The following is a 144,179-nucleotide window of genomic DNA, read 5'->3' as shown; positions in this document are numbered from 1 at the left end:
CCCATCCTCTGTAAGGCATCATTTTTGTTAATTTGTGGTTTATCCTTCACAAATTTTTTTTGCAAAGACCTGAAAATAGATATACAAATTCTTAGTTATCTCTCTTTTTAAAATCAAAACATAGTATATTATATACACTCTTTTGTACTTTTGCCACCCTCCCCCCCACCCCCAATATGTCCCAGTACTGTATATCTGCTCCTGGAGAGCTGCTTTATTCTTTTTTTTTTTTTTTTGAGACAGTCTTACTTTGTTTCCCAGGCTAGAGTGAGTGCCATGGCGTCAGCCTAGCTCACAGCAACCTCAAACTCCTGGGCTCAAGCGATCCTGCTGCCTCAGCCTCCCAACTAGCTGGGACTACAGGCATGCACCACCATGCTCGGCTAATTTTTTCTATATATATTAGTTGGCCAATTAATTTCTTTCTATTTATAGTAGAGACGGGGTCTTGCTCTTGCTCAGGCTGGTTTTGAACTCCTGACCTCGAGCGATCCACCCGCCTTGGACTCCCAGAGTGCTAGGATTACAAGCGTGAGCCACCGCACCCGGCACCCGGCCTCTTCATTCTTTTTATAGCTGGATAGTAGTTCATTGTATGGTGCTCTACAGTTGATCTAACCAGTCTCCTATGAATGATAATTTGATTGTTTCCAATATTTACATCACTATTTTGGAAAACTGTATAGACTGCACTATAAATTTAAACCAGAGGGAAATGTGTACCCAAGCAATAAAAGTAAGAATTTCGGAAGCATTTGAAACCCATCAACCAGACCTTATTGAACAATTTTGGTTCATTCATTCATTCATCTGTTCATTCAACAGCTATTACTGGGTATCAGGAATTGACATTTACTTAGAACATTTGTTTGGCAGTGAGAAGTTTATGCAAACCTACCTCCAAAGTCTCAGGAACCTGAGAGAGTGAAGAAAGAAGATGACAAATCCAGCTGCTCGGAAAGAAGCATTTAATAGGGACTTATGAACGGAAGCCATGTCTCAAGTGGCAGCAGCAAGAGGAGACAAGATTGTGGATCCTGGAGCCATTACATTTGGGACATGGGGTTTATATACCTTACGTAAGGAATGTGTGGGACAATTGAAATCCACCCTTCAGGCAAAGGCAAGAATGCTATGTGAATCTGCCTAGCGGCGGATTTACAATAACAGCAGATAAAGTAGAAACCGTAGAGACTGTCCTGGAACAGGGGTTAACCAGAAGTCAACATGGTGGATTAGCATCCTGGATGGAGTTGCTTTAGCCTCCACAAGCATCATTCACCTGGATGTGCTAAATTATCTGAGTTACTGAAAATGGGTTTACTAGGTTCCTTACAGAAAGGTTGCTTGAGTTTATAAAATATGAGGCAGCTGATCTGAGACAGTGGTTCATGGAATTTTGAGTTACTATTGCCTTTTTCATTGCCTACATACCATGTGTAAATATGTCCCCAAATATTTGAAGTCTATGTTCATAGACTTAGTGCAGAATTAGGGCACTTAGCAAAGTAATATAAGCTTGACATTTCAAGACAATATTCTTAAATACACACATATTAAAGATACACACATATAAAAACACATACTATATATGTAATATATATTCTTCTGTAATGAAAGAGAATATAAATCAGACTTTATTCTTGAAAGTTTGGTTTCTGTTACATTCTTGGCATATATGAACCCAATTTTATCAGAAAATATGAGAGGGAGAGAGCCAGGGACTTCTCTTAGATTCAAGAGGAGCATAAAGTTTATTGTACTCAATGTTGTATGAAAACTTTTTTCTCACTTTGCTTTCTTATCTCACTAAGAACTACATCAGCAGAAAGATGTACAGGTAGTGGTGTGACGTATTCGGGTCAGATCTAAAGAATAGCTAAATTGATTCTTATTTAGTGGTGCCCAAACAATGGAGCTATTACTAAGAGTCCCCCCCAACCCCCACATTTGTGATTACTATATTATGCGGAAGTTCTGTGAGCAGCAAGAGAAAAAAAAATACTTGAACAGTCACTCTCACCATCTTTTACGGAAGGCTAGTGCCCATTAAGAAGCTCTTTGCATTCGTTTGTCCATAAATAACACCCTACACAGTTCAATTTGAAATTTCAGATCGACCTACACTCCAACCCTCGGGCAGCTGGAACAGTTAATTATAATCCTGGCAGGTCACAGAGTTGTCTTAATTTCTCACTCAGACCCAGGACACCCACTACCTCAGGCTAGAAATTCAAGGCTCTTGCAGCTAGTTCCGCCTGCAGTTTTAGGGCAGCAAGCCTACCAAGTGTCTAGGAAAAGGTGACCTGAAAACCTTCCTTCTCGCGGGGCCAGGAAGGCGGCAGAATTTTGGGATCAGATATCAACAGTCCGGGGTTTGGTGTCCCCACTCCCCAAACCACAGGCCCGCAGAGTGAGAGTAACAGGCAGGGAAGAGGAAGAATGGGCGAAGGGGCCAGCCCACCGCGGGGACCTCGGTTTCTTTTTAAGAGCCACCTCCCGCCCCTGATAGCGGTGTGACCTGGGGCGGGTCACTTAGCATCTCTTTAGCCTCCTTTCCTTTATCTCCGTATTCTCCCTGGCAAGTATATCTTCCTCCTGGGAATGCTGAGAGGATCTACTGGAAAAATGCGAGTAAACGTCTAAGACCCTGGCCCGCGGTCAACCCTTAATAAAAAATAGCTGTTTTTAAATGGCGGTCGTTACCATTGTCATTACTGTTTTGTTTGTAGTCACCACACTGCCTCTGCCATCACCAACCTCTTGACGTCGCCACCGGGATCCCCACCTCCCAGCCTGGCAGCTCCAGGCGCCGGTGACTCATTTATTTCTAGAACAGCCCTCTAGGCAACACTTTCCAGAATGACTCCTTCTCAGAAGGCGGGAAATCCTCTCTGGAAAAACCTTCTCTTTCCGTCTCTCTCTGACCCAAGCTCCCCAAAGTGAGACTCAGAGGGATTACGCGCCGGGGACTCAGCCCGGCCCCGCGGGCTACCCCGCCATCCCGGCTCGCGCGCGCCGGCAACTTCCCCGCACGCCGCCGCCCCCTGGAGGACGAGGTCGGGAGCGCCCCGGCCCTGGGGTTTTCCAGGGCTCCCACTCCTGCCCGCGGCACCCCGCGGTCCCCGCCCTAAACTGGCTCCCGCCCGCGCGCCCGCCCCGCTCCCTCGCTGCTCTCGCTGCCCGGCCGCATCTTCCTCTGCCTCGTACCCCGAGGGACCATGTCGAGGCTCAGCTGGGGTTACGGCGAACACAACGGTGAGCGCCCTTTTCCCGGTCCGAGGGGGGCTTTGCGCAGGGGGGCGGCCCAGGGGGCGCTGGCCCGACGCCCGGGCGCCCGCAGACCGCACGCTGCTGATCTCTCTCACTTGCGAGCAACTTTTCGGTTCCTCTTTCAACCGAGAAGCGCTTCTCAGAGCCGAATGCAGGAAGCGGAGGGCAGCTTCGCCAGTGTAGACGGGGACAGCCTCTTTTGTGGGGTGTCGGTGGTGGAGTTGGGTGTGTTGGTGTTGTGTGCGAGCTGTTGTCAAGATTCCCCAGACCCCCGAATCTTCTCACGTGGTTCGTTCACCTTCATTTCAAGAGCCGAGGACTTTCGCTGGTAACAACCACTTATCAATTAAAGGCTTAGAGATTAGAAGTCTGATGACACACTTTAATGAAATAAGGACAAGTTCGCTTTTAGTCTTTTAAGCTCATTGTTCTCTTGGGAAAAACAGATCATGGAAAATCTTTGAAAAACATATTTAAGCAATCTTAACTTGCGTTGTGACACTGGAGATTAAGTTGCCTTCTTGGCAAACCGAAAATGCTGCAAATTTCTTAATAGCTGTTACTGTAAAATATTCCCATAGCAATTTGCAGTCAGTTGACTGTTACTATTGACTTTAGTAAGCCTTGCTGGTAAGTCAGTAAGTTCTTGCTGGGAAGTGAAGTTGTATGTGGGGTTACTTTACTTTTTTCTTCCTCTCCTTCCACACTTATCCATGTAGAGACTGAAGATTAGCAAAGGATTATTGAAATTTATAAAACATTGATAAAAATTTATTGATAGGAGAGACAATAATAAGACGTATATTTTTCTTCTTGTATATCCTAAGTTATTGAAAGTAAAGCATTTTTCTTGTGTTCACATTAAACTGAATTGTTTCAAATCACGATTATTTGAAATAATTGCAAAGTGACACCCAGAAAGCCTTTAGTCAACGACTGCCTAAATTAGCGCTGTGTTCACTTGATTTAGCATTCCACAATGTATATATATTTCAAAATATCAATCATGCTGCGCACCATAAATACATACAATTTTTATTTGCCAATTTTCAAAAGTAAATAAATAATAATAGAAAAATTAAGGCTGTGAATAATAATACATTCCTTTGACTGTTTGCATGTACATTATTGAACAGTACTGTATAGACAAATTTTATGGAAAGTTTACTTTCACAAACAGGAAAGTTCCATTTCTAATTGTAGCCTGTTTAAAGTTATGATTAACATGCTAGCTTAAACATCACAGGGGGTGAAATTTAGCACTTTAATAATCAGAAGTGTAATATAACCAGATTTTTTTTCATTGACTTCATAATTAGAATCTTACTTTTTTACAATTTCCAATTGATGTTTAGGGAAAAAACACAAAACAAATTTCACTTCCCTCTTTGCTGAAATTATTTTTATTATTATTTTTTAAAATCTTTTTTTATATGAGGAATGGTATAGCTGATATTATTGTTATTTAATAGTCACTGGGTGGTAACAGGTCCTCATAGTACTTAAGAAGAAGGGTATATCAATTGATGGGTACTGATTACTCTTTAATAGGTTAGGATTTATCAATAAAACTCATCTTCAGAAATTTTAAAAATCCATGTTAGAAAAGCCATTTATAAGGAGTGATTTTTGCATTTTTGTTAGGAATTGTAGGACTATTCCCTTCTTTTAGATGAAATCACTCTGTGAGGACCACACCTATAAGTAGATTAACTGTGGCAAAATTCTACTTGAAATGTGTTGTACCTTGACGAGGCAAGTTTTGTTGCCTGTTTTCTGTTTAGACATTGGCAAAACCAGCCACTGGGCAGATAAAAGGAAACAAACTGGGAATGGCAGCGCTGATAAAACGGAACATCAAGTGGTGAAGCTCTGAAAGGGGTACCACTTTCACAAACAACTTACAACATTTTCTACCAACCTTTGATCGTCGTATTGGTTTAGTTTAGGGAATATGATGTTACTGAAAACTGTATGGATATTTAAAAGTTTCTGAATTGATTGTGAAACCATCATATATCTCTACTTAAGAATGATGTTTAAACTTGGACATTTTAGAAAATTTTAAAAGGGTGCCTTTTTAAAAGGCAGGGAAATGAACTGACTGTAGTGTTCAATAGATAATACTGGGTATTTGATGCAAAGTATTGATATTTATTTTATTTTGGTTTGACTTTTCTTTTGAAAATAGTTCTGATTGTAGAGAACCGGAAATAGGAGAGCAAAGGAATTAGGAGGAGAAAGAAGCTGTGTCCTGATTGGAAAAATGTCAGCAACATGTTGTAGCACATGCATTACATATTTGACATCTAATCCTCCTTAGGTGAACCCAGACTTGGTGGCAGTAAAATAGAAGGCAGACACACACCTAACGTGTCTGATTTGCGACCTTGATGCAGTTTTGACTTTTTGAGCGGAGGATCAGGATGATAGTTGTCCCTTTTGTTGGAATTCAAATGTGATATTGGCAAAATAACAACAGAAGGAGCTTGTGAAACGTAGAAAGGGAGAAATAAATTACAACTTAACTTCTCAACAATATTATATTCCTGGACATGGTACAACCATTTTATTCGGATTATCCTATGTGAAAAATTTATATATATTTTTTGGTATGCCAGTTGGACATCATGGTAATTGAGTTGAGGCCTGGGTGACACTAGAAGATACCAGTGAGTGATAGAAGAAAAAAGAAAGAATTAGGGACAGCATCTTTAAGAGGGATACCCTTTCTTTGATAAACAGCTTTCTCAGCTCTTTTGACTCTCCTAACCCCACAAACTTGACCTCTGGAGCAACCACAGCTTTTTTTTGGAGCTGAGACTGAATCTCACTGTTTTCAATGATGAATTGTGCTATTGTTTTCATTTTGGTAGAAGTACCTTTGGAAAGTACTTTATAAAATTTACATGCTCCTTTGTCTACAAGGGTTACTGTAATTCTGAAAATGACTTAAGGCAAACCAGGAGTTTCCCACATCTATGATAAAAACAACTAGTCTTATAAAAAAAAATTAGTTGCCAAGGTTCTGAACATGAGAATCTCATTTTATTAATTTTTGTTTTTAATTCGGTCTCAAGTCTCAAGCACCGTACATTATGCTCGATGAATGTTTGTTGAATGAAAGAACTTATTTAGCCCTTTTCTTTTGGTCCTATATATTTAATTAAGGTCCTGTTCATTGGAATGAATTTTTCCCTATTGCTGATGGTGATCAGCAATCTCCAATTGAGATTAAAACCAAAGAAGCGAAATACGACTCTTCCCTCCGACCCCTTAGCATCAAGTATGACCCAAGCTCAGCCAAAATCATCAGCAACAGCGGCCATTCCTTCAGTGTTGACTTTGATGACACGGAGGACAAGTCAGGTTGGTTGGCTTTGCTTTTCTTTTATGGGGGGTGGAGGGGTAAGGAGTTTGGATGATTAGGCTGTACTTTCTTATCTTTCATATTTTATATTTGCTAGACCTGGAATTTGCCAAATTGAAGTATATTTTTTCTTTATGTGAATTGAGATATCCTTTGTACATTTGGACCTTTCAGATAACGTTACCTTAAAAAACACAAAAGAGTATGTTGCCTAATAATTAAAAATTAGTCTTAGCTTGTAATTATAACTTCAGTTAATATTTATAATTATGAAAAATTGAAGTTTAGTAGTATTTTATAAATAATTCATGATTTGTTTCTGCAAAGTTTTAGTTATAATTATTTTAGCATTTCTTTGCAAACCTATAACATCATTTGTACATGGTTTAATAGAAAAAGGTTAGTTTTAAAAAAATATCTTATTCTCTTATTATATTTTATTTTTATATAAAAAAATTCTTCTGAAACAGAGCCTCACACTGTTGCTCAGGCTAGAGTACAGTGGCGTTCTCATAGCTCTCCTGGACTCAAACAATTCTCCTGCTACAGCCTCTCGAGTAGCTGGGACTGCAGGCACACACCACCACACTTGGATAATTTTTCTAATTTTTGTAGAGATGAGGGCTCGCTATGTTGCCCAGGCTGGTCTCGAACTCCTGGCCTCAAGTGATCCTCATACCTGGGCTTCCCAGAGTGCTGAGATTACAGGCATGAGCCACCACTCCTGGCTTATTCTCTTATTTAGTCATAAAAGTAATACACACACATACTAAATAATACAAAAATATATGATAAAAATTGATATTTCTTTTTTGCCACAACCTCTCCTGATGCAACCAATGTTATATTTCTTCCATCACATTTCAATGCTTAGTCATGTACAGATACATGTGTATTATGCTTGCTTTGCATTTTCTTTTTAAAAATAAATTTGAAGTAATGCTATTTACTCTGAAAATTTCCCCATTTAAAAATATTTCATAGACAACTTTCCAGGTTAAAATATATAGATCTGATGCTCTTATTTAAGAAATTGAATTGGATTAGCTATGCTTGTATCATAATTTATGTAGCATTCTCCTAATAAGGGACATTTGAAGGAGGAAAAGTAGAAGTTTAATTTTTTTAATAAAGGAATATTTAAAACACCTATTTACTATATATTCCTTATTAGTAATTTTTCTAGACCTTGTAATAAAAGTTTTGTTTGATTAGTTCATGGGATAATGTCTTTCACACTGTGAATAAATAAAGGATCCATCAAATAAAACTTTAGTTTATTTGTTAATTTATTAACTAAATGAAGAAGAAAAGAAAATTTTCTTAAACATATAACTCTTCTTCAAGCATACCTACTGTCCAAGCATAGATACTGCCGAAGATATCATGTTTAAAAGCAAGATGAGAGAAAATATTAGATTTATATTTTGAAATACTTTTTAAGGCTTCTGAAGAATTATTTTTAATTTAATATTTGGATAATGTTGTATTTGCTCTACTAATGAAAAAATATAGTGAAATTTAGAAAGTCCTTAATTAGAAGAAAGTTTTCACTGATTCATTAAGCTCAGATTTAGTTTAGTAGTAATATCTTATATTTCTGTAAAGCTTTATTGTTAGCAAAAATTATAAGCCCACACAAATTTCTTCCTTATGTTTGTCAAATTCATAAAAGTGATACATTTTCATCAAAGCACTGTAAAAAATGAATAAAGAAAAATGAACCCATGATCTTTTCAACATTTTGGGGGGGCAAAGGTGGACAGACCTGGTTTTTTATATATATTGAATTGTATTTCCTTCAAGTTCTCAATTATGTGAATCCATGTTAATAGATGTGATTAATATAATGAGTACATTGTAAAAGTAGTCCAAGGCTTCTTAATGCAAAGTTTATACTACTCATAATTGTAGTTCAGTACTGTTTATAATATCTCAAACATAAAAAAGGTGAGGCTACCCCATTCCTTATTTTAGAATAAGAGATTATTAGATTGTAATTTTAGATTATTAGATTGAAACTTTAAATTATTAGATTGAAACTTTAAATTATTAGATTGAAACTTTATGTCTTTTCTTTATAAATGTAGGCACCCTTAGTGGTAAAAAAAAACTCCTACTCTAATTCGCTCTATAGCAATACAGGTCGGGCCAGGCACGGTGGCTCAAGCCTGTAATCCTAGCACTCTGGAAGGCTGAGGCGGGCGGATTGCTTGAGGTCAGGAGTTCGAAACCAGCCTGAGCAAGAGTGAGACTCCCATCTTTACTATAAATGGAAAGAAATTAATTGGCCAACTAATATATATAGAAAAAATTAGCCGGGCATGGTGGTTTATGCCTGTAGTCCCAGCTACTTGGGAGGCTGAGGCAGTAGGATTGCTTGAGCCCAAGAGTTTGAGGTTGCTGTGAGCTAGGCTGACGCCATGGCACTCACTCTAGCCTGGGCAACAAAGCGAGACTCAGTCTCAAAAAAAAAAAAAAAAATACAGGTCACTCTCTTTCTTCCTCTTTTTCTCTCTTCCCCTCGTTTTCCCTCTACCTTGAGTTAATCATGAAACCAGTTAGTTTCAGATTTGACAGTTCGTGATCAGTAGTGTGTGCTCTTTCACTTAAATGAAGACCTTGTTCTTATCTAGATCACAGTGAAATCACCGGGATTAATTGAAAATGTCCATGAAGTACTTTGTACTCCTTTGAGACAGAAGCTACGTAGATATGGCTCATGATCTTATTCTTTTTTTTTTTCTCAAGATAAACCAAAAGCAATTGTCTCCTGTTGATTTTGGGGATTAAATCAATTAAAAAGCAGAAACCACCATAGTTAAATAAAATAAGTTGTTGCTTTATTTATTTATTTTTGGTAAACTGTAAAAACCACAAAGACACTTTCTATAGCAAAACACTTTTTAATTTTAATAAAAGTTTCCATTTTGAAAAGTAGCCATGCTTGACCAAAATTAACTCTGAATCCTACCAGTCAATAAACCACAGGCATGAAATCTTCCTCAAGGTCCTCCTTGCAGGGCTTGTTTGGCTGGGTACATCCATATCCCATAGTTAGTCTTCCAGAGACCACCTTTCAGAATTTTAATAGTCCTTTAAAAAGGAAACAGGTGGATGTGAAATTCTTTAGGAAGAATTCCTAGTGGCCAGGTGCAGTGGCCCACGCCTGTAATCCTAGCACTCTGGGAGGCCAAGGCGGGCGGATTGTTTCGAGTTCGAAACCAGCCTGAGCAAGAGCGAGACCCTGTCTCTACTATAAACAGAAATAAATTAATTGGCCAACTAATATATATAGAAAAAATTAGCCGGGCATGATGGCACATGCCTGTAGTCCCAGCTATTCGGGAGGCTGAGGCAGTAGGATTGCTTGAGCCCAGGAGTTTGAGGTTGCTGTCAGCTAGGCTCCACCTAGCACTGACACCACAGCACTCACACTAGCTTGGGCAACAAAGTGAGACTCTGTCTCAAAAAAAAAAAAGAATTCCTAGTGACTGTAGTATACAGGGAAATAGTAATCTGATGAGGAAAGACTAGGCTGTTCTTACCCTCAACTACTGGTCTTTCTGGACTCAGACAGGATCTTACCTCTTTGGGAACCTCACTTGACTGGTCCTTCCACCCTTGCTGAGGTGTCTGGGGCCTCTTGGACTTGTCCTATCACAGAACTTTCCATGCTGTATTGTAATTGCTTTTCTGTCTTTCCACTGAGCTAAAGACTCCCTAGGGGCAATAGCTATGTCTTACTTGTCTACCTAGCATGGTGCCTTGCACACAGTAGGAACTCAATGAATGTAAGTTACCAAAAAAAAAATTTTTTTTTTTTGATATGATGGAAGGACATGGAAAATACCATGATATGGCATGAGGGTACATTAGCATACATAGATTAAGTCCCAATAAAATTATAAGCTACCAGAAATCAATTAATATTTACCATTTAATACCTAAAGAGTTAAACACTATTCATTGTTTGAACCCTTAAGTTTTAAAGGCTGTGGTACTAATTTTTCTATTAAATAAATGAGATTGTTCCTGGCATATAGTAAGTACTGGATGATAACTATAATTAACTAACAACAATAATAATGATGGTCAATGTTCTTTTTGTGCATGAGATGTGTGCTGAAATTTTTTTTTTTTTTTTGAGACAGAGTCTCACTTTGTTGCCCAGGCTAGAGTGAGTGCCGTGGCATCAGCCTAGCTCACAGCAACCTCAAACTCCTGGACTCAAGCAATCCTACTGCCTCAGCCTCCCGAGTAGCTGGGACTACAGGCGTGCACCACCATGCCCGGCTAATTTTTTCTCTATATATTAGTTGGCCAATTAATTTCTTTCTATTTATAGTAGAGACAGGGTCTCACTCTTGCTCAGGCTGGTTTCGAACTCCTGACCTCGGGCAATCCGCCTGCCTCGGCCTCCCAGACTGCTAGGATTACAGGCGTGAGCCACCGCGCCCGGCCTGAAATTTTTAAAAGATTTCAAAAGGGAGGAAGTTGTCTTCTTGCTAATAAAGTCCAGCTAGGAATAGCACTAATTTGATGGATTCAGTGATTGTTTTTAATTTTCACCTCTAGAAATTGTCAATTTCTTACAGTCTCATTATCTAGTTCTAGGTAATTGTCTGAAGTCATCCAAATTCATAAGATCTTAAATTATATATTAAAAAAACCACCTAAAAACAAACAGAAAAATATACAGGGTGTGGACATATCTTATGTGTGTAATCCCCCCAGATACCAGAATACCCAGAAAAATGAATTGGTAACCTACAACAATGTGGTAATTATATAGTTAAAAACTTTATTGTAATTTATCTGTTTCCTTCACTAGACTGTTTCTTGAGGATAAGAACAGCCTTGCTCATCATTGCATACTTAGCATTGAATAGGTCCTGGCCCGTAGTAAGCGCTTAATAACTGTTGAATGAATGAATAATCAGAAAGTAGCTTGATGTAGATTTACTCTGAGCAAAAGAAGCCAGATACAAGGAAGGCTCTCCTGGCTCCATAAAGAACACAAGGCCTCTGTGACTGGGAGTGTCCATGTCCTTTGATCTCGCTCTCTTTTATGATATAATCCTGGCAGATTTGTAGCCCTTCTTTCCCTAGATTCCATGCTAATCGGAGGTGTGTTTTTCATTTATCTTTATGTCAAAGAGCCAGCTTACCATACAGTGATTAAGCTATGGCTTTCATCAGATTCACTAGTTCTAAGAATATACTCTAGTGATTCCCAGATAACTTCAGTAGCAACCTTACAAACTAACATGTGCGGAGGATTTTTTCAGGTGACGTCTTTTATTTTGTCTTAGTAATATTAATTGATCCAGGCACTGTCCCAGGCACTGGAGACAGAGGTGACCAAGACAATTTCTGCCTTAAATAAGTTTATATCCTAGTGGGATAGACAGTAAGTATATGAGTAGACAAATGTGGTGATTTGTAATCATTTTTTTTTTTTCTGATCTTGTTGCCAGCTTGTTCTTGTCATTCAGAGGAAGCTGACTTCAGTGTACTTTAGGAAAATGAGCAGGGTTAGCAAATTACCATTTAAAAATTCAAATGCAATAGAGAAGCATACATTTCAAGTTTCACAATGTCGTTGGTCATTGCAGCATATAGCCAATAGCAAAGACTCTTTTACTAAGATATTATATTTTTCCTTAACTTTTATGGCATGTAACTCTGGTTTCTTAATGTCTGGAAACCTCTTATATGAATGGATATTATTTGGAATAGATTTTAAAAGAATAAATGCTAAATGAAAGAGTAAATAGACTATAGGAGGGCTATATGGAAAGTATTCAGCCATGTAATATGAAAAATAGTAGAGACATTTATTGAAGAAGATACAAGACACAAGAAACATTGTACATAAGGCAGTAACACCTCAGTCCTCTTCAAAGTAGGCATCTTGGGAACTCACACAGTTCTCCCAGCTTCTCTTAACATAATCCATACCCATTCAACGTTCTTAGGTGTTCTGCTTGTTGCGGGCCTTCCAGAATGTGGATCGCTTTCAACAGATTCTTGACCATCTTTAAAGTGTTTGTGCCACAATTTTATTTGCCCAGCACTCATTGCATTGTCCCTGAAAGCCTTCTGAATCATCTGAATAGTTTCTGTGGAGGAATGTTCAAGCTTAATGCAAAATTTGATGCACATTCGTTGCTCTAGTTGCTCAGTCATTTTGAATGTGACAGCCACACAGTGCACATGCTTACTCAATAGGATCTAGCACCCCCCTGACGAATACAGTGAAGTCATCATTGTTCACGAGTGCGCATTTCAGTCCAATCTCTTTGGCTGCCAGGTTACATGGATCTCCTGCAAATCATTCTCATTATATTAACTATGGCTGGATACTTTCCAGACAGCCCTCATATTTGCCAAACGTGATTCTGAAGAAATGATAACTCGTTTTGTAACATTAAATGAAGGCAATAATATTTATTTACTTATGTAAGTTGAAAAGTAAAGTGAATAATTTGACTCTTGAGGACACTAAATTAATTCTCATTAAAAATAATTTTTATTGCCATTATTCTTTTTATACTTAGTTTAGGTGTTTTGGTATAGGCTGTCTCAAAGTCATTAACAAATAAACCTTGATATTTTGACTTACTTTTTCTCACCTTATATTTCTTTGGAAGAAGACTGCTCCAAGAAAATGGTCTTCTCTGCAATTAGACATTTGCTGATCATAATCCCAGGTTGGATATTTCAGTTGAAAGATTCAAATGTGGAGTCCAAATATGTAAAGTGTAAGGCAATCCTAGTTGCTTGACTAAGCAGAGCTGTGATAATCTGGCTTTAAACCCTGGACTCAGAGCAGACTTTCCAGAGATCAATCATTATTCTTGGATGTTTCCCTAACAGTGTGTGTTTTTTTGTATCACTTTCTTTCTCCAGAGCCAGCTTGCTTGCATAGTTTCCCAAAGTCAATTCCACATTGATTACTCAAGCTCTCTAATCTGCTTTTTATCTGTGAAGGAATGACTTTATGGTTCAGCTCAGTTTTCATCCTGCAGCAGCAAGGAAAAACAAAACAACACAATAGAACTATTGATTGCTTTTCATTTGGAATGCCATTTCATTCATAACCTATACAGATTGTACAATGTATACAGACTATGGTGTCACTTATGGAAATGTGCCTTTTAAATTAATTTATCTGTGAATCACCTTGAAAGTATTTGTAAAAAGATAAATCAAATATTTCATTCATTCGTTCTTCAAATATTTATTGTGCATCTTCTCTGCTAAGTAATGGGAATAGTGGGGACCCAAACAGACAGTCTTTACTCTCATGAACATTATCCTATGGAAGAAGAAACAGTAAAATTATTCTGTTTTTCACAGAGTAACAGAAGAGCAAGCCCTAGAGTTTGATCTAAGTGGCTCTCTCCTCTCTTTTATTTTTTAGAATGCTTTGGAAATAGCTATCTTTACTTACTATAATGAAATCTGGATCCAAATAAATCTGAAGGAAGCCCCAACCATTCAACCTTCCAAACAATTTTTATTCTGTATGCTCACAATTTTTTCCTGGGCAGTTTTGAGAATTTTGGAAGTTAAGGATCATCCAGTTCAATCTCCTAATTAAAAATAGACAGACAAACACAAATACGGACAAGGGAGCTGAAACCCAGAGAGGCTTAAGGGAGTTTTTGAAAGATCACATAATTTAGCCGCTGCACTGGGTCTGTACCCAGGTCTGCTGATTCCAGTCACTGCAGCAACTTGTAATCACCGATGTTCAGCTTCATCTGAGTCAAACTGAGTAAGGAAGAAGTGAGTTCAGCTGTACTGGTCAATGCAGATGGCAGTCTGGACCATTCCTTCACCTACAGTATAGCTCAGGGAGAGGTGTGCCTTAGGCAAATATATTATCTTTTCTGGTTTTTTTTCCTCCTTGCTTTGTGTAGATAACTGCATGTGATAATTTTTAACATCTTATATAAGGCAGGTCATTCTTGACAAATTTTGCAACAGAGTTTATAGGGCATCTCTGAAGAGGAGGGTAATTTAAATTAAACTATTGTTAAAGCCGCTGTCTCACCAATCTAACACTTAATTCTGTTGGGTGCTACTGGAAGTTTAGTAATACTTATGGTATATCCAGCATCCAGCACTTCTCCTCCCATATCCTTTAAACATGCTCAACAGACAGACGGTTTAGGACTATGTTTTCTATTAAGAAGCTTTTCTAGATACTTAAGATATTATTCTATTGTCACTGTTTTAGAGATCATATTTATTGAGGGAAAGTACTAAAATGTGCTTTGCCAAATTGACGAAGATATGATAGATTTTTTAAAAGGTTAATTTTGTCTTATATTTCATATTCCCCAATATTTTATATTTTATATTCCCCAAGAATATAGAATTTAAGTACAAAAGATGTGCTCGCTTGGCCAATTTTTATAGTAATAATAACAATTATAAGATAATATTTAATAGTAATAGGTAACATGTCCATGATGCTGATTGTGTGTCCGGCAGTGAAAAGTGCTTTGTGTTTAATTTTTCTTCTATTTTCATTACAGCATTAGGAAGAGGTCCCATTACTGTGTTCAGTTTTTAGACATGGAAGCTATCACATGGAATTAGTTTGTCCAGGATCACACAGTTGGTAAAAGAGAGCGTGAGGGTGGCGTGTAGTAGTTCACTCCTGTAATCCTAACACTATGAGAGGCTGAGGTGGGAGGATCACTCAAGGCCAGGAGTTTGAGACCAACCTGAGCAACATAGTGAGACCATGTCTCCACAAAAAAATACAAAAATCAGCCAGGTGTGGTAGTGTGCACCTATAGTCCCAGCTACATGGAGGCTGAGGCAGGAGGATTGCTTGAGCCCAGGAGTATGAGGTTGCAGAGCGAAACTGTTTCAAAAAAAAAAAAAAAAGAGCCAGAATGCAGGTCTTCTACTGTGTTTCCTCAAAAATAAGACAGAGTCTTATATTTATTTTTCCTAAAGAAGACACCCTAGGGCGTATTTTCAGGGGATGTGTTATTTTCCCCCCAAAAGCATCAGCTTGCAGCACGCACAGGATGGCCGGGACCTGACAGGGGGAGCTGACCTTGTTGGTGGGGCTGCCCGCACCTTTCCGGTCACCTCTGGGATAGTAGCTGTCACGATGGGGCAGATGAGAAGGGCTGCTCATCTTCTTTACCGCTGTGCAATGAAATGCACACACTGCGTAGCCACGCCCATCACTAGGTCTTATTTTCGGGGTAGGGCTTATATTGTGCAAATGCTTAGAAATCTTGCTAGGGCGTATTTTATGGGTAGGTCTTATTTTCAGGGAAACACAATAATTGCTTAAGCCTTTACCCTAACCATAATGCTGCACTGCTCTATCAAGCTCAAACTGGACCTTTTTGCACATCCTTATTCAGAGAGGCCGGCTTATCCTCGGGGCAGTTCCTTGCCTTTCAGAATTTCTAATTTCTTCTACTTTTTGAACCAGTGTGTCTGCTGTGATTTCCCAGGTGTTCCATAGAATTCTGTATTTTGTGGGCTCTCTAACCTTTTAAAATGTTTTGTTTTCACTTCACACATATCTAAATGTTGTATCCTTTCCAGCAAACCAAATGACACATTTGTAAAGAATCCTTTGGAGGACAGGGACGTATAGAGTAATTCAGGGAGATATTGCAGGTTGCGGCAGCATATGTAAATATTATTTTCTTGCTGACGATTTAAAATCTGTTGGTGTTTAGTCCTGCGTGGGGGTCCTCTCACTGGAAGCTACAGGCTACGGCAGTTTCACCTTCACTGGGGGTGCGCTGATGACCACGGCTCCGAGCACACAGTGGATGGAATGAAGTACGCTGCAGAGGTGAGCCATCAGCCATGTCTCAGACTCAGGGGTTTCCTGTGGGGTGAGATTGAAGGGGTGTCAGGGACAACTTTCTTGACCCAAAATAGATCCCAAGCCAATTAGGTATCTCAATGTCTGAAATTGCTTTATTCATTCAACACTAGAGTTTATAAATATGAGACACTTCAAATGTTGCCCTTCTAAGCATTAAGGTAACCCTGGGAATTTCGGATTCTATGTTCCCATGTTAGAAATGAGTAAACTGGGGACTGGAGAGTTTAACTAATTGATCCAGCTAGGAAACATTGAGATAGGTTTAAACCCAGCTTTGTCTGATATCAAATTACAAATTCTTTCTACCTATCTCTTGTATCTCTTGAAAGGCCAGTGAGAAGGGAGAGAAAGAAACATTTGTTTTTTAAGTCCAACTGTGTTCATATTTGGGTCAGATACAAACATATACTAATATGGAAAGCCCACTTTTAAATAGGCTATAGGAAATGGCAACATTCCACTTAGCGAAAAAATATAAAGACACAAACTCTCCTAAACTCTACATTACCTCTGTGTTTCCAAGCATAAAATAGAACCTCTGTTAATTATTCAGGTCATTGGTAAAACATAACACAATAAAGCATTCATTGACTTATTCTCACTCCCCACTGGGAAGTTAGTCCTTTTTCTTTATAGTTATATTTATTAATAATACTCTGCTTTTTCTAATCCTCTGCTTAAAGAGCAAAGTGTAATATGCTTCAAGTTTTAATATGATTAAATATTACTAACACCCAACTTAACCATGAGATGAAAGCGCATTATTGGATGACTAAACCAAAACTATTCAAGTGAAAATAATTCGGCTTGTGAGTCAGCTAGGCAAGACAGAGCAATATTACCAGGCAAGCACAGTTTTTCTTCATGTTTTCATGGTCACTGAGCTGTGGAGTTTGGATGTACCTGGGTAGCCCTGCTGTTCAGACACATCTAGCAAACAACTTTTTTGCAATTTCACTCTTCCATTAACATGTGCATCTGCCCTTGAGGCTATTATCCAAAATGTCTGTTTTGCCAACTAAATCACTTTTGTTTGAAGCCAAGTGCCTTAGGGCACGACACCTGCTCTGTCCTCAGGGTAGAGGAATAAAATGTACATACACACTGTTCTACAGTGATGGACAAAAGATGCCAAGAATGGAGAAAGTGGGATTCCTGAATGTGTAGGATGTGTCAGTTTAGATCATCTGCAGAATAGTTTTCCTGTTTGCTTTCTAAAGTTTTATGTTCCAGATTTAACATATTGTTCTAACTCTTGAAATCTCCCTGGAGGTTAATTGTTGGCTGCTTTGGATCACTGGTCTCTAATTTTCCTTTGCAGCTCAGGGAAATTGATCACATTGCTTTCTGCTTGCACCTTGTCCTTTCATACACTTGAAAGTATGATCTACTCTCAGAGAGGTTTACTGCCAAGTTGGCAAGTAGTGTCTTGATAAGGGCCCTCATATCCTGAGGCTCAGAGTCCTGACCTGAAGCTTAAGGGCTATCTTTGTAGATAAAGCTTTGTGGATAAAGGTTTGACTGGAATTTCATAATGTTGTTAAGTATGCATCTAAGGCTATTTGTTATTCCATTGGTTCATATATTCATTCCCTCTGTAAGAATTTATTGAGACCCAACTATGCCTCTTTGCACAGCGAACTCATGTTTATCCTGAAGGGAGTGCTGGAAAGAAGTAGTGATGCCCCAGGTCCCATAACATGCAGCCTAACCAAACTTGGTGTCAGAGCTTTCCTGTGGCAGAGGCCTTTAACTGGAAATCTGAAGGATGAAGAGGAGGGAGCCAGGCCAAGGGGAGACACAGCAGTGGTTTTGCATGGAATCACATGTGAGGACTTGGGGTGGGAAAGAGCCTCATATGTTTGAAGACAGAATGGCTTGTGTGATCAGAGCAGGGAGAATGAAGGGGAGAGTTGTCAGAGGCGGAGTCCGAGAGGCTGAGTAGGGCCGGGTCTTACTGAGGTAAGATGTGATAAGGATTATGAACTTGATTCTAAGTTCAATGGGAAGCCACCGAACAGCTTTGATTCGGGAAGTGGTCATATTTTCATTTCGAAAATAGCATGCAAGCTCCAGTTTGAGAATAGATTGGATTGAAGCGAGAGTGGCTAAGGAGAGCTTTTGAGGAGGTTTTTGGAGAAGTTCCAGGCAATATATGATGGTGCAGGTGGAGGGCTGGCTGGAAGTGTGAGCTCCAGTGGGGTTTGTTGATTGATTTGGTTTGAGGGTGAGAGAGGGTAGGGGTCCGTGTTTCTAGTTTTGAGATAGGAAATGCTGTTTGAGAAAGTCTGAGTCAAACCTCAGGGTTGCTGGGGTGCGAGATGGACAATAAACAAATAAATAAATGGTACGTAGTGAGTTCTTTGATGAGAACAATACCATGTGGTCTAGATGAGGGACTTGAGTGGTTAGGAAAGGCCTCTTTGAGATGTTAGTTGAAGTGAGATGGAATAACAAGAAGAAAACACTATGAGAAAATCTAGAGATTTTCTAGAGAGAAGTTTCCAGGAAGTGGGAACAGCAAGTCCAAATGCTCTGAGGTAGGAATGAGGTTGGCATGTTCAAGAAGAGGAAGACACTGGCCTATAGGATTGGAATTAATGAGAAGGGCAAAGTCATGGGCTATGTCCCAGAGAGGCAGACAGTGGCCACACCACAATGAGTGTTCTTGGGCAGGGTGAGCAGTTTGGAATTTATCTTTAATGTAATGGTTAGAAGATAATAAAAAGTTTTGAGCAGGGGAATGACACACTCTGCTCTATATTTTATAAAATATAACTGGCTACTATGTGGACAGGAGGCTGTTGGGCAAATATTGAAGCAGGGAGATAAATTAGAAGGTTATGGAAGTAGTTGAAGTGAGTAATAATGGTAATTTTGACTCTGGGGGTGGTGGAAATGATGAGAGTTGGATAGATCCATGATATGTCTGGGAGGTAAAGTCCGTGGGACTTGTGGATAAATAGGATGTTGTAATTGAAGGAAGGAAAAAGAGGAGTCTAGAAACACTGTCAAGGCTTTGGCTTAAGCAACCCGGAGCCTGGTTTTAGTAATGCCATTTACTGAGATGTGCAAGCCCAGGAAGGAGCAGGTGGAAGAGGGGAATTAACTTTGTGTTTTAGACGTGTTAAGTTTGAGATGCCTTATAGGCATTCTAGGCTCATGTTCAAGTAGACTGTTGGATACAAACCTGGAGTTTAAAGAAGAGGGCAGGGCTGGAGATGGTGGCATTTGGGAGTCACTTGCATTTGGTTTCAGGTTCAAAAGAATCCGTTTGTGTTCAGCTCTAGAAACGATTCCAAGGGGTTAAATTAGTTTTTCCATACAGTTTTGTAGTAAGTTCAAGACTATCATCAAGTTATTTCCTTATAAAATTTTTTTTAAAAGAAGGAAAGAAATGGAAGAAAAAACTATTTAAAACTGCAATATATAAAAATTTAATTTGGGGCGTAATATGATGATTTGTGACATTACAGAGAGAAATTAAAGTGATTAATTATCCCCAAAGCATCTAAAAAAACTGGGCTAATCCATTCTGTGTTTGGAACTTTATGTGATTATAGTTTATACAGAATATATAATAAGCATTTTAAAATATGTAGTTAATCATGAAACTGTGATTTCAACACTCATGGTGGATTTTTGGCTTAGTATTTGGCAGTATATTTTACATACCACTAATATGCAGTTTAAAACTCAAAAGTTGAATAAAATTATTATTTAGAAATTATTTTCCACTAGAGAAGACTCTTATAATTTCTGTTTTTGCAGTGGCTACAACTTCATATTATTCAGCTTCAAATCATTGCTGTTGTCATTATTAGTCAGGAAATATGTTTGCTATTTTTTTTAAGTTTTAATTCAAATATTAATACAAATGCTAAAAAAGTGATATCAGTTCCTCTGTGAAGGTATTGCTGCCAGTGAAACAAGGTATATTAAAACAAAAAAAGATTTTCTTGTTCTAGTTTCCCATCACATTTTATATGGTCACTGTATTTTTTAATTAGCAGGAGATGGTTACATATAGGAGATATATATATATATATATATATGTATATATAATATATGTGTGTGTATATATATTTTCATCTCTCTTTAGTTACACATTCATTTTCTAACCTGTCATGGTTGTGACCCTAAAAAAGTCACTTCACATCTTTCTATCTCTTTGGTGTCATCTCTTACCAAGTGAGCTGATGCATTGGCACAGAGCCACTTAAAACAACCTTAACATTTTTATCAGCCCTTCCCTGACAGTGTAGCATCATCTATTGCATGTGAGCCAGATGAATTATGTTTTCAGGTTTCTTTCCTCCCCCAGCTATCTCACACCACCTTGGAACTCGGCACTACAGGAATCTGCTTTTGCCTTTTCTGTCTGGATAGCTTACAATTTTCCTTGATTGTTTGTGGATGGTACACTGTTTTATAGTTTTGTGGTTGACTGTTTATGCCAATTCTTATCTATCCATAAATCCTCTCGTATTAGTTGCCTGGTAGAGTTATATTTAAAGGATGGGATAAAAACCTGTATTTGAATATACTAAATTCTCTCTGTAACACTCGGCTAACAGGGTGGTTTGGGTGTGAAGACCCACATAAGTGTTTCATTCCTGAGGTGCCAAGAAGATTCATTAGAAGAAGAGCTTATCTGAAGTCAGGCCCTCATATCAGGTCCTTGGACAGCATGGCCTGGCCTTCACTGTTTATGATCATAGCTACATCCTTTGGGTGTGTCACAGTGCCCTTTGGTTTCTATCTCAGTTTGTCCTTCCCTTAATCAGGACTGAAGAGTCTCCAAAAGTGATTTTCTACTTCATTGTTATTTTATGATCTTTCCCATTTGTTCATATGTTTGGAATCCTGCATTGTTAACAATGGTAGAATATTTAGGACACCTTTGGGTTTTGCATAAGGCTACTTGAGTGTAGATAGAGTTGAGAAGTAGGTGAAGTCTCTTTTCTAGAGTTTCAGGTCTCTCCAACTCCTTTTCTTCCCACTTCTTTCCCTTTACCCCTCCTCAGTAACACCGAGTGCCCCCTAATGTTTTGTTCAGACAACTCTGGTTCCTACACCCCGAAGCCTCTTTTTCCTCCTTAAAACTTGCTCTCAGAAAAGGGTCTGAACATAATCATAGAAGGTAGTCAATGTATAAAAAATGATAAGCCAGTGAGGTAATGGCTATGTTAATTAACTTGATGAATCATTCCACATTGTATACATATATCAAAGCATTACATTGTGCCCCATACATGTATTCAATTATGATATGGCAATTAAAATTAATCTTAATAATAAAAAGTGTGAGTACTGCTTAAAATAGTTACTCATGAGGACAGTTTGTATTTTCAAGCCATAAAAAGTCTTCAACCGTAGTGGTAAATACCTAACTGGGCAGTGCCAGGAACAGCCACACTGTCCTTGGCAGTGGGATTGTCCCTGAGAACCTGTCGTGCAGGAGGTTGACTTCTCCACCCGCCTGCGAGCCCAGGTCCTTTCCGTGGGCTCTGCTGCTGGCTGAAATCACATGTCAGGCTGCTCCATTGCAATCGCATCTGTGGAAGACACGGAGGAGCCCCAGGTTACTTGGGAGCAGTGGTGGGAGTTTGCTAGGGCCAGCAGGGCTAAGGATGCTCAGGGCATTCTGAATAGTCCTCACTATATTGCACCACAGACTAGGTTAGTGATATTAATCCTTCAGTGCTTGAACTTTGTTTTTGGGCAAAAGTAAATAAGAAGATTCTGTCCAAAGTTCTTGTGAAGAATATATTATACATATCCCTAGGGGTGTACAGCCTGCATAAATGTTTTATTTGCATTTATGTTTTTCAGGCTGTCTAAAAAGCATTTGAACCATGTTGTGTATCTCCTTTTCAGCTCCATGTTGTCCATTGGAATTCTGACAAATACCCCAGCTTTGTCGAGGCAGCTCATGAGCCAGATGGACTAGCTGTCTTGGGGATATTTTTACAGGTGAGAGTGCATTGATTTCATAATCAGCCAGGTTGGATAGAGAGTTTCTCAGTCGTGGAGAAGACATTCAACCATTTTTAAATAGTAAACTAATTCTAGGTTTACTATTCCTTTTGAAATATATGTATGTCTAGGAGCATTGCTCATGATTCTTCTCATTGTCCCTTGGTCAACAAAGAGAATAGCAGCAGAAATAACACTTGAGTTCCTGAGAAGAAAAAGTTTATTCTGGGCTGTTCCTGATTACACACTATTTAGAGATGTAGGAGCTAATAAAGTTCAAGTTCCTGATTCTTGAAGCACTTGTCTGACCACAATGGCATGTTGTCCCAATGTACTGACCAATTTTTAACACATTAGCTGCCATGAGAACTGTATTTAACTCACTCTAGTTTTGATCCGGGGGCTGCATGAAACATATATAAAATCTTACTTGTTGATGTTCTTAAATGGATGTTGTATTAAATGTATAGAAGTCAATAAATTTCATTTTTTTTTCTTTTTCATAAACATACAGAACAGGAAAAAGAGATTTTTTCTATTTATAGTCTCGCTCTTGCTCAGGCTGGTTTCAAACTCCTGACCTTGAGCGATCCACCCACCTGGGCCTCCCAGAGTGCTAGGATTACAGGCGTGAGCCACCGCGCCCGGCCAAGAATAAATTTCATTTTTTCTATTTATATTATTCTTTAAATTACACTTGAAGTTTTTATTCTATTTTCATAATATGAACACTGGCCCCAAGGAAAAGTTTCTGATTTTTTTTTGTGTGTGGCAGTCAATGTGTTAAAAAAATTTTGTTGTAGTCTCCCTTGTCTACTATTTGCATGTGGTCAGGCAAGTATTGTCATCATACCTGGGGACGGGTTGGGCCTCTCAACTCCCACTGCCACCACATTCTTGTAGGGTGTGCACCGTTGCCACACCACATATCTGCATGTGAGGTGGTAACTTGTGGGGCTGAGGTTAGGGGAGCATGTGAGAGAGCCATAGATGGCAGCAGTTCTTGGCCACCAAGTTTGTATGGTGGCAGCTGTTTCTAGGTGTGGCAAGAGACTACACCTTAATCCTGAAGGGTTTAAAACCTTCAGGTAGATTCAGAACACCCCTAAAGGTGCCTCAAATCACTTTAGGCAGCAAGTAGGAGATGTTTTCATCTAATAGTTTGTTGCCATCATGGTCAGTTTGGATATAGGGTCTGAATACCACATCTGGCTTAATTGTGCAGATATTTCATTAGAGTTTCCCAATCAGAGTTTCTCTCAAGTTAACCTGTATCTTAAAACTGGAAAACATGTGAAGCTATTACTACTAGTTTTAGAACCAACCCGAAAGTTCAGTACAGAAACCTTGTAATATTATCTTGTTGCTCAGATTCTTCTGGTGTGATAAGGCCAGCAGGTGAAAGAGAAGCTTTGTTATAGAACAATCACTGTATGTTCTGTGCTGGCTTAGGTTTTTTAAAAAAATAACTTAAAAATAGTGGCCGAAATGGAGTGATTTGGACTTGATCTGTTACAGTCACCATTTCTTTTGAAATTTCACATTTTTAGATTGGTGAACATAATTCCCAACTGCAAAAGATTACTGACATTTTGGATTCCATTAAAGAAAAGGTAAAATGAATTACTATTTGCTAATGATTAACATATTTCCTTGTTCTCCCCTGAACTCTGTTATCTTTCTTTTTGAGGCTTAGACCTTAGACATAGCATATGCTGCCTGTTTTAAAGCAAGTTGCAACATACTTGACCAAAAAAGCAGATGTGACATATTACCATTCATCTTTTGAAAATTATGAAAGGGCCTTAAATTATTTAAAATAATCACTAATAAATCTATTTATGCCTAATTATTTTCTGGTATTGTTGTATTATAGAATAAGCCCTTAATCGTAATATGTTATAAAGACCACTTATATTTAAACAAATCTCTTGCTTCTTAAATAAATCTGTATGATGTGCTACTTTGTCTAAAATTTTTAAGATCAAGAAAGCTGCTTTTAGGCCGGGCGCGGTGGCTCACGCCTGTAATCCTAGCTCTCTGGGAGGCCGAGGCGGGCGGATTGCTCAAGGTCAGGAGTTCGAAACCAGCCTGAGCAAGAGCGAGACCCCGTCTCTACTATAAAATAGAAGGAAATTAATTGGCCAACTAATATATATACAAAAAATTAGCCGGGCATGGTGGCGAATGCCTGTAGTCCCAGCTACTTGGGAGGCTGAGGCAGGAGGATTGCTTGAGCCAGGAGTTTGAGGTTGCTGTGAGCTAGGCTGACGCCACGGCACTCACTCTAGCCTGGGCAACAAAGCGAGACTCTGTCTCAAAAAAAAAAAAAAAAAAAAAGGATAAGTAGGAATTCAGCAAGTGAAGTAGAGAGGGAGCAAGGGACATTTGGGACAGAGAGAACAGCCTGTGTGAGGGCTCTGGGCCCGGAGAGGATCTAAAATGACAAGGGGGCCTGACACCGAGGCTCACGCCTGTCATCCTAGCACTCTGGGAGGCCAAGGCGAGAGGATCCCTCAAGGTCAGGAGTCAAGACCAGCCTGAGCAAGAGTGAGACCCCCGTCTCTACTAAAAAAAAATAGAGAAAAATTAATTGGCCAACTAAAAATATATAGAAAAAAAAAAAAAAGAAAGCTGCTTTTTTTAGATACTAAAGGAGGATACTAAATAATTCCATATTATTTTATTGGTTGTGTGTGTTTTGAGGCTGTGAAAAGCTATCCCCATTGTAATGTGCAGGAACTCTCTTTGTTCCCCCAGGGTAAACAAACTCGATTCACAAATTTTGACCCATTGTCTCTGCTTCCACCATCCTGGGACTACTGGACATACCCTGGTTCTCTTACAGTTCCACCTCTTCTCGAGAGTGTCACATGGATTATTTTAAAACAACCTATAAACATCAGCTCTCAACAGGTATATAACCTCTCCTCTTCCAAGTTGATCCTGATTCACTGAGAGTAAACTGAGCTGAGTCTTTCTTTCTTTTTAAGCTCTGCTCTTCATTTCTCCATATTTTGAAGCCTGTGTTTTCCCTTCATTAATTAGATGGGTTTTATGTCCCTTTCTTATTTGACTTTCTATGATTTTAGATTATTTCTTTCCCACTTTTTAGAAACGTAATGTACACGGTGACACTGATGAAAGTGAAGCATCATTTTAAGCATGCTTTGCTTTTGTTTTCTTTTGTTTGGTCTGGGATATAAACAGTCTGGGATACAAACAAGGAAATCAAGAGAGAGGCTACTCAAAGAAGGCGTCATTCTCCTGTCTGACCTCAGTCCCTGCACCAGTTTCTCCCACGGATTTCAAAGTGAACCCCGAGAACAGTTATAGGTGCAGCGCCCTGAGAAACGTGAAATTGCCTGCTAAATTGAAGAAGAGGTCACATTGTGCACTTAAAAATTTGTTAAAAGAGTAGGTCTTATGTTAAGTGTTCTCACTACAATTAAAGAAGAAGGAGGAGGAGAGGGAGAAGGAGACAGGGAGGAAGGAGTGGGGAGGAAGAGGAGAAGTTGTTGATCTTGTGGTTTTGTTGACAACACTTTTGTGCAGCTGCCTGAGGGGTTTTTAAGCATTTGCTGAGAGGCTGTGGGGTAGCTACCCGTGTTCTTCTTATGGAGACTTTTACTCACTCATTTTTCTGTTAAGTGCATGTTGAGCTCCATGGTAGGCAAAAAGTCTGGTAGATCAGGATATCCTGTCTTTAACACCCAGAAACTCTGCTTGGAGCTCTGAACCATGTGGCTGCCCAATCTGACAGGTGGATGCTGTGTGTTCCAGGATGTTGTGCTTCTTAGTGGATTTTGTTTTGTTGTGTTTTTCTTTTTGTTGTCCTTTTTGAATCAGGTGTTGCAGTACCTTAGCATGAACATAGTCTAGTAATTTTTCCAGTTTATAAATTAGCCCTATTCTGGGCTTGCCCACCTGTCTAGCTGTCCCCTCCCCCCACCCCACCCGCATCGGACTAGATCTGGTTCGCCTTTACCGAGACCGTTCATTTCAAGCTACCTTTCCCCCTGGGTAGCTTTCTGTTGGGTGTTTCTCATCCAACTTTCTGTTGGGTGTTTCTCCTCATTGACCTTGTCTTTAGGATTAAAAACAAATAATAACCTGATGCTTATTTTATTAAAACATTTTATAAAAATCCTAGCTAGAAATCCAGAGCTTGACTGACATGAAAACCCCTGTGAATTTTTTCCATCATCTTATGACAAAAATGACCTACCACTGATTCAATAGCCTTATTAAGAGAGTTCATTTTTCTCCTCTTCACACGCTAAGCTGTTTACTCTTTGATAAATTTAAATGGGTTAATATTAAGAATTAGTAAATTATAACCTCAAGGCAGAAAATAATAAAGGGATCATGTTTTCCCTCATATTTCAAGGATATCTTTATTCCTTAAAGGCACTTGGAAAATAACTTTTTATTTTGTTTAGTTTTTTTTGTTTTCAATCTGTTGGTGATTTGGAAGAGAATATATCAAAATATATACTTCAGTTCCTTAAAAAGAATAAAGTTAATTTTATTAAAAATAACTTCCTGCAAATTTAGGAATTATACTGCCTAGCTATGGATTTGCTACTTTATCTTATTTGAGGCTCAATGAATTAATATTTTTAATGTGTCTTTTAGGCAGTAGAGTATTATAAAATAATAGCTGGGTTTTTCGAGCTATAGTGTGATTGTTAATTCACATTGAAGCATTCACTTAAATCTACTGTAGCAAGAAAACTTTCAGTCATTTTAATTTTTAGCAAGATTGAGGAAGTTATTTGGGTAATAATTCAAGTTATTATAATTGATATTATGGTGGTTTTAAATGTTAAGCCAAAGATATTTTAAAAATCTGATCCTAATCTAACCATGAGAAAAACATCTGACAGAGCTCAATTGAGGGACATTCTACAAAATACCTAATCATTACTGTCAAGGTCATCAAAACTGTAAGGTCATTTAAAACAAGGTAAGTGTGAGAAACTGTCACAATCAAAAAATGCCTAAGGCAATAGGACCACTTAATGTAATATTGTTTCCTGGATAGTATCCTGGGACAGAAAAAGACATTAGGTAAAAACAAGGAAATCTGAATAAAGGAAGGACTTTAGTTAATGATAAAATATTAGTATTGGTTCATTAATCATGGAAAAAGTACCATACTAATAGAAGATGTTACTAATAATGGAAACTGAGTGTGGGGTATATGGGAAGTATTTGTAGTATCTTTGCAATAATTTTATAAATCTAAAATTATTCTAAAATAAAAAGTTTATCTAAAAAATCCAAAACACAAGCAGGTTGATAAAATTATTCAGTTGCTTAGCTCTTTCATGTATAGTAAAATGAGAATTTTTTTCATACACCACTAATTTAAAGAGTTACTTTCCAAAACATAATTTTTAATCTGAATTTTGGCAGCTCTTTTAGTCACTTAGAAACAAATGTTTTTATTCACTTTCCCATTCCATCATATAATGTCACTAGCTGTGAAGAATAAATCCTCTTTTTAATGAGTAAGAGCCAAATATTTTTCTAGGGTCTTCTACTGCTATTTCTTGCCAAGACACTGTTTGACCCAAGGGGCAAATCAGATGTTTTCATTTTCTTTTTCTTGATTCAAATCCATTTTTCTTCCTCAAGGTCACTTACTGAGGACTAAATTCTTGATTTAAGTGCCATGCCATTGAGCAGGTAGATAAACTGCTTTCTGATACTTCTGGGTTTGTTGTTGTTGTTGTTTTGTTTTGTTTTTTTGAGACAGGGTCTCGCTCTGTCACGCAGGCTAGAGTGCAGTGGCATCATCATAGCTCACTGAACCTCAAACTCCTGGGCTCAAATGATCTTTTTGCCTCAGCTTTCTGAGTAGCTGGGACTACAGGCATGCGCCACCATACCTGGCTAATTTTTCTACTTTTTGTAGAGAAGGGAGCTCACTATGTTGTCCAGGCTGGTCTTAAACAATCCTCCCACTTCTACCTCCCAAAGTGCTGGGATTAAGCAATGTGAGCAACCATGCCCAGCCTTTGCTTTCTGATACTTTTGAGAACAGATCTGTCATTTTCTTTTGAAAGCTGACTTTTCTTGCCAAGTCTCTTTGGATTATCTTAAGTCATCTAAGTTGACTTACTCAGCTGCTGAAATTCAATAAGCAAAATGCTTGGCATTGATTCAATTCTCCTTTTAGAAAAATCCTCTTTTTTGTTTATTATGATGTAATTTGCATACAGTAAAACTCACAAATTTTAAATGTTCATTTGCTGATTTTGGTGATTGTATATAACCATGTAACAACCACCGTAATCAAGATACGGAATAGATCCCTTAGCCAAAAAAGTTCTCTTGTGTACTTTTGCGTTCCTTCCCCTTCCCCACCATAGCCCTGAGCAACCACTGACATACTGTCACCAGAATTTTGCCTTTTCTAGAATCTTATTTAAATGTATCATATAGTACATAGATTTTCATGTTTGATTTCTTTTACTTAGCATAATGTTTTTAAGATTTGCCCATTTCATTTATTTTTATTACTCAGTAATATTCCATGATATGAATATATCACATTAAAAATTTTTTTATTGAGCAATTGATGAACATTTGAGTTGCTTTTAGTTTTTGGCTATTATAAATAATAGCTATCCTTATTTGGATATTAGGAGTAATTGACAGACACTTTTGTGTGGACACATTTTCATATGTCTTGGGTCAATAAGTAGGACTGGAATTACTAGGTCATGCTTGTTTGATTTTATAAGGCACTGCACTATTATATTCTAAAGTGGCTGTACCATCTTGCATTCCCATCAGCAATGTATATGGTTTCTAGTTACTGTATATTCCTGCCAGCGTTTGGTATTGTCAGTTTTTCTAACGAGCTATTCTAGTGGGTATGTGTGGTTTTAATTTGATTTTCATCTTATGACTATGCTGGTGAACATTTTTCATATGCTCACTGGCTGTGCATGTATCATCTTCTGTGAAGTATCTGTTCAAATCATTTCCCCCTTCATTAATTGGGTTGTTTGTCTTTTCACTATTGGGTTGCAAGCGTTCTTTACGTAGTCTGGATAACAGCTCTTTCTCAGATACATGATTTGTAAAAGTTTTCTCTCAGTGTATGTTTTTGTTGTTGCTGCTGTTTAACTATGTCTTTTAAAAAACAAAAGTTCTTAATCTTAATGAAATATATTTTACCAATTAATATTTTGAAGTTTGTGTTTTTGGTGTACTGTTTAAGAATTCTTTAACAATACGTCACAATGAGGTCTTTTTCCTACTTTAAGTAATAGATTTAGCTCTTACATTTTAAGTCTTTGATTACTTTTGTGTTAATTTTTTGTGTATGGTGTATCCCTTTCTCTTCTTTTGGTATTCCAGTCACACATACAATAGACCTGTCAATATTATCCAACAGGTCTCTGAGGCTCTACTTTTTAAAAAACTTGTTTTTAATCTCTGCTCTTCACCGTGGATAATTTTTGTTGATGTGTATTCAGATTCATCTGCTTTTTCTTCTGTCATGTCAATTTGGTTAAGTCCATCCAGTGAATTTTTTATTTTAGAAATGACTTTTTTAGTTCTAAAATTCTATTTGGTTCTTTTTTTATTATTTTTATTTCTCTGCTGAGATTCATTACTCTGCTGAAATTTCCCATGCATTAAAAAGATGCTTTGTTTGACTTCATATAACCCTCAGGTAGTTATAATAGCCACTTTAAAATTCTTGTAAGTTCCAGCACTTAGTTCATCTTAGGTTGGATTCTGTTGATTTTCCTTTCATTGAGAATGTACTCTATTTTCTTGATTCTCTATATGTTGAATAATTTTTTATTGTATTCTAGATGATGTGAACATTAAATCCTGGATTGTGTTATTTTTCTCTGATGAGTATTGTTTCTTTTGTTTTAGCAGGTAATTTTCTTGACTGGGCTTGAATTTTAAATTCAGTTTCTTGTATCAAAGCTCTGGTCTCAGTTCAGGTGGTCTTCTTGGAGTCTTTTCCATGCATGCATGGTTCATGTGTCAGATTTGGGTAGAGAATTTGGAGATTCCCTCTCTGACTCTTCCTTTGCAAGAAAAATGTGCCCTGTTGCAGCTGTGTGCACCTTGTAGACCGCAGTCAGCTCCAGGCTAAAAGCTGGAGAGATAGGAACTCACTTGTAGAGGTCCCATCTCTCCTCCTTCAAATGAGTACGAACTCTCCACCTGAGTCCCTCTGCTTCTGTTCACTTTTCAGTAGCTGTAACTAGTTGCTTTTTGTAGTATGTCTGGGTTTACAGTTGCTTTCTACAGGGAGATCGCAGGATCTTAATCTGACATTCCTAGAAGCAAAACACAATTGTCTTTTTTTATATCAGAATTTTGTGTTTTGTAATTGTTGTAGTCCATTTGTGTCGCTATAAAGGAATACAAGAGACTGGGTAATTTATAAAGAAGAGAGGTTTATTTGGCTTTTGGTTCTGCAGACTGTACAAAAAGCATGGTGCCAGCATCTGCTTCTTATAGGGGGCTCAGGAAGATTCCACTCAGGAAGAGGAAGGGGAGCCAGAATGTGAAGATCACATGGAGAGAGAGGAGGCAAGAGAGGAGAGGGGGAGGTGCCAGGCTCTTTTAAAAACTCAATTCTTGCAGGAGTTGAGTGAAAGAACTTACTCAATCCTGGGAAAATAACAACAAGCCAGTCATGAGGGATCCACCTTCAACATTAGGATCAAATTTCAACATGAGACTTGGTGGGGCCAGACAAACCATATCCAAACCATAGGAATAATTAATTATAATTAATGTTCTAAGAATGATTTCCTTTATCTGCATCTCTAGACTATGTATGAGATGAAGAAAGAATTTGCTTACTTCGATGTTAATTTCAACTTAATATGTAAAGCTCTATATCATTAAATTTGAAATTGAAGTTCTAAATTGTAGAGGACTGTACAAGTCAATTCTACAATTGTTTACTAATTGCCAATTATTTGCAAGGCACAATGCAAGAGATACAAAGATATATAAAAAATGACCCTGGCCCTGAAAGTTTGTAATCCAATAGAGGGGATAAAATGAATGTGTAAAATCCATACGCAATGGACTGTTCTTGGTACCATAAGAGGAAAACAAAGTATAACAGAAATTCAGAAGAGGAGAGACTATTTTTCACTGATGAAATGAGGAAAGACTTCATGGAAAACAACCACTGGGATGGTTAAAAGTTAAAAGGTGGCAACTGGTTGGAGTAGCAATGGAAAAGAAGGAATTTCAAGAAGGAACAGCATAAATAAGGGCAAGAAAGGGAAATGCAGAAAATATGTGGGCAACTTTGTACCTGTGGTACTCAAACTTTAGTGTGTCCAAGAACCACCTGGAGAAGCTTATCAAAATGTAGATATTTGGGTCTTACTAGAAATTCTGATTCAGAGGTCTATGGTAGGGTCCAGGAATCTGAATTTTTACGAATTAACCCAAAGTATTTTCATTCAGATGCTCTGACACTGCTCACAGAACTGGCTAAGAGTAAGACCAGTGTGGGGAAGTAATAGATCAATCTAGGAAGATTAGTTGGACTAGGGTAGTTGAGAAGACTGGAAGCCACAATAACAATTTTGTTGGGGTACATATTAAATTGTTAGAAATGTGATATATTTTTAGAGATATATTTTGAAATGTTTACACTGAAATGATATGATGCTTCAAATTTACTTAAAAATCTAGTCTGGGCAAGATGAGAAGTGGAGAGAGAGCTTGGGTGGGCATATGGATGAAAAATTGGCTGTGCGTTGATGATTGCTGAAGCTAGATGATGGATTCATGGTGGTTTATTACACAGCTCTTTCTACCTTTGTGTATGTTTGACTGCTTCAATAATAAAAAGTAAATAAAAAGAAATTAGGAGGATATGGGAATAACAGAAAACAAGTTAGAGATGCAGTATGTTCAGTGGTTAGTGCATTGTTTATTGGCCAGATAGCTTATTTATTGAAACTTCCTAGGTATCCCTCAAGTTTCCCATCTTACACATGGGATAATTGTATATTATTGATACGGTTATTTGGGGGATTAAATTCTGATGATGTAATCTAAAGCACTCAGCACAGTGTCTAGCCCTTCATGTTCCATTAGATAGAGCTTATTTTTATTATTACTCAACTTTGGCAGATGTGGAGTACTATTAAAGATGTTTGAGTATGAGGGTGACATAAAGCTGTTTACAGAACTGTTGTAAAAGAGTACTTCAGCTGACTGAGGTGACTACACAAGGAAATTAAAATTTTAGCATTAGAGCCAAGGAAACCAGCAAAACAGGTCATACCTACCTCAGCCTCAAAGCTGAACTGGGCATACTTCTGCCGGGAACCTGTAGCTGCTGAGTTAGCCTTAGTGACAGAGGGGCAGGTTTTCTGCCTGGACAAAACCTGGAACTGCATGAGGGGGTAAGACTGGTGGGGGCCAGCCAGGAATGTACATTTCAAGGCCAGTACAGTGGTAGGGGACACAAGATCCAAGAGACACCTGTGTAGGTACTGGCAGGTGCGGGGTCTACCAAGCTGGGCCAAATGATTGGAAGACCCAGAGTCATAAAGGGAAGGGGCTTGATGAGACATCAGGACAGGGTTAGGGACTCTCACCCAAATGAGCACGCTGGGCAGAGAAAGATCTAAAGTCACATGCAGTTCTAGACTGGTGAAGCCAAAGTGCTGCAGAGGCAGGGAGCCACGATCAGTTTCCAGAGGGATTAAGTGGGGCCTGAGGCAGGTGTGGATGGCAAGTAAAGCCCAAGTCTTGAGAGGAATCAGTAGTATCACTGGAGAGGCAAACTGTGCTAGTTGAGACCTGTAAACCAGCACTCTGATTCAGGACTCAAGATTCCCACACAGCCACCTGGAATGGCTGCTCCAGACAGAACTGGATTATCATGATCTGCACAAGGCAGGGTGTCTTCCCTATGTTCCAGAGCTTAGGTTTTATTAGCCTCTTCACCAGAAGTTCTCTTAGTCTCATCTGGTTTGAGCCATAATGATCTGGTCTAATGAAACGTAAGTAATGGTAAGTTGTAAACACTCGTCTCCTCCTTCCCATATCTGTACTCTTATTTTAAAAGACATCTCAAAATATTACTTGTGGAAATACATGGTTGCTTGTATATGATGGATAGTCCTATTTCTGTAAAGCTGGTTATAAACTGTTACCTGTTTATTATAAAGACCTCTCTCTCCTCTGCCTCCCATTTTGGTTAGTACTGTACAGGAAATATTTTAGGCCTCAGGTAAATGATGATGATGGAAACCCAAATGTTGTGTCTTAGTCTGAATTTGCTTGACTTTCGGATTAGATGATTAACAAAGTTTAAGGAATGGAGGTTCTCATTCCTAATAACAATTTGTCCTCATGAAAACAAAACAAAAACATAAAAAACGTACTGGTATTAATTGATGATATATTTTTGGATGAAATTTTTGAGAAGATGGAATTATTCAGGTTCTTTTTTGATCTTCATTTTACTACTGTAGACCTGACCTAAATCTTAACAAGTAATGTTAAACCACCAAGGAACTGTTAAAAATTTACAAAACTTACATATAAGAGAAAACTTTTTAGCAATTAAATAGTGATGTCGATGGATATTTATTGACATGCAGAGATATATCTGGTTTCAAAGCATGTATAGTTGAGCTCATTTTTGTAATAATACATGTCAGGTGTAGGGGTGTGTGTATGTGTGTGTGTGTGTGTGTATGTGTTTAGATTGAAAAACAACCTTTGATTTCTAGGTGTTTACTGTTTAAACTACATTTTCGATGTTTCCTCTTAATTACTTTGATCTTCAAATGAAGAATGCTTATATACTTAATTTTGGAACCTATAGGTATTTGTACAGTGATGAGAATTTAGCAAATAGTTGCTTTATTATGTGTGACCCTTACCAGAAAATTTTCATTGCAATATTTTTAGTTCCTGGTTATAGACACAAAACTATGTTTCTGAATTTTTTTTATCCAGGGTAATTCATTAACATTGGTGTAAGTTAGTTGACACTAACTCTTTTCTTTTCTTTGACAGCTGGCCAAATTTCGCAGTCTCTTGTGTACAGCGGAGGGGGAAACAGCGGCTTTTTTGTTGAGCAATCACCGTCCACCGCAGCCCCTGAAGGGCCGCAAAGTGAGAGCCTCTTTCCGTTAAAAGTTGTCACCAGTGGACCACCCCAAACATGACTGTGGAGAGCCAACAAAACAAAAAACAAAAGACAAAAACCCCTGCTAATAGTTTTTTCCCTAGAATTCGAATTTACGGGTACCGTTTTACTATCAGCTTCAGTGCTACAAAGAAAACCAGGTCTCTTTAATGAAACTAACATCACTCCTTTGTCTCAGATTCGCATTCATGGATATTCAAGCAGTGAATGTTTTTTGACATTTATCCAAACTCATGAAATATGTGTACTTCCACCTGTGTGAAAAGATGGGCAGCATTGTAAACCTCACAATGTATCAAAATGTTTGCCTTGCCATAGAGACTGAATTTAGTCACAGCTCTGAGTGGTGTTAGGTGAAAAACCTAAATTTATTTCCCAAATTATAGGATTGTGATAACTTTTTTGAAACAAGTGATCCTGCTTAATGTTTTGTTATTATTTCAATTCATAAGAAGGAGATAGTATTTCCTTTTAAAGTGAATGTTTGTGATGATTATGTTACGGATCCTCATTGGACGACACTTTTAATAAAATGAACAATATGAGCGTTATTGAGAAGGGGATGTAGCTACTTAATGTGTCTACTCCACAGATCAAAAATAACCCATACAGTTTTGGTGAGGAATTCCTCAGGATATAAGTGTCAATTTACACTGTAGTGAATTACACCATATATCATATTCACTCAGTAATGTTAACAATTAACTGGCTAATAATTGACAAGACACATTGCATACCAGTTTATGGCCTTGACGTAGTTTGAAACTAACAGATTACGTAGTTTTACTGTAGGCAGAGCTGCCCTCAAGCATGGTGAACAGGTTGCCTATTTTTGCCCCGTGTTTTGGCAGCAGAGAAGGAAGTAATCCTGTGTGGGTCATTGTTCTGTCATTTGGTGGAAAAAAAAAAAAAATCACTTGAATCTCATATGAATATACAATCGGTCCATAAATCTGTCATCTCATTTCTATGGCAAAGCCCCTTTCTCTTTTCGTACACGCCCTTCCATCTCTTAAGTAATTTTGCAAGGTGGTGCTTGATATTAATTTTAGGCTATGTCTTGTTTATTTTTGTTTGCTTTTGGTGGAGGAGCATGGGGGTAAGGGTTCCTTTTGCCCTTTCTTGTACAAATGGAGTGACACTAAGCATTAACTGAACAACCACATTTAAGACTTGAACACGTGCTATGCTGCTGTCATCCTCTGACACAACTTTACCTGAGTTTCCTTGATTCTGATGGTTTATGTCAGACATCTCTCTTCCTCTGGATGTAGATTTTAATGATTGAAACTATTCTGCAACATTCTTCTTGATAGAATACCTGGGTATCAGTAAGTTGTGTAACAACGATGTACACTGTCGCGTAAGATGAGCTCCTGAAGAGTGAAGCTGATTCCTGGGCCGTTGTTCTTTTCCACCTCAGCATGTCTAGCATGCGGCCTTACAGAAGATTGATATGCAGTAATCATTTACAGAATTGAATGTTTTTAAAAATTTTATTTGCTATCTTTGCTAAATTATCTCTCTGCTTGGGATCAAGTGCATTATCAGCTGATGTAACAAGTAAAATGTTATCTCTTGAGAATAGTTTCTTTTTAAAGGAATGTTTATTATATCTAACTTGTATAGCCAGAAGTTCTAATGGTTTTAAAAATACCAGTGTTGAATGGAAAGGTGTTTTTTGTTTTTTTTTTTTTTTTTTAGTTTGGGAAGACATGTTGTGAAGTGTCCTTATCAGGAGGAGAAGCCTGTTTTCTCAGAGAATGTAAATTGGTGTATCTGAAGAGTGTGTAGGACAGGGATTCTCATTACTGTGTGTGACAGTTCAACTTTGTAACTTACCGTTTGGTTTCTGCTGCAGTATTGCTACACATTGCACCTTAATGGACCCAAAAGGTCTACATAGTACTGATTTTTATGGACATTGTCTGTTAATATATATATCCCTTAGAGGCAAAAGGGCTAAGTGTATGATAAAATTGTTTTATTGCCCCCTTTTTAAAGAAATTAAAGAGTTGTAAATACTAGTATAGATCTCTTTTGTTTCCCACAACAAATATTGGATTTATGTTTGCTAAGCATTTTGTATAGACGCTATATTTCCCAATACTCAGGTGATCATTTCGCCCTGGACACTGTATCTTCCAGAACAACCCTGCTGGGGTGAAGGACATACTTATAGAAAGGGAGCAGAGGAGGCCAGGGTGGAGAGAAGGATCGAAAAGATGCTTGCAGTAAGTAGTATTTGAAAAGGAAAATATACATTTTTTTTAAAAAAGAATATTTTAACAATGATTAAAGACATTTTAAGAGGGAAAATTATGTGAATTATGTATTCATAAATTTCCCAAAGGGGAAAAAGGAAGGGGCAGTGATTTGTTCCTCACTTTGAACACCAGATGGTGCTGTTGGACCAGATGAGCTGATCTGCACGCGGGGGCGTGGCCTGTTCACTGGGCGAATGGACAGTATGGCCATTATTTTATTCCCTCCCTGGTGCAAGACTTCAACCACTTTCAAAGGCTCCCTCTCCTCATTATCTCTAAATAATCCCAAGGTGTGTCCCATTTGTGCTCATGAGTAAGCTGTCAGCTCACTTGGTGTTTCATAATTTCTTCCCTTTGGTCCTCATCTCCCTCTGTCCCCCCGCCACCCCTCAGGGGCATCTCCTGGCCACCATGCCCTCTGGGTACCGCCTAATCTTCTGGGCCCCATGCTGATGCCACTGGGTGGCCTTGCCTCTGCTGCTGCCAGGGAAAAGAAGGCAGAGGAAACATTCATTAGCAGTAAACATGTGCCATGCCCAGCCCTCTGCAGTCTGCCCCTAGTAAGGGGAAGTGGCCTCCGGTGAAAGCGAGTTTGGATTTAAATTTCCTGGGGGCAAGGCTGCTTTAGCGTTGGGTTACTCTTCACCTGTCCTTCTGTAAATATGCAGTTCTCACCTGAGTTTTCCGCAGAAGGGATAAAGTCTCATCTATGAGCATTGTTCTCCTATGCAAGAAGCATGGGCTAGCTCCGGGGTCTTCAAGCAGCTTTGATCTGTCTCTGGATTTCAAAGGCCCATTTATTAAAAGCTTTTTTATCAAAGGTTTTCTTACAAAGGGTCTGTGTGTTATTTTTATCCATCTTGTTCTTCCCTTTGGCATGCCCCATCTTTGTTGAGATTCTCGGGGAGGTTAGAAGGTTAACTGGGATTCATTCTTCATTCCTTATTCAACTCCGGGATTTCTGCTGCGTCAACACCACATCCCTGGGTTCAAGCCTCAGAGATTTCATTAAAAGCCATCTACTGCCTTCGACAGTCTAGCTTTCCCCCTGTTGTCCCCTACATAATCTTTCCATACATTCCTAGAATTAGGGAAAGTAAAATACATATTTTTGTTCAAAGAAAATTATGGGAACATGATTAGAACTTTCTAGCCTTGGGTTTCTAGGCATCTCAGGTTACTACTTTATCAGTAAGAAAATAATTTTGAGAAGCCTTTGGGATTTCCGGCCCTAATCACCCACAGCTGAGTCACCTTAGGCCAAATGTGAGCACTAGTCTCTGCATGTTTGTATTTTTTAAATTTTTATTTATTTATTTTTGAGTCAGAGTCTCACTCTGTTGCCAGGCTTGAGTGCTGTGGCATCGGCCTAGCTCATAGCAACCTCAAACTCCTGGGCTCAAGCAGTCCTCCTGCGTCAGCCTCCCAAGTAGCCGGGACTACAGGTGTGCACCACCAGGCCTGGCTATTTTTTCTATTTTTAGTAGAGATGGGGTCTTGCTCTTGCTGGTCTCAAACTCCTGAGCTCAAGCGATCCTCCCACCTCAGCCTTCCAGCGTGCTAGGATTATAGGCATGAGCCACCATGCCTGGCCTCTTGCATATTTTTATATCTGAGGTTAAGGGCCACGAAGTAAGAACTAGTTCTCCTCACAAGAATGGGGGATGAAGGGCAATAGCTTGTGAGCTTGGGTAAGTTTCTTAACATCTCCAGGTCTTGCTATCTAATCCATAAAAAGAGAATAATAATACTGCTAACATAAATTTGTTGTTCATTTTACAAGAGATGAGGCACCTAAAGGAATCATCATGGTGCCTGGCACACTCAGTAAATGTGACCTGTTATTGTTGAAATGTGCACAGTCTGTCAACAAGGAAGATACAAGTACCTTGTTTCCCCAAAGAGAACACCTACCCATAAAATAAGCCCTAGCAGGATTTCTAAGCAATTGCGCAATATAAGCCCTACCCCGAAAATAAGACCTAGCGATGGGCGTGGCTACACAGCAAATCTGCACAACCTGTGCATTGCCTGGCAGAGTGGTGAAGAAGACGAGCAGCCCTTCTCATCTGCCCCATGAGAGCTCTATTGCTCCACATGAGAGATTGGGGCCAATGGTTCTAAAGGAGATAGAGTAGCAAGAAATTCAGGATGGAATTCGGGGTTTGGAGAGTTATGATGATGTTCCAGAAGAAGACGACTTAACTATATTTGAATAAATGTAGATTGTTGTACCGTACTTAAAAAAAATAACACATCCCCTGAAAATAAGCCTTAGGGTGTCTTCTTGAGGAAAAATAAATATAAGACCTTGTCTTATTTTCGGTGAAACACAATAGGAACAATCTAGGAGTTTCAGATTCCATTTTAGGTTCAGACACTAGATGTCACTGTTGATGGTTAGTACTTTTCAAATGGAGGATTAAAAAGTTCTAAGAAAAAAAGGGGTGTGGTGAGGGAATATTGTAGGGGACATGGGGAAGAGACTGCTCTCTTAAGAACATAAGCTTCTAAGCTTTATTTATTCTTTTAAATACCCTATTAAAAGTGAGTCAGCCTTAGAAAAATTGTAAGGCTTTAATTAACATATTTAGACATCAATTAAACCAGTATGGTTTGGTGATTTAACCGATTGAAGGTGATGCAAAAATAAATGATGATACTATATTTAAGAAGCTGCTGGCTCTGATATAAGGCTGAAACAACAGAATCAGCCTCAGAAATTAGAGGCATGGAGGAAGAGATGGAAAAAGGATGTTAGTCAACAGGTGAATAACAGAAGGAAGAAAAACAGAGTTAAAACTGATTCTGTGTTTATGTAACAGGTAACATCATATAAATGTGGATCTTTTTCTTCTTGTTAAATATTTAGCCTGTTTAAATATTGAAGCCTTATTTTAAATGCCTCCCTCAATCTGCAATTGTATAGGACATCACATTAAATAAAAATATACAGCCTGAAGTAAAAGTTCCTGGATTAGGGATATATGCAAGAAGAATGGAGCTTCAAGTTGCTGTACTGATTTTGTTAATTGCCTTAGTAGTTTGAGAAGGGAAATGCTACTTCTTAACAATTTAAAAAAAACGGATCAAGGCATTTACTGCACTGAGCAGTAAATAAGCAGAGAGAGTAAGATGGACAGCTGGCTTAATCTGAATTTTTCTCTTTTGTTTCCACAATTTACCTCAAACATCAAGTGACTATAATAAAATGTTCATATTGCTAATGACAGCTAAAATTTGTTGAGGCACTCTTCTAAACTGTGTTCACACATCAACTCATTTGAGGCTCACAATAACCCTGTGATACAGGCACTATAATTATTCCCATTTTACAGATGAGAATGCTGAGGAAGGCCAGATTAATTGCTTAAAGCATTAGGGCTACATAGTGGGTTTGGTAAAACACATTTTCATTAAGTAAAGGTATACATTCCTAAAACAACATTGTAAGATAAGACCAATTCTGTTCATCTATCCACCATCATTCTGATCCTCAATTATATATATTTTATACAGTTTTATGTATATAGTATGCATGTCTTCCACTCTTCTTATTTAGCATCACTTTATAAATGTTGCCCCATGAAAACATTTTGTTTATATGGCTATGCACTTTAGTGACAACAGAAATGATGTCACAGTTTTCCTACTACATTCCACAGTGCCATGAGAATTCCCAGAGGTGGTTTGGGGCCACCTTGCAGGGTGGAGATAGGTCGGGAGCACAGACATGTAGGCCTTGGTACCTACTTCTACCTCCTTGCTTCATCTTGAGCAATTGCTTTTTAAAAAATAAAATCTTAGGCCAGGTGCAGTGGCTCACACCTGTAATCCTAGCACTCTGGGAGGCTGAGGCAGGAGGATTGTTCAAGGTCAGGAGTTCAAAACCAGCCTGAGCAAGAGTGAAACCCCGTCTCTACTAAAAATAGAAAGAAATTAATTGGACAACCGAAAAATATATGGAAAAAATTAGCCGGACATGCTGGTGCATGCCTGTAGTCCTAGCTACTCAGGAAGCTGAGGCAGGAGGATTGCTTGAGCCCAGGAGTTTGAGGTTGCTGTGAGCTAGGCTGACACCACCGCACTCACTCTAGCCTGGGCAACAAAGCGAGACTCTGTCTCAAAATAAAATAAAATAAATAAATATAAAATCTTTAAAAATCAATTTACATATTTAATGTATGCATCATGTTTCATTAAAGAAAGGATTCCACAGTCAAGATAAAGGGTAAATATTACTAATTATAATATATAATTCTTCTATTGTACATTTTTTATTGCTATAGATAATAATGCTATGAACATGTTTGCACATACACTATTTTTTGCCTTTCAATTATTTCCTTACTTTAAATTTCCAAGAGTAGATTTAGGCCCAAGGGGCATGAATATTTATAAGTATATTAAACGGCATTGACAAATTTCCTTGTCTTAGGCAATTTGCAATGCCAATGTGAGCATACTCCCTGTATACCCACAACCCAACAGTAATAGCTTTGCAAAAACAAACAAAAAACTCCCCTAACACAAATAAAAAAAGAAAAAACCCCACAAAGACTAACAACATAATTAATGTATTTGCACCATCCTAATTTAAAAGGTAGGTGTCTACCATGTACCAAACTGGGTGTTAACTGTGGATGAGCCCAATTTGTGGCACAAAACTTCAGCTTACCGAAGTGCTATAATAGGTGACTGAAGAATTAGTGAGGAAAAAAGCTGATTGGGAAGCCTCTTGAGGTACAAGAACTTCAAGAGTCAATTGTAAATTGTGTTCAGGGACTACAGAAAAGATAAGAGACCCTGTCTTCCTGGAATCTTGAGAGGCCACCCTAGAGGGGCTGCAGTTTGAGCAACTAGACTTTCCCAGAAGATATCTTAACTCTGAAATTTCAATGGTCAGCATTTGATTAGTGCTGCTCATTCACAAGGCTCTACTGGGGGAACGTTAATGTATTTGTCATCTCCAGATAGCAGTTTTAAAAATATCACATTATCAAAGACAAAGAAAAACAAACAGAAAATGGCAACAACTCCTGCAATTTTGCCTTTTAGGAATTTTAAAAATTGAGTCTCTAATGTAACTTGCTCTTATAAATTAAAAAATATATTTTTTTATTATTTCAAAATATTAAGGAGATACAAATGTTTTTGTTACATGTACTTTTTGAATGCTTAAATTGGAGCTTTTAGTGTGTCCATCACTCGAATAATGTTCATTGTACCCAATAAGTAAGTTTTTACCTCTTTTCCTACTCCCCCCCGCCCCCCGACTTCTTGATTTCCAATGACCTTTATATCTCTTTGTGCTGTATGTGTCCATGGATTAGCTTCCAATTTAATTAGAGAGTACATATGGTGTTTGTTTCTCCATTCCTGAGATACTTCCCTTAGGACGGTGGTCTTTAGTTCCATCCAAGTTGCTGCAAAAGATATTATTTCATTCCATTTTATGGCTGATATATATACCACATTTTCTTAATCTACTCATGAATTGATGGGCTCTTAGGTTGATTTCACATCTTTACAATTGTAGATTGTGCTGCAATAAACATTCAAGTGCAGGTATCTTTTTGATAAATTGACTTCTTTTTTTGAGGAGGTAGATACCCAGTAGTGGGATTGCTGGATCAAATGGTAAATATTCATTTATTTATTTGAGGAATCTCTATACTGTTTTCCATAGAGGTTGTACTTATTTGTAGTCCCACCAAGTGTATAAGCGTTCCTTTATTTTTTGCATTCATGCCAGTATCTATTGTTTTTGGAATTTTTTTTTTTTTTTTTTTTTTTTTTTGAGACAGAGTCTCACTTTGTTGCTCAGGCTAGAGTGAGTGCCGTGGCATCAGCCTAGCTCACAGCAACCTCAAACTCCTGGGCTCAAGCAATCCTCCTGCCTCAGCCTCCCGAGTAGCTGGGACTACAGGCATGTGCCACCATGCCCGGCTAATTTTTTCTATATATATTAGTTGGACAATTAATTTCTTTCTATTTATAGTAGAGACGGGGTCTTGCTCTTGCTCAGGCTGGTTTCAAACTCCTGACCTCGAGCAATCCACCAGCCTTGGCCTCCCAGAGTGCTGGGATTACAGGCGTGAGCCACCCCGCCCGGCCTGTTTTTGGAATTTTTAATAATGGCCATTCTGACAGGGTTAAGGCAATATCCCATTGTGGTTTTAATTTGCATTTCCCTTATGATTAGTAATGTTGAACATGTTTTCATATGTTTGTTAGCCATTTATCTATCTTCTTTTGAAACACTTCTGTTCATATCTTTGGCCCACTTTTTAATGAGGTTGTTTGCTTTTTTCTTGCTGGTTTGTTTGAGTTCTTTGTAGATTTCGAATATTAGCCCTTTATTGGATGTATAGTTTGTGAATATATTCTTCCATTATGTAGGTTGTCTATTTACTCTGCTGATTATTTTCTTTGCTGTGCAGAAGCTTTTAAATTTAATCAAGTCCCATGTATTTTTGTTGTTGCTGTTTTTGCCTTTGAGATCTTAGTCATACATTCTTTGCCTAGGTTGATGTCTAGAAGAGTTTTTCATACATTTTCTTCTAGAATTCTTATGGTTTTAGGCCTTACATTTAAGTCTTTTATCCATTTAAATTTTTGTAAATGGCAAGAGATAGAGGTCTTGTTTCATTCTTCTGCATGTGGCTATCTGGTTTCCTAAGCACCATTTATTGAAAAGGGCTTCCTTTCCCCAGTGTGTATTGTTGTCTGCTTTGTCAAAGATCAGTTGGTTGTAGGTAGATGGTTTTCTTTCTGGGTTTTCTGTTCTGTTCCACTGGTCTATGTCTCTACTTTTATACCAGTACCATGCTGTTTTGTTTATGATAGCCTTGTAGTATAATTTGAAGTCTGGTAATGTGATACCTCCAGATTTTTTCTTTTTGCTTAAGATTGCATTGGCTATTTGGGCTTTTTTTTGGTTCCAAATAAAGCATGGGATTATTTTTTTTAGATCTGTGAAATATGACATTGGTATCTTGTTGGGGTTTGCATTGAATCGGTAAATCACTCATCTGTAAAATGTTCATCAGTTTGAACATTTTAACAATGTTGATTCTACAAGTTGATGAGCATGAGATGTTTTTCCATTTGTTTGTGTCAACTGTGATTTCTTTCATCAGTGTTTTATAGTTCTTGGAGAGATCTTTCACTTCCTTGGTTAAGTATATTCCTAGGTATTTTATTTTCTTTGTAGCTATTATGAATGGTATTGAGTCTTTGATATGGCTCCCAGCTTGACTGTTATTAGTATATAGAAATGCTACTGATTTTTATACATTGATTTTGTAACCTAAGACTTTGCTGAATTTATTTACCAATTCTAAGAATCTTTTGGTGCAGTCTTTAGGGTTTTCTACATACACAAACATATGGTCAGTGAAAAGGAATAATTTGACCTCCTCTTTCCATATTTGGATGCCCTTTATTTCTTTCTCTTGCCTGATGGCTCTGGCTATGACTTACAATACTATGTTAAATAGAAGTGGTAACAGTTAGCACCCTTGTCTTGTTCCAATTCTTAGGGGAAATGCTTTCAACTTTCCCCCATTCAGTATGATGTTGGTTCTCAGTTTTTCATATATGTCTTTTATCATATAATTTTGAGGTAGATTTCTTCTATGCCTAGTTTGCTGAGTATTTTTATAGAGAAAGGATGCTGGATTTTATCAAATGCTTTTTCTGCATCTATTGAGATGATCATATGGTCTTTGTTTTTGCTTCTGTTTCTGTGGTGAATCACATTCATTGATTTGCATATGTTGAATCATCTTTGCATCCCAGGGATGAATCCCACTTGATCATGGTGAATTATCTTTTTGATGTGCTCTTGGATTTAGTTTGCTTATTGAGGATTTTTGCATCTATATTCACAAAGGATATTGGTCTGTAGTTTTCTTTTTTGTTGTATCCTTTTCTGGCTTTGCTATCAAGGTGATATTGGCTTCATAGTGAGTTAGGGAGGACTGCTTCCATCCTGATGTTATAGAATAATTTCTGTAGGATAGGTTCTAGTTCTTCTTTGTAGTCTGGTATAATTTGGTTATGAATCTGTCAGGTCTGGTGCTCTTTTTTTGTTGATTTTTTTTATTACTACTTCAATCTCACTTCTCATTATTGGTCTGTTCAGGATTTCTGTTTATTACTGATTGAGGCTAGGGAGGCTGTGTATTTCCAAGAATTTATCCATTTTCTTTATGTTTTCTAGTTTGTAAGTGGAGAGGTTTTGTAGTATTCATGGATGATATTTTGTATTTCTGTGGTAGTAATTGTAATGTATCCTTTTTCATTTCTGATTGAGGTTATTTGAGTCCTTTATCTTCTATTTCTGGTTAATCTGGCTAATGGTCTATCAATTTTGTTTATCTTTTCAAAGAATCAACTTTTTATTTTGTTGATCTTTGCATTGTGTTTTTGGTTTCTATTTCATTTAGTTCTTCTCTGAGCATTGTTATTTTTTTTATTCTGCTAGCTTTGGATTTGGTTTTCTGGATTTGGTTTGCTGGATTTGGTTTTCTAGTTCCTGGAGATATGACACTAGGTTGTTAATTTGTGATCTTTCTGTCTTTTTGATGTAAGCATTTAAGGCTATAAACTTTCCCCTTAGGATTGCTTTTACTCTGTTCTATAGATGTTGATGGCTTACATTTTCTTTGTTGTTTCATTTGAGGAATCTTTTGATTTCCATCTTAATTTTTTCATCGACCCAAGGATTGTTCAGCAACAAGTTGTTTAATTTTCATGGTGGCAGTGCTGGAGCCTGGGGAATGGAGCCATAGGACCCAGTAGTGCTGTGGAGACTGGTAGGGAGGACATGGAGCCACAGGGGCCAGCAGCAGGGGTGGAGACTCAGGGGCAGAGCCTCAGGGCCCAGGCCCATTCTGCCTGCTTCCTCTCTGGCCCAGCAGGGGCTGTGTGGAGGAGGCTGCAGCAAAGCCTAGTCTTATATAGACCTGGTACCCTGGGCCCAGAATGGCAGCAGTTGTAGTAACCCAGGAACAGAAGCCACCAGGTCCTGGTGCAATGTTGCTGCACAGACTCCAGGCAGCTCCCTGATCAGTCTAGAGGTCTGCAGTGGCGGTAGGGGCCCTCTCTGCAGTGTCTTTTGAGGGGAGTGTGGAGCCCCAGGGTTGTCTCTTCCCATCCTTCCCCACATGTAGATGCCTCCCCCAGCTACCTTCTAATCATGCAGAATGGATCACTCCATCACTTTCTCCTTCACTCTGAGTGTCCCCCATTGTTTCTCTGGTGTTTTACATACTCTCTCTCCAAGAAGGCCCATCTGTAGGTGGGTATCCACCTGCAACTTTTGATCCTCTCCTTGAGAGCAGCACACACAGGCTGACTCTAGTCTGCCATCTGGCCTCCATAGCTCTTATAAAATTTTGATAATTTGTTTTACTTGTTATAAACAAATAAGTTGGATCATACAATGGAAGATTGAGGAAACCAGATAAACTGGCTGTAACTTTATGTTTGTAAATCCCAGATTTGAGTAAGTTACAATGTACATTATTATATGAATATAATATAAGGCACTAGTTTATTTCTCTCAGTCAAACATATAAATCTTCCAACTAGCATTTCTGCCTGCAAGCTCAGCAGAAAACACAAGGAGCAACTGTACCATTTTTTCACTTCCACGTGAGATCACCCATGGCAGGGTGGTGGCAAATGATTAAAGAATGTCACACACTGCCCTGCTGGTGCTAATCTCTCTTCTCACGAAGCAGAGACATTCAGTCTGTGATGACACACAGATGGCAACATTAAGACGGGAGCAAACAAGGACAGATATGTCTGTCTTTATTAAATATGTGTTCAAGAAGACATTAGCATTTCAACTGCCAGAAGTCATGCATTTGCCTTTTTACACAGAAAAGTTGGCTTAAGTTTGGGTATATATGACATGCAGTAGGGATTGAGCTAATGAGACCCAAGGATACCCTGGCCTCACATATTCATACTCAGTTCACATGAATGTACCTGGAAATTGTGTATGCAATATGAGGTTCTCCTTGGAAGTAGAAACTCCTCATATCATTGCCCTGGTTCAGGCCTTCCTTGTCACAACCTTCCAACTCTATTGCCTTCAGTCTGGCTCCTTGCCACTATAGTAATTGTCGCTAGAACACAGAGCTGGTGGTGTTCATCCCTGACCACACACTTTTGATGAGAGTTATATTGCCAACAGAACACAGTCCAAACTCTTTGCTCCTACACGCCTACATTCAAGATCTCACACTCTCTAGCTCCAACCTCTTTTCCCACCTGCCACTCTCCAGCCAGCTCCCTAGAGTTCTGATCTCTCCAGACAACCTTGCCATTCTCTTAGCAAGCCCTGTTCTTTTCTACCTTTCCTCTTGTGCATGCTTTTTTCTTTTCCATGACATTCTCTTTCTCTATTTCTTTGTCCTTTAAGGACCAGCACAAATGTAGCTTTCTCTCTGAATTTTCTTTTGACTATCTCTTTCCACTGGGCAGAACTGTGAGCTTTTCCAACTCTGCTCCCATGTATTTTGTTCATAGCACTGCCCACCTTGGAATGCAGTTCTTTGTATTTTTGTTCCCCCCTCCTGGCTAACTACAGCTCCTCAAGGGCAGGGATGTATCTGTTTCATGTTTGTATTCCCAGAACTAGTTCAGTGTCAGACACATAGTAGAAGCATGTTTATTACTTTTGAATTAACTCATTACTTTATAAGTAGATTATAGTCACTGGTAAATTAATAAAAAGTAAATAATAGTGTTTCACAATGTATGTTGCTTATTTATTTAATTGTCCTTGACTAAGTCCCTACTATGTGCCAGGCAGTGTAATGGGTGCTAGTATCAAAGATGAATAAGCCATTGTTCCTGACTTGAAGGGGTCCACAATCTTTTGAGGGAGATAGACATAGAGCATGAATTATATTTATTCACTTATTTTATAAAATAGAACAATATTCTTACTCTTCAGAAAAGATACGTTTAGAAGTAAGTCTTCTTTCCTCCACCAGCAAGGGCACAAATCCTGGATGTGTTGAGGATTTAGAGTCTTTTTTATTTTTCAAACCACTGGCAGCCACCCTCACAGTGGACTGTGCTGCCAGGGAGAACAGTGGGCTAAGAACACACACACACACACACACACACACACACACACACACACACACACGCACAAGCATGCACACAAGCTTCTTCCTTCACTGCCAGAACCCTGCAAAGATTCTCTACTATTCCAAGAATCCACAGTACTAGCAGCAAAGTGATGGAATTTCCACAAATGTCCTCAGCCTTCTTCTGGTAAAGTGAGAAGATAAAGGAGAGTTTGGCAAGACCACCAGAAGAGAGTTCTATAACAGTCTTTGATTTTAGAATAAGCTTATCTCACAGGCTTGGAGTAAGTGCTTGCTATAGCTTTCCTCTAGTTTGGACAAGAAGTCCCTGTTATTAAACAACCATGACATGTAAAGAGATAACCTGAGATAGTCAACTGACATTTTATAAAGGTCAGAGATTACTATAAAAGGACTTGTGCAGAGACGACAATCATTCTTCTACTATACAAGGAGGAAAATCTAGATGCATAGGATCATAAGACTAGAGGTGCCATCAAGAGGTCAGGTAGTTCAGCCCTTGCCTCCAAGCAGGAGGACATTCAATCATTGAAGAAAAGAAAAAAGAAAAGAAAGAACCCAATAAACAGGATCCTACTTTGAAAGTCAAATGTTTCTCCGGCAAATGGCATTGGTTAACACTTGCATTGTATAAGAGCAGATGCTCTAAAATAGCATGGAACCTTAAGACATTTTATAATTTTCTTACCTGGATTATTAGTTTCGTTTGCTCATCTCTTGAGAGTGAACATTTTTAAGATTATGGAAGATAATCAAAATTTGATCTGTTATATAATGATGTACTGATGTACCCTATAAGGTGGCTGGCCTTCAAGATAGCATGGAAACAAATGTCAGCCCTACTATAGGAGAAGATGGGCTGTTTGTCTTCTTTGGGACATGGTAATGAGTATTGGCTGTAGTTGTAGAAATGCAAAACTACTAGATACAGGATGCAGTGGAGAATCAGGAGACTGTGTTATGAATATTTTAGGAAAGTAATGATAAGCTCTTCAGAGCATAAGCAATAGTATTTTCCAATTGCTACTCATTCTGTAGCATTAATTTCGACTATTTTAATGTATTGTCTCTCTTCTTGTGCCTCTTGGCTTTCCAAAAGTTCAAGATAGCTTCAGGCAAAAAGATCTGAAGCCTTTTGCTACCATTTTCCAAAGAAGATTAATAGGCATGTTAAAAATTTAGTCTGTTAATCTGTGATGTAAGAGTCTATAAAAGTTGACCTAGGCAATGTCAGTAAAGGTAAGTTTTGGCTTGAGGCTTAAAAAAACGTAGCTTACACCAAGGGACTAAGGGACTACACTTATAGGGACTAAGTATTATGTATGAGATCAGAGAGCTTTTTGGAATGGATATAGGAAGAAGGCATCAAGAAACATGTTGAGAATGGGCATTACACGAAGGTGTATATCCTCATTTTTATGAAAGATCTTTGAACTATTTGAAATTGTGGTGGGCAGAATAATGGCCCTGAAAGATGCCTACATCCAGGCATCTACATCTACCCCAGAATCTATGAATGTTACCTAATGTGGCAACATGGACTTCCCAGATGTGAATAAAAGGACAGACTTTGAGTTGAGGGATTATCCCAAATTATCCAGGTGGGCTGTATGTAATCACATAAATCTTTAAAAGCAGAGAATCTTCCCTGGCTATGGTTAGAGAAAGGGATGTGATGACAAAAGCAGGGGCACAGAGATGCTACACTGTGGCACTTTGAAGATGAAAGAAGTGGGCCATGACCCGAGGAATGCAGATAGCCTCTGGATGGTGGAAAGTCAGAGAAACAGATTCAATCCTAGAGCCACCAAAAAGGGAACTGAGCCCTGATGACAACTGATTTTAGTGCAGTGAGAACCATGAAGGATTTCCAAACCTAGTGAACTGTAAGATAATAACTATGTGTTGTTTTAAGCTACTAAATTTGTGGTGAGTTGTTACGGAAGCAATAGAAAACTTACACAGGAATGCATTGTGCTAATAATTATAAATACCTGGCCAGAAGGCTTGAGTTTGATTTATGGAACAAGGGTGCAATGAACAGCTCATTGCAGTCTTTTATGGGAGTGATCTATTGGCAGGGAGTTCCCATTTAGTAGTGTGGTTTAGTTGGAGGGAATTAATAGCTCTTTTGGATAAGGAGAAAATAAAATCTTCAGCCCCTGCCTGGGAAATCTTGAAAAGATCATACAAATTCTCATGGTCAAAATTGATTCTCACTGTTTTTGGTTCACTGCTGAAAATTAATGTATGAGGAGGGTTCTAATTTGTTCACATCCCTGCCAAACCGTCCTACTAGGTGTTGATACCTAATGGTATATCATTGTAGTTTTGTGCAAATAACTTTTCAAATTTACGGTAGTTACTGAACATTTTGATTACAATGAGTGGAAACCATTTACATCATCTTTCTATAATATTAAAGTTGGATCCTTTTTATTCTCAGTTTTGTGCACATTAAATCACTTTTGGATGTTTACTACCACCTCCCAGGTTACCTTCAGATCACTAGTGTTCTAGCTCTTGTCCTTTCTTAGAAAGAGCCAGGTCATCTAGGAAGAGGCTCAGGAACAGGGAAGAAATTGGAGATGGAGGAATTTTGTGCAATAGGGAAATGTGTGTGGTATATAAAAGAGGGCAAGAAAGGGGTGTATAGAAGGAGTTATATGGTTCATAAAGGATTATAAAGATTATGGAGGGGAATGAGAATGTGGGTATATGCATGGAAGGTAATGGAGGAAATGACAGGTGCAAAGCTGCTGCAGTTTGGGAATATAAGTCACAACTGGAAGGGGCATGGTTCAAGGTCATCATGTCTATGATTTGCAGCTTCATTGAAGAAAGAGAGAGGATAGATTTATATTCTGTAAATCCCATTTGAGGTAGGATGATCATGTCCCCTCTTTTATTCTCTAGAGTAGAGAGGCAGCTCCTGAAACCCTGCTACAGATGGAAAGTCTACTTCCTTAACCCACCTTCAACTGCCACAGTTGATCAGACATAAGTAAGTACACAGTACACTGACCCCACGGATCTGCTGAGACTAGTCTGTGAGATTTAGGAAAGCTAAAGTTCTACTCAAAATAAAGAAAAAAATCTGGTGGTGTTTTTTCCCAAGGAGATACTCTTTATCAAAATTACCAGATCCCATATTGATTAATTGTTTCTGAGCAATATGATGCCATCATAGAAGAGCACTCTTCACAGTCCCTATGATACCAGGTTTGACTTTCAAAGGAAGTTATACACCAAGAGCCTGAAAATATGCATGCTCTTTCACCCTCTGTAATTTATATCAAGAAAAAAATCAAGGCAGTGTGCCAATATTCATGTGCATCTCGTGCAAGATGATCATTACAAAGTTGTCTGTTAAAAAAAAAAATTGGCAGCAACTCAAATGTCCAATGATAAGAGATTTGTTACACGAATTATAGTTCACCTGTTTACTAGAATACTACTTTGTTGTTAAAGATTTCATTGTAGAAATGTATAAATTGCCATGGAAAAATATTCATAAACTATTGGCAAAAGAAACAAACAAATTACAAAAGATGAAGAATCAATTTGTAATATCTATTTATCCATCTATTTACCTACCTATTTTTATCTATATATCTCTGTCTCTAGCTCTCTATATGTATCTGTATCTATATGTCTACATATTTCTGAATCTATGTCCAGCTATCTATAAATACACATATATCTGGAAGACTACATGCCATTATCTTAGTAGTGATCTTTGGGTAGTAGGATTATGGGTGATTTTTATTCATTTTTAGGATTATTTGTATTGTATAATTTTCATACAGTGAGCCTGTATAACAGCCCCACACCTTCCACTCACACATACTGGGAAATGCCAGATGGTGGCAATTTCACAATTCTGGTCACAAAGAGGGTTGCTTCTTCTGCACAAATGCAACATTCCACCCCTCTGTCTCCTTCAGAACAGCAGCATGACATTCTGGGTGTCCTTAAAAAATGTTCTGAATTCTTCTTAGAGAAGAGAAGCAAGATACAATTCTATGGGACAGCAAATGCTGATGGAGAGAGTAGAAGTGAAGATGGTTCAGCAATGACGAATCGTACTGGTTTGATCACAGAAAAGGAGTGTGTTGCCAGTTCCCGCTGTCGGGATGCCTTTTGTGTTGGGCACCTTTTTTTTTAGCTCGGGGATTATCAGGGCAATGTTTGCATGCCAGGACATTCAATGCAGCAATGCCCACCCAAATTCAGAGCTTAGTGTGATTACTACCAGCTTTCAAAAACTTTGCTAGGTAAGAATTTAGCTCTTGCCAATAGAATCTGTTTTTATGGATGACTTATTCATTCAGGAAGTAAGCAAATAATGCCATGGTGACTTTAATGCCCTGCAAAGGCATTTGCTCAGAGTTAATTTCAGTAGGGTATAATCTTTCAGTTGCTTTGTTAATAAAATATCCGAATTGTCTTTTCCACACTGACACTTTACATACTTGGCTCTCATAGTCTATAGACATCATGGGAATTCATAGGACAATATTATCTAGCACCGTTTATATTGTCAACAATGAATAGTGGTAAGGCTCAATATTCCTCAGTTCATCTGTACATTCCTTTTTGAGATATAAATAAAATATCAATACTGCATTTTCAAAATATTATACCACGGACTGAAGTGCAGACATGTTAAAAATTATTGTTGTTATTTGTTAGAGATAGAGTCTATGTTGCCCAGGCTGGAGTGCAGTAGTTATTCATAGGTGCTACCATAGCTCATTTCAGCCTCAAACTCCTGGGCTCAAGGGATCCTCCTGTCTCTGTCTCTCCAGTAGCTGGTACTACACAGTCGTGTGCCACAGCACTCAGGTGAAAAATTAATTTTTGAGGTTACTTCTGAAACATCATTTCCTGAAAAAGCCTCGGCTGAGCAAGGTGTTTGGTCTCTAAGTTTATTTTTCCAGAGGCTACTACTACTAACAAGGTCCTGATAGGAATTAGAATAGATCTAAAGAACATCAGGTCACAGATTGAAAAAAATGTTTAAAAATGGAAACTATGCACAAACAAGAGTCAGGTTCTTTGCTCAACTAAGCCTGGTATAACTCTCTTTTTCTCCTAGAAATATCTGTTCTAAAAGACAATATTTCTACTCAACAGATTCAACAAACATTTATTAGATATGAACTCTGCTTCTGCGTCTTTTATATTAAATATTTGGTCCATTAGCATATTCTTTAAAAAATCACTTGTCAGCCAGGTGCAGTGGCTCATGCCTGTAATCCTAGCACTTTGGGAAGCCACGATGGGAGAATCACTTGAGCTCAGGAGTTTGAGACCAGCCTGAGCAAGAGCGAGACCCCATCTCTACAAAAAATAGAAAGGGTTAGCCAGGCGTGGTGGTGAGCCCCTGTAGTCCCAGCTACTTGGCAGGCTGTGGCAGAAGGATCGCTTGAGCTCAGGAGTTTGAGGTTGCTGTGAGCTATGATGACACCACTGCACTCTAGCCCCAGTGACAGAGCAAGACCCTGTCTTCAAAAAAAAAGTCTCTGTTGTCTCACAATCGTCTCAAAAAGTATCACTAATTTACACACAGAAAAATGAGGTCTCCAAGGGTAGTCTTCATCCTAATCCGCTTTTCCTCCTCCCATCTTGCCCAACTCTAATATATCCTCTTCTTTACTGGTCATGTTACTTTAAGTGGACTTGTTCCATATATGTAGTGTAGGAAATGAAAGACTTTGGAAGTTAATAAAAAATAAAACCAGTGCATTGTCTATGTAAGCCTTGTCACTCTCATATTATAATTCTGGCTAATATTTTCTGTATATTTCCACAAATCTGCTTTTTTGTTCTCTCCTAAGAAAACAGAATTTCACTTAGGATAAAGACAAAGCAAGCTTACCTTATTGACAAATGAACTGTCTGTATCAGTGAACAAATATTTATTGAGTAGCTACTACATATAAAGCAGCTGGAATATGGTAATAAAACGATAAGGTCCCTGACTTTACGGGAATCTCAAACATCAATAACTATTAAGTGTGATAAGTACTGGAATGCAGAGTAATATGGGAACATCTATTGCTTTCTCTTTTTCTCTTCTTTTAATAATGCTCCTTAAAAGTTAAAGTTTTTACTTGGGCTTCTGTGGTCTAGGGTCTACACTTACTTTGTGCAGCAAACAAATTCTTAAAGAATATATAGTGAATATATATAAAGAGTACAAAGTGTGTGCAGAGAATCCAAAGGTAACAGACTGAGGCGGGAAGGATATAATGCATTTCAGGAACTGTGATCTTCGAGGTCTTTCTGCCCCTTTTATCTAGCCTTCTTGCAATTCTATCAGGCTGCCTCAATTTTTCTGTTGCTAAATGATCACTCTATGCATTTAGTGCAAATCTCTGTATGACATTGCCACGTTGACCAAATCTTATATGTACTGTTCTTGCTTCAACAGGGCCAGGGACTTGCCATCTTCCTTTGTAAACTGATTCCTCCATTGTCATTTGCTGTGTTTATGTTTTATTTTTTATTTTTTTTTTGAGACAGTCTCGCTTTGTTGCCTGGGCTAGAGTGAGTGCTGTGGCATCAGTCTAGCTCACAGCAACCTCAAACTCCTGGGCTCAAGTGCTACTCCTGCCTCAGCCTCCAGAGTAGCTAGGACTACAGGCACGAGCCACCATGCCTGGCTAATTTTTTGTTACTGTTTTTGGTTGACTGGCTATTTTTTTTCTATTTTTTAGTAGAGATGGGGTCTCACTCTTGCTCAGGCTGCTCTCAAACTCCTGAGCTCAAGCAATCCTCCCGCCTTGGTCTCCCAAAGTGCTAGGATTACAGGTGTGAACCATGGCGCCTGGCCTGCTATATTTCTTGGTGTGTTTTCTGGCTATGCTATCTAGTTCAGCCTGCCTGGGTAAACAGTACCCACTAAGATAGCCAGAAATAGGGAGATTATACTTATATAGCTCAGGGTGTTGCATAATTCTTTATATATTTTATGAAGCTGTGCTTGTCAAATTTATTTTCTAGTTAGATTACAAAATTGTTAAGGGTGGAGAACATTTCATGAAAAGTTTATAAACTTGATAATATAAAACACAGTGGCAACACCCTCAAATCCTAGGAAGTCATTTTGTAGTATTTATCCATGGTGCTAGGATGGCTCTAATTTGTTCTGGGAAGGAAGGAGCATTAAAATCATTGTCTCTGCTCCAAATATGACCTGACAGAAGTGATTTTATTTTATTTTTTCATCAGACAGGTATCCGTAATTCTCATGTACTTTCTGTACCATAGAATAAATGTAACAATGCTTATCAAATACTGAAATATTTTAGCTGAGGCCACTTAGGAGAATGTTGTATTTCTAAGAGCTAATGACCTGTGCATGTTTCTGCTCTTTGTTTTCATTCAGTAATTTTATTAAATATAAAATGTATTACCTTTTTTTTAATTTATTGCTTACTAAGCTTATATAGTTTTTCTGTTTAGATTAAAAAATGTTTTCTCTTGAAAAATTTTAGAACATTATGACAATTTATGAAAAATTAAATACAATTTAGAATAAGAAAGATTATTATATTTTTATAATTACATGTATATATAAAATGATTGTGTCTTAAAAGTAAGTTCTTTTGGTAGTTAAGGGTTCAGGCTCTGCCTCCACAAAAATTGAAATTTCAGTCCTGCTTTGCTACTCTCCAGATATGTGGCCTTGTACAAGCATCTAGAGCTCTCCAAGCCTCAACTTTCTTAGTTGTAAGATAAAGATTACAATCGTCCATAATTCATAGGGTTGCTGTGATGATGAAATGAGATATGGTCTCTAGGAAAACCTAAACAAGTGTTGCCTGGTTTCATTTAGGTATTTATTTGGCAAATACTACCTACTGTTCAGCCACAGTTCTACGTTTTCACAAACATTAGTTTGTTTATTCTTTCATTTAATACTTTTATTTTAATAACAGTCTCATGAGGTAGGCAATTTTATTATTTCTATTTTATAGAGGAGGAAGCAGAGGGGCTCAGAGGTTAAGATAACTACTCCAGGATAAGAGACAATATCAGAGCCAGGATGGCAACCTGGAAAATTAGGCTCTTAAACAGTGCTGCCTTGTTTTAGTTATATTATTAATTCAACCAATTTATTTAACTCCTACCATGTGTTGGGAAATATCCTAGACACTTGGATTATAAAGATAAAGAAGTCTCTGCCCTTGACAGGATGATAGTTTAGTGATAAAGAAAGATTTGTGAACAAATAACTGTAGTAGCGGATTGTACATCCATAGAGGACATGTGCGTGGACTATGGAAGCCAAGTGGAAAGAAAACTTTTTTTTTTTTTGAAACAGTCTCGTTTTGTTGCCCAGGCTAGAGTGAGTGCCGTGGTGTCAGCCTAGCTCACAGCAACCTCAAACTCCTGTGCTCAAGCGATCCTCTTGCCTCAGTCTCCCGAATAGCTAGGACTACAGGCATGAGCCACCATGCCCGGCTAATTTTTTCTATATATATTAGTTGTCCAATTAATTTCTTTCTATTTTTAGTAGAGACGGGGTCTCCCTCTTGCTCACGCTGGTTTCGAACTCCTGACCTCGAGCAATCCACCCGCCTCGGCCTCCCAAAGTGCTAGGATTACAGGCGTGAGGCACCGCGCCCGGCCTGGAAAGAAAGCTTAATGGAGGACTGGCTCTCTACGCTTGAGGGGCTGTGGAACTAGTACAAACAGAGCACCATATGCCATGTGCCCAACTCTTTAAACATTATGAGTCAAATTTCATGATGACATTTTAAAATAATTTTTTTATAATTTAATAATATTTTTAATAATTTTTTATAATGACAACATTGAAAATATGTGTAACACTATGAATCTTTATTACCCAAAGTCAGCATAATATCAAAGATAAATGATTTATATATTAGTGGGCACATCTGTGTATTTGATTGAAGATCTGGCAATGTTTAGATGAGCAACAGAATAAAAATAATTCATTTATTCCACAAATATATTTTTCTGGGCTTAATTTTAGCAAAATAATGAATTAACGATTTTATAGTCAAGATTTGCAGTCAAGATTTGTATAGTATGGACAGTAATGACCTCAATGTCTAAAAATATACCCATGTTCAAAGTGTATGAAATTTGAACATTTTTTCATCAAATTGTAAATTAAAACAAATGTACAAAATTTAAAATTTAAATTATTTTTGTGTTTTTTCAAGTTTACTTTTCACATACTCTGTTAAACATAAATGTAAATTATGAAAGAAAACTTAATAATTAAAATTTTCAAAAATTAGCTAAAGCTGAATTTTCTAATTCAATTTTTTAAAAATTTATTGTTATATTAAATATTATTAAAATAAAATAATTCTGGATTCTAGCAACCTGTGTCCATCTAGCTGTCAACTGAATTGATGAGTCACACATCTTAAATTTAGACCAACTTATGTACAAATTTAAGAATAATGTAAATTGATTAAAATTGCAAAATGCTCCTCAGCTGCCCTGTGTACATGCTGTGACTACTCACTAATTCATATCTCTGGAACCATAAATTTGAGCACGTAGACAAACAAGAAAAGGCATACTTGGCTTTCTGCGCTGGGAACTGGGAACAGGAGTGTTCTGTAAGATCTATGGCTTGTAAGCTATCTGAAGAGAATGGTTACTGTGGCCTTTCTCCTGTCTAAGCGCTATTGCTGCTCAAGTCCTCCCCCCACTCTGCAGCAGTGCCCATCTCCAACATTGGGGGTGACATAACCCACAAAACTCTGTGCCTTTCAAACACAGTGGCCTTTTGTTTCAAGGACATAGAGTTAGAGATACAAAGAGGTATTTCCTTGGGCCTGAATCATGTTAGTAGTGACGGCAGATATTTAGGATTATGAATCCTGCTGTGTCAGTCTGAGCGATAGATCCCGAAAGACAGAGGTGTCCATATGTTCTTCAATACATTTATTTTTCATATGATGTACAAGGCCCTCCAAAGTGCAGGGTCTAGCTCAGGGCTCCTTCTTGTTTAGGTCTAAGAGTCTGTGTAACTACTATCTACGGGATTCTGGAATGTTTTAGATGAGGCAGATATTTTGTTGAATCTTAAAGAAGATATAGCACCATGAGGCATATTACTGACAGCAAGTGCAAAGGCACTGAGGTATGTAGTAGTGTAGCATTCAGGCAACTGCAAATATATCTGTATGGCTGGAGCACAGGTTGCTTGAGGGTTGTGGTGGGAGGTGAAGCAGGGACACATCCCAGAGGCCTGAAGAGCCATTTTAAGGAACTAGGAGTTTTGATTAGGTTGAACCCTGGATTTGGAGCATGGTTAGGAGAAGGGCAGCAGCAGAGGCAGAGGCACCTGTTATGGTGGTAATTATCTCAGTGAGGAGCATTGATGACCTTAACAAAGACGTGGAAGTAGACATGGAAATGATGAGAGGAGTTGAGAGGGATTTGGGATAAGGTGAGAAGCTGGATGCCCAGGCTGGGGTGTTTTATTGTAGTTGTTGAACACACGTCTGTTGCATTGAAATGTGCTGTTTCTGGTACTTCTGGATTTTAACTACACTATCAAATGCCTTTGTTTAACTGTGAATTAATTCAGTGATATTGTTTTAATGCTTTGAGTTACAAAGCGGATGCATTCTTACAAAGAAAGATTGATTCCAAGGAGTGTGGGTGCCAGAAGTTCTCAGTGAAGCTAGCTGCTGTTACACAACGAGCTTCATTTTTCATACAAGCAGTATGAGCAGTTTCTTGGCTGTTGTCTCCTTGGGTCCAAGAATTTCACCTCATAGGTCCGTTAGATCATAGATAACGAACTTATAATGTATACTGTTAATCAACAAGTTTTCTGCATATACCACACTGCCCTTCAGTTACCTTTGGGAAGATTCTTTGCCCACGTTGCACAGTGGGAAACATTTGGAATCTTTCTTGAATTTTCCAAATAGACTTTAACTTTACAGAATGTTCCTTTTGTTCTTTAAAGTGCTGAATCATTTATTTCTAAATCAAGTTTAACCTAAAACAACTTTCATTTTGTTTTGTTTTGCTCCATTTGACTTCGTGTAAACTTTCAAAATCAACTGGCTGCAGATTTATAACAAATGTAGCTTGAAAATTTGGCAGTCACAGGCAATGGGGTTTATGTTGTTCTTATATCTCTCTTTAAAAGCCCTTCTTATTTGTGTTTATTCTAACTGTGTGTCTTCTCATCATAGCTGTGTCAACTGGACTGCTTGACACTAATTTAATCCTGCTGGTCTCTATAATTTACCCTGACCTGACATTGAGGGTTAGGAGAAGCCAGCCTTACTAACAAGGGGCTCCACACCTAGTCAGCCTTGCTACTGCTATTGACCATGTCCTTAGTACAGATTCTGTGTGTCTGAGGCCAGGCATTGTTAACCCAAGACATGGACAATAGTGTGCTTTTATTCATTTTTTTTAAATCCAGGAATTTAAGCCTGGTTCTTCAGTATCAGCTTCGAGATTGGGGCTCTTGATTGTGTGCCTACATTCTGGCTTATCCAACTGGTCCTGGATCTCTCCAGGCACACCATTATCTTGTGTTTGCTTTCTTAATATGGACTTAATACTTTTTGTCTGTTGACTTACCTTTTACATATTTTGTTTTGTATGCTAACATGGCTTTTCTTCAATTCACTGAGTTAGGTCTAGCATATTCCTCATGCCAGGAGAAAAGGCTGACAGTAAATTCTAAACCCCTCCCACTGTATTCTAACTTGTCGAGCAAGTTAGTTTTCTGCAAGACAGGCAAATTTGTAGCTCATATACGGGCAGAAAACCTTGCTGGATAAATCACAATAGGAAGTTAAAGTTAAAGTTAAATCATTCTTTCTCTGCCTTCCCACCATTTGGTTGTAGGCATATTGTTGCATATATTTAATTCTAATATGTATATTGTTGTATATGTTTAATTCTAATTTGACTTACAGTTATTTACATGGCTGTGTAAGGTCCCTTGTGATGAGATCTATTCTTAATCATTTCTGTACTCACTACAGCTTTAGTGTATTGCTTTCCAAGTGGTAAAAACATAGCAAATGGTTGAAGAAATAAAGATGTATAAAATGAGAATTTGTAACATGCTTATTAATAAGGATCAATTCATTTCTTTATCTGTTCTACATTAGTGTAACACTTTCCACATAGTAAAATACTTACTGTTTGAATAATAAAGAATAGAATTGGAGTACTACTTTTCAAATGTAGAGTTAATACATTTAGTGTTTGAATTTTTTCTTGCAGAGAAACCAGCTATTGTATTGGTTGTGCTCAGTTTTTCATAAAAAATGTATTATTCTTTTTTTTTAAATATTGTGAATAGCTACATCTCTGTTCAAGTCAAATATGTTGAGTGCCTTCTATATGCTTTAACTTTATGAATTCTTCAGGACATACAAAGATGAGTGATAAGATGAATCACTGTCTTCCTGATGTTTTTACTCTTGCTTGTTCTTTTTCATTCTGTTGTAGTCTAAAGGAAGAGAATAAATCGGGTGCATGAGAATTATGAAACAAGACAAGGAGGAAGAGCTTGGGAGATGTTCATGTCATGTCCTGTGCAGAACGCTGTGCTAGGGAAGGCTTGCATCCAGCTGTGGGAACTTAGGGGGCTTTCTAGAGGAATGGCATTTGAAAGCATCAGGAAAGCATCACTGGGATTTGACAGAAGAGGTAGGAGACCACTGGAGCAGAGCAGAGCATAAACAGAGGCAGGGAAGCAAGATATGTCTGGAGAATGTCAACTGGGATTATCAGGCTGAGGCACAATGTACAAACGGCAAACAAGGGGGAGGTAAGTCTTGCAAGGTAAAGGTAAACCAAAGACATATTATGAACTTTAGGGAGCTTGTACTTAACTTTCAAAGACAATGGAGATCCATAAACCATTTATGTGTGTGTATATATGTATATATATATAGTATATAAGTGTGTGTGTATACACACACACACACAGAGAGAGAGAGAGAGAGAGACTCCTGACCATAGTCGGTCATTATAATAGCTTGGATTCTTTGAAAAAGATACTGAAGCAGCTAAGATTTCTAGAATAAGAAAATCAAAGTGACTTGGAAAACTATCTTTAAAAAGAGCTTCCCAAACTCTTCATGTAACTTTTATTTCCAATGTTTGGGAGTCACTTGTGGATTATAGATTACTGGCCAGATCATTCATTCATTTATCAAAAGTCTATTGAGTACTTACTGTATATCAGACACTGTGTGAATTACTGGAAATATAGAAATGAAGCCAACAGGCACTGCCACCCATCTCATAGAGTTTACATCTTGGCAGGGTTGACCAACACTAAATTGGTAATTACATAAATTATAACTGTGCTAAGTACTGTCAAGGACAAGTACAGGGCACAGTGAGAACATATAATGGGGGGCCTGACAATGCAGGTTAGGGCAGATCTCACCGAGGAGGCAAAATTTTAGCCAAGGCCTCAGGGGCTGAAAGCTACTCTAAGTAATTTAGGGTAAAATAGTGAAGAGGTAAAATAGGGACTAGAGTGAGGGAGGAGATGGACACACTTCTGTTTCTGTTTGCTTGGTCTAGTAAAATCAGGGAGAAACGTATTAGAAAGTGAAGCAAACAATGCATGAGCAAGCAGAAAAGTGAGCTGTCCTATTGGCAGAACCATGGGTTTGCCCAGTTTTTAATAAGAATTGATGCCATTGTCCAAGCACTTAACGCCTGGTGTGGGATTATGGTCTTGGGAATCCAGTCCTTGTTAATCTCCTCTTCAGTGCAACAGAAAATAATGTTCTTGCTGGAATGAGGGATTAAAAGTTTACAAACCATTCTTGAACATTGCTGATATACAAGAATACAAAAAACAAAACAAAACAAAAAAAACAAAAAACAAAACGTTCCAATCTATAAAAGAAAAATATGCCTGAGCTGTCTCTAGGTTCTGAAACATCTCCCTAGAGACAACTACTCTCTTTAGCTTTCATTGAGTCTTAGCTAACTAAGAAAACAATACATGTTACCAGGTTTAATTCCTTTTCCTTATTATTTAAACTACAGAATATCCTGGGCCTCTAATTTCTTTTCTCCCCCCCCCCCCAACAAATGCCCTTGTTTAATTTGTGTTCCACCTGAAAGCTTAGATTTCCCTTTGAGTTATAATAGTTTTCTAACTCAGTTTTCTGATTTATGTAGGGACTTATTTTCTGGACATGGCCTACTGATGAGCTCTGCCATTTACAAAATAAAAATAATTTCCTTACCTGCTATTCAGTTTACATGGTGGGTGGAAGAAAACTGATGCTTTTAATACTCAATTGACATGTTAGGGTTCTACCAGTACAAGTTTTACAGAAAAATCAGATTTCAGAATTGGAGGTATCTTTTTCTAAAATGAGGCTAGTTTTAAGCTTCATCTGATTCACCTGACTTTACTCCTGCTCCAAACTTTTCTTTGTTACTTTCATTTTCAAGGGAGTGTTAACCCATTTGAAAGTTTCCATTTGGTTCACAATGACCTTCTAAACGGTACCCGTGCCTGGAGCCTATTGCCTGTGCTCCTGGAAACCAGTGAATTTAAGAAGACCTCCACTCAGTGCCCAGCCACAGCTGATAGGACCAGGGCTGGGCCCATCCATGCCAGTTGGGGGCCTTTTTCTACCAATATGGAACTGGGACTAGAAACACATCTATTTCTTCATGTGGCAGGTATCATCCTTTCTGTGAAAGGAAAATGTAGGAAGTAGTTTGTTATCCTGGAAGCCTAGTCTGAGAACACTTCGCTTTCAGTGACAGAAGAAAGTGGAGTATAGTGATAAGGAAAAGGTTATGGTTAAAATGATAGAAGAAAAGAATCACTTCAAGGTGAGTGGTGGCATCAGTTAGCCAGGGCCATGTTTTTTTTAGTTTCCACCCTGCCAAGCAGCACGGGAGCTACAAGCAGCTCCTCCCGGCCTTGCCATCTCTGTCATCATGGGGCTGGTGGGAACCGGCTTTGGGAGGGCATCGCAATTTGTACTTTGAATAGTTTGAAATGTTCTTGTGACATCTAAGTGGAGATATCAAATAGGCATTGGATATAGGCAACTGAAACTCGATCTTGAATGGAAATATAAATTTGGGGATCATAAACATAAATAGAGTTTGCATAGCCTTGGAAGCCAGGGTGATGGATCAGCTGACCTCATGACAGCAAGTTTAAAATTCTACCACTTAATTCTCCTCACATTGAACCTGTAGTTTTTATTATATGATTTTTGACAAGATTTCTTCTGGAACACAATTTTTGGATTGCTAGTGAATAGACTGCAGCAATTTATGCTTTTCCCAGAAATGTATGACAATTATTTTTTTTGCATCATTGACAGCACTGTGTATTAGAAATCTTTGCTAATTCTATATGTGAAGAATGTGGAACATTGCTTTGATCTGTGTTTCCTTGATTATTAAAATGGAGCATTTAAAAATGTATTTATTGTTCATTTTAATTTCTTCTTTCCTGAATTACCTCTTTATAACTTCTTGCTATTTTCTCTTGGAAATTCAATTTTTATGTTAATAACTTGTGAAAGCTTTTTATATAGCAAGGAAATGGTTCCTTGTGTATGCCATTTATATTGAAAAAATTTTCCCAGTTGTTATTTTCTCCATTAATTTTTTTATTTGTGTTGCTTTTACCTATATATTAACATTTTTCATAGTTCAATTAATTATTCTGTTTCTTGCTGGTGTTTTCCTTTGGTGTTTTGGGGTAAAGTTTTCTCCAACCAGATATTTAAATATTTACCTATATTCTAGTGTATTAATGATTTCCACTGAAAAATTTAATCTATCTTGGATTTATTTTGGTGTATTGGTGAGATAAGGTTCTAACATTTTTTCTTCTTAAGTAGCTAAACATTTTCTAGCACAGTATGATTCTATTACATATATTTGTTCCTGCTGGCAATTTAGGTCATCCAATAACAGAAAATGATATACCTAAATAGTTTAACATGCATCTGCTTCTAAAGAGGATTAAAATATTTGTTGATGACTTGGTAATGGTATACTCCAGTCTTTGAGGGGAAAAATAGAGCCACTTAAACTGTATTCCTGTCTGACATAACTGCTATTTCTACCTTCTCATAGTAAGATGATTAGCATCCCAGATGCCACTGTGAGAAATCTCTAGTAAGTGCACTTGTGATCCGAGTATTTTAACGTCTTCAAATATGACCTCTTTGTCCACCAACTCACTTTTTTGGTATAAGATGAGAATATGCACATATTTTTAAGATTCTAAGTTACTCTTTACTGAAAGTTAGTTACTTCTTTACTGAAAGCAAGTATGAGTTACTTCTTTACTGAAAGCAAGATTTGTAAACAAAAACACTTATGGCTGCTTCCAATTTCTTTCAAACATGTTATATTTCTATTAAAATATTTTTCATTTTATGCATTTTTTCCCTTAGCTTTAAGTCTAGGAACAGATAATCAGCTATCATTTTTTAACAGGTTAAATACCAGGCTAAATACTACGGTTCTTTTGTGCCAAAGCAGAATAGTCTGGAGTAAGTGCAATTATTTATTCATTTATGCAGTATTTATGTCTGTCTATCTACCTATTTTTGTGTAGCTACTGAGATTTAAAATAGCCAAATCTAATAGGAGCAATAAGGAAATCCTTGTGCAGTGTCTCACAGAGAACAGTGGGCAAAAAATATTGGAGGTTTATAGATAATCATGAGGATAATGTTCATAAAATAAGTATTTTCTTATGATTTCATAGTCTTGGACACAGGGAATGTTGATGGCTTTCAAAGTGATTTTGGCCCATTATTGATCTGATGATATCCTCCTCAATCAAATTTTTATATGCCCTTTTTAACTCTCATTTGTAATCCTTTGTTCATTTACTTACTAATAAATAATTCACTAAGGTTTGAATTCTCTTTCTTTTAAAAATCTTTTTACATCTCTTCTATAATGGAACCTTATATCAACTCAAAATAATATTTGGAAAGGGGGAAAAACAACAAAAAGATAACACATGAACTATACCAGAAATATACGTCATTCCCTCTCTGGATGCCTACTATAAAGAATGAAGTATAAAAGCAAAAATACATATTAGCTCAAGAGAGACAGGGAGTCCACTGTAGCTGATTTTTATAGTTTGCAGAGCAGGAATCTCTTCCTGAGGTCCAGAAATGACTTTGTGATAGAGAAGGAAGGAAAAGGCTGAGTTTCTAAACAATTCTAAAATTCAGTGCAAAATATTGGCTGTATCTGATTTTGTAAATGTTGAGGGGAGGGGAAGAAGTTTTATAGCTTTGGTCAAATATTTGTAGGAATCTGTGACCACAAAATGGTGGACAACCACTGATATGGAGTTACTAGAGTTATGCTGTGAATAGATATGTGCTCTTTTGAGCCACGTCAGGAAATTAAATTTGAAGAAGATATTCTTTTCCTTTGTCCTAATTCCCCTTATGATGAATTTAATGCTTTAAGAGTTATTATGCTAAACCTTACAGAAAGGAACAATGTAGAACATGTTTTGAGCTACCTGGACTCACAAATCAGCAGGTGGGAGCCATAAGTATTCAGCATGGCATTTCTGAGGAGCAGGCACTAAAACAGAGAACAGCAGAGAGTAGAAACACCCTCTACCCTTGAGCCTACCCTGGGCCCCATCAGCTGGCATTGTCATTCTGGATGCTTAGAAGCCCAATAGATTTGGCATAAAGTGAGTCAGCTGCCAAACATCATGGAAAAATCAGAGAACCCTTGCAGAACATTCAAGTCCTCCACCTAAGTTGGCGAGAGAAGTGGGTATACAGCAGGAGAGCAAGTCAGTGAAACGTAAGGGTTGAATTCTCAGATGACCCAATGCCTAGACCATGTATCTTCTCTCAACAGCTGTTTTATCGGCTACTTCAGAGAAATTTGTAATGTACCTCATGAGCTCTGCCAACTACATAAAATTCTGGCAGAGGCAGTAAGGGGAAACGTGCTCCCAGTTGGTATTTGGCTTAAGGATAAAATGTGATAACCATCATATATTTCCTGTTATATGTTTGCCCTTTCTTAAGACTTACAGGCTTAAAGATAAATTCTGGTGTCCATTTTAACCTTCTTAAAAAATATGTGTGGCCGGGCGCTGTGGCTCACGCCTGTAATCCTAGCTCTTGGGAGGCCGAGGCGGGCGGATTGCTCAAGGTCAGGAGTTCAAAACCAGCCTGAGCAAGAGCGAGACCCCGTCTCTACTATAAATAGAAAGAAATTAATTGGCCAACTGATATATATATAAAAAATTAGCCGGGCATAGTGGCGCATGCCTGTAGTCCCAGCTACTCGGGAGGCTGAGGCAGAAGGATCACTGGAGCCCAGGAGATTGAGGTTGCTGTGAGCTAGGCTGACGCCACGGCACTCACTCTAGCCTGGACAACAAAGCGAGACTCTGTCTCAAAAAAAAAAAAAAAAAAAAAAAAAATATGTAGGTCACAAGGTCAACTCTTTTTTAGGTCCTTCCTGTGAAATTTATTTCTAAATTGCTCAATTTCTTTTCAGAAAATGTTTTTTAAGTATTATAGGTCCTGAGCACCTTTTGCTGTTGTATTCTCAAATTAAACCCATATCCTTCTTCTCTGGCTATCACAATGATCTTTGATAAGATTAGAATTAAACTCCTGTCTGTATGACTCATGTGAAATACTGTGTTTCCCCGAAAATAAGACAGGGTCTTATATTTATTTTTCCTCAAGAAGACACCTTCGGGCTTATTTTCAGGAGATGCGTTATTTTTTTTAAGTATGGTACAACAATCTACATTTATTCAAATATAGTTAAGTCGTCTTCTTCTGGAACATCATCTTAACCATCCTGAATTTCTTGTGACTCTATTTCCTTTAGAACCATTGGCCCCAATCTCTCATGTGGAGCAACAGAGCTCATGGGGCAGATGAGAAGGGCTGCTCATCTTCTTTACTGCTCCGAGATTAAATGCATGGGTCGTGCAGATCCGCTGCATAGCCACACCCATCACTAGGTCTTATTTTTGGGATATGGTTTATATTACGCAAATGTTTAGAAATCCTGCTAGGGCTTATTTTATGGGTAGGTCTTATTTTGGGGGAAACACGGTAATAGGATCTTAGGAAAGGTGTGACTGTTTCAGGCTTTCTCAGTATTTTGCAAACATAAAGTACTATACACAGCCAGGTTATCTTGGCAAATTAAGTACTTTATAGAATGCTTTTGGGAGCACAGCTAATTTGTTACTTGGGCCTATTACATTTCTATTTATTTTTTTAATCAAGTTTTTTTTTTTTTTGCTTTTCAAACTTTATGTAGAAAAAAACCCCAGGTCCCAGAGCCTCCTCATACCCTCTTCCAGGTTACATTTTAGTAAAGAAATTTTGCTTAAGTTCTCGGCCCCAAATCAAATACTTCAAAGAAGTTTCTTAGTATGGTCTATAGGTGCAAAACAAACAGCCTTTATATAAAATCTCCCTCTGAGCAAGAGTCTGTTTGGTCTGCCTTCTTAACTTTGATTTAGTTATTTAGAAGTTTTGACTAATTCTGCTATATTAGACAAGACAAGAACTTTAGAATGGGCTTTGGTCTCTAATATTTCAGATTAGAGAACTAAAGTAAATTTTAAGACTAAACACTGGGCACCAGATTTGCAGAATTCTGGATGTAGATATGGCTTCAGAAAGAACTGGCTTCAATAAATTACAGCTAGATAGGAGGAATAAGTTCAATTGCTCTATAGCACTGTAGGGTCACTATAGTTAATAATAACTTATTGTATAATATATTTTCTAATAGCTAAAAGAGAGGATTTTGAATATTCTCAACACAAAGAAATGATAAATGCTTAGGTGATAGATATTTTAATGACCCTGATTTGATCATTACACATTATATGCATGAATCCAAATATCACACTATACCCCATAAATGTGTAATAAGTATGTGCCAATTACAAAATAAAAAAAGGAATTAGCTTGAGATTAAATGTACATCTGACTAAAAGATTGCATGCTGTTTCTGTATGATTCTAAGCCCAAATGACTCTGTCAGCATTTTGATAAACCATTCACTTGTGACTTGCAATTTTAAGGTAAAGATTCTCCATGCAAACTGAACTAGTTGTAATAATGGCAGAAAAACATTGGCCTTGCTAATGGGGGGAGAAAAAAATGAAAGCAATATCCAGAGAAGCATCATCTTTCTGTATAAAAGATATCGTTTTTATCACGAAGAACAGAAATGGTAGAAATGTTGGGTCAGAATAATAATATTCAATCCAGTTGTCATCTTCGCTATGTATTTGCCTTCAAGAGTAAGCAAATGAATTTCTCAATATTTCATCTCAAGCTGATCTTAGGTTCTCAGTATTTCATCTCGAGCTGATTTTAGGTCATTACATTTGAGGCAAAATACTCTTGCAAGTAAGGCATTTATGATTTTTGAATGTAAATGGAGTAGAAACTTAGTTTTTAAAAATAGAGTGCACAATAGGCGAAAAGGAAAGATAAAATTATTTTATTGATTCAACTAAACTGAACAAGCAAGAGCCGAGACCCCGTCTCTACTAAAAAAAAAAAAAAAAAAAAAAAGTTAATTGGCCAACTGAAAATGAAAAAAAAAAAATAAAGGAATAAAAAAAAATTTTAATATAAAAAAAAAAACTAAACTGAACAAAATAGGAAGAGATACAAATCATTTGATTGTTTATAATTATGAAGAATTCCACAAAATAAACTTGAATTTAGGCATAAACTTATGCTTACAGATTACTATTTGAAAGCGTACAGGTTAGTATTTGAGAACATAAGCTTTAAGAACTAAAATTAAAGTTTTTTAGTTCTACAGATTAAATTTGCAGGTATGCTGTCTTGCTAGCACTGGAATAAGTTTGGTTCTGGAAAGTTATTATTTTACTGGATTATGTCAGAAGCAGGGCTGTGTTCTTGAGGAAGGAGAAGTTCCTTCTTGGGCTCATAAGAATGAAGCTCTCACTGTTCTGCCCTTCAGAGGCTGGGGCGGGCGGTGGTTGTTCAGGATGGGGACGGCATTCTCACCTTCGACATTCGACAGAACACTGCGGAACTGTGCCAGCTAGAAGGATGAAATATTTAAAAAATCAAGTTATTAAAGTTCTACAAAGTACTTTACTTCTAGTATTATTGATGCTCTGGTATTTAGAAAACTGAGGTTTCACCAGTGGGAAGGGAGGAAGCCCCGAATCATTCACATTCCTTTGAACTAGGCATTTTGCTTAAATTATTGATGGTTGACTGGGTTAGAATACCAACTTCCTCACTTCAACTGGGGTCCTTTGAACGAGCGACTTATCATCTTAGTGGCTCAGTTTCCATATAGTACCTTATTGATTGTGTTGTTGTGAAGATTAAATGGGTTAATGGCTGTAAAGTACTTGGAATGATGTGTGTATAGCATGTGCTCAATATATGACAGCAATAGGCTACAGTGCTTGTCTTGTAGGCGTGTTACTAGAATTAGCAGACAAATCACATGCAAGACACCTAATAAAAGTAGTTGCTCAATCAATGATAATTATTATCATCATTATTATAGACAGCAATTAATGAGACATTTTGTTGGATATTTAAAAGCTTAAACTCCAAAAAAAACGGTTTGCGAACTGTCAAGGTATGTTGGTTGAGAGTCACAATTTCCCAAAGTCCTGGGGAAACTTCCAGTCACAGTTTTTCTTTTGCTTCTGAAACCCTTAATAAGATGTTTGACAAAGCTGAATTTTAACTTTTTAAGGAGGAAAGAATGGTGGGAGTTCTGACTCTCTTATTTTTTTCTGCATAAAATAAGAATAGTATTATAATGCACATTTTGGATAATGCAATAGAACTATGCCAGAAATTAATCATTTTCAATTGGAGGGGAAAATAAACTTCTCACAAACCTAATTGAAATAATAATCTCCCCTACTGATGCTATTAATTGAAGTGATATTCCTGCTTTGCATTTCCAGTTTCCACTCATTCGCCTTTGATACTCTACCTGTTCTGAGCTCACACTGATGTGCTCCTTACAGACCATCCAGGTTATACTCTCATAAAGAGGAGGATGAGTCAGAGAGCCAGGGTAGGTCCAGTAATCCAGAGATGAAGGAAGAAGTATAGAGGGGTCAAAATTTGTGAACGGGGCTCGTTTGCCCTGGAAGAAAAAGAAAAGTATATACTATAGATCATGATATAAAATACTGCTATCAATACATGTGATATGAATGTTATATTATCTTGTTATATATTATCTAGAGATTTTAGCTAAAATTTAATTGATGTTTTTACTATTTGGTATTTCATGACTGGTTTGTGGATAAAATAAAAGCAACAGAAGAGAAAAGATGAAAAATGTGCTACACGTAAGTTTTGACCAAGAAATTTTCCTTCATTTTCATTTGGATGAAGAGAAGCAAAGCTTCAAAGAAATTTTTACAATCTATGTTCTTTAAAAGATACTTAATTTTCAGTATAAAGCATTTCTGGTTTCTTTAGCAATGATGCCAGATTCTGTTCTGATGGCAAGGATACTTACTGATATGTATATTGGTTACATTTAGTTTTATTCTTTTATGTTTATTCCCATTATCTTTTCTGATGGATTCTTATTGGTGTATAGAAAATGTACTGGTATTTGTATGGTAATCTTTTATGCAATCAACTTTACAAGACTTTTACATTGGTTCTGTTTTTAGCTGATTCTTTTGAATTTTTCAGATAGGTATCAATAATCATATCATCTGCACATAATGATAGTTTTGTCTTTGCTTTTCTAGTATCTATGCTAATATGTACTCCTATTTCTTCCATTATTTTATTGTATTGATTAGGTCCTTTATTATAACTTTCAATTGCGATGGTCACAGTGACACTTTGGTCTTGTTCATAATTACAATGGAAATGCTGCAAATGTTACACTATGAAGTTTGATGTTTGATCTAAGTTTTTAGATGAAATTCTTGATCAAATTCCAGTTTTCGGAGAGTTTTATTTTTTATCATCAGGAAAAGGCATTGAATTTTGTCAAATGCTTTTTAAGCATCTAAAAAGTTGATGATAAGGTTTTTCATCTTTAATTTGTTAATATAATGAATTATATCAAGAGATATTCTAATATTGAGCCACCCTTGTATTTCTGGGACAAACTCTACTATTTCAGAAACATTACTCTTTTAATATTCTGTGGAATTTGATTTGCAATAATTAATTTTAGAATTTTCTAGCTATATTCCTAAGAAAGATTGGCCTATTGTGTTTTTTGTTTTTGTTTTTTGCAGTTTTCTTACTCTGTTTTGGTATTAGATTTCATTAAGCTGATGGGATGTTTTCTGTCTGTTCCCTTTTATGGGCAGTTTAGTTAACATTATTGTTTCTAAAAGGTTGAGTAACATTTTCTCATAAAATGATCTGGGTCTAGGGTTTTCTTTTAATAGATACATTTTGACCATCTTTTCAATTTATTTTTAGGTTCTCAGTCTATTTAGATTTTCTAAATCCTTTTGAGTCAATTCTCTTACTCTGCATTTTCTTAGGAAACCATTCATTTTATCTAAATTTTCAAATGTAGTTTTATCTTTTAAAACTTTCTTCTATATCTTTAGTTATATCACAATTCTTACTTCTTTTATTTTTTTTGAGACAGAGTCTTGCTTTGTTGTCCAGGCTAGAGTGAGTGCCATGACGTCAGCCTAGCTCACAGCAACCTCAAACTCCTGGGCTCAAGCGATCCTTCTGCCTCAGCATCCCAGTAGCTGGGACTACAGGCATGTGCCACCATGCCTGGCTAATTTTCTCTATATATATCAGTTGGCCAATTAATTTCTTTTATTTATAGTAGAGACGGGGTCTCGCTCTTGCTCAGGCTGGTTTTGAACTCCTGACCTTGAGCAATCCACCCGCCTCAGCCTCCCAGAGAGCTAGGATTATAGGCGTGAGCCACCGCGCTCTGCCCACATTTCTTATTTCTAAAAATATTTCATATGCATACCCTTTTTCCCTTATCAAGCATGCCAAAAGTCTGCCTTTTTTTGTTGGTTTTTCTAAAGAATCAACTTTTCATTTCATTGATAAAATTTTACTTTGTACTTATTTATCATTTTTCTTATTTTATTATTTTCTGCTTTTATTGTCACACTATTTTCTTCTATTTTTCATATGTTGTTATTTTTTATATTTTTGAGTTGAATGCTTATTTTTATCTCTGTCATTCTCACTTGATAATACATGCATTTAAAGTTTAATCTTTTCTAGGATCAGCACAAATCGTTTTTATTTTATGTAAAAATATGACAGTCCTCCACACCATGCACAAGAATGACAAATCTCTGACTTACGGTTTCAATATTTTCTTTTAAAACAGTAATGTGAAGCTTGGATATATCAGAAAATCCATCTGTCTTTTAAGGTGACAGTGGGAACAATGGTTATCAAATATTGTATATTAATGGCATTTCAAAAGAATGTCATTAATTCTTGAATTTTTGTATTACTAAAAAAGGATGTTTTCCTTTAAGAAATGGAAAATAATTCACATTGCATTTGGATAAAGGTTTTCAATCAACTTTGTTTATTATTTCTTTTTTCTTTTTTCTTTTTTTTTTTATTTCTTCAAAGCATAGTATCAATCAAGTTTGAATGGCTGTTCAAAATGGCAACCCATTTTTCCACAGGCCATATCCTACTGAAATCAATAAGCAATAACTATGAAAAACAAAAAAAACAAAACAAATCCCTGCATCAAAGACTTTCTCAGAAGCAGGCAATATCTAAGTTGTACCTTGATTTTCACATTGGGAGCCTTTGCTCCAGTCTCCCTACTCCCCACTTCAAATATATAATGAAATCATTTCCATAGTGTAGTGAATTCTTTTTCTCTGATTTAAACTAACTGATTTATCTACTTACCTTAGTTTTAACTGCACTTAGGGCATCAAGTACTTTCTGCAGCTTTGGGTTGGCCTGATCAACCTGAAGATTTTAAAAAAAAATAAAGTATGAAATAACGATTATTATCAAACCCCGTTTAGCTAAGTTTTTAATTTTTTTAACTGATGTGAGCTAAGGTGTTTTCTCTCTGCTTTAGAAAAGGAAATTTTGCAAGGTGTTTATCTTTATGGGCCTTTGTACTCTATAAATTGTCCATTATGTACAACTACAGATAAAGTAACAAAAAGCTTGATTTAAATTTGAGCAAGACATTCAAAATAATACAAGGAAAAATCTAGAAATTTAGCAAAACTGTGATACAATATACAAACCTCTTACTTTTGGTCCATTCTATTAGTTATAATAAGTATAGGTTTTGGCATATTATAAGTGTTTGATAAAGGTTACCTAGAATTACTATAGTTCAAAAAGTTACTTAGTTACCCAAGCATAGTTAATGTAACTTTCTCATAGAACTTTTCAGGGATTCTTCTATGGAAGATTTGAGCAACATCTGCCATTTAAAAAATCAACTGAATTTTCTTTATGGGGAAAAAAATCCTTTTAACATTTCTTCCCTGATGGGATATTAAATTGATAATTTCCTGAATAGATGACAGAAAATTTAGAGAAGAGGGAATCTGGAAGAGCTGGACAATAAAAATTCTTTTTACCCCCATTAACATCTTCCTATTTCACCCTCACCTGAAATTTATTTCTATCTTAACAGGGAAAAGCAGAGAGAAAACCAAGTGACAGAGTACAAGGGAACTACTTGTTCACCTGCAGTCACTAGTAGGATGGGAATTTTCCAGAAAGAAAGGCTCAATAATCTGTTGCCTTATTTCATCCTAGTTTGAGGTCTGATTGGTAAGAAATAGTATAGGCAAAGGTGTGTAACTATCTGTAACTCACCTTCATCAAAACAGCAATAATTGCCAAACCATCAGCCTTTGACAGAGCTTCAGCAATGCTGGCGTACTTTGCAGCATTCCAGTGAACTATGTGAAGCTAAAAATGATTAAATAGTTAATTCATTATTTATACCAGTGTGAAGACAAAAGGCAAATGATAAGTATACAAGTTACTATATGAAGATGAATCTTAGCTTAGGTAGATAAAACTTATAAAAATCTTTATCCAGTGGATTGGAAGGGTTATATTCTCACTCTTGAAAAGGATTATCCATGTGTGGAGTAGAATAAGTAGATTTGCAAATTCTGGAACTAGTAAGAAGTCTTTTTTCCTACAGTATCATTAACTATTCAATATTACTCCTTTAAAAAAAATGCTTCTCTTTGGTATCAAAAGATCAGGAAAGCTGACTAGCTTTAGGAAAAAAATTGGAATAATTTTCTCTCACATAAGATCCTTCACAGTAGTAACTTCATGACCTTGGGAGTCATGGTCAAGGTCAGATTGTCTTGGGCACATCAGTGTCCTTTCCAGGCACCTCGCTAATCAGAATCTCCAGCCTAACTTTTCTCTGGAACTCCAGACTTGTACATCCAAGTATGTATGTATGTCTTCTTAATATCTTCTTGATATCTCTACATGGATGTCTAATGGACATCTCAAACTTAACATGGCTGGAATAGAACCCTAGATTTCCTCCTTGCCAAACCTGCTTGATTTTCCCTTCTTAGGAAAAGGTAGCACCATTCATCTAATTGCTTAGTCAAAAAGTATGACAGTTATCATTAATTTCTTACTTTCCCCACCTATTAGCATCCATGTCTTATAGATTATATCTCTTCACTTTTCACAAGTTTGAGTCTTCACACTAGCTGCTGATTTTCTCTGGAATCTTCTTCCCCATAGTCTTTGAACTGCAGGCTTATGCCTTGAATTAGGGCTGAGCTCAAACGCCACTCCTCAAATAATCTTTTTCTGTTCATCCAGTATAAAGGAATCACCATAAATCAAATCATTTTTTCCCATATTATTTATCTAATCTCTCTTCTTCCTTCTCTACTTCTTTGTTTCCTTTCTCTTTCCCTCCCTTCCTCCATCCCTCCCACTCTCCTTTTTTTCCTTCTTTTTTATTTTTTCTTTCCCTTATCAAATGCAAGATCTAATATCAAATACTTTTAAAAACATTATCTGGCATATTGTAAATGTTCAGTGAATATTTGTTGAATGAAAAAAAGAATTATTAAAATAATATATTAAGACATATCACTTCTTATTGTAATTTCCAGTCTAGATTCTGTACCTACTCTTAATTAATGATTCTTACAACTATATTCCCATGGTGCTTTGTGAATAGATATACTGCTATTTAGTAATATGTTTATTTAATCACAATCATTTATACCTATACTGCCCGGCTTGAGGAGTGCTTGCTTTCTGGAGTGCTGAGGAGTGCTTATCCACAGAAATGTAAGTAACATTACTGGGCACGTACAATGTGAAAGGTGCTGGTCTAAATGTTAGTTCATATGAATTTACTCATTTTAACCTCTCAACAACTGTATGAGATAGATACTAGTATCATATTATCTAGACTCTACAGATGAAAATATTGGGGTACAGAGTGATTTGTCCAAAGTTGTACAACTAGCAAGTGGCAGAGCTTTGATTCAAATCCTGGCAGTCAGCTGAGAAGCTTGCGTTCTTAACTACTAGGCTGTACTGCCTCTCCAACCTAGTGTATCACCCAACTAAGTTTATTGAGTTGAATGGAATCACATGTTGAACTTTGTAGCTAAGTATCTATCATCTCTGTCCTGGATTATTTTTATTTTTCTCCATTTAGATAAAAGGATCACTGATTTAGATTTCTTGGATACTACCAACTATCCTTCCACAAAGATAATGCTAATTTAGGCTCCTGGAGCATTTGATTTTAGTCTACCTTCAATTTTATGGAGTAGAAATAGGGAAAAACTGTTAAATAGATTTCCATAGCATTGAAAGGTATTAGCAATGCTTTATGACATAACATAAAGCAATATTTATATACAACCTCCAAATCCTCTATCAGAATAAAAGACACACATACTTTATAACCTAGCTCTACATCTTGTAAAAATCTATCTTATATAATTGCTTTCATTAGTTGTAACTACAGATGTATTCATTGAAGCATTATTTTTTTTTGTAAAAACACATACAACCCCAATAGAACAAAAATCAGAAGACATTGTGATCACTCATCAACAGGGTCCAGTTACATAAATTCTGATATATTCACCCAAATGAAATACTGTACTAATCATAGAAGAATGAGGTGGAAGCAAATATTCTGACTTGGAAAAATGATCATTATAAATTGGTAAGTGGGGTGGAAAAAAGCAAGTTGCAAAACTATGTATGTTATAAAATTCATTTTATGAAAGTAAAATTAAAAAGTCAACCTGTTTATCTGGGTGCATGTGTATTATATAATTCATACATTCAAAGTAAGGAGTAAAATTTCTCCCATTTCAATTTCCCAGAGTTTCTGTTCACCGTTTTTTGCATGTATCTGATTTCTCTATGGATATACAGACAATATTGTCTTGAAATAGATCACCAACTTCCATGTGAGGGCAGGTCAAGAAGCCACAAGGTGGTGGCCTGCAGCCAGGGACCTCAGACTCTCCTCTGGTGTATGCTGCTCTCTGTGACTATTGTTATGATTAAACTCGAGCTCTTAGTAGAGTTTTATTGAGTGTTTCAGCTTGGCCACATCCATGCTATTGGTGTGCCCAAACTTGAACATCTAAATAAAAAAGAAAAGGTATTATATTCCACTTGAGGTTGGAGCTATAAAGGAGAGCAGTACCACCCCTTGAAGCCAGCATGATGTCAAGATAATAATTTTTGAGGCTTTCTCAAGAAAGCGTGAATCTTGAACTCAGGAGTTTTGCTCAAAGTTCAGCTGCCTCTTTCCATATGAAAATTTTCCCTCTATTCCCAAACATGGAGAGTCTGTGTTTGATTTTAATGGAGCCTGGAGATTCCTTACAGAAATCAAAATGCTAATTTCTTTGACGTCAGTATGACGGTGTCATGATGTAAGGGCGCTACTGCACTTTATACTACTGCACAGTATAATCATCTTTCACTTACAAAATGACATTACCTCTCCAGCATATTTGATTCCATCCACTGTGTGCTCAGAACCACAGTCATTCGTACTGCCCCAGTGAAAATGGAACTGATAGAGCCGATAGTTTTCAATGAGAGGACCGCCTTTCAGCACTGGAAGAAAAGGGACCCCACTGTTAGCCTTAGGATTGTAAGTTCCTGCTTATCTCTGCATATAATATAAACCAGCACCAAATTGTGTTGAGTAGAAATGAAAACAAACGCTAGTGCCAAAACTTTCATTATGTTTTTTCCTCCACATCTATGATGATGGCATTCATATATATGGTATACCCCTGACTATGGTGTTGATGAGATATTCCATGAGTTATATGCAAATCCGAGCACATGAGCTGTAATATTACCTATTTCTGACTCCAAGAAAGCATATTCTAAGGTAAATGCATTGTATGATTACAGGACTTTCTTTGAATCTCCTTTAATTTGCAAGTTTATTCATTCATTCTTTCAACAAGACTGTATAGGCAGTATGCATCAAAATCTTTAGTAGTTTATTTTGACTAACAAATTACTCATCACCTATTTTGTAACCGGTGAAGACCCAACATTGTTTCTTGACAACTTTGTTAAAAATTCCTGGTCAGGGACTAAGAGAAAGTGCCAGTGGGGCAGTGGGGTCACTTTTAAAATTTTAACTCTGAATGGCCCTGTCATCTGGAGAGTTGACCCAATCATATGAGTAATTAAACACATATAATGCCAGATCGAATATAATATTAATTGTTAACATAGCTCCAATATGCCTCAAATTTAGGCTCAGAACCTCATAGAGAAGTGCTAAAACAAGTTTGGCTTTTTAAGTCAGTGGTAGAACTGTTTTTAGGAATGGCTATTTAATAAATTATTCAATAACCTTTAAGAAAAGCTGAGTATGCTGCAGGAATTGTGCCAGATTCTGGGATTTGAGGATAATTCAGTCACTTCCCTATATTTCTTTTCTACTATGCCCATCCAAGCTTATCCCAATTAGAAAATATTTGCATTTTTAGTTTTTTTGTTTGTTTGTTTGTTTTTAAGACAGGATCTTGCTCTTTTGCCTGGACTAGAGTGCATTGGCATCATCCTAGCTCACTACAACCTCAAACTCCTGGGCTCAAGTGATCCTCCAGCCTCAGCCTCCTGAGTAGCTTGGACTACAGGTACATATCACAATGCCTGGCTAATTTTTCTGTTTTTTTGTACAGGTCATGTCTTGTTCTTGCTCAGGCTGGTCATGAACTCCTGACCAAAAGAGATCCTCCCACCTCAGCCTCCCAAAGTGCTAGGATTACAGGCATGAGCCACTGCACCAGGCCTGCTTTTTCAGTTTTTATATTTATAGTAACTGGTTCAATGGACTTTTTTGGAAAAACACTGTTTATTTGGAGAGAGTGAAATGAACATTAAGATACTGGAATGGCCAGAAAAGATGGAATGGTGGCATTGAGAAGGACTGAAAAAAGACAGAGCTGGGAGTTCCCAAAATCATATTTACCACTTGGATATTTTCCAGAAGTCCAAGATGCCTCATCAGAATGTGGCAATGTTACATACACATACACAAAAGACTTAAGGTGGGCATTGTGTTTCTCAAGTCCCGTTGCTTTAATTTCCCCAGTAGCTGCTAAGAAAACAAATATCAGAAGGTTCTTTTGGCTCACCTGATCGATTATCACTGTCCTCAAAATTTACGTGGAAGGAATGTCCCACGTTGATAATTTCTTTGGCTGTGTCTGGATTGTAGGAGACACTGATGGGCTTCAGAGAGGCGTCGTATTTGGCTTCACTGGGTTTAATGTCAATAGGAGACTGGTTATTTCCATCAGCAATGGGATATAGCTTGCTCCAGTGTTCAGGACCTACCAGGACAAACATAAGCATAAAATTGAAACCTTACCAAATGCTTGATTCCGAGTTTTAGGAGTATAACTACCTGCTTAACTATTAGATTAGGGTTTATTTAGGTGCCTAAATGATACTGTTTAGATTAATGGAAATTCTGTGTTTGGGAATGTCCTTTTTCTACACCATATTCTAAAACAGTATATTTGTCAACACTAGTACTACAGATCTATGCTCATAGTCTATAGGATCAGAGTATAAATATTTTACTATTAGTAATATATTTCTAATATGAGTATACCTCATTTCATTCTGCTGAATTTTATTACAAATCCTGGATTTTTCTTTTCTTTTCTTTTTTTTTAACAAATAAAAGGTTTGTGGCAACCCTGTATTGAGCAAGTCTATTAGAGATATTTTTTCAATAGCACATGTTCACTTTGTGTCTCTGTATCACATTTTGGTAATTCTTACAATATTTCAAAAATTTTTTTACTGTTATTATATCTTTCATGGTGACCTTTGATGTTACTATCATGACTATTTTGGGGCACCACTAACTGTGCCCATATAAGATGGCAAAACTAATCAATAAGTTTTTTGTGTTTTCTGACTGCTTCACTGGCTGGCTGTTTTTTCTCCCTCACCTTGGGCCTCCCTATTCCCCAAGACACAACAATATTGAAATTAGGCCAATTAATAATCCTACAATGACCCATAAGTATTCAAGTGAAGGAAGAGTCACCCCTCTCTCACTTTATATCAAAAGCTAGAAATGATTAAGCTTAGTGAGGAAGGCATGCCACAAGCTGACACAGGCTAAAAATTAGGCCTCTTGCACCAGTTAGCCAAGTTCTGAATACAAAGGAAAGTTCTTGAAGGAAATTAAATGTGCTATTCCAGTGAACAGACACATGATAAGAAAGCAAAACAGCTTTATTGCTTGTATGGAGAAAGTTTTAGTGATCTGGACAGAAGGTTAAACAGCCATAACCTTCCTTTAAGCCAAAGCCTAATACACAGCAAGGTCCTAACTCTCTTCAATTCTATGAAGGCTGAGAGAGGTGAGAAAGCTGCAGAAGAAAAGTTTGAAGCTAGCAGAGATTGGTTCATGAGGGTTAAGGAAAGAGGCCATCTCCATGACATACAGTGTGAGGTGAAACAGAAGTGGTAATATAGAACCTGCAACAAGTTGTCCAGAAGATATAGATTAGATAACTGACTAAGGTGGCAACATTAAATGGATTTTCAGTGTAGATGAAATAGCCTTCTCTTGGAAGAAGATGCCACGTAGGACTTTGTTAGCTAGAGAGGAAAGGTCAATGACTGGCTTCAAAGCTTCAAAACTCAGGCTGACTCTCTTAATGGGGGCTAATGCATCTGGTGACTTTAAATTAAAGCCAATGCCCATTTATTATTCTGAAAATCCTAGGACCCTTAAAAATTATACTAAATCTCCTGTGCCTGTGCTCTATAAATGGAACTACAAAGCTTAGATGATACCACATCTGTTTACAGCAGGGTTTCCTGAATATTTTAAGCCCACCGTTGAGATCTATTCCTCACAAAAAAGATTCCTTTTAAAATATTACTACTCATTGACAATGCACCTGGTCACCCAAGAGTTCTGATGGAGATGCACAAGGAGATTAATGTTGTTTTCGTGCCTGTTAACACAACATCTATTCTGTAGCCCAGGGATCAAGGAGCAATTTCTCCTTTCAAGTCTTATTATGTAGGAAATATATTTTATAGCTGCTGTAGATATCGATTCTTCTGATAAATATGGACAAAATAAATTGAAAAATTTCTGGAAAGCATTCACCATTCTAGATGCCCATAAGAATATTGGTGGTTTATGAAAGGAAGTCAAATGATCAAATATTAAGAGGAGTTTGGAAGAAGTTGATTCCAGTTGTCATGGATGACTTTGAGAAGTCCAAGACTTCAGTGGAGGAAGCAATTGAAAGTGTGGTGGAAAGAGCAATAAAACCAGAATTAGAAGCAGAGCCTAAAGATGTGACTGAATTACTGAAATCTCATGATAACATTTTAAGGGGTGAGGAGTTGCTTCTCATGATTGAACAAAGGAAGTGGTTCCTTGAGATGGAATCTACTCTTGGTGGACGTTCTGTGAATATTGTTGAAATAACAACAAATGATTAAAAATATTATGTACATTTAGTTAATAAAGCAGCAACAGGGTTTGATAAGATTGACTCCAATTTTGAAAGAAGTTATACTGTGGGTAAAATGCTATCAAGCATTGCATACTACAGAGAATTCTTTCATGAAGAGAAAAGTCAATTGATGTGGTAAACTTCACTGTTGTCTTATTTTAAGAAATTGCTACAGCCACCCCATCTTGCAGCAACAACCACCATGATCAGTCAGCAGCCATCGACATTGAGGCAAGACCCTCTACCAGCAAAAAGATATGACTCATTGCAGGCCCAGATGCTTGTTAGATTTTTTAGCTACAAAGTATTTTTATTTTTTATTTTTTTTGAGACAGAGTCTTGCTTTGTTGCATGGGCTAGAGTGAGTGCCATGGCCTCAGCCTAGCTCACAGCAACCTCCAACTCCTGGGTTCAAGCGATCCTTCTGCCTCAGCCTCCTGAGTAGCTGGGACTACAAGCATGTGCCACTATGCCCGGCTAGTTTTTTCTATATATATTAGTTGGCCAATTAATTTCTTTCTATTTATAGTAGAGACGGATCTCGCTCTTGCTCAGGCTGGTTTCGAATTCCTGACCTCGAGCAATCCACCCGCCTCGGCCTCCCAGAGTGCTAGGATTACAGGCATGAACCAAGGCGCCTGGCCTACAAAATATTTTTTAATTAAGGTATGTACTTTTTTTAGACATAATGCTATTGCACACTTAATGGACTACAGTATAGCATAAACATAACTTTTATATACACTGAAAAACCCCAAAATTTGTGCCAATAGCTTTGAGTGATATTCACTTTATTATAGCAGTCTGGAACTGAATCCACAATATCTCCGAGGCATGCATGTATCTATTAGGTTATTAAGTATGAAATGTCTGATTTCCTTAAGTACTATGTCTGTCAGTTGATACCTCTGACATTTCACTCTGACACTTCTTGTTTTATTTTCATTGTGAAGGTACATCCTCAGTCTAGCAAATGCATAGGATGGCCTGTGATTATCTTTCCAATTTTTTTTAGAGCAATTTTTGTGAAACCATGAATAAGTAAAAAAATTGTGTTATTTTTGAATATGAGTTCCATTGTGGAACCAATGCAGTGTAGACAGCTCAAAATGTCAACAAAGTGGGAAAGATGTGACTAATGAACACATAGTAAGTTGATGGTTTGAGAAGTTCCAGGTAAAGAAGCTGTATAGATGGGTTCTGCATGAATTAAACGAGTGTCAGAAAAGAAACCGCCTCAAAGCTTGCCTTTCTTTGCTATCACGACATAAAGGTGAACCATTTCTACACCATATTGTTATGTGAATGAATTCTTTTTGATAATTATAAGTGTTTGACACAGTGGTCGGATAAAGACGAAGTGCCAAAACACAGTCCAAAATCGAATATTCATCAAAAAGGCTAATGGTGTCTGTTTGGTGGTTCAGCACTGGTATTATCCACTACAGCTTCATAGAAGCTGGTCAATCAATTATAGCAAATGTCTACTGCAGACAATTAGAGGAAATGATGGGGATGCCTGTGATTAAGCAGCCAAGATTTGTTATAGAGAGAGGAGAATCCTCTCACAACAGCACTTGACCACACGGCGCACAAATGATGCTGCTCAAACTATGGAGGCTGGACCTGGAAACTCTCTGTCACCCACCATATTCACCAGACCTTGCACCAACTGACTACCACTTCTTCCAGGCTTTGGACCACTTCTTACAAGGAAAAATATTCAATTTTCAACAAGCTGTGGAAAGCGCCTTTCATGATTTCATTGCCACTCACTGTCCAGTCTTCTTTGCTGCTGGCATAAGCAAGCTACCATTAAGATGGCAAAACTGTGTTTAGGTATGTACTTTGATCATACTGTTTCTTGTTTGAAATATAATAAACTACACTTTTGATTCAAAATAAGACATTTCATATTTAGCGACCTAAATATAAATCAAACACATTTTGCAGACAAGAATGGCCCATGGACAACTGTTAAGAATACATGCAAAGATATTATAATTATTCAAAGCCAGCAATTCAAACAATTAACCTATAATGGTATAGTTATTTTAAATGTTTAATACCTCTTCTATTGGAAAAGGAAATAAGTTATTATTTAGATCTATGTGAACAGAAGAACTCTTACCATTTTTGCCATCATATGCCCAGTCTGGACTTGCCATGATGTTCTACTTAGTTTTCTTTTTCTGAAAAACAAAAGTAATGACTTGAATAACTAACTGAAACTGTGCATGCAGTAGACACTGTAAACCACCAGTTGGGTGTTTTTATAGAAACTTCTTTGCCTTTAATAGGTCACTATTACACCATCTCTGCTTATCAGGAAGTACATATATCTAAAAAAAAGGTGTTGTAAAAAAATTCTACAGCCAGGCGTGGTGGCTCACGCCTGTAACCCTAGCACTCTGGGAGGCCGAGGCGAATGGATCACTAAAGTTGAGGAGTTCGAAACCAGCCTGAGCAAGAGTGAGACCCCGTCTCTATTAAAAATAGAAAGAAATTAATTGGCCAACTAAAAATATATAGAAAAAATAGCCAGGCATGGTGGCACATGCCTCTAGTCCCAGCTACTCGGGAGGCTGAGGCAGTAGGATCGCTTGAGCCTAGGAGTTTGAGGTTGCTGTGAGGTAGGTTGATGTCACAGCACTCTAGCCCAGGCAACAGAGCAAGACCCTGATTCAAAAAGAAAAAAAAATTCTACAAGGGTTACATCAGTGCCAGCTGTTTTATTCTCATATATTATGAAAGAGAATTATCAAAATCTTAGATTTTATAAAACCAAGTTCTGTTTCACCCATGTTAGTAGAAGATATGGCTGAATATTATCATATATAATTCTTTAGACTTCCTAAATACTTTGTGCACTTAAGATTTCCACTTCTGCTGTAGCTAGATCTTTAAGAAATACTAGCAACAATAATTTAATAAGGCAAATAATTTATATGTTTATAGGCTGATCAGAATTAGTATCGTGATGTTAATTTAAGATCAGATAATGAAATTATTAATCATTTGTAATATATGTTATTCATGAGTACATTTTATAGACATGCATTTCTCATTTTGAAGCAATATTGGAATTCATAAGTGGAGAAGATTTTATTAATATTAACATTAAATATAGCCAAATATTTATTTACACATCAAATAGGTGTACTAGAATAAAAGTCTTCTTTTTTATAGTTCTACACAATTTATAAATCACTTCGATATTGTTTTATTTCACTATCACATGTGCACACACACAAATTCTATAAAGTAAGAATTAGCATTTTGTAGTTGAGAGATGTTGAAAGATTTCGCCACAACTAGAAAGAAGCCAAGACATCAGCCTTCAAATCCAGTTGCTTTCTTCACTATACCTCTGCCAAATGCTACAGTGGGTGAGCTATGAGGTGGATAATTCCCTAATTTTCCTTTTATGACCACAATTCTCGTAAGTCCAATTTAAGCCTGGACCAAGAAGAGAATTGACAGCTGTTGAGTGGTAAGAAGGTCCACAGGACTTTTCAGGGAGGCAAAGAAAACTTTGATGTGTCAGACTCTGGCTAGGTCCACATTTTCAAGCCTTTACTGTGCTTAAATGAAATACAACCAGAAAAATAAGTTTCCATAATAATGCTTTTTTTTTTCCATGCCATGATAGCCAAACTTCCTTTTGCACTGTAGAATTGTCTGAGTTGCCTGAACTCCTAAATGAAGAAGGAGATCAGGAACAATATTTACTAAGGCTAACTAGCGCCACGTTTGTTCCCTCGTGGCTAATGATGCTGCCCTGCCTCGTATACAGAGTGGATTATGGCTCCTGAACGTACACAGAGTGGCAGAGGCACAGGCTCCCATTCTATGGCTTCTGGGGCCATAAGGAGTTACTGCTTAACAAAGAACTCTTTTTTAAGGTTCCATCTATTGAAGGCTCAATATGTATTATTCAAGTGCTGTGTTAAAAATCTTTTTATAAATATTTATTAACTTAACTCTCAGAAGAACCAAATTGGATATTAAAACCCAAATGATGTATTAAAAAATTCAGACTCAGGGTTATCAAGCTTGAGGTCAGACATCTCCTCAGGGTTATCAAGCTTGCAAGTGGCTGCTTACATCCCATGAGCCTAGGGCTTAAACTCAGATCTGTTTAACTCCAAAGCTTATACTCTTTTTCAACCTTCCACTGTTACCACATGCCCACTGACCTCCAGTTAATTCTATTTTCTGGAGGATTGGATTAGTTGATATGGCCTAGTCTGGCTCAAGATGACCAACAGTCAGGCTTAATCCTTGGGTTTACTTCTTCCCAGACTTGGTCTCAGATTGGTCAGAAGCCCATGGACTGATAGTAGCAGGCTACCCTTTGCCAGATGATTTACCTCCTAATATTGGATACTTTAGTAAAAGTAACTGTTAAGTTGAACTACTATATTAATCAACATATATGAAAAAAGACAACACCTTTTCATTACATAATTTCATGATAATTTAGCACATGAATGTTTTAACATTTCTATGGGTGACAATTCATTTAAGTTTTAGGTACAAAATTACTTTGAACCCTAACTATTATGACCTTTTATTTTATTATGTACCCAGGGTGTGTTTGTGTACTCCCACAAGGAGAAAATTACATTGAGAAAGGACGTAAAGTTTAATGAGCCCTTATGATTTAAGTGCTAACACTTGTCCCATTTACCTTTATCTCTCCTTTTCTGCTTGCAAACTTTGCTTAATATCTACGCCAAATCCAAGATGCATTACCTTCACTTTCACCTATAGCCTCTCCCAGTATACTTTTCCAGGATGATGATCTTTGGACTGCTTTTGCGTATCAAGAAGGAGTTCAGTCTGTACAACTTCTGATTTTAAACTACCAGTTTATTTTCTAAGTCCATCAAATATGCCAACACATGTTAAAGAAGGCTTTTTTGGTTTTCCTGGTAGACTATTATGAGTAAATATATATGTACTTGAAACTGGCTAATGGAAAATCTACATTTTAAGAAAAGTGATGCAAAAAGTATATAAATACTTTTGATATAGAATTGCTTAATTCTATGTGTTAATTTATTAACGTAAAGAAATATCAGCAGTGCTTTAAAATTTACCGTTATTATTAAGGAGAATGGTTTCACACTGTATTCATGCTATAAGATAGTGGGGTGTAGGCTACAAAAGGATACTATTTATTGAATGATTTCCATCTGTTGGGTCCTTTAAAATAAGGATCTAATTCAATTCTCACAGCAGACCTTGGGGTTAGGTTAGAATCCCTTTACTTTTAAAGAATAGGTAACTAAGGCTCACAAAAAGCTAAGGAACAAAACTAGAATTTGAATCCATTTCTGACTACCTCCAAAGACCATGAGTGTGTCCTCTTTTCTATTATATTGCACCACCATCTTTATCAGGTTGTCTGAAAAACATTTACTATAAATTTATTTAATAGGTTATTACGTTTGTTTATTGAGCAGCACCAACTAACTTTAGCAGAAGATTTTATTTTTAGTGCCCTAAGGTATTTCTCAAAAAGCAGCATTACCTCAGAGTTTTACAAAATTTCAAAGCCATACATTTAAGCCAATTTTAAATTATATTTAAGAGCTCCAGTATTTCTTATTTTAACTTTTTTTCTTCTAGTTCTTTAGGTGAATATTTCCCTCTGATTCCCATTTTATTTTATTTTTTTATTTCAAAATATTAATTAAGAGAGTACAAGTGTTTTTGTTATATGGATATCTTATATAATGCTTAAGTCAGGGCTTTTGGTGTGTCCATCACCAGCATAGTATTCATTGTACCCAATAGGTAAATTTGTACCCCAGACCCCCAGCCCTATTCTATTCTTGGTTTCTTATGTCTTTTACATTGCTTTGTGCCCATTTGTGCCCATCTATTAGCTCCCACTTATTAGTGAGGACATATGGTATTTGGTTTTCCATTTCTGAGATACTTCACTTAGGAAAATGGTCTCCAGTTCCATCCACATTGCTGCATACTACAATATTTCATTCCTTTTTATGGCTAAGTAGTACTCCAAGCCAAATTTCCTTACCCAGCATATGCTACAGACACACCCTTAAGAAGGAGCGGGGGATTCCTCACCTAAACAAAGGAAAATCCCCAAATAAGAAGGAACAGCTGCTCCAGATGAGAAGAAATCAGCACAAAAACTCTGGAACTATCAAAAATCAGAGTGAAAGTACACCCCCAAAGGAGCACAGCAGTTCTCTAGTAATGGATCCCAACCAAAATGAAAGTAACTGAAATGACAGTTAAAGAATTCCAAATATGAATTGTAAGGAAGCCCAAAGAGATCAAAGAGAAAATGGAAAACCAACTAAAAGAAACCAGAAAAACAATTCAGGAAATGAATGAAAAATTTACTAAAGAGATAGATATATTTTAAAAAGATCAAATAGAATTTCCGGAAATGAAAAGTTCATTTAGGGAAATACAAAACATAGTGGTAAGTTTTAAGAATAGACTTGACTAAGCAGAAGAAAGAATTTCAGAGCTTGAAGACAACTTTTTCGAATTAACCCAATCAATCAAAAATAAAGAACAAAGACTCAAAAGGAACAAACAAAGTCTATGAGAAATATGGGATTACGTAAAACGGCCAAATGTAGTAATTGGGGCACAAGGCTTGGAAAACCTCTCTGAGGGAATAATTAAGGAAAACTTCCCTGGTCTTGCTAGAGATTTAGACATCCAGATATAAGAAGCAAAATGAACACCTGGGAGATTCATTGCAAAAAGGGAATTACCAAGGCACACAGTCATCAGATTGGCCAAAGTCAACACAAAGGAGGAACTCTTGTGAGCCATGAGGCAAAAACATCAAGTAACCTACAAAGGAAAACCCATCAGACTAACAGCAGACTTCTCAACAGACACCTTACAAGCCAGAAGAGCAGGGGGCTGTATCTTTAGTCTTCTTAAACAGAATAGCTGCTAGCCAAGAATTTTGTATCCTGCTGAACTAAATGAAGGAGAAATAAAATCTTTCCCAGATAAACAAACACCATTTTAATATTTTAAAATTAAAAACATGAAGTCTTGTAGCAAATAAATTATGATGAGTTTCAAATTTAAATTATACTTAAAAATAAATTTTTCAGTATAGAAAAAACAAAAGTGTGAAAGAATGCCATCCATGCCTAGTTATAGGAGAGATCTGCTAAATGCCACTAAAAAGAAAAATGTCCACCTTAGTAGGACTAAATTCCAGACAGTAGCTACTTTACAATGTTTAGAGTTCCATGATGATAAGCAGCTTTCCTGGGATCCACATTTTCCCTAAAATGAGGAAATATGCACTCTGAAAAGAGTCATTTTTGACTATTAAATTTGGCATGACTTTTACATTGTTCCCTGAATTCTCTGCCCCTCCAGAAATGGTATTGTTTTGAGTGGCAAGATAAACTTATTTCTAGCAGAGAAATGAGTCATGGAAAAATGGTGATATTAGTCTGGATATTTCTGCATTAAGACACTAGAAATTCTGATTAATTAATTTAAATGGTGGGAAGACTTTTCTGGATTTCACAGTTGTCATTTCCTCTACATTAGTCTTTCTCACTTTCTCTTCACTTGTAACAAAGCTGTTTTGCCAACTTTAGTTTTTCCAGTGGGTGTCTTTGTCTCCATTCATACCCTGCCTGCTCCCATTTCACAACCTTCATGCTGTTGTCCCACTGTCTGCATTGCTCTGTACCAAGATCTTTGCACTGGCTTAAATATCACCTCCTCAATTATGGCTTTCCTGAGTCCCAAATCCAACATATCCCCCTTCTTCCTAGCCATCCTGTTATATCATTTCGTCTTATATCTTTCATAGCATTTCTTGCATCCTGAAATTATTTTGCTTCCATTTTGAAATTATTTGTTTATTTGATTAATGTCTATAACTGTCTCTAAAATAGCACCTCTATTATATTATAAATAGGACCTTGGCCTGGCACGGTGGCTCATGCCTGTAATCCTAGCTTTCTGGGAGGCCAAGGTGGACGGATTGCTCAAGGTCAGGAGTTCGAAACCAGCCTGAGAAAGAGCGAGACCCGTCTCTACTATAAATAGAAAGAAATTAATTGGCCAACTAATATATATAGAAAAAATTAGCCAGGGCATGGTGACGCATGCCTGTAGTCCCAGCTACTCAGTAGGCTGAGGCAGAAGGATTGCTTGGGCTCAGGAGTTTGAGGTTGGTGTTAGCTAAGCTGACACCACTCTAGCCTGGGCAACAGAGGGAGACTCTGTCTCAAAAAAAAAAAAAAGGACTTTGACCATTTTTCCCCACTGTGTTCTCCTCATCTCTAACATACCTGGAAAACAGCAGTGCTCATTAAATACTTGTAGAGAGAATGATTGAATGTTCATTTTTAACTTCAATGATTGTATTTTCATAAAAACTTAGTAGGGAAGAATACTCAGCAGGGATTATGCCTATCCAAATGCACTGATCTGAACTCAGGGCAGTGAGACACAGTATGTCTGGGCATGTGAATGAGCTTTGCTAGAAGTAAACTCATGTGCATTTTTGGACTAAGGAAAAAGAGCCTTTCCTCTCTCAGTTCTATTAATGGGAGTAATGAAGTGCCCAGTCTGTGTCTGTCAGTCATTGTCGGGAGAGTGAGAACACTGGTCTTTATAAGTATCAAATTTTTTGACACCTCATAGGTGTCAAAATTTAACTCTACAATATGGTTTGAACTTTTGACCTATACATTTCAAAAAATCCATAACTCTAGTGGCTTTTATTATTGTAATTAAAGAAAACATTCAATCTTATATTTCCTGTCTCAGGACATTTTATTTTTTAAGGTAATTTTAAGTTTGCTAATGCCTGTTTTTTATTAATAATCAAGCCGACTCTACATATATAGTCATTTTAATACACAACATAGAGGCATTCACAGTATCTTGCAATTTCAATATTTTGAAAACATTAAATTTTAAATTTATCAGTTGACCATCATGCTTATTGAAATTACCTGTTAGAAAGATATACTGTATACTTTGAGAATGTGGGCTTGTGAACTTTTATGCTAATCGTTAGCAGTCTTTTCTACTACATGAATAGGTAACTTGGGCAGGTTAATTGTACCATCCTCATATTTATTTTTAAAACTGAGAAAATACAATTTCTATCTTATTTTCTATAACTAGTTGGGGCATTAATAAATCCTTCTATAACAGATGACATTATTAAGCAATATTTTTCACCTAAAAAGAAAAATAACAGCCATAATGCTTTGTAAATCATAAAATACGGCACAAATGTAAATGATCAACTAAGCCTCATTAAAAAAAAACAGTTTGATTTTAATTCTCAGGCAAATAGATGATGATATAAAACAAAATAGTTCAAGTGATTGCATGTGGCCTGAAATTCAAGCAATTGCATGACATGTAATTGCTTGAGACAGATTGAACTAAATCCTACATGTAAATATGAAAGGAGATAAGTGCTCAAGTGTAAATGTTAGGGAGGTGAAAGTGAGCTTCATCAGTCACCTTGTTATAACTTCTTCCATGCACTTTTGTTGGGGGTCTGTCTACCTAAAATAATAAAAAAATTTTTTAAAAGTTTCTGCTGATTCCTCTAATAACTTGGTTAGCTTACAAGTTCTTTTTATCAAAGACTAGATTTCTAAAATGTATTTGCAATTGTTCATAGAAGAATGTGTCTTGTTCATAGAAAACCTATGGATCTAGCAAATTTTTCTTACTCAGATACTGTTGTTGATATCACTAAGTTTGTGAGTACAAAATTATTTCTCACATCTTTTATAGTAAATAATAAATCTTCTGGTGTTGATTTCACAACAAAATAGTTAAGTAGCCACCTCTGAAGAGGCTTAGTCCTGATTAGGGTGCTATTATTCCTATAGGCATTAGATTAAACAAATATGTTCTTATACTGAAGGAATATATAATTATTACACCTAGTAAGTAAAAATTTCTGCATGTGAGACCTGGGAATCTGTGTTTTTAACAAACATTCCCAGGTAATTTTTTTAAAAACAAATTTGAAGCCTTTTAAAAACACTTTTTAAAGATCCTGAATGGTATATTCCTGACATGCTTCCTCCTTTAGAAAGCATACCAAGTTAATATTCACTTCAGCCGCCACTTTGAAAGATACTGTTTTCCTAAATTATTTTTTTTTTCTCATAAGATTTCTTAAATTCTTTAATGCTTTTACTGGTACCCAACTCCAGAGAAGAAATTTTTCTTTTCTTTTCTTTTCTCTTTTTTCTTTTCTTTTCTTTTCTTTTCTTTTCTTTTCTTTTCTTTTCTTTTCTTTTCTTTTCTTTTCTTTTCTTTCCTTTCCTTTCCTTTCCTTTCCTTTCCTTTCCTTTCCTTTCCTTTCCTTTTCTTTCTTCTCTTCTACTCTTCTCTTCTCTTCTCTTCTCTTCTCTTCTCTTCTCTTCTTTTCTTTTCTTTTCTCTTTTCTTTTCTCTTTTCTTTTTTTACAATACCATTTCAACCATTGAGTACAGCAGGCTAAATACAGGGTGGTAACTTGCTCTACAGTGGTTTTTAAATCAAATGCTCAAGTCAGAACCATGATCAAGTAAAGAGGGGTAACCATAACCAAATGCCTTCTAGTAGTGAAAGTACCCATTGTTGCATGCAGGAGATTGTCATTTCTTTTTTTTTTTTTGAGACAGTGTCTCACTTTGCCCCGGCTAGAATGAGTGCCATGGCATCAGCCTAGCTCACAGCAACCTCAAACTCCTGGGTTCAAGTGATCCTACTGCCTCAGCCTCCCGAGTAGCTGGGACTACAGGCATGTGCCACCATGCCCGGCTAGTTTTTTCTATATATATATTAGTTGGCCAATTAATTTCTTTCTATTTATAGTAGAGACGGGTCTCGCTCTTGCTCAGGCTGGTTTCGAACTCCTGACCTCGAGCAATCCGCCCACCTCGGCCTCCCAGAGTGCTAGGATTACAGGCGTGAGCCACCGCGCCCCGCCAAGAGATTGTCATTTTAATTTACTCAAATTCCTTGATCCTTATCCTAGGAGGTCTAGCAAAGAAAAGTGGCAAGAACATTATTTGAACCAGGGATTTGCAGAATGTCTCATTCCTCAAGGGTGGAGTGCACAGAAAGAGTACAACACAGAGGTCCTCTTTACCAAGCTTACAGAGTGCACGAAGACACGTAATGGGGGGAATGCATGCTGTGGTTTCCCCATCACCACAGCCAGCCCGCCCAGGCCCACAGGGCTAACACATGCATCCCTACAGAAGCTCTCTCAGTGCCCACCTTTGCTACATTCCACGGAGAAACCAAGCTACACATGATTTAAACCCCCTGATTCCAGTGTAGCTGGTGAATATGCATATTTCTACATTTCCACGAGAATCTACTTTATTTCTTCCCATACTCAGGGTAAGGGATCAGAGCACAGGCTAGAACAGAATAGGTCCTCCTCCCTTCTATTTCTAGGATGGGAAGGAAAAAAAGTAAATTTCTATTAGAATCATCACACACACAAAAAAAATTTCAGAAAAGATTCCTATTGTCCTAGCTAAAGGCAAAGCAACAGGATTGAAATGAAAGTCCTTTCTGATCCTGTCTCCTTTATGCAAAAAATTACTTGGGCAATTAATTTAGCTGGTAGAGGTCATGTCTTATTCTGAATTTCCTCTATTTTGCTTTCTAAACTTTTTTTTTTCAAGTTGCTTCACGCAAATGAGGGGTTACCTAAATATCTAATATATAATAAGCTGATCTCTAAGATGGATTTAGCTATAAGTAAGTGAAGAATTTTAAGGACACTTAAAGATCTCTGATTTAGAGTAACTCTTCCTTCAGCAAAGACTCCCATAGAAAGCGTGCACAGGGGTTTCTTCTGTGGTTTCTTTAGGGCTCCTTTAGTTTCTATTACGGAATCAGAAAACTCTGGAGAGGCTGCTTAGGCAACAGTTCTCAACTGTGACTTGAAAGGCCCCGGGTTTCAAAACTCCAGGGTTATGAGTGAGAAGGTGTTGAGCGAAAGGTTCCTTGCTGCACCCCCTTGCACCGAGTTATCTGGCCCTGCGGTGGGTGTTCCTTAATATGCAATACTTGGTCATTGCAGTAATAGTCCTGGCTCCTTTAAGACTGTCCCAGACTCTGCCTTTAACCAGTTGGTAAAGTTCCACATAACCTTTGTGCAACTGCCTGACGATTACAAAATGAGGGGATGACATGTTGGCAAGGGCCTTAGTTTTCCATCATCACCCAGGAGGAAGCCGGAACCAGTCTGGTGAGAAAGAACTCCAGGAAAAACACCTCCCTAGGTTCATGTCAATAATACTTTAAAAATGGAGACCAACAGAGTCCAAGGGAGTCCTTGAGGGCCCTTGTGGGCTAAAAACCAAGCTCCAGTTAGAATGAAACTTACGAGTGTAGACTTAGAACAAATAGGGCTGATTTTATGCGGTGATTTGATCTGGGGAAGATGAATTCCTGGCAATGTTCTCAATTCCTTCTGTTGGTAATTCTTAGCGGTGCTAGCTAGCCAAGGTTCGCATTTGTTGTTCTTACAATGTGGTCTTTTATTGCTCCTGTCTCAGGCTCCAAGAGGTCTCATAAAGTCGTCTGCAAAGTTGCACAGAATTTCGCTGCGTGGTTGCTTGTAGCTGGCACTAGCTGTTGCTACACTTTTCTATCCTAATTTATTTTTGTGTCTTAAGATTGTGTTTCTAGTTCTCCCCCAACTCTGACACTGTGCATATAGTGCTCAAATGTTCTCTGGTGAACATGTATTATTGGTAAAGATCAGTGGCTTCTTCCATGGGAGCATTGACTATTTACATAAAACCGCTTCTGGGTATGGGGCTGACTATGCCATTTATCTTGGTTAATATAATATTTCTAAATGAATCATTTTAACTTTAAAATCAGAGGCAGCAAATGAAACTTTGCTTATGGATTCCAGTCCCCAAAATATAAAGTTGAAGTGGGAAGAAAAAAGGAATCATCTTTTAGCAGCAGCTAGATATAATGAAGTTTGCAGAAAGAGAACCAGGGTATCTTTTATTAGATCAGATATTGACAGCAATGTTCTTGCATGATAGACATGCCTTCTGTATGAGATGAGTATGACATCCACTGAAAAAACAGCCCAGTAGGGAGAGAAATGCCAACAATAATAGATGTGACCTTTTAGTTCCTTGGCCATTGGCATTGCTGGAGGGTAATCCTAGATCACCCATTTTTCCATTTGGATGTAGCTGAGACTGACAGGGCAGGTGTCCTGCCTAAAGCAACTGATTTGCTGATTTATGATCGGCTTTCTGTCTCCTTCCTACTTGCCTCTTCCAAAGTGAGCTTGAAGATCCAGTTCTTTTCACTACCTCTGCAGAAAACCTAGAGGCAAGGACTGGATTTATTCTTTGTTACTTGTAAGGCTGCTGTTGAATCAATGCTAAAATCAGTGATCCAATGATGCACCTTAGAGATTTTTAGTATTGTTATTAAATTCAGTAGGATTAGAATGCAGCTACTGACAGGGGACTAGATGAAGCTAAACCAAGCACAACTTAATCCCTTCTTCATAATACGAACAAGGAACAAAACAAATGGTATCATGGTAGTTTGGCACTGCCTCCGGCATCACAACTTCTGGCTGTTGAAATTATCTATAGTTTGATTTTGTCATAGCTACTTATACACTGCCATCCATGTCACTGGTTTACCTCCTTAAACATCAGGTCTATACCCCGATCATTCAACCCAACTTCAGGGGATGGATGGAGAAAGTTTGTTTGGAATTCAGTTACCCATGGCTTCTTGGGTGTAAAATTTGGGCTACACAACACTGAGTGTCAGAGGGGAGAGAATCACATTTGTCCCCACCACATGCTACAAGTGGCTTTTATAGAATACTGCCCCTGTCTCTTCTGTGTCCTTAGCAGAAAAAGTGCTAAAAACCAGTACAGGCAGCATATCTTAGTTACATACTGCAGTGGACGTGTGTGAACCTGTCTTTTCTGGAAGCTAGATTCAGGTTAGTTTGAGAGCCAGACTTATACCTGTACACCTGGTCTCTGTTCTGTCCTGTGCCATTAGGAGCAACTTGGCTTTCTGGATCTGAGCCCCTGTCTTCTAACCTGAACGCTCACCTTGCCTTCGACTTGGGTTTGGTCTCACATCACAGTCCCCTATTGCTGCCTGTGTCAGGACTCATGCTGACATTTTTCTCATTCTCTTCCTGCCAGCTCAGCCCAGCTTCCAGTCCAGGACCCTCTTATCCCATCTTGTACCATGACCTGACACTGACCGCTAGCTGAGTTCAGGCTCAGGGGACTGCTTGGACCAGAGGTTGAGTGAGATCTTAGGCCTGGGAAGAGTATCCTCTAGGGACCCAAGTTACAGTAGGGAGAGTGCAGGCTGAACTGAGCCAGGAACAAAGGGCACTGTGCCCTTTGACCGCTGTGTTCTGCCGTGGTTAAAGATTTGAAGGAAAACATCTGGCCTAAATGGGAGAAAAGTGAAAGCAAGAAGAACATGAGCCATTAAACGTGTGCCACTCTAACGACTAACATGAAGCTATGTACTTGTAACTCAGCTGACTTTTGCAGTGTCATTTACATATTGAGTTTCTCATGCATTGTGAAAAATCGCTCATGGATATTTTTTATTTATGTTTTAATTTGTTTTATGAATGGGTGCTATGTTATTGTGGTTCTAAATGAAAAGGAATATAAGGGTGAAAAATAAAAAAATTCCTCCCATTTTCTGTCTCAGAGAGAACCAAAGTTATCAATTTCTTTTATACTTTTTGAGAGATATTTGATTCATATATGGGAAGAACTGCATGTATTATTTTGCTCTTTTTTAAAAATACAAATAATATTATACTTTATACATTTTTTTTGTTCCCTACTTTTTCCCATTAACATGTTATCTTGGAATTTGGCCATATCACTATATAAAGAGAGCTTTCTTATTTTTGGCATATAATATTCTGTTTTCTTTGTTTATTTAGCCACCCCCAATTGATAGGCATTTAGATTATTTCTGGTCATTATTAACAGTGTTGAAATGAATGGCTTTCCTTGGATACTGAGAGGAAAAGGAATCTGGTGATATGAATACCTTATAAATGTATACATTTTTTTCTTCTCAGTGTCCTCTCACATACATTTTACTTAAATTATAGTAGTGATCCTGACAAGGAGAGAAAGGTGATATATATGAATTTTTGCATAAGGAAAAACATGTCCGAGGGGAGGTGAAGGTGGCAGCCTTCTTTAATGAAAAAGGTGAACAGAAGAAAAGTCATCTTTCAGAGACACCCTAGGATATCACTTTTTAGCAAAGAAGTCCATTCTTTTTTTTTTTTTTTTGAGACAGAGTCTCACTTTTGTTGCCCAGGCTAGAGTGAGTGCTGTGGCGTTAGCCTAGCTCACAGCAACCTCAAACTCCTGGGCTCAAGCGATCCTCCTGCCTCAGCCTCCCGAGTAGCTGAGACTACAGGCATGCACCACCATGCCCAGATAATTTTTTGTATATATACTTTTAGTTGGTCAATTAATTTCTTTCTATTTTTAGTAGAGATGGGGTCTCGCTCAGGCTGGTTTCGAACTCCCGACCTCGAGCAATCTGCCCGCCTCGGCCTCCCAGAGTGCTAGGATTACAGGCGTGAGCCACCGCGCCTGGCCCAAAGAAGTCCATTCTTGCTTCCAGGAAAAGTGCTAAGACAAAAAGTCTTGTTGAAATGATCTTCTGTTTTTAGGGCTCTTTTTAAGACTATCTGCTTCCTCACACATGTACGAAGTAAAAGAAAGCAAAGAGCTTACAGAACAAGAAATATTTTTACATAATTGAGAGCAGATTCAATCTAAAGTCTCTGTGGAAGTCACTAAGACAGTGGAGAAAGAAGACCTTTCATGGTGGCGAATCACCTTCCGATTTGTTGGCGATGGAGGTGGTGGGGAGACGGTACCCTCAGAGTACTGATGAAGGGCTCTCCAAAACACCTCTTCTGTTTGATATAAAGAGAGAAAATAAGTGCTCTGAATGCAGTCTTACGAGCAAGGAACGCGGCAAAGCAGGACACTTGGATTACTGATTGCTGAGAGAGGAAAACCGTAGCAATCCTTTAGAAAGGATTGATGCACATGAACACTGAGAAACATCACCCCAAAGTTATTCTTCTCTAACTTAAGTATAAGGGTGAATATATAAAGAAAGAATCTTTAAAGCTTACTGGGAAAGTAACCAAATGTACTTTATGTGTTTCCTTTTTTATACAAGTTTACATTTTTTACTTTTAAAAATGTATATTTTTTATTCTTAAAAAGTAATAATTGTATTTTCTTTTATTTCAATAAAACTTGAAGCTAAACTTAGCATCTGAATCAAGCCATCTTTATCAGTGGCAAATGGCAGATCAATTTTTTTTTTCTTTCCTGTTACTGAGGATCAAGAACCTCAGCATGCCATGACTTGCTTGGCTTCCTTTACTAATATTTAATCCTTCCAGTATTTGACATAATTCCCATGACAACATGTGGACTGAATATAATGACCTCATTTGACAAATGAGGAGATTGAGGTTGAAATATTTTGTCCCTTGTCTGAGTCACACTTCAGAGTGGCAATGTGGATATTTGATCTTACTTTTTGTGCCTCCAGCCCAAGAGTTTTTTCCACCACAAGCAAGAACTTTAAAACTAAAAATATTTTGAATTTTTATCTTAGAATGTTAGTAAGGATAAAATACAAGAAGGAAAATGCCTTCTACACACAGCTATCCTCACATACTTATCTGAACCCTCTATCTGTACAATTGGAAGCAAATATTTTAACCTCATTGAGCCTTAATTTCCTTATCTGTGAAATAGAAATACTAATACCAACTTTATAGAGTTGTGAGGATCAGTAATGGTTTATATAAAGTGCCTGGTGAAAAGACAGCCCTCAGTAAATGGCAACATTCCTATAATAATAATAATAATAGCTATTACCATATTATGAGATCAGGTAGGTAAAAACACTTTGTAAATCATGAATTGATATATAAATGGAAGGTACTCTTGTAATTATTTTCTTATATTTTTCAATATGTATTCACTATTTTTAGAAAACATTTAAATAGTTGGATCCATTTAGTACATTCATTTTAGTGTTAAAGGTTATTCTAAGCCATTATTTTAGGAAATTTAAATTTAAAAGTTAATTTAACTAAAGTAAATATCAATGCTTCTTAAAAGTGCTTTCCCCCTTTATCATTTTACTTAATTTTAAAACTAAATCTCTTTCTGCAAGAACAAATAACCCAAAACTTCCACTGGGATCAAGTATGATTAATAGCCTGAAACCAGGGAACAAATCCGCTTTATAGAAAAGAAAACAAGGCACATAAAAATCTCCTAAAACCTTCTTGTGCATTAAAGGAAAACAAAACAATATTTCTTCAACTCGTAAAAACTTTGTGAGCTATAAAACCATTCACAAATAAAACTTAATATAGATTCCCAGTTGCTCATCTGAAACCCCTAGAGCCACATGTGTTTCAGAATTCAGAATTTTTCAGATTTTATGAAAGCAATACAATGCAAATATTATATAAGAATGCCTTTAGCAGGGTTTGGGGGAGCACCTTGTAATCTGGAACATTCCTATTTTTGTAGCATAATGTATGAATACTCAAATAAGTGGAATAAATAGGACTATAAATAGCTTTGTGTCAGTTCAGGTCAGATTATACCCACAGATGAGTTCAGGTCAAGTGAGGTCAGGTGTTTGCCAAAACACTTTCAGTGTTCAGAAATTTTTGGATTTCAGGGCTGGAGGTAAGAGATAGTGGAGCTGTGTTTTCAGTCTCTGGGTTGAGTGGGTCAACACAAAAGCGATGTAGGTGGTAGAAAGACTATCAGCTCTGGACTCAGGTAGGTCTAAACACCTGATCTACCTTTTACTCCTCAGATAATGCTGTGGATGTTAATTTACCTCTATAACCCTCTGTTTCCTCATCTTAAAAAATGGGAAAAAGAATCCTACCTTGCAGGATTGTGATGAGGGTTCATGATCATATATGTTAACTCTCTGGTACTGATCAACACAATGTGACCGATAGCTGCTAGCATTGTTCATGAGAAGTGGTGTCTCATAAAATAGAATAAAATATATATATTTTTTATTATTTCAAATTTGAAAGTAGCAGAAGAAAGGGGTAGAAATTTTATAAGAATTCCAGAAGACTTTTTTTTTTGGTACTTTCCCCCCATTTTCTGGTATTTATTAACCTTCCAGAATATATATTTTGTAAATCATGTTCCCAGCAGACTTTTGAAAAGAAAAAGGACCAAGATCCCAAAGCTTTCTTTCTGAGGCTTAAATTTATTGAAACCTTTTGGGTTAGGCAGGGCAGCACTGATCTAAGTTCAGAGTCAGGGAAGTTCCAAAGAGTCTCTGAAATGAAAACCCAGGGGGCTGGAAAGAATCTGTACAGTGGGTTGGTCTCAACTCCAACCTGGGGAGGGAAGGGCGAGGCGAGTCTGGGCCCATGAGAGAATTGAACATGGAAACCTGTTCCCACCCTGAGCATCTATGGTTATGCTTTCAACCTGCGTGAATAACTATGTGAATTCATTCAGCAATTATTTTTGAATGTTAGCTAAGTATAATTCTATGAAAATATTCAAGAAACATAGACATAGCCCTATGTTCATTGGTATTGTAGTTTTTTGGAGACAGCAAATCACTCCAAATGTGGTGAATTTTCTTTTTTTTTTTGGAGACAGAGTCTCACTTTGTTGCCCAGGCTAGAGTGAGTGCTGTGGTCTCAGCCTAGCTTACAGCAACCTCAAACTCCTGGGCTCAAGTAATCCTCCTGCCTCAGCCTCCCAAGTAGCTGGGACTATAGGCATGCGCCACCATGCCCAGCTAATTTTTTCTATGTATTTTTAGTGGTCCAATTAATTTATTTCTATTTTTAGTAGAGATGGGATCTCGCTCTTGCTCAGGCTGGTCTCAAACTCCTGACCTTGAGCCATCCTCCCGCCTCGGCCTCCCAGAGAGAGCTAGGATTACAGGCGCCTGAATGTGATGAATTTTCTAAAGGTATAAGCTAGGCGGCCAGTGGCAAGGGAGGGAATGGGGTACCTACAAAGAGGAAACCAGGGGGAGGCAGGCTGGCCATGCAGTAGTACAGCTACATGAGCTGCTTCCTTTTCTCGGAATGCTCTTCCCCTATAATACTGCATGGCTGTGCCTTTTCATCATCCCTCAGAAAGCCTTCTTGATGGCTTTTATAGCCATCTAAAATTATCTTGTTTACTTTTACACTTGTTTATTGTGTGCTCCCCCCCTTTAGGAGGAAAGATTCATGAGAACCCTGAGCGTTTTGTCCAATATTTGTGGGTGCCTAAATATTTGTCGAATGAATAAAGGGAAGACTATGCAAAGTCCCTAAGGTAGAAAAGAACTTGGTGCATTCTAGGAGATGAAATTAGGCATTTGGGTCTTGCTTATTACCTAATTCTGTCTCCTGGTATCAACGCCCTTAATAGTCTCCTCCCATATTGATGCTGGGCTTGGCCAAGTGGCTTTCTTGGCCTATGGGACTTCAGCAAACAATACAAACAAAGGCTTGGTAAGTGCTTGTTTACAACAACGATGAACCGTGTGAGAAGTCCTGCCTGATCTTGTCTCTCTATAAAGGAAATACCACTTGGAGAGCAAAGGCCTGTCATTCCAGCTGTCCCAAATGAACTTGGACCCCCTTGCTGACTTTCTAGTTAAATTCAGCAACATGAAGGAGTCCAGGTAAAACCAATAGAACAATCCACTCTTCCGCCAACTAAATGAGGAGAATGAAGTTTAGATGGGCTATATAACTCTGTGAAAGCTTGCATAGACATTGAGGCAATATTTTACCTTAGATCCTTCTACATCCAAAAACAGGCTTTGCTGCTCTGAGCAATTAGATGGGCTTGGATTGGCAATATATGAGAGTTTTGGTGGCAGAGAGAGGAGGTGGAAAGTTGTGTTAGAAGACAAGAGGAAAGGAAGGGAAACTCCAGTAAGCAACTCTCTTCTTACCGCTCTTTTCCCAAACTATACACGATCTTCAGTGACAATCATAACAAAGTATAATGTCTGAAGAGCAGTGCCTCCTTATTCTACTATGTTTTCCACACTTACTATTGCTTCAAATTCCTTTAAAAGGAAAAAAAAATATTTATAGAAGCATTGTTTGTGGTAGTTATTAGCTAAAAACTAGAAACAACTTAAATATCAACCAATGGGAAAATGGACAAATACATTGTGGCATTGTCATATGACCTGGTTTAAACAGAACTATATGCATCAACATAGGTAAATTTCAAGAACATAAATTAAGCAAAGAAAGTTAAATTGGAGAGCAATGCATAGAGTACAATATCAATTATGTAAAGGTTAAAATCCACTTAACAATGCAACATGTAATGCACGGATCCATATAATGTAGTAATAACATAAACAACGCACTTGGGAAAAGTAACTACCAAATTCAGGTGATTGTGGTCACCTGCAGGGAGGAAAAAAGAGAGAGCAAATGGGACTTGTAGATAAAATGCTTTAACTGTGTAAGTTACTTTTGATTTTCTTTTTTTAAAAAAGGAAACCAATGTGGCAGGCAGAAACCAAGGGAACTTGTCCTCAAGATGGGTTTCGTGAGATCAGAGGCCAAAGCAAAGTTGCTTGAGGGCCCAGGTGACAAATTGCAACAACTTGGGGGGCATTCAGCCCATGAGTTCACACAGCACAATATAGCATCTCCAACGCAGTGAGAACTGAAAGAAATGAAGTGTCCTTTGGTACTTCGAAGTTGTGTATTTGGGAAAGCATCATAGACTGTACCCTAGTCAGCCAAGCCACATTCTTATAACGGTTTTCAGCAGCCAAGGTATGGGGGACGTGCCTTTTAAAAATGGCCTTTGAGGTAAGAGAGTCTGTAACAGGAAGACCAGATGGAAGAACATGAGCAGACTTGCTTCTGAGCGTATGAAGCACCCTGAAGGAGTCCCAGCGTTAACTGGTGATGTTTTGCTTGCGGAGGGGCGTGGGGATCTAGTCCTACAGGCCAGATCTATGAGTCAGTGACTTCATTTGGTAGATGAGGCCTAGGGAAATTCAAGTAACATTTAAAAATAGAAACACCTGGAGTCGCTAACAAATGAAAACTAAGATTCAACCAAATGCAAATGGTGACATCAGGATCTTTCTTAGTTCAATAGGTGGAGAGGGTTTGAAAAAAGCGACACTGAGCTTTGAATTAAAAGAAAGGCCTGCGTAGAAATAGAAGTGAGGCAGGAAAAGGAAGCTGGAAAAACAGAAGGCTGATTTGGTTAAGGCTTATTTTCTATTTATCCTCATCTGTACAGGAACCTGGTAGACACTGCTTGTGATGGTACTTTACATATAGTTGACAACTTTGTGGGAGTTAGAACAAAGGTTTATTCCACTGATGCCTATGAAAATGTGGACATATATCTTACCTCTGAGCCCTGGCCTCTTTTAGATGCACTGGGACATCCAGATACCCTGAAAGCTGAGTCCTAGGGTAAACACAGCTGGCTCAAAATGCATTAACTGATATTATACATGATATGCCAACGAAGAGACTAAATTCCTTGGAGGAACATGGAGAACATGTGCTGATGTTCCATACAGATTATGTTTTCTGATCGTAGCATTTGGCTCAAAAGAAAACATTACAAAACAAAACAAGATGAAGATACAGAAAGAACAGTTCTAGTCTTATTAAATATTTGTTATCCAGTCTTTGGGGACAAATTCCACAGCCCTTCCTTCATAAATCCTTCCAGAAAGATAAAAAATATGAGATTTTGTAGTCTCTTACCCCCTTTAACCCTCCTTACTTGAAATATTGCTAACTCTTCATATCTTAAAAGGAAAATCAAGCCAGCCTGATTTTATTTATAGGAAGATGAAATACCAGTTTTCTCTGAAAACAGGCCTACATATAAATTAAAGACACTATTGAACTTTTCTCATCAATCTAAAAAGTAAAAATTAAATATCAAAATTGACCTGAGCGCTCAACATTAAAGCTTTTTCTTCTTTAAGAATGAAGGCACAAGCTAGCAAAGTTAACAAATCCAAAATGTGACTCTTTTCCCATGCTTCATAAATTTCCTTCTCGGTATTCCATCTGTAAATGGCACTGCCACTTTCCCTAATTCTTGAGGGAGAAATCTAAGAGTCCTCTTTCAGTATCTGCTTTCACAAAACCTGCATATCAAATCACTGGCAAGTTTAATAATTGCTTCCTCCTAAATAATAATTTAAATGCATCTACTTTTGCACAAATTTATTCCCTTGACACTTCTGGAGGCCAAAAGTCTGAAATGTGTCTTAGGGGCTAAAGTCAAGGTGTTGGCAGGATTGCATGCCTTCTGCAGGCTCCAGGGGAGAATTTGTTTCCTTGTCTTTCCCAGCTTCTAGAAGCCGCCTGCATTCCTTGGCTTGTGGTCCCTTCTCCATCTTCAACTACAGCTGCGTAGAATCTTCTCTACCTCTTACAAAGACCTTTGTGATTATATCTATATTGGGCCCAACTGGGTGGTTCAGAATAATCTTCCCATCTCAGGATCCTTAATTTAATCACTTCTGTGAAGTCCCTTTTGCCATGTAAGGTAATGTATGCCCAGGTTCTGGGGATCAGTATGTGGACATCTTTGGGGGCCATTCTTGAGCCTACCTGAGGTGGCCAGCAGACGGCAACTTCTCAAGGATTTCTTAGGCGATGGTGGAGATGGAGTTTGGAGGTGGTAAATGGCATATCGAGAAGGAAACAGCCCGAATGAGGGATAAAAAATGAATTTTAGTCCTGGGTGTAATTGGATTGACATCTTTAGGGAGGGAGATTCAAGGAAACTGGCTTCTTCTTGTGCTGAAAAATATCCAGGTATTTTGCTTTCTAAAATGTGGGTGTAATTTTGTGTGTGGGGGCAGGGGAGTGGGGAGTCAGGGGAGTTAGTGGTGGTTGAAATAATATGATGAACTCATAGTTTTATTACTACTGTTATCATCCTTCAGGCATTTTTCAATTGACTGTAGTTGGTGTAACAGAAAGGCCTTGTAACCTGGTCATCCATTGAGTCCATTGACTTTTCTAGGCAGATAGCATACCATATATTATTTTGAGGAAAATACAATGCTGACATGAGCAATAGACACATGATAAGAAGTGATTAAGAAGAACTAAAAATGTGTGTTTTAGCAAAATGATTACCAATAAAATCATTTATGTGAACTGCTTACCTTTAATTCCCTTGTGACACAATAGCATAAAGGTGAGTCAGATTGATTTTGATGTGAATTTTATTTTATAAGGGCTGTTAAGTCTACATAAGGTTTGCTTTAGTCATCATAGTTGCCGTCTTGTGGCATGTCCATCCATTTACAATTTAAGGAAAAGGTAAAGGGAACATTTTTTTTTTTCTCAACATTTTTGCTTCAGGTAGCCTTCTGTTGTTTTCACTACTAATGAGAGAAACTCCTGTTTTTTAATAGTTAATTTAAAGACAAAACACATCTTTCCAACCCTTGGAATGCCATGCACAGGAACCCAGCACAATGAATACTTCTGTTCATACAAGTGATGGATGCTGTCAAACACTCCACTTGCTACTCACTTAAGAAATGCAGATGGACATACTTTCAAGGCATAGCTGTGAAAATGTCACTCCTGAAAACTCATCTACTCAGTCTTTCTGCTGAGGAGTCAGCACCACCTGAGTGACTTGCTCACACTCTGAGCTCTTCCTGCCTCCAAATGGACTCGTGTTCTTTTCAACTTTTTCTCCTCCTGCCTCCAATATGTTAGTTGATGTTGGTACCATTGGCCAACATCATTGATCATTGGCACCATTATTGAGGGTAGAGTCCAGGCCTGCAGATGTGAAGTTATCTCTGTCTCCATCTCTTTCCTTCAATTTTATCTCCACAACTCTTCTGGGATTCCTTCCCTCCCTCCCACCCTCCTCCCTCCCTCCCTCCCTCCCTCCCTCCCTCCCTCCCTCCCTCCCTTCCTTCCTTCCTTCCTTCCTTCCTTCCTTGCCATTGCCTTTCACTTGCTGACATAAAATCTCATCCTAACTGGCCTCACTGCCTAAGCCTTCATTTCATCAGCTCCAGCTCAAGACCTACAGTAAGAATAATAGCCCTGAAGCCCAGTTTCAATCAGTTTATTCGGTCCATGAACTTTCAACAGCTTCCTACTGCTTTGCATAAAACGTGAACAATATCACCTAGCATGTAAAAACCTCAAATCTACTTTTCTATATTTATATTTCAATAGTTCCCTTTATAATGTTTATTTTTCAGTAAAACAGGACTATCTGTCATCCCTAATTTATGCTGTATCTCTCTCTTCACCTTCAAACTTTGCCATATGCTGATTTTTCATGTAAAATGTCCAGCTTCTTGTCCCAAACACACAATTTCACTTGTGAAAATCTAAGCTATTAATCAAAGTATATCTCCAATAATAGGCATTTCCTAATGATGTCTTTCAGGAAATTTATACTTTCCCAAGTTGGAATAGATCTCTGCATTGCCATAGAGTTTGTTTTGTATCTTTCTTATGACATTTCTCTCTCATCATATTTATGCAGATATTCCTGAAATTAGAGACTGAATTTTATCAATCTTAGGAATCTTCCATTATCTTTAGTAGATACTCAGTAAGTATTTGTTAAATGTTGGAATGAACAAACAACCGAATTGATTTTGCTAATTTATTTCTATAAGGGATTTGTGGTTATGTGGACAAATAATTTGAACCCACCCAGAGTAAGATCCATCTGGAACTGGAATAATAGAATTTTCAATCAAGCAAGACTGCTATCATGTACACTGAGCTATGGAAACTCTCATCTCTGGAAAAGGTGTCAGTATCTCACTTAGTACACCATTTTCAGGAAAGAGATAGCATCTCTTTACCTAAGACTTTGACCTCATCCTAGTACCAGAAACATGAAACCTTCTAACCAGAGAATAAATAAGTTTCAATTTTTACTGGATCATAGACTGTGACAGGGCTGAGAGTATCAGATTAGCCTGAGCATTAGCCACCCAGCAGTGCCAGCCGAGGGGCATGTACAGGGGAAGGTGCTGGGGGTGGGTGTGGGTGCCCTGCTTCGAGTCAGTACTGGCAGCAACAGCTGCTGCTTGGCTCTGAAGACAGTCCTCTACTCTCCCTCTGTGGCCGAAAGATGGGTGAAAAAAGCTGCAACAGCTAAGAGAGCCAAGATGAGATGAGGAGGTGGGTGGTCAGACATGGCAGAGGCTTAAGAGGAGGGCTCAGGCCGAAGCTGGAGATGCAGCTGGAGCAGAAGGCTTAGTTGAGTCTTCATTAGTCTCTAAAAGCATGGGGAATCTCAGAATTGAACTATGATATCTGCTTGAGAGCCTATATTGCATCAGTTATGAGAAAGGATAACTTCTATGTTCCAGAAACAGGATTATCTGGGGAGTAAACTTACAGGCGCTTCATTTCAGAGCAACATGAAAAAATTATAGGCACATAAATCTTGAAGCTCTACCTCAATGGACGATGAAAGGTGAGCTTAAATGATTCTAAAACTTTTCCTGACCTATAAACCTCTATGACTTAAGAAAGTGAACCCTGCTTAGCTGGACAGAGCTGCCCTGATATTATTATGGTAAAAGGAATTTCTCACATTGCAGGCTGGGGAAACCAAGTATGGTCTTTGTAGCACAGTTTTCTGCACCCATCCCTACTCAGGACTTTTGCTTTAAAATTAGCATTTAGAAGAATTGGTAAATCATTTTATATCCTTTGCACGTCTTATTCTAAATAAATTTATAAAGGGTTGACCTACTTTAAATATTATGTTAAAATCATCTCCTTTTCACCTTCAATATAGCCTGGGGCTGTTAATTTATTTTTAAGTTCAGAGAGAGTAACTGTGGCCATACAGGTGAAAAAAACACGAGATACTGGGAAAGATGACGATCTGATTGCACTTCCTGATCGTCCTCTTCGAGGTCTTTTGTAGGCTTTATTGTTTACAGACCTGGGCTGAGGGTAGTGGCTCCTTGTATGTAGGGTTAATGTTTTAGCCTGGCATGAGAAACACAGAACCATTGGCTTCCTGAGTGGGTACTACCAGTTAAACCCAGTAGATCCCTCTTGGTCTTTGGAGAAAATGCCTGTCAGTTTCCAGTGTGCTGCCTGCTTCTTTTGGGTCAACTCTAGCAGCCCAGGAACAACTGCAACTTTGAGCAGAACCATTGCCAATCTCCACAGTTGAGGAGGGGAGAAGCCAACTGTGCCCTTTCTCACTTGGAACATCAAGAGATCACTTTTTCCCCCTTGCTTCCAAGGAATATTTTTGACCCTTTGCTCACAAAATCACCAATGGCCAACAGTGTGAGAAAAGATGTACATGATAACTGTTGTTCAGGGAAATGCAAATCAAAATAATGAGAGACCATGGGAGTGAATGGCAAAATTCAAAAGATTAATAATTTTCCTTGTGGGAGTATAAAGTGTTACAATCATTAGTTTGCAGAACTTATTTAAATCATAAATAGACATAGAGTTAGACCCCCAAATCTCATTTTTAGGAGTCCATGCTACTGAAAAATTAACTGAACCAGTGTTTGTAAGAATAGGATGGGCATTTCAAAATAACCTATGGATGAAATAATGATCCTAGACAACTGTATTTGTGATTTTTTAAGTATAAAAAGTGAATTGCACGGCAACAGCATAATTTGATTCTGTTTTTGTGTATAATACCTTTTTGCATATTTACACATTCAGTGAAGAGAGAGTAGGAAGATTAACACCAATCTGTTAACATTTGTTGCCTTGAAGGGAATATGATTAGAAGGGAGGAGAGATGAGAGAGACTGCTAATTTGTACTTGATTTATATCTGTAGTTGTTAGGTAGATAGGCTCTCCAGGTCTTCTAAGGACAAGGGTGCCCAGCTTTGGTGCTATCTTGAGCAATTGCTCCACCTGGGAAGAAGGATAAGGACGGGCACTCGTTTTTGTGTGTGTGTGTGTGTGTGTGTGTGTGTTGACCCACCCTTAATCCTATCCTGAGCAACTGCTGCTCCTGGAGAAGGAGGGCATGCTTTCTCAATCTGGGAATTCCCTACCCCAGGCATGATAGGATTTGGAAAGTGACCTAGAGTAACCTCAGGGTAATTATTATGCCATTAGCTTGAATCTACATTGAGGTTCACTGCCACCTCCCCACCCTCCGCCCCCATGAGGGCTTTCTAAGAGGGAGCTCATATATATAGATGGAATTTTGAGGACACCTGTTGATCATCTAGTAATATCCCACACCTCTCAAGAGCCCTCCCCTGGACTGGGCCAATGAAAGGAAATAATACAAGAAAGAGTGAGTGAGTGAGTGAGTCTAGCTGTTTCTCTCCACTCATGGAGACAGACACGTTTTGTGCTACAGTAAAGAGCTGCTCGTGTGAAACTGCTTCCTGCTTGAGGTTCTTCTGTCTCATTGGCCTTGCTGGTGATTTTTCTAAACAAGGAGTCAGAGGACCAGGATAATCTAGACTTGACACTTTGGTGTGTCTGGTCATTCGTTGGCCAAGAGCACACCAAGAGCCAAGGGCAGACTGCCACCCTGACATAGTGTTCGATAGGTACAATGAACATATATTATTTTTGTAATAAAGTTTTTCTCTAACAAACCTCATATTTTAAAACTTATAAGAGGAAAAGAGCCATTTCTGCAGTTTCTACGAGTCTGCTGACATGGCAATATAGCTGTTGTGCCCCCTTTTGAATACTTTTTTATTGCCTTATAAAATTGGAAATCTTGGCCAGGCATGGTGGCTCACATCTGTAATCCTAGCATTTTGGGAGGCTGAGGTAAGAGGATCATTTGAGGCTAGAAGTTTGAGACAGCCTGAACAGCATAGTGAGAACCTGTCTCTACAAAAAATAGAAAAATTAGCCAGGCATAGTAGTGCATACCTATATTCCCAGCTACTAAGGAGGCTGAGGTAGGAGGATTGCTTGAGCCCAGAAGTTTGAGGCTGCAATGAGCTATGATGACACCACTGCACTGTAGCCCAGCTGACAGAGTGAGACCCTGTCTCAAAAAAAAATTAAAAAAACAAAAACAAAAAAAACCCCAAAATCACAAATCTCCTAACTAGAAGAACACATGGAGATTTAATTTTATGATGTGCGATCTACATGACCATTATACTCCTTTGAGGGGGAAAAAATGTATTTGTTTGAAAAAACCAAGGGGGAAAGAAATCTCACTCAATGCTGTGGCATAAGAGGAGAAAAACATTCAAATCAAATAATTAGAAAAAGGAAAACAACTCTGAAGCAGTGAAATTTGTGTGCTTTGTCATGGTTTTAATCCGGGGGCTCTCCTACTTTGCCTGTACATCAGAATCACTTGGAGGGTTGGTTAGAACACAGATTGCCCAGCCTCGCCCTCGGGCTTTCGGATTCAGTTGGCGTGCGGTGGAAGCTAGGAATTTGCATTTCCAGCAAGTTCTCAGGTGACGCTGATGCTGCTGGTTAGAGGACCACATTGAGAGAACCGCTGCTTTAAAAATATTTCTTGTATACCCTTTGTCAGAAATGGCTGAGATCTCTAGAAAGCAAGAATAGAAATAAAGGCAAAATATACACAAGTGATATAAGATACTGAATTTGAGACTATGTGTAATGTGCCATTTTTTTAAAAAGCAAAACTACCACCAAGCTGTTTGCTATGCTCTGATCCTATTTTGCCTGTTGTTTAAAACAGAAGTATTGAATGAGTCAAAAGGGTGTAAATATAATAGAAAATTATTTATGTTATTGAGTCTCATTTATTTTATCTTCATTGCGTAGAAGAGAATACAGACTGTCCATTTTTTCATGTAGTTATCCATATTAGAAAAGAAATAAAACAGAATATTCAAAGAAAAGGGAAGGTAGAAGGATCATGAATTGCACTTTAATTTTCAAAAAATCCTATCTGTCTTTAGTGGTGGTACATAATTGCTTTAAATATATAGGAGTATCTTTCACATTTTCTTTATATAAAACAAACATAATTCATTTTTTTATGATTGTGTTTGATTGTGACTGAAGCAGCTGATTTGCACATATGCTCTGAAGGGTTTCCCTGTAACTTTGTAAAGATTGCTCCTTCATCTTTCTTAAACTTTTTTGGAAATAGAGAAACATGTTTTAAAGAAAACCTTCACATCATAGTAATTTTGTACTATCTTGGAAGGCAGTGCCTCATTCCTGGGCTAGTCCAAGAGCAATGCATCGAAGCCAAGAACTTCCAGACTTGTCACTGTCATGTCAATCTTATACCTTCCCAGCAGATTCTCCCTCCAAGAAACCAAATCGGACTTGCTACTTGGATCAGTACCGAGCCTCTGGACAGATCTCCAAGGGAAGGATTCTGGGGTCATGGGTTTTTTCCAGGGAGGCTCAGAAAAAGCTTCCCTTGCAGTTTGTTTAAAGGCTGTAGCACGGTGCAGACCAGGACACCTAAGAACATTCTAAGCAAGTAGCTACTTCTCTTCTCTCACAGCCTTGAACCCTGATCTCTGGGCTCTTCCTTCTGAGGTTCTCCCCTGTTTCAGTTAGATTTTGCATCAATATTGCATGGTCATCTCAGATATATCTTTAAAATGACATGCTTACTTTGTGAAAGCTCTTATTTTGGGGAAAGCAGAGGCCAGGATTGTAGTCGATTGACAGATATGTGGACCGGCTTTGCTCTCCCACCTCCTTGTTTATGTCAGATTTCATCTTTCATGCTGTCTGTCCTCTCTTTTCCAAGTTCACAATTTCCTAATGCTTTTGGCTACCCCACTTTGGAGATCACCCTGGATCACCTAGGACATAATTCTCCAACCTCCAATCCCATATCTGAATTTGCCTAACCTTGGCTACTTAATCATTTTGAAACAAATTCATATCAATGCATTAATGGCAGAATATGGCTTAATATGTTAATTTCTTCCAGTTACACCTGTGTTTTGTATGGTGATTTTAAGTTGATAGATCTAATGTAAAGAAATACATTTTCAACAATGGATTGTCATAGACTGATATAGGCCAGTGAGAAAGAGCAGCTTCCCAGGGTCCCTCATATCATAGTCCAACTTGGGATGCTGCAAGAAGAGTTGTACTTATTAGAAAACATATAAATAATGTTCTCTTTTAAATGTGTATGTACTCTAGGCTGGGAGCAGTGGCTCACACCTATAATCCTAGCACCTTGGGAGGCCGAGGAGGGAGGATTGCTTGAGGCCAGGAGTTCGAAACCAGTCTGAGCAGGAGCAAGACCCCATTTCTACAAAAAATACAAAAATTAGCAGGATGTGGTGATGCATGGCTGTAGTACCAGCTATTTAGGAGGATGAGGCAGGAGGATCACTTGAACCAAGGAGTTTGAGGTTGCAGTGAGCTATGACGACACCACTGCACTCTAGCCTGGGTGACAGAGTGAGACCTTGTTGCGCCCCTCTCCCCAAAATAGTGTGCTCTAAATCTCCACCTGAAGGGGAAATGAATAAAAACCCTGGCATTGTGGTAGATTACTTTTGATGTTCTTTAGTCACCTCCTACCCCTGTTACTCATGTTAGTCTATTTCTTATCGATTGGAAATTACTTTTACTTATGGTTTATAAACTATTATAGTTTGGGACCTATATGTAGATGGCAAGATTACAGCTCAAAAAATTGCCAAGTATTATCTGGGTGACTAAGCCAAGATCCCTGGGCTTTGGCCGTATAGAGTTTGGGGTGTCTGGTGGACTACTTCCTGTGTGGTGAGAAATGACATGGCATTAACCCTTCAGAGTCAGGCTAGGAACCGAAAGGGAGGGGGGTCGGACCAGCTGCCTGTGAAGCTGAACCACTTCATTAAGGGCTGGATGACATAGCCATGGAATCCGTTAGGATTAATCTTGAGAACTAGTGATGGTTGTATATTAAAGTCTATAAGCCCATCGGGATTATGATTCTTATATTTCATAGGATTATTTGTACTGGTTTCCCTTCTTTGAAAACCCCAGCCTCTTTCAGCACAGCAGGAGGAATCAATCAATGAAACTTTGTTCAGTCCTCATTCAGCCTCTGGGGATAAGAATGACAGCAACAGTGACTGTCATGGGAAGAGTGAAATTCAGAGGAAACTGAATCGAAGCCCTCCAAACTTAGAAATTTCTTTTACAGGACTAAAACCTTGGAGCTCTTTTAATATTCTTTTTTTAACTTTTTGACTTTTTTCTATTTTATTTTATTTTTCTAAATAAGGGATATGGGTCCCTTATGGTCACCTTGGATGATTTTATTGTAGTTAGGGAATAAAACATCCTTGTTCATGTCTGTAAGTATGGAGCTCATTAACCATCTCCCAGTAGAGATGCTTTTTATTTATTCAGAGTAAATGAAAAGTAACTTCAACTTTCTAAGAATGACAAGCACTGTCAAAATTTATGACAATCTACACTATCAGTATGTACAGACACACCATACTATTCTGGATACTTCTAGGAATTTTTAATTTGAAGTCATAACTCTATTACCTTTGGTTGTCTGCATATAACATGTAAGATTTCAACAGAATGTGATTCCTGAATGCCTCTTGGAATAGCTCCTGGCTATAATGACTTTACTACCATCTTTGGGATTGATCCACAGGCTCTACGTATAACCTGTGTGCAGGTAGTAGGAGTTCAAAAGAGATTTAAGATACCCCACCAAGTTCAATTACTCTTTGCCCTTAGAGTTGGTTAGTTGATTCTGTAGCCTAGTCCTAGTAATTAGGGCTCTATCTCACCTAATATCTGAACTTATATCACAAGATTCCATTTCTTTTCCTAAACTTAAGTCTCCGGCTTAATAATGGGCCCAGTGGTCCAGGCTTTCTAAGTCTGTCATTCATAATCCTTTTGGTCACGCACTACTTTGAAATTCTGATAAAAGTTTGTTTTCTTTCCTGCATTGTGCATGCATTCTCAGGTGTGTGTGCACACACTCACAATTTCAAATACAGTTTCAGGGATTTCTTGAACCCTAAAGCCCACTAGGAATGGGGTCTCAGAATACTGCAGGCTTTATTATTATACATAGTACACCCAGGCAGAAATCAGCCCGGCAGAGGCAGCACCCTAAATCACATGCCATTGATCTTGTCTTGCCCTTTGGGGATCAGAATCTTGTCTGCAGTAGTCAGGTAGGGCCCACCCAATACAAATATTTGTCTGAGGTCCTTCCCAGAGACATACTATGATTTACAACTTAATGAGAAAAATAAAATAATTTGCTGAGCATGAGTGAAACTACTTTAGAGAATTGAGAACAATACAGATTTTACTATGTTGATAAAGACTTAATTGCACTCAGTGAATCACAGAGCAGCAAGGTTCAGATACTTATTTTCATTTCCTTTTCACCGAGGCACTTTTGAACTCCTATGTTCATTGTGGCTAAAAGAATTGTGGCCTCTGTTCTACAGATCATTTTAAGTTCAGCCAGTGAGCATTCAGCGAGTACCGAGTTTGCATCAGACCCTGAGCTGGGTGTTGTGGATGAAAACATGAGAGAGGTGTTTGCAATGTAGTGCAGGGGGAAGATGTGACATAATGATGAAAAGTACTGCTACTTTCTAAGTGCAGGCACCGTGTTAATGGTTTCACGTATATTATTTCACCAAATCTTCAAATCAATCCTAGAGGCATGTTTACTATTATCCTCATAGGCGAGGAAACAAAATCACAGAGGAATGGGGTAGATTGACCATTTACTATGGTGGAAATGAAATTCTGACCAAAGTTCAGGAAAGACCCAGGTTTTTTGGGGTGGGCCCTCTTTAAAAGAAAGAGAGTATACTTTATACTTATCAGATGGCTATTATAAAACATAAAACAAAGAACAAAACAAACAAACAAAAAAACTCAACCAAAAAAAAAAAAAACCCAAATAAAGCAACAGGTGCTGGCAACAGTGTGGAGAAATTGGAGCCCTTGTGCATTGCTGGGAATATAAAACGATGCGCCACTGTGTGGAATAATATGGTGATTTTTCAGTGAATGAAACATAGAACTACCACATGGTCTAGCAATTCCACTTCTGGGTGTATTCCTAAAAGAAGTGAGAGCAGGGACTTTAACAGATATCTGTGCACTCATGTTCATAGCAGCATTGTTTGCAGTAGTCAAAAGGTAAGGAGAAACTATGCGATTATTGTCAGATGGATGGATAACAATATGTGGTGCTGTATATATTTCGTAGTCCCTCATCATCCATGGTTTCACTTTCCATGGTTTCAGTTACCCAAGGTCAACTTCAGTCTGAAAATAATAAATCAAAAATTCTAGAAATAAACAACTCAACTGCTGAGTTTTAAATTGCATGCTGTTCTGAGTAGTGTGATGAAATCTCATGGTGTCCTGCATCGTCCTACCCCAGACAGGAATCCTCCCTTTGTCCAGTGTGTCCCTGCTGTCTATGCTCCCACCTGTTAGTCACTTAGAAGACGGCTTGGTTTTTAGATCAACTGTCATGGTAGCGCAACTTTCAACTCACCCTTATTTTACTTCATAATGGCCCAAAGGGCAAGAGTAGTGATGCAGGCAATTTGGTTACACCAAAGAGAAGCCATAAGATGCTTCCTTTAAGTGAAAAGGTAAAAAGTTCTCACCTTAATAAAGAAAGAGGAAAAAATCCTATGGTGAGGTTGCTAAGATCTACAGTAAGAACAAATCTTTTATTCATGAAATTGTGAAAAAAAGAAAAAGAAATTCAGGCTAATTTTGCTATCACATCTCAAACTGCAAAAGTTATAGTCATAGTGCATGGTGAGTGCTTAATTAAGAGAGAAAAGGCATTAACTTTGTGTATGGAAGACATAAACAGAAAACAAGTTTCAACAGATGGCAATATGTTATGCCAGACAGTATTGAGCCTATGCGAACACATCAGCAAGGGACCCCCTGAAATGAGTGACATCAAGCTATTTATTTCAAGTAAGGGATGGTCACACAGATTGAGAAATATGGAGGGTTCACAGTAGGCTAATGTTCCGTCACAGTGCCTATGTCATTCACTTCACTTCATCTCATCGCGTAGGCATTTTGTCATCTCACACCGTAACAATAAGCAGCGCGAGTATAGTATTACACAATAAGATATTTTGAAAGAAAGTGAGAGATCACATTCACTTAAGTTTTATTACAGTGTATTGCTCTAATTGTCTGTTTTATGATTAGTTACGATTGTTGATCTCTTACTGTGCCTAATTATAAATTAAACTTTATCATGTATATGTATGGAGGGTCTTGAAACATATCCCTGTAGATAATTGGTGTATGGGGGGGGGATTACTGTACTTACAATGGAATATTATTCAGACTTCCAAAGGAATGATACATGCTATAACATGGATAAACCTTGGAGACATTATGCTAAGTGAACTAAGTCAGATATAAAAGGACAAATTCTGTTTGGTTCCACCTATGTGAAGTACTTAGAAAAGGCAAATTCATAGAGACAGAAAATAGAGTAGGGGTTGCCAGGAGCTGGGGTATTATGGATTAATGGGATTTTGGATTATTGATTAATGGGAGAGTTATGGATTAATGGGTAGAGAGTTTCACTTGGGGAAGATAAAAAGTTCTGGAGAAGAATAGTAGCGATGGTTTCACAACAATGTGAGTGTACTTAACACCACAGAACTGTATACTTAAAAATGTTTAAAGTGATAAATTTAAATTTACCACAATAAAGAATACAAAATTAATAACAAAATTAGTAACTAAGGAGGATATTTATTTAAGATAAGAAAATAAATCATTTCAAAAAAGAAACATTTTAAAAGGTCAAATACCAAAAAATCACATAATCAGAAAAATAATACAATATTTTATATTAACTAACTGCCTAACACAATTCTCTGATACCTTTTATCTATATTTAATTTTCATAATCCTTGATTATCTCTTTATATGACAAAAATTTTATATCATTTTCTATAGAGAATATGGAAAGATACTTGAGTCTTATTTCTAGCATGGTTGATTATAATAATTTGTGTTTTTTTGTTATCGATATTGGGAAGCATAAAACTTTACGCACATTTGAAGTACTGGTACAGTTGTGTGCTTTAATTTTGTACTATTTCCATTAAGAAAAAATTTTAAACTGTGATGTGGTTTTAATTGTATATAAGACATTATCAGATATATTCCTGAGAGGAGAGAAATTCTGTCTTGACTAGAATGTGGTCTAGTCAAATTCTAGAACCAAATTCTCTGCCTATAGTTTTACACATTTGGTGATTGAAATTATTTTCAATAGATTAGTTCTGTCTCTGTACATTTTGCAATGTTTCTTTTCAACAATCTGCAAATTTCTGGACCAAGGAGCTATTAGGACATTTTCTGTCACAACTTTGGGCCCTGCATAGTGGGTGCTACTTGGGGTGGCTAGCAAGAAGTGATCAATATACACAAATGACTGTAAACCACATAAGTATATCTCATTAAAGGTAAACTAAAATTATTTTCAACTCAACTTGCACTTATCTGAATCTCAAAAATGCCTGTAGCCTCTCCAACACCATCTGATACAAATGATAACAGGCTTGACTGATTATGGATAAATATTATTTGCAAACTTTATAGAAACATATGACTATGTGAACACATTTCTAGTGCCCTCCTGGGATCTTGGAGGTGGACTGAGCAAGTGGACAGTCCTGGAGCTTAAGCATCATTATTTTCACAGTAATGCTACCTCTGCTTAAGTCTGACCCTGGCATTTTTGCTTCTTGCTACTGTACTATTCCACCTCAGATAATTACAAATCATTAGGGTAAGGGAAATAAGAAAACCTAACTAGACTGTAATGACACACAAAACAGCCTGCACCAAGGAAGGTTTGGGAGTGAAGAACTCACCTATCTTACACTGGCCTGTCCTAGGATCTCACTGTCTTTTGTCCTGTCTTTTGTTATGACTTTTAGAAAATTAACAGCACCAGCTCTGCCCCACTGGCATGCCTAATGTCACATCCCACCCACCTGCTCTACATGACCAATGGTGCCATAAAAGATTTGTTTTGTCCTTTTTTTTTTTTTTTTTAAAGAACAATGATTACAACAAATGGTCAGAACAAATGGAAACATTAGAACAAATGTTGTCATGAGAGGAGCAAACAATAAAATAGGTAAAAACATCCCAGTGGAAGACCTACATGCTCTCAATGAGATTATGTCTCTTTGAGAGGACTAAACCCCAGAGTACTGAGGGAATGTCCAGATTAGATGGATGAACCACAGACAGTAACTGAGTTCAGTGGAGACCCAGGCAGAGTGACTGTATCCTGCCTAACCCAAATTTCAAAAATAGAATGGTGGATGTAGGTGAGCTACAGATCATGAGCTTGATGCAAATCTAGCTAATATTCTAAATTATAGCATCTGGTAGATAGTGTTAATCATGTGCAAATATGCAATAAATGATAACAGGATTATTGATATCGAATCAGATATGAAATATATAAAAAGCAAACAAACTCCAGTCAGACAATAAAGAGATTGGTTCAACTCAGTCAAGTGATGAAGAATATTAGCCTGTAGAGCAATTTCAACTCTCATACTAGGCAATTAAAAGTTGTAAAAGAAGTACATTTTACAATAGAGTAGAGGTACACGTGATATACCAGGTTGCATGAAACAGTATGTATGAGCTTGGAAAGCTCTATTGGCTCAAGGAGACACCCAGCACATTGACTTTTGGCTCTTGTAGGTGTACCCTGGGCATGTGTAGTACTTAGTGAGGTCCCTGCTCCTCAATCAAATTCTTTAACTAACACTTCAACCTTGGCACTGATTCTCTGACACAGTAACCTCAGCCCAGTGAGATCGTAAGTCTCTTCCCTTTACTTGAGGAAGTGGCTTTGCAATACTGGCCGAATAGAGAAATAACTATTGGAAGGTTGAAATTCATCAAACCCACAGTATTAACCCATTTGTATTGAGTTTGAAAATTTAATTATTTAACCATTGGAATAATCTACAAAAGATTGTTTTTTATGGTGCTTGAAACACTTAATGGAACCTGACATTTAGAAAATTAGATCTATGAACCATGCTATTTTAATTTTAAAGGTATAAGACAATTTTCTTAAGTCTGTATGCAGTGTTTGATGTTTAAGATAACATCATTTACTAATACCTATGTTTGATTTATTACAGTTACTGGAGTTGCTTTAATTATTAGAAATCCCTTTATCCCGTTTTTCTAAACTAAAAGACTAACATGTCAGGTATTTGAAATGTTTGAGAGATTTGGATAGACAAAATTTATAATTAATATAATTTAAAATATTTAAAGAAACTTAATTAACTAAGCCTATCAATTACATTAATTGTTTGGGAATCAACATTGAAGCAAATGTTAATGAAGAATAAGTGTAAATGATAATTCATACTTTCCCTTCATACTTTCCCTTCTATGATAATTCATACTTTCTCAATCTCCAGATTTATAAATATCTGTTTATTAAATATAAAATCTTTATAAATCTAGTTTTAAACTTTATATATTTAATTTATTGAATAAATTTATTTATTAAGTGATTAAGACAAAATATTTCAAATGATCCATTAAAAAGTGGGCAAAAGATATGAATAGAAAGTTTTCAAAAGAAGATAGATTAATGGCCAATAAATGTATGAAAAAAATGCTCAACATCTGTAATCATCAGGAAAATTGCAAGCCAAAACCACAATGAGATATCATTTAATTCCAGTGAGAATGGCTTTTATCAACAAGCCCTGAAACAACGAACGTTGGTGTAGATGTGGGGAGATAGGAACACTCATATACCGTTGGTAGAACTACCAACTAGTACAACCTCTGTGGAAAGTAATATGGAGACCTCATTCAACTAAAAGTAGGACTACCATTTGATCTAGCAATCCCACTACTGGGTATTTACCAAAGGAAAAAAGACATTCCATTAAAAAGACATCTGCGCTCGAATGTTTATAGCAGAACAGTTCACAATTGGAAACCTCAAATGCCCTTCAATACATGAGTGGATTAATAAAATGTGGTATGTGTATACCATGGAGTTCTACTCAGCCATCAAAAAAATGGTGAACTAATACCTCTTGTATTAACCAGGGTAGAATTGGAGACTATTCTTCAAAGCAAAGTATCACAAGAATGGAAAAACAATCATCACATGTACTCACCATTAAATTGGAACTAATCAATCAACACTATGTCCACATGTGGAAATAACACTCATCGGAAATCCAGCAGGTGGGAGGGAGGAGGAGGGGATGGGTAAATTCACACCTAACTGCCCACTGCCTAACGGGTACAATGTACCTATCTGGGGGATGGCCACACTCATAACTTTGACTCAAATGGTACTAACAATTTATGTAACCAAAACTTTTGTGCCCCTGTAATATATTATGAAATAAAAAAAGATAAAATCTTACATGTTTTATAAGATTTAAGGATTCTTTTGGAGGCTGGACAAAACATTCAGACACTTGGCTAGGTGAAAGGCATAACTCTTTGCTACTTACAGTTCCAGATGAAAAGGCTACCAGGAAGGTCCATGCAGGGGGTTGCACCTGAGGAGAGGGTAGCGGCAAGCTGGAGCTATAGGGGACAGCTTATGTATGGCAAGAAGGGTGGAGTTCACTAGATTGAATAATTTTGAATAATTTGAATAATTTTGGCGGGCTCTGAGGCATGGGGGCTGTCCCTAGTTGTCTGGTGCCTGGCCCCCTGGTGATTAGGATGGGTACATTAGTGGCCCCACAGTATAAAAGCTTGATAAGGAAAGTGGTTAGGGTGTGGCTTTAACCAGCTGCTTACAAGAGGGAACTGACCATCCTCTATCCAGGACCTCAAAACTAGATTAAGACAGCACAATAAATGAAAAAAAAAAAAACATATCTGAAATATAGTTAATAATTGACTCCTTGATGTCTTGACATCAGTTTTGAGCTCAATTATTTGGATACTTAAGTGGCCCGAATAATACAATAGACTTCTAGAGAATAGAGCGTAATTTTCCTTAAACAGCATGGAAAATATTTTATTATGATAGTAAGAAGGAAGAAACCAAATAGAAACATGAAGAGTCCCTGAAGGCTGACTTGTAGCCTGGCTCCCCATTTGTTTGGTGTTAGCCAGGAAAATAAATTAGTCACAACAGGGGCCTCTACTCATACTTTGATTGAATTATAGAGCGTGTTAAAGATATGAAGTATGTCTTTTATGATGATGATTTATTTTGTGGTCCAGGCTTTCTGTTACAGTGGCCACTTGATTGGTGTTCTTAACCCACATACAACAAGAAGTATTAATAATGTTACAAACACTTCTTTGACTAGCTAATATATAATCAAGGACAAATTTATTATCAAAAAAAAAAAAAAGGAAATTTGCCAGGGTTCCCTGGCCTGGATTAAGTAAGACTAATATTTGTTATAATTTAGAAATATTATGATATACTAGAGTTTTGGACATTTGTTGGTTAGTGTCAATGATTTTTGACTGTCGGGTTAGAGCAGTGGTCCCTGTGGCCATTGCAGAAGGTCCCAGAGTAGTGGAGAATTCTGATATTATAGGCATGCATGTGGCATATCACTGACATTTGCCTGCAGTGGGGGAAGAACCAGTAACATCTACATAAACGGGAAGGCCAAGAGAGGCCAGAATGCATTGCTGCAGTTTCTAATTTGAAGATTATAGAAGGGCAAAGTAGAGGGGATAAACACCCTTGTTTGTTGGGCTACAGTATGGTTTTGCGGCATTATCTTTAGATAGGAAAACTATGCCTTGCTTTAGGTAAATGGGAGTTACTAAAGAATGGGACTGGAGGAAGACAGTGGCTTTTGTTGGGCATGGGGTCAGAGTATGAGTAGTCCATCTGTGGTATGTGTTAAGGAAGCATGACAGCAGTTGCCACTGGCCATGAGCAAGCACCCCAGATGCAGAAGAAGTGGCAGTTTGGAAGAGGTTTTAATTTCCCAAGATTTTCCATCTCTGGGGCAGATATCAGTTAGATAAATATGTGGTGTGGAATATGCAGAGGCAGGCTGATGGGAAATCCAGTGTTTACCAATAGCCAATGCAGAAGAAGCCATTTCGGTCAAACGTGTGTATTTTGGTTGTCTGTGTAAATATCAGAAGGGCTGGGGCAGTAGGGGTGGATTTTACTTGGCGTGCAGTCTTTTGGAGGACAGGAGTGGTGGAAGCTGTTATGACTTGAGAGACGGAAGTGGGTACTGACAATAAGAAGAGGGAAGGGAAGAGGATGAAAGGGAATGAATGATTTGAGCATTGGAAGGTCAGCAGAATGTTCCTGCTATAAGTAGGACAGCATACAGTGTGGCTACTTTGGTCAGGTTACCCTTAGGCAGGAGAAGTGGCTGGTATTAGCAGAAACCTGAATCTTGGAAGCATTATGGAGACTTTGGACTCAGTTCCATAGGGGCTTAACATGGTATAGGGTTGAATTACAATCATAGGGGGCAGAACTTAGAGTTTTACATAGCAGGGTTATGTTGTGGAATGAGCAAACTTCACTGTTGGAAAAGACACTCCAGTTTGGTGGGTTCCACCTTTTAAAGCAGGACTCAGCAGTATAATTAGCTACTGGAAAACCAAGAGTCTGGGGTCTCCTGTGGGTGGCAAGGCATTCCAAGTTCTGGTGTAGTTGGCACTCTTTGCAGTTGGTTGAGAGGTGGGGGGAAGTCATCTCCAATGGTGGGGTCTTAGACTGGGATGGTCTGGTACTGGGGTATCCTTCCCACATGTATATCCATGTGGGTTGATGTAGGTCATATTTTTGTAGATCTTTGCTGTTATGATGAGGCTGAGTTATTTGCAGAATTTGAATGCAATGTTGCAACTATCAATAGCTTGTTCCTTTTTATTGCCTGTTTGTTTTTTTACTTCAAAATAAGATATGTGCAGTGTGCATAGGAATTTGTTCATAGTTGTTTTTGAACTATAGTCCGGCCCTCCAGCAGTCTGAGGGACAGTGAACTGGCCCCCTGTTTAAAAAGTTTGAGGACCGCTCTGGTAGACTTTTTTTTTTTTTTTTTGAAGACAGAGTCTCGCTTTGTTGCCCAGGCTAGAGTGAGTGCCATGGCGTCAGCCTAGCTCACAGCAACCTCAATCTCCTGGGCTCAAGCGATCCTCCTGCCTCAGCCTCAGGAGTAGTTGGCACATGCCTGTAGTAGCACTACAGGCATGTGCCACCATGCCCGGCTAATTTTTTCTATATATATTAGTTGGCCAATTAATTTCTTTCTATTTATAGTACAGATGGGGTCTCGCTCTTGCTCAGGCTGGTTTCAAACTCCTGACCTTGAGCAATCCATCCACCTTGGCCTCCCAGAGTGCTAGGATTACAGGCGTGAGCCACTGCGCCCGGCCTAGTAGACTATTTATATATCAATTCCACATGCCTTATTTCACAATTTTCTTTCCAAGGCTTCATGGTAAATTCAATGACCACATTTTAAATTATTCTTTCATGCACATTAATTCCACAGATATTTATTGAAAATTAAAGATGTGCCAGTCATGAAACAAGCACTACTGATACAAAATATGTCAATTATTACAGTTAAGTAAGAAATACAAACAAAAACACAGCTCATTTTGAAAAATACAAACACAAAAAAAGATATACTTATAATTGCTTATAATGGATGTTTATGCAGGGGAGGAAAATAGGAGATAGTCATGGGGATAAAAAAGGAACAAATAAAAAGCAATGTAAGAAAGGAGGAAAATAAGAAAGACACTTTCATGGAAATAATGACAATTTTCCCTGAACTGAGGGATATGATTAATTTCGCCTTCTGCACCTGAGGAAAATGCATAACTAAAAGGTCTCTGTCTTCCAGGAACTCAGGTCTGGCAGGCAGACAGGAGTGGAGATATATGATTCTATTACATGATTGATTCAGTGATGGGTGCAGCCTGCTTAAAAGGACTACCTAGGCAGACTACAGGTGCCTGGAGTAGGAGGCTCTTGTCAGGAGAGATTTCTCTGGACAGGTACTACTTAGCCAGGTGAAACGGTGAGAAAGACAGGCAATGCCAGACAGAACACAATATGGGAAAGCGCAGTTGAGAGGAAGAGAGTGATTTGGAAAGCTGCAAGTACAACCCTGAAAGACTGATATTACTGTCATGTTTATTCATTCAAGATTATTTATTAAGCATGTACTATAATATACCCAAGTACTTACATGTGCAGATTGGGGTTCATGGGGTTTGTACTTTGCCTTGGATCACAGAGGTAGAACAAGTGAAACTAGGATCCAGGCCCAGACCTCCGACTCACACATGCCTCATGCTTTTTCTCCCTCATTGCCCCTTCCTCGGATGCTAGAGAGGGAATTCTTGAATTAGATGGAGTTGGACCAGATGACCTACCAGCTTTGAGACTGTGTTCCATGAATAACATTACCAGAGTGCTTTGACTTTGCAAATAATGCTTTGATGGCTTCTGACGCTCTTGGATGGCCCATCTATGACACTTGTCTGCAGACACTTTAAAGATGGAGCAGTTGTTCTAAAAGGTTTCTGAAATAACTGAGCAGTATCAACTTCAAACACATACAGGGAATGTTTCAATATCTTGTTCTTACGTAAATGCCAGGACCGGGCTGGCTAAAGGTCACTGGAGAGGACACAAGCTGGGCTGAGAGAATCTGACCTAGGCAATATTTGAGAGCTATAGAGAACCACACTTGTTGGAAGTAATGGCAGTGCACTGGTTTGGGGTGCACTGAGGTCCACATTCAAAGGACAGAAAAAAGTCCAACATTAAGACACTAGGGATCAGCAATGGGGGGGGAGTATGGTTCCAAATCTCCTTTAACTGATATACAGATTGAAATCTCCTTGTGAGAAATTAGATCACTGATCACCTTACCACCAAAAATGAAAAAAAGGACCCTGACTCATTCCAGTGATTTTATACATTTTCATTTGTCATTTGCATGTTGATTTCTTTTTTTTTTTTTTTTTTTTTTTTTTTTTAAGACAGAGTCTCACTTTATTGCCCAGGCTAGAGTGAGTGCCGTGGCGTCAGTCTAGCTCACAGCAACCTCAAACTCCTGGCTCAAGCAATCCTCCTGCCTCAGCCTCCCAAGTAGCTGGGACTACAGGCATTCGCCACCATGCCCGGCTAATTTTTTGTATATATATATTAGTTGGCCAATTAATTTCTTTCTATTTATAGTAGAGACGGGGTCTCGCTTTTGCTCAGGCTGGTTTCGAACTCCTGACCTCGAGCAATCCGCCCGCCTCGGCCTCCCAGAGAGCTAGGATTACAGGCGTGAGCCACCGCGCCCGGCCTGCATGTTGATTTCTTAAAGGGAAAGTTTATGCCCCCTACAATCCATCTTTATATAAATGTATTTACATTTTAGAACACAAATATAGATATATATCCAAAGAAGAATTCTCTCTAAACTTTCTTATAGGTTAACAGGAATAGGGAACCAATGTATAGAAAATCTAATCCACAAATAATTAGAATGAAATTATGTTAATTCCAAGTTCTTTTCTTTTTAAAAATCATATTTGCAAAGCAAAGCTATTTTCTAATTCTCTATGCAGCTTTTAAAACCTGGCCAAAAACCAAAGTAGAAATCATAGGAGAACAAAACAGAATCTAGATAATTTGTGAACTCTATATTCAGCTTTACCTTAGAATTGGTTTTAAATACTTGGGAGGTGATTTATCCTATAGTTTTTGAAATTATAATGTTATAAATATGTGTTACTATGAAAAAATATTAAGCTCTTTGGTGTGATTTTCTGAATTAGTCCTGGAATTAGAGTGTCATGAAAGCTAAGTATCATTCTTCTATAAGTAAAGTATCCTGCAAAAATAAAAATATTCTCCATCAATCTCACCGGAAAGGAAGAGGTGAAAGGTGAGTATCCTAAATCATTCTCTCTAAAGCTGCCAAGTCAACAAATATACAATCAATCAATCTTGCTCTTGGGTTTGGTGCCATGACCCTGTAAACTAAGCTCTGATTTCAGATTTTAACTGACCACTTGGAACTATCTCAGGATCCAGGACTCTGAAGCTAAAGTCTAAAAATCCTTATCAGCAATGATGACATTTCTCTCTGCAGACAAGTGACTTGACCTGAAATTTAAGTCTGGCTTAAGGCTATATTTAATGTCTGGTATCATATCATCACCACTGACTTTCTCTCACCACCTTGCCTTTTGGAAAATATGATCATATTTTTATATAACACCGAGTTTTCTTCTGACAAAAGAGAGACAGGTGAAAAAGGACCTGCCAAATCTTTTAGAAGATAAATGATAAATACAACCAATCTAAGATATATAATGTGGTAAAAATATCCCTCTTTTGTATCCCAATTCTACATTGTTATTTTATTCACTGTCATCCACTGATAGCATTTTTGCAGGCATAAATTACTAGGAGCACTGCTGTGAGAAGGCAAGTCATCTGCTAGAGTGACAGGCTCCGCCATGGACTAGCTGTGACCATTGTGGGCCATTGACAAAGATACCACCATCTTTCAGATTTAGTTTCCTTATCTGTAAAATAGTGTTTATAAATACCAACTACATAGCACAGCTGTGAACTTAATGAAGATAATGTTCTAATGTGCTAACACAGCACCTAGAATCTAGCAAGTCCTCAATAAACTGTAGCTACTATTATTTTTAAAAAATATGAAGATGTATATTTGTAGGCATTACTTCTATGCTGAACTAGTTTTTCTTTCTAAAATGTTTGATTAAGAATGGAATTCTTCCACAAATAATCACAACTTTTGAGACCAGAGTCCATTTAAGGATGAAATAAACCTTACTAATTGTGATTCTGTTTATAAATTTAGTGATTCTTACATGTTTCTTTCGTACAGCATCTTCTGAAACCTAATGTACTGCATGTTAATAAGACACTGTATGTTTTATTTTAAATAATTTATTAATATAATAGTTGTAATTTTGACTATAGTCATAAATATGCATATCATGCAATATTCATGTTAACTTCTTTAGTAGCTCTTTCTAAAAGGTTTATTTTAGACTTCAAGAGCTTAATGGCAAAATAAGAAGACTATATCCCCAAGAATGGATCAACTTTCTCTTTTCTGAAAATCAGAAATATGCAACAGATTATAATTTCTATTCTTGTCCTGGCTTCAATATTTCCTTTGTATAATAAATGTATGGGTTTTATTTCTAGAGTCTCAATTCTATTCATTTGATCTGTGCCTATCCTTGTGCCAGTACTGCATTGTCTTCATTACCATTTCTTTATAGTCCATTTTGAAATCAGGAAGTCTGCTGATCTCTTCTTGAAACAAATAGATCTTTTTTTTTTTTATTTTTTATTTATTTATTTTTTTTATTTTGGCATATTATGGGGGTACAGATTTTAAGGTTTCAATAAATGCCCATTTCCCCCCCTCCCCCCAAAAGTCTGAGTCTCCATCATGACCATCCCCCAGATGGTGCACATCTCACTCGTTATGTTTGTATATACCCACCCCCCTCCCCCCTCCCACCTCCCCAATACCCTATTACTGTAGCACCTATGTGTCCACTTAGGTGCTACTCAGTTAATACCAGTTTGCTGGAGAATATATCTGGTGCTTGTTTTTCCATTCTTGGGATACTTCACTTAGTAGTATGGGTTCCAGCTCTAACCAGGAAAATATAAGATGTGCTATATCACCATTGTTTCTTAGAGCTGAATAGTACTCCATGGTATACATATACCACATTTTATTAATCCATTCTTGGATTGATGGGCATTTGGGCTGTTTCCACAGCCTTGCAATTATGAATGAAACAAATAGATCTTTAAGGTTCAACATAGCTATAGCTTACATCAACTCTAAAATAACATCACATAGCCTTTCTTGACCAAAGTTAAGCACCTTCAATTAGAAAACATTGTTTTCTGTAAGAATGTATGCAGTGTGTATCTTTCAAACAAATGTCCATGGACTTAAACAACAAAAAATTCAGTAATATAGGAGGGTATAAAGTTAATATGTAGAAATAGATAGCCTTTGTATACACAAAAGTAGACAGCTGAAAGATAAGATGATACTGCAAACCCCATTTACATAGCAAAAGAAGATAAAATACTTAGAAATAAACTTAGCAACAAATGTGCAAACCCTGTAGAGGGAAGACACAAAAGCAGACTGGAGCAAAGGAAAAGATATCTGCTCATTGTAGATAAGATGACTTTTATCACAAAGATATGAGTTCTATCGAGGTTAGTTTATAAATTTAGTACAATTTCAGTAAAATACTAAATACAACAAAATACACTTGAAAAAAGAAAACAAGGAACCAGAATAGTCAGTAAAATACTGACAAAGACAAGCCAACCATGAGAGGGGACTAACCTTCTTCACCAGTGATTAAAACATGCTAGAAAGCCTCTACAATTAGCACAGTGTGGTACTGTCACAAGAACGGGGAGAGAGTCCAGTGAAATAGAACAGAAAGTCCAGAAATAGACTCAAGTAAATATGGAAATTTAGTATTAATTAAAGTGATGTCTCAAATTACTGGAGTAAAGATGGACTTTTAAATAAAGTGCTGGAAAAAGAGGAAAGCTATTTCAGAAATGATACAGTCAGATCAATACCTCACTCCTCGTAGAAAAAGACAGAAAAAAAAAGAAAGAATCTGTACAAGCACTTTTTAGCATTTTGTGATGAATGAATTCTCCTACAGGCGAGGTGTAAGAAAGGCTTTCAAACTATGATTCAAAATCTGTATTCAGAAGGAGAGATTGATAAATTTTATCACATGAAAAATTCTCTTAAAGCGAAGGCATTATAAGTGAAGTTAAAAAATGGCAAATTGGAAGAAATATGTACATCAATAAGAAGATAGCAATCACAGAGGCAAATTCTTATTTTATTTTACAGACTGTATTTATTACCTCTTTGGAAGTTTTTGTGTCAAGTTTGGTCCACTTCGGCATGATTACCCTGACGCATGTTTGCAGCATTTGTATGTCAGTTCATTTTACAAGACTGTAGGAGTTTCTATCTGACAGCCATTCTCTCCGAAAGCCTTCTTAGGAATCAGTGGTATTTCTCTCTAGTAGGAAGCTGAGAGCATCGGTACACCTCGTGCTTTTATTCTTACTCACCATGTTTCTTCTGTTTTCTTTCTGAAAAGCCATCATTCCTTCCCTTTGTCAAATGCTTTCTTGTCATACAATCTTTTCTCAGGAAAAACAAAAGAGAAAATGTGATGAAGGAATATAGTTTATAAGATGGATATTCATATATTGGATTTTAAGATAATATAGAATGATGAAAGAAACAGCTTTATTGACAAATTACTAAAGATAAAACATACTAGTTCAAAAGTTTTAGTCTGTTTGCTCGTCTTAAATGGGATGCCGTTGAAACAATGATTTTCAACCTCGCCCTACAGATTTCAAAATATTAATGTGAATTCTAGAATCTAGACATATATGAAAATCTTGTTATTTGAAATATGATTAGATCAGAAACTAGCACCTAAGTTTATAACTTGTGTTTGGGGAATTATAGCAGCATAGGTTTTTCATAAAAAAGCCAAGTACCTCTTAGGTCTCCTCCTTTCTCCCTCCCTCCCCGCTCCATTTCTTCCTCCCTTTGTACCCACCCCCCTTTCTTCCTTCCTTCTTTTCTAATTGTTTCTGAGACGAGAAATCTATTAATTAGACTTTGAAACTTAGATGAGATCACATTTTCCCAAAGTGTTTCAAAATATAACGCATTTTAATCCTATATGGAAGGTATACCTTTGTGAAACAGAAATCTGTTCTGTCTCCAGGAAACACATCTAACACATAAGGACTCATACAGACTCAAGGCGAAGGGATGGAAAAAATATTTCATTCAAATGGAAACCAAAAGAAAGCAGATGTGTCCGTTCTCATATCAGATAAGATTGATTTCAAATCAAAAATAGTAAAGAAAGACAAAGATGGTCATTATATTATGTTGAAAAGGAAACAATTCAACAAGAAGACATAACAATCCTAAATATTTTGCACCTGACACAGAAACACTCAGATTCATAAAGCAAACCCTACTACAACTAAGCAGAGATAAACAGTAGCATTGTGATTTCCAAGGACTTCAACACCCCACTGACAGAACTGCACAGATCATCCAAGCAGAAAGTAAATAAACACTGGACCTAAATGGGACTCTAGCACAAATGGGCCTAATAGACATTTACCAATCATTTTGCCCAAAAACTATTGAATATACATTTTTCTCATCAGCACATGGAACTTTCTCCACCTTGATCATATCTTAGGCCACAAAATGTGTCTCAACAAATTAGAAATCATACCATATATCTTCTCAGACCACATTGGAATAGAACTAGAAAAGAACTACAAGAGAAACACTCAAGTATACACAAAGTCATGGAAATTAAACAACCTGCTGCTGAACAATTATTGGGTCAATAATGAAATTAAGATGGACATCAAAAGATCTCTCGAACTGAATGACAAATGGGACACAAGCTGCCAAAATATATGGGATGCAGCAAAAGCGGTCCTGAAGGGAAAATTCATATCCTTAAATACTTACATCAAGAAGACAGAAAGATCACAAATTAACAATCTATTGACAAAGCTAGCAGAGGAAAAGAAATAACTAAGACCAGAGCAGATCTAAAAAAAAGGGGGAGGAGGGAAATACAAAGGACCAATGAAAGAAACAAAAAGTTGGTTCTTTGAAAAGATAAACAAAATCTATAGACCTCTCATTAGATTAATCAGGAATAGAAGAGAAAGAACTCAAACAAGCTCAATCAGAAATGAAAAAGGAGATATTACATTGATACTACAAAAATAAAAATATCATTTGTGAATACAAGAATAGGAAAATCTCTAGCACAGAAACTCAAAAATGTAGAGGAAATGAACAAATTCCTGGAAATACAACCTTCCTTGTCTCAGTCAGAAAGAAATAGAACTCCTGAACAGACCAATAACAAGTAACAAGATAGCAGCAGTAATAAAAAAGTTTCCAACAACAAAAATAAAAACAAAACCCTGGACCAGATGGATTCACAGCCAAATTTTACCAGAGCTACAAAGAAGGGCTCGTACCTATACTGCAGAAATTATTCCATAACATAGAGAAGGAAGGGATCCTCCTCACCTCATTTTATGAAGCCAATATCTTCTTGATACCAAAGCCAGAAAATGACACAACAAAAAAAGAAAACTACAAACCAATATCCCTTATGAATATAGATGCAAAAATCCTCAATACAATACTAGCAAACCAAATTCAATAGCACATCAAAAAATAATCCACCATGACCAAGAGGGCCGCATCCCAGGGATATAAGGATAGTTCAACATATGTAAATCAATAACTGTGATTCACCATAAACAGAAGCAAAAACAGAGAGCATATTTTCATCTCAATAGATGCAAGAAAAAACATTTGACAAAATTCAGCACCTTTCATGATAAAAACCCTCAACAAATACAGCATAGAAGGAACATGGCTCAAGATGATAAAAGTCACATATGAAAAACCCACAGCATCATCATACTGAAAGGGGAAAAGTTGAAAGTATTCCCACTAAGAACTGGGACAAGACAAAGGTGCCTGAGGTCACCACTTCTAGTTACAGCACTGAAAGCCCTTGCAGGAAGGAACAAGCTATAGTGTTGTTTTTGGGACCTGTGATTAGCTTTCAGAAGTATCCAAATGCCTCATGTGGTGGGTGGGGCCTCAGAACCTGAGTCCTTATTTCTGGCCATGGCTTAGGCAGGTGGGGGAGTAAGGCTGGGCAGGGCTGGGTCAGGTGAGCCTGTCCCCAGGCTCTACATAAGGTAGCTGTTTCAGCAGGGGTCAAAGGTTCACATCCAAGTTTCCCGGGAAAGCTACCAGGGAGGGGCTGAGGTGGCCCCACCCAGCCAAAAGTCTGCTTGTTGCGGAGAGGCTTTCTGAGATCCACAGTCTGGCTCTTGGGAGCAGGTTTTGCTCTTCTCCTCACTCCCCTGCTCTGTGGTCTCCCTCCAGCGTCTGCCAGTAGGCAGAAGCTCAAACCAGCTGAACCCCCCCAGTGATGGCACTGCAGGCTGGGAGCTCCCTGCCCAAGATCCAGCCCTGAGCTAAGAGCATAGCTTTCCTTTTGGGGGAGGGGTGCTCCACAAGTACACTTGGTTAGGATCTATACTGTGCTCTCTTTTCAGTTCTGCCTGCAGGGGCTCCCTTGCCTCTTGAGAGTAGTTCCCAAATCTCCCATCTGTGCCTCTGAACAACATGATCGAGTCCTGGGGGTATAGGATCTGGCCTGTGTGTGCCCTTGAGTCCCCAAAGGTCTATCTCTGACCATGCCAGGAAGAAGTGTGCTGGAATGCACACCTAAGTTGCATATGGGCTGCTCAAGCAGGTTTGATGCCCTCTGCTTCTGGATGTGCCCTGTTCTGATGGAGCAGCTGGGCAAGCAGCACCGGGAGGGCCAGTGAGCAGGGAGCACACAGTCTGAGCACTCCTTAGTCCTCTGTAGTTCTTTAAGAGGAAAGGTTTGAGCTTCACTCTCTGTGGAAGCCCCAACAAGGGAAGCAGCAACTCCTGAGAGCCCCGGCTAAAGTGTCTCTTGGCAGCCATAGGTGGGTGAGGGGAAAGGGAGGAAAAGAGTCTGAATGGAGAACAGCTAGCATTCTGGTTGTCTCTGTCCCTTTCTCCAGAAGGCAGCCCACCTGGAATGTCTAGGCTCTTGGGTCACACAGATCCCCTGGGACCTACTTGGCTCTGTGGCTCCCACAGTCTGGGCTGGAGTTGGGAAATGTTTATGTGAGAATAAGACAAAAACTGAGGGGCTACAGTCCCCGGAGGAGGACGAAGATGCACAGTGGATGGAGAAGCAATATGGCGGCTGTCATCTCAGCTCAGGTCTGCAGTGATGGGAACCTCCCCAAGAAGGCTGGCAACCTGGTGCTTTGTCCTCAAGAAGCTCCCAGTTCACTGGCAGCAGCAGCTTTGGGGCTCATAAGGGTAGAATGGTTCTTCCTGTCCACCAGAGATGTGAGACACGGAGAAACGAATCACTTCATCTACCCTTTTGCCGGACTCTAAGCCTCTCAGGGGTTAACCTCTGCTGATATCTTGCTTCTTCTTGTTCTACTACACAACTTCTTCCCATGGAATCTCTAATAGGTTCTGACTCTTTTCCCTCATGATTACAGCCACTCTATGATTGTTTATTTGTTTCTTTTTCTTCTAAAACTTTTCCTTCTTTCTGAAACAATCTGGCAGCTCTCTTTCAACAATCTGGTGTCTCTTTCAGCCATCTTGTCCCAAACTCCATAAATTCTTATAATTCAATTATAAAACATTTTATTGTGGAGGTATGTTCTAGGCACAGCAAAAGTAACTAATGAGGAAATAATCAACTCTACTTTTTCTGTAACTCTACCTTTCATGATATGTTGGAACACAATAAATAAGTTAGATGCAAATGACTTATATTGTGAATTTAACTATCTATTTATATGTGGCTCCATATCAATTCACCAAAGTTTAATACTGGAAGAATTTCTGAATATTGTTCACAAATTACAAAATTTGTACCAGAAGCCCTGCCAAAACCAATAAAATTTCTTCATTTCTCTAGTTTTCAGTCCTCTTGAGTCTCTCTGTAACTGCTAAACTCCCAATAAGTCTCCCAAAAGTTAGTAAGATTAAATGGAGATTCCATAATTAGAAGAGGCAAAAATGAACTCTAGGTCATTTCTGTCCAGACTATATAGATCTGTTTGCTTCTCTTAGAGAAACCAGAAACAGAAAGGATATTTTTTTCCCACGTTTACACTGTGGTAGTTAGAAGATGGTACTGAATCTATTCAGGCATATTTGGGGTCACATAGGAAGCAGGGACAAAATTCTGGACCCACAGTAAATGTTCAATAAGTGCTTGGGCACTGAATGCCCTTAAGGCATTTGCTTACTAGAACTCTCTCCTGAGTTATGATTTTCTTTTTTTATTGAAAGTAGAAAGTTTTTTTTTAATTTCAGAAAATTATGGAGGTGTCAATATTTTGGTTACATATAATGCCTTTGCCTCACCCAGCCAATGAATATTACTTCCATGTGAGCACCTTAGTGTTGATTAGTTAGTACCAATTTGGCGGTGAGTACATGTGATGCTTGTTTTTCCATTCTTGTGATACTTCACTTTGAAGGATGGGCTCAAGGTTTATCCAGTATAATATAAGAGATGCTAGCTCACCATCATTTTTTGTACTTGAGTAGTATTCCATGGTATACATATACCACATTTTATTAATCTACTCATGTATTGATGGGCACTTGGGTTGTTTTCACATCTTTGCAATTGTGAATTGTGCTGCCATAAACATTTGAGTGCAGATGTCTTTATTATAGAATATCTTTTTTTTCCTTTGGGTAGATGACTAGTAGTGGGATTGTGGGATTAAATGGTATTTCTATTTTTAGCTCTTTGAGATACCTCCAATTACTTTCCATAGGGGTTGTACTAATTTGCAGTCCCACCAGCCGTGTAAGAGTGTACCAATCTCTCCACATCCACACCTACATTTGTTGTTTGGGGACTTTTAAATAAAGGCAATTCTCATTGGAGATAGGTGATATCTCATTGTGGTTTTGATTTGCATTTCTCTAATAATTAGAGATGTTGAGCACTTTTTTATATGTCTGCTGGCCATTATTCTGTCTTCCTTTGAAAAGTTTCTGTTCATGTCCTCTGCCCACTTTTTGATGGGGTTGTTTGATTTTTCTCTTGTTAATTTTCTTAAGTTCAATATAGATTCTTGTTATCAGCCCTTTATCAGATGTGTAGCATGCAAATATTTTCTCCCATTCTGTAGGTTGTCTATTCACTCTAATGATAATTTCCTTGGCTGTGTAGAAGCTTTTTAATTTGATCAGGTCCCATTTACTTATTTTTGTTGCTGTTGTGATTGCTTTGGGGGTCGTCTTCATAAATTCTTTGCCTAGGCCAATGTCTCTAAGAGTTTTCCCAACATTTTCTTCTAGAATTCTTAAGGTTTTGTGCCTTAGTTTTTTTTAAAAAAAAGTCTATCAGTCCCCTTAACCCACTGGCTTAGGAGTGCCAGTGCTCAGTGGTTTAAGCTCGGCCCTAAAGTAGCTTGCAGAACATGCTCAAATGTACTGGCACAGAGATCAGCTTTGTACTCTAGGAAGCCTCCTGCACAGGGTGTCATAGAGGTTCGAAAAATCAGATTTGTAAAAAAGAGAAGGAAGCTGCCAGCCCTGGAGAGGTTTCAGAACCATCCACAGTTGGCTGCCAAAGCCTGTATTGGGCATTCAACAATAGCACTGTGAGGCTACGAAGGGACAGAGAGAGATCGTGTAACTACACAGAAGTGCCCATAAATGGCTTGTGGAACAGGTTCTTTTTGTTATCCTGGGATTATAGAGGCTTATGGAAAAGGAAAAAGCCACTTCAATTGCCTCTATTATTAGTTGTTAAAGGAGTCATCAAATGGATGTGCAATGTATAAGTACCATAATTATGGGTAAATTATAGTGCATAGGGTATTGTGTATAAGGAAGTTGTTTCTGCCTGGTGACATAATTTTTCTTAACTTTATATTTTGGTTAACAAACATAGCTACTGTGAAAAATATGTGATTAACCTAGTATGTATACTGGAAGAAGATATAAACAAAAATAAGACCTGAAAAAAATACTTGAAATATTCCTAAATGGTATCCATTTAAATTATTGGGTAACTTGGTACCAAAGGATGATAAGTTTGGCTACTAATAGTTATATTCATGTAGTACAAGAAAAAAACTCTAGACTTTTGCAATGAAACATGAGTAATGTCAATGAATTTAAAGTCATTAATTCATTCACTCAATAAATATTTGTTGAGGATTTGTATTTGTCTATAAGATAGACATACAGGAGTAAGGAGAGCCAAGTCAGTGGAAGAGACCAAAGGGTAGGAGTAAGATGGAAATGGGGAAAGAAGTCAGAACCAGGCACTGGAAGCAATGGGATGAAGCAGAGCAAAGCTGAAAGGTACTCACTGGCTTATGCAATTATTGTCTAACTGCTGACATTAGGGGACACAGACTCAGAGTAGGGGTGTAAAAGTGAAAAATAAAAAGTCAAAATTAGAGGGGTAGAAGACTGAATGGTAAGGGAGCAAACTGAGTGAATAAGCTAGACCCACTGCTTCTAGGAGAGAAGATGTGAAGGGAATCGAGAGTTAGGGCAGGGTAAGTGGAGGCCTTTTGTTTTGCTTCTTATTTTCAGATGTGAGTGAAGTAAGCATGTTTTTCTGCTGATAAGAAATAGGTGAAAAGGAAATTGTTGAAGACATAAAAGGAAAACTAAAAAATTATCTGGGTAGGATTGAGGTTCAGACCTCAGATAGATGGATTATGTTTGGTTGGAGGAGCGAGAGAGGTGTGTGTGTGTGTGTGTGAGAGAGAGAGAGATAGTGAGCTTGCAAACGTAGATAATGCCAGTAATTTTTCAGTTAGGAGGTGTCAAGTAGTTAAAGAGGCTGCAGCATGTAGCCTCATTCTCTCTAAAGTCACATTCTTGGGTGGTAGATGGGTAGTGAGCAAGGTATGGAGATTAGAAGATTGTTGTGAAGAATAAGAAAAAGAGATTTTAAAAGGCAATAGAAGAGGATTTTCACAGATTGAGCATAGCTGAATAATTTTATGTGATTGCCAATTTCATCCTTCAGAGAAGAAAGTATTAATATTTGGGAACAGAAAGTTATGAAGTCAACCAATGGAACATTATTCAGCACTAAAAAGAAACGAGCTATCAAGCCATAAAAAGACATGGAGGAAACTTAAATGCATATTACAAACTGAAAACAGTCAATCTAAAAAGGCTACATATTGATATTATATGATTCCAATTATGCAACACTCTGGAAAAGGTGAAACTATGGAGACAGTAAAAAGATCAATGGCTTCTAGGGATTGAGGGGAGGGAAACATGAATAGGCGGATAACAGAGGTCTTTTAGGGCAATGGAATTATTCTGTATGATACTATAATGGTGGGTACATGTCATACATTTGTCAAAACTGCTAAAATGTACAGCACCAAGAGTGTCGTGGCCCGTTTACAGGACGGAGGATGAACACAGAACACAAAACACAAACGCAGAACACAAAGAAAAACACGGACACACATACAGACGGTTGACTCGAGTAATAATACACCTGGTCAGTTTTATTTTTATCTAAAAAATTAAAGTTAGTTCCTTATATGGAACCACCCAGGCATTTCAGCAATGGCCATAAATTCCGGAATGTGTAGCCTTAGGGAAGCAGATATCCCCTGGCTCAGAATTTCAAGGTGGTTGCTCTAGGGGCTAGGCATAGATCACGGACCGAGATAGCAAGGATGGGCAAGGCGAGCCACAGGGGACATTTCTCATCCCCAGCTTCTCTTAGGGTGACCCCCTAAGATCTTCGGCTGAACCCTGGTGGCTGTGCATGGCTTAGGTAGCCCCTCCCTTGAGGGGTCTTACCCGTCATTGACTAACCAGCCATCTTATGGGGGGTTTAGAGTGTGGCCTCCAGACCCCCAATGCTGTGGGGCGGGGCAGCTCAGCTTGCTTACTTGCAGCTCAGGTCCTTTGTTATGCCTCTAGGCAACAGCTTTGTTTATCACAAGGAGCCTGTCCGGAACACATTACTTTCAAACAGCTCTGGGCAGAACATGTACTTTACTCACTAACTTTAATTCTTAAACTAGGAAAATATATGTCAGTCCCCTACAAAGAGTGAACCCTAATGTAAACTATGGATTTGAGATGACAATGATGTTTCCATGTGTGTTCATTGATTGTAACAGATGAACCACTCTGACACGGAGGTTGGCAGCAGGGGACCTTTGTGTGTGTGTGTGTGTGTAGTGGGGACAGAGAGAATATAAGAACTCCCTGTACTTTGTGCTCAATTTAGCTGTGAACTAGAATTGATCTAAAAAATAAAATCTACTTTTTAAAAAAAGTCAAACAATCGGGATCTTAAAAATTTTTTTATTGTCATCACCTTCAGACAAAGGCTAAACTTATGGTGACTATTTAAGGCCCCAGAGAAAATGTAAGTTTCATTATTCAGTCTCTTGCTGACATAGCATTCCCCTCCAAAGAAGGAAGGGAATCGACTTCAGGGCTGGCCCAGAGTTTGTGAGATCTGCTGTGGAAAACCTTAGCCAATTGTGAAATAACTCAGTCAGTCAGATTATTTCTCTTGGCAATTTGAAGTTAGAAACACCAAGCAAATTTGGTGCTCGGAAACAGAGCATGGAAGTTGATCCGCCACACTGAGAGAGGCCAAGAGGGAGGTGGGGCCCAAGTCCTGAGCTGGCTAATTTAGGTGCAAGCAGAGATCACAGGGCAGGGAAGGAGAGAGTAAGTAAAGCAGGTGACACCAGGATGGTGGACTGGAGCTGAGGTAATGGCAGAAAACATGGATTCCTGTTGCTGATGGGACAAATTATGAGAGTTGTCACCATTCCAGTTCCCTTCTCTATGACACAGCTGTCCTGTGTTTCCTGTCCTCGGATTTATTCAAATCAGGTCCTGTCAGCCTTAGTCTTAGTGTCCTTACACTTACCCTCCATCTCTTGAGTTGTCTGGTTGGAGTCTTTACTCCATACAACCCAAAGTAGCTGCTTAGCGTGGTTACCATAAAGAAGTAGAGACCACATTGTAATATTAAAACAAATTTAATTCACTTCAAGAATTTAGGAAGTCATCTCTTCTGGTCAGAAAATTTGTTCTTTGTGAGGAATTGTGTGTAGTAATCAAACATTTTTTCCAAGGCAGAATTGCTTGAACTCTTTTCTGCCTCATATTCGCCTTCTTAATGTATGAGTTCCGATAAGAATATACCTTTTGCTCTCTGAATGAAGTAAGAATTTGATAAATCAAATCATTTGGGGGTTGCCTAATCCACAAATCTTTATGACAAGTTAACCCATCTCTTTTATAGAGGGCTTAAGTATTACTTGCTTTTTATTTTCTAACACTACCCTAGTGCCTAATAGAAAATTGAAAATAAACTTATATATTGTCTTCATTTATATGGTGTTATGTTTTCATATCTCTATTTTTATGAGTATAGGATTCACTGATATGAAACAAACTTACAGTGAAAAGAAAATTAATGCAGTCATGCAACTAAAATGTGTGGAGAGCTTGTCTTAGTCCCTGATTACTCCAAAATAAATGGCATGATCTCTCCTCTCAAAGAGTACACAGTCCAGTGGAAGAGATAAAAATGTAAAATAATTTCAATATAATGTGACAACTGCTAGAATGTAGATAGGTGCAAAGTACTAAGAACCACAGAGGAGAGAATGGGCGACTCTGATGTGGGAAAAAGATAGAAGGAGGAATAAGGAAGATTTCAATTCAAACTATTGCTGGGTTTGACATGGGGATTCCAAGTTGCAAGAACTTGAAATATAAGTAAGATTGTCCATGGCTGACAATGATGGGAGATGAATTTTGGGGAATGTGATTGACATATTAATGATTATGAATTGAGACTTACTCCACACAGACATAATAGCATCTTTAAAAACAGTTGTGGAGGGAAAGAACATTTGTGTTCAGGAACTATAAGTAGTTTGGTATATGTGGCAGTTATCTTTTGCCACAAAAAGCTGTATAACAGACATCCAAAATCCAGCAGTTTAACAACCATTTGTTATTTCTTATGAATCTATGGTTAGGCTGGATGGCTCTGTTGATCTGGCTGCACTTTGTTGATCTAAGCTAGGTTCACTCCTGCATCTGTGATCAACTGGCCTGAAGCTGGTAGCTGGCTGGTCTAAGATGACCTTAGCCAGGATGACTTGTCTCTGCTCTATGTGAACTCTCATCCTCTATCAAGCTGGCCTGCGCTTGTTTTCATGGCTGAGGCTCTCTTTCATTCTAAGAGAGAACATGAGGCCTCTGGAGGACTAGATTTGGAAGCAGCACACCATCACATTCTGCAAGGCAAAGCAAGTCACTAGGCCAGTGCAGATTCATAGAGAGGGAAAATAAGTAGGTGCTGCACAGTCACATTGTAGAGGGTGTGGAGGCATAGGGAATTAGGGGCATTTTAGCTATCAATCCACTTCACTATGTAGGAATGGAAGGAGCGTGTGACAGAGTGGAGAGAAGAGAGTCTGGGAAGTCATAAAGGACTTTGTAAAAGGTGGTGAGAAATGTGGACTGGTGGGTGAAAGAGGCTTGGAAGAATTGGATGCAGAGCAGTGACTGGATCAGTTTCTCACTTTAGGAAAATAACTCTGGTGGCAATAAAGTGGATGGATTGGAAGGATCTGACATTTTCCTTGTAAACAAATATCTGAGATGGAACTCTGCATAGTTATCTACTTATTTATATCCCACCTCATTCCAAAGAAGATGTGATGCTGCAACTCTTCCATAGTTGCTATCAAAAATATATGTATTTATGCCCCATCTACCTCTAAAAAGAATTTGAAGCAGCTCTATTTGAATTGTGCCCAAAGGCCATCTTGGAAATATGTTATTGCCTGACTTAACTGAGCTACCGGTAAATGAAACTTCCAGAGCTTCTAGCCAAAGAATATTCCTGGAGGCGAAATAAACAGAGGTGAATTTGGCTGTTTAAAAACACATGTAAGCTCTTTATTTAGAAGTCTGATTCCATGGTGGCTGCAGAGAGAGAAAGGTATGGCAAGCAGGGGGAGCTCAAAAAGAATATTTACCATTCCAGTCATCTTAGAAAACACTGCAATAATTTCTGCTTAGCAGGCACAAAAATAGGCTGGCAAAACTGATAGCTTGCTTGTAGAACAAAACCCAGATAACCAAAAGGCCCTGCAGAGATTGAAGGACTAACTGGCAAAGTTAAAGTTGCTTTTCAGCCTGTTGCTAATGTTGGAACAAATTTGAAAAGCTTTACTTTGCTGTCACTCTTACATCGGCATATGAAAGCAAAGTAAATTATAAGTGAGGCCTCACAGCACTCTTAGATTTTCACAGGAGATTCTTCCTGAAACACAATAAGTTGGGTTTTTTTTAACCAAGAGAGAAATTTATTTATTTCCGTTCAATGTAAGTCAATGTAGTAAATTCTAGTTTCAGAGTTAAGAAACCTGATTCTACCATTTTAATTCACCATACATACATTTAAAGAAGATGACATTGTGCAGGTCTATGCCAAACACTGGGACAACAGAGATGAGTAAAATATGATCTTTGTTCTTGAGTTGCTCACAAACAGACACAGAATAAGGCAAATGGCCACAGATCTTGCTAAGTGCTAGTACCTAATTGTGAACAAAATGCTGCAAAAACATATGTAGGAGAGCAAAAGCCTTAGTTTCTCCATATTACTGTCCCTTTGTCTTGGAGATCATATTCTTAGGACAAAAGGTAAACATAAAACTTGTTCTCACTTGTTGCATACTATATCTCCTGAGGTTTGTTTAATCATGGACTTCTGTTATCCACTCAGTAGGCTATGCTTCTAGCTGGTACTAACACATAGACTTCTTTTACCCAAAACAATCCCAGAGAGATTGCAACACTATATGTTGCATATATATAATTTAGATGTTTGCCTCCTCATTTACAAAGATGATACTAGTAGCTAGTATAAGTCTTCCACTTGGTGGTGCAACCCCAATTTATGCCTGTTATCCCAGACTATTTATTAATAACATCCCCATCAAAAAAGTTCTGGTTTATAGACAAATACACAACAACAAAAAAGGAAACTATGACATTCTTCACAGAAATAGAAAAAATAATCCTAAAATTTATATAGAACGACAAAAGACCCAGAATAGCTAAAGTCATCACAAAAGAACGAAATCCTGCCATTTTCAAGAACATGGATGGAACTGAAGAACATTATGTTAAGTGAAATAAGCCAAGCACAGAAAAACAAATCTCTCATGTTCTCATTCATATATGGGAGCTAAATATTAGAAACAATTGATCTTATTGAGACAGAGAGTAGAATTCTGGTTACCAGAGGCTGTGAAGGGTAGCAGAAAGGGGGGTATAAAGTGGGGATGGTTAATGGGTGCAAAAATATAGTGAGATACTTAGATAGAATGAACAATTTTGATAGCACAACAAAGCGATTATAGTTAACAGTAAGTTAGGATATACCTTAAAATAACTAAAAGAGTGGAATTGGAATGTTCCTAATACAAAGAAATGATAAATTCCTCGGGTGATGAATACTGCAGTTACCCTGATTTGATTAATTCACAATATATGCCTACATCAAAATGTCACATGTACCCTATAGAGACACACAACTGTTACATACTCATAATAACTAAATATATAAAAAAGAGTTCTGGTTTAGATGATAAATTATATGGTCATTGTGCTAATACTAATGACAGATTCTCAGTAAAACGAGCAACTAAGCTGGTTTTCCCAGTAGTGGTTCTTTTTTTTTTTTTTTTTTTTTTTGAGACAGAGTCTTGCTTTGTTGCCTAGGCTAGAGTGAGTGCCGTGGCGTCAGCCTAGCTCACAGCAACCTCAAACTCCTGGGCTCAAGCGATCCTCCTGCCTCAGCCTCCCGAGTAGCTGGGACTACAGGCATTCGCCACCATGCCCGGCTGATTTTTATATATATATATATATTAGTTGGCCAATTAATTTCTTTCTATTTATAGTAGAGACGGGGTCTCGCTCTTGCTCAGGCTGGTTTTGAACTCCTGACCTTGAGCAATCCGCCCGCCTCGGCCTCCCAGAGTGCTAGGATTACAGGCGTGAGCCACCGCGCCCGGCCCCCAGTAGTGGTTCTTTATTTGTGGTTGTGAAATTATCCATACTCTCTTACACAATCCCTGATCTGTTCTGATCAGAGATGTGAACTTTCATGATGTCTGGCCTAGAAGAAATGTGTTGTTTGTGGTTCTGCAATAGATTCTTTTAGAGCAGAGGTGACGCCTCTGTGTAGAGATCATGTCCATGGAAACCCATCAGTGCTCTATATCGGCCAAGAGGGAAACTGGCTCTGGTAATAGCTTGATAATTGCAACTTTGGCAAAGGGGAAGTGAGACACTCCTCTCAGTACACTTTGCACCAGAATTATAATTCACATACCAATCTTGAATTTCCACTACCATGTTAATTTCAATGCCTGTGTATTTGTCATGCTTCCTAAAATATCCTGGCAATACTTGTCATGCTTCCTAAACTATGCTGAAAATAAAAGTTTTGAAGATAATTTTATAAGGTGATAGGGCAAAACATTTTGTGCTTGGGGAAGTCGATTTGGAATGATTTCTCTTTTCCTGTCACAAATCATGCATTGATTTTTTTTCATGTCAATTGGTAGTTTTTCAATGAACTATTCCTTGGCTATTTTACAAAGTGCAGATGACTCAACCATTCTTTGTTTGGTTAGTAGGCTTTTATGGTTTGGATTTCTATAATAACTATTCCATGGGAGGAGCTTAGGTTAAGTTCTACTGTGACATGAACTACTAGAAAGACAAACAGTGGTCTCTAGAGCCAAATAGGCCAGGTTTGAGTCCTAGCTTTGCCAGTATACATTTTTGCGACCTGGAGCAAGCTACTTACCTTTTCAAATCTCAGTTGCATCAGTTGTCAAATGGGGATATTAGAGTCTAACTCTTTTTGTCATTGTAAGGATCATTTCATGATATGTTTCCCCTGTTCAAATTGATACTATTACGTTTCCCCCTTCAAGGTCTCCCTTTGACATGCAGCACCTGCTTTCTGCCTCATGTCAAATACCTCACTCTTTCTAATGTGCTACTTTTATATTTATTATATCTACAAATCTAGGGATTTATGTCTATTAATAGTAGATGTTCAATAAATGCTGATTTATTTCCATTTGCATCCTACTAAAGAAAATGTGACTCTAAACCTTTGGAATGCTACTACTTTATAAGTTTAGGGGTTTTATCTTATCCCCATAAAACTCCCTATTAACAATAATAACAAAAAAAATCTTTGAATACAAATGCCCTTAGATAATATAAATATCCATGGAGGGAGTATAATCTATAAATATCCCCAGAACACCAATGGTTGCCCAGGATTCAGATTCTGGGAACCTTTTTGTGAATTCTATCTAATGAAGGTGTTTGTCTTAAGGAAATTAAAAAAAAAAAAACTAGTAGGCTGCTTTCTGTTCATACATATAAAGTATTGAATTTAATATTTGTTAATTAAATATAGTATTCCAAAATTAGATGGAATTATTTTTGTTAATTAAAACATGTAGAAAGCTTTCTCTAGTAATAGAGAATCCTGGCTCACGTTAAAATAATAGAAACTGCAACCTTGTTCTGGAATATATTGCCACATGTGAAGAAGAGTGAACTTGGAGAGTGTGTCCAAAAGGGGACATTCTTCAGAGGACATATATCTATTATAAGAGGCTCACAATGTAAGACAAACGCCTTTTTAAAATGTCATTTAGAGGAACAAATGTCTCCCCTGCTGGAAGAACACAGCTTCCATAGTAAGCCCAGTGGAAAGATATTTGATGATGACTGGACAGGGGACAAGTATGCATGGAAGTGTCAGAGGTGGAAAAGCGGCACATTAGAAAGAGTGAGGTGTTTGACATGGGGCAGAAAAGCAGGCGCTGCATGTCAAAGGGAGACTTTGGAGGGGCAAACATGTGATGATACCAATTTAAACAGGGGAAATATATCCTGAAAATATCTTCCAGTTATTTGTGCAAATGTCGCTTTTGCAGGGAAGCAAATGACCACCCATTGTGAAATTATGCTCTCGCTCTTCTGATTTGCATATTACCTTTTCCTTTTTTCTCCAAACCACTAATCACGTTTTATTACACTATATAATTTAGCTATCAATTGTGTTTATTGTCTTTCTCCCCTTGCTAAATATAAACTCGGTGAAGGTAGCTATGTCCATCCAG

General features: G+C 37.8%; 2 protein-coding genes across 2 annotated transcripts; one reads left to right on the top strand and one right to left on the bottom strand.

Moving 5' to 3' along the window:
• Positions 1-3,126: 3,126 nt before the first annotated feature.
• Positions 3,127-35,246, top strand: CA13 (carbonic anhydrase 13). Its single transcript, XM_076005184.1, has 7 exons — positions 3,127-3,258; positions 6,445-6,642; positions 16,372-16,490; positions 22,407-22,502; positions 24,056-24,118; positions 25,266-25,421; positions 34,557-35,246. The coding sequence occupies exons 1-7, from the start codon at positions 3,222-3,224 to the stop codon at positions 34,674-34,676; spliced, it is 789 nt and encodes a 262-aa protein (XP_075861299.1). The 5' UTR covers positions 3,127-3,221; the 3' UTR covers positions 34,677-35,246.
• A 32,704-nt stretch (positions 35,247-67,950) lies between these two features.
• On the bottom strand, positions 67,951-119,865 carry CA1 (carbonic anhydrase 1). The gene is made up of 8 exons (XM_020288909.2): positions 119,749-119,865; positions 83,275-83,335; positions 78,783-78,980; positions 77,117-77,235; positions 73,963-74,058; positions 73,027-73,089; positions 70,121-70,276; positions 67,951-69,199 (listed from the first exon to the last, which is right to left on the bottom strand). Exons 2-8 carry the CDS (start codon positions 83,309-83,311, stop codon positions 69,080-69,082), a joined length of 789 nt encoding a protein of 262 aa, XP_020144498.2. The 5' UTR covers positions 83,312-83,335; positions 119,749-119,865; the 3' UTR covers positions 67,951-69,079.
• Positions 119,866-144,179: the final 24,314 nt, after the last annotated feature.

Source organism: Microcebus murinus, chromosome 7 (genome assembly GCF_040939455.1).
Source record: "Microcebus murinus isolate Inina chromosome 7, M.murinus_Inina_mat1.0, whole genome shotgun sequence".
NCBI classification, from domain to species: Eukaryota; Metazoa; Chordata; class Mammalia; order Primates; family Cheirogaleidae; genus Microcebus; species Microcebus murinus.
The sequence above is the reverse complement of the archived record's forward strand: the minus strand, read 5'-3'. Positions and strand labels throughout refer to the sequence as shown.

Bases quoted from the DNA above. Each gene is read 5' to 3' on its own strand.
- CA1 (XM_020288909.2), bottom strand. From the start codon at position 83,311: ATGGCAAGTCCAGACTGGGCATATGATGGCAAAAATG. The intron at 78,981-83,274 runs GTAAGAGTTCTT...TTGTCCTGGTAG, and splicing joins GGCATATGATGGCAAAAATG to GTCCTGAACACTGGAGCAAG. The intron at 74,059-77,116 runs GTAATGTCATTT...AATCATTTTTAG, and splicing joins GAATCAAATATGCTGGAGAG to CTTCACATAGTTCACTGGAA.
- CA13 (XM_076005184.1), top strand. From the start codon at position 3,222: ATGTCGAGGCTCAGCTGGGGTTACGGCGAACACAACG. The intron at 6,643-16,371 runs GTTGGTTGGCTT...GTTGGTGTTTAG, and splicing joins TGACACGGAGGACAAGTCAG to TCCTGCGTGGGGGTCCTCTC. The intron at 16,491-22,406 runs GTGAGCCATCAG...TCTCCTTTTCAG, and splicing joins GAATGAAGTACGCTGCAGAG to CTCCATGTTGTCCATTGGAA.